Source organism: Diadema antillarum, unplaced genomic scaffold (assembly GCF_040938485.1).
Source record: "Diadema antillarum isolate AM-2024a unplaced genomic scaffold, OU_Dant_1.0 seq00001281_RagTag, whole genome shotgun sequence".
Lineage (NCBI taxonomy): Eukaryota > Metazoa > Echinodermata > Echinoidea > Diadematoida > Diadematidae > Diadema > Diadema antillarum.
In genome coordinates, this window is record NW_027272061.1 from 110,856 (window position 1) to 255,034 (window position 144,179).

Consider the following 144,179-nt stretch of genomic DNA (forward strand, 5'->3'; position numbering starts at 1 on the left):
AGACGGCCCTAGTGGTTTCCTGTGGCGATTTGCTCGACATGCCTCTCAGAAAAATGTTAGCTGTTTCTTTCCCCTTTCCATCGCTTTTTTTTCTCTCTCTCTTTCCCCTTTTTCTGCCATCTTTCGAGTTTAACATACTTGTATATCAAAGCCTACTGAATGTTTATTTTTAGTTTCGTTAGCAATCTCTCTTTTTACCTATCATCTTGTTATAATCATGCTAACATAATAATGATGTAATCATGAACTGTGCTGTGGTCCATCCACTTTCGAATTCGATCTTTAAAAAATAGGACATTTTTTGTCAGCAAATTCAGCTGTATTATGCCAGTCTGTCTCTCTATATTGCGTTATTTCTATATCCGTTTCGGAAGTATTCATTGGTTGAGTGAGAGTTATCTTTAATATAGAACAGTGGTTATTTGGTCACGTCATCACTGACATAATTTGAGGATTGAAATTGAATTGAATAAAAGATACACAAATGTATGATCACGGATAGAATTGCTTTGTACTAAATTGTATAGATGAAGGTGAGATAAGAATGAGGGAACACGGGAGAATGTAGGCCTACGCGCGTATGTAAAATATCTATTGCATGGGTGTGTATGTTTGTGAAGATGTTTGTGTGCATATGGCAAGTTCACATCATAGGCCTACGGGAATAGATTTATAGGAAGGAAAAGCTTTCGGAGAGATGTACAATTCAGAAACCTTGACATCCAGCTCTCGAGCAATCACTGTCGAAAGGGCTGTCGATTTTCACAACAAATCGATCCCGTACGTGCACTATCGGAAATCGGAAATCGAGTGAGGGACGAGGCTAGACTAAAGGACAGGCGCTCTGTTCGTGCCCCGCGATACAAGGACGACGTTACACCATCCGTTATAAATCGTTGCCTGATGTTTCCACTGGATTTGAGTTAAACTAGGACTTCTCACGTCTCTTACTATTCTAAATCGATTGAACTTTTATGCCATAATACCTGTGTATTTATACCACAATACCTGTGTGTATATGTAACTTTAAAGAGATAGTTCGGTTGAGATGATGCTTTGAGGTTTCCATCGTTTTTCGATTATGACTTTTTGAGATAATGAGAAAACTCTTATGAAATGTGGAAGGGCATATAAAAGTTAAAAAAGGATTCAAAGTTTATGTGATGCAAATTGGTTTTGAAATCGGTGAGATATTATATCCCAAACAAAGTGATCCTAATAAAAGGTGGGACCTACCTCGCTTTGTTTTACTTCGTTTTTTATATTTCAACCATTTCAAAAACTATTTCCATTTCAAAACTATTTTTAATTGAATAAAGCTTGGATTTCTCTTGGAATAGAATGCTATTTCAACATTCATGACATGATTTGTAAGTATCTCGCAAAAAGTTAAAAGCTGAATCCTCACCTCCACCAATACTTTACCATTCCTTTAATGGTTGACAGTAACACGATGAAATATCAAGTATATAAATGTGATTATGATACAATAAATAAATATTAAACCTTAAATGTAAAGTCAAAATGTGATTAATCATTCAAGTATTAATGATTGTCTGAACACGTTAGGGTACGATTCCAGGGTGCTACATAACTTTTTTTTTTACCACTTGCCCGGTCGGGCAAACAGATTTTCAAATTGTTGCAGAACACTTGCCCGAAAATGAATTTAACTTGCCCAAAGAGAAAGTCAAAAGATATAAGAAACTGAAAATCACTAGTGAAGTCAAGGGCTTGATAAAACAATCATTTGAATAAACAGCACATGTGCAGAGAACTGAAACTTGGTTCGATAGAGTGTTGGTGTTGGCTTGCATTGGCACTTCTTCATGTGTTAGAAAGTAAAGGTGGCTTCAAAACATTTTGCTTGTCCAATTCGGGCAAGCATTTTTTCTTATTGTTCCAAAAGACTTGCCCGACTTAGATTTTTACTTGCCCCGAGCAATCGGGCAAGTGCTATAGCACCCTGCGATTCATAAATAACGTATAGTGAGGACACATATATAAAGTAATCTGGATGATTCGAGGGGACTGCGTATAGTTTTTGTGTCTCTGAGGTCTCAACTCCGAAGGGGAAAAAAAAGTGATTTTGACCAATGTGTCACTAACTCGCCTATAGTACTTCCTTGGTTTAATAAAAACTATTCGAATATCTAACTACTTTACGAAATCGTTAGTCATTACATCTCAAATGGAAAATCTGACGTCAGCAACATTTTTTGTTTGTTCTATTTTCATTCGTGATGCGTATCATCGATTTTGTTAATGAATTCATTCATTCTATTCAACAGATCACCAATAAACCTAATGTGAAAAATAGCCGTGGGTCGTGTTAGTACCGTGAAGAAATAAAATGAATGAATAAATGAATCAATTTAGGTCACTGCCGAATTGACAATGGCCGTATATCACGCAACACGTGAACAGCTCTTGGCCTATAAGCGATTTTTTCCCCATCGGAACATAACACCCATTGATCTATCTCGCTTCACTTTTTATTTGATTGTTTTGTCGTGTTTATGTGAGCAGTGATAGGACAACAAAATCAGGGACAATGTACTGAGTCTTTCTGGGGACGTGACTGTCGCATGCATTCGCTGTTTTGTGCATGACACTTCAGCAAAAATGCAACATTTTATCACAAAGATTAAGGGGCAAATAATCATTTTCTTCAGATTTATTAGATAAAAGTATACAGAACAAAAAAAGAATAGATATTAGCTGTCTTTGTGATCGGCAAAAATGATGACAATAATGTGTAATCATCCCATCAAATTGCGATCAGCAGGGCTGATCAAAATACGAATGACGGTAACAAACCTGACAAGACTTTTACACTGATCTGCTGATTATTCAATTAGCTGATTTTTTTTTTTAACGATAATTTAACCTTAGATCTCACTACTTTTATCAGAATGTCAGAATGACAACCCAAACGCCATTTTCCCTTCAATCTCCCTCTTCATATATCCTTGCGGAGCTGATGTTCAACACAAACACACATACACACACACACACACACACACACACACACACAATATGTATATATATTAAATAAATATACATACATATATAAATATACATATATATATATGTATATATGTATATATATATATATGTGTGTGTGTGTGTGTGTGTGTGTGTGTGTGTATTTCCAAGGAAGGAGGAACAGTATAAGAGGAATAATGATTTCAAAGCTATATACGCACCGTTTTCTCTTTCCTCATAATTATCTCACATACCCATATTAGTTATACAAAAATATCAAAAATATTTGAAGTTCATTTTCTGTTACACTTCTGCGTGGAATGTTTTGAACAGACCTGTGAAGGTTTGCTTTCAAAAGAAAAGCTGTTTCCAGAGAGACATCACGCACAGGTTTCATAACATTCCAAGATGACATTAACGTCCTCATTATAATGTCACTGTTGATAGGGGTTTGATTTTAAGGCATCCGTGTTTCCACTCAGCCAAATCGTGTAAGAGTGTGATATCACTAGAGGAAGGAGCGGAAGAGGAAGAAGAAGGAGAAGGGGAAGGGGAAGGCGAAGGCGAAGACGAAGACGAAGACAAAGATGACGACATCGAAAAGGAGGAGGAGGAGGAGGATGCAGAAGTACAGAAGATTCACATACATCAGTCTGCCGAAAGGAAGTGTTGCCACTCACACAAGAAGCCAAACTAATCAATGACGTAGATTTCTCGATGGAACGTGCACTTTTCGCGAAAAAAAAAGAGATTTTGTGGAAGAATGTCTTAAGATTTACCGAGGATGGTGTCATTTGTCAAATTTGTCAACCTGCGAAATAAATATCGTGGTAGATAGCATAAAGTTGTGGGTACGTTTGGAAACCAGAGTCCAAATACAGCTGTATCAATGTGGATTTATAGCGAAAGCAGCAATATTAGTATATGGAACACATCAGTGAAAGTTTGAGGAAAAATCGAACAATCAATTTTAAAAGTTTCGGTGACGTCATTTCTGGATTAAAAGATTACTACAGTTCATAGACTAATTTTGTCAGCAATATGCAGAAAATATGAAGAGAATTCCACATAATTAGCATAAGAGACAACTCAAAGGCAGAAACGTACGATTAACGAACCTTCGGGAAAACGATTCTTATTGATGTATCTCATTTTCCGATTTACGGACCTTCGGACGAACGAACCTGCGGAATATCGAACCCTATTTCAATTTCGTACTATAAAACCTTCTGCATTGCGAACCTTAATTCATTCTTGGATTAACAATTCTTCGGAATAACGACCCTTATTTCATTTTCGGACTAAAGAACACTCGGGATATACGAACCTCGCACTATCATTATAACGCCACAATGTTCAGATTATAAACAAACCCTATGTTCGGATTAACGAACATCAAAGTAATAGGGCCTATACGGGTTTTGTATGTGTTTCGGAATACAGAACCTAGCAGGCACTAAACCGAAGGTTAGTTGATCCAAAAATGAAGTGAGGTTTGTTATTCCGAAAGTTCGTTAATCCGGAAAGGTTTCATTATTCCAAGGGTTCATTGATCCGAAAACGAATACATAAAGTTCGTATAAATCCGAAGATTCGTGAGGACGTATATCTTCGGTTAACGAACCTTTATAGTTTCGGATTAACGAACCTTTTAACGAACCTTGTTTCGTTTTCGGAATAACGAACCTTCGGAATAATGAACTCTTTTAATGGGTCTAAATATTCATTGGCTATAGCGTTTAACTATGATAGTCTCATGCATCTTTAGGAGTTATCTGTTTTGTCGTTAAAAAACAAAAACAAAAACACGTCAATGTAGATACCATGGTATGGATTGTAGTCAATGTAAAATGCAAAAGTCATATTGATTGTGATGCCGATACAATTGCATTTTCGTACGTTAACGATGTTCAATAAGACTGGTAACAGATATAAATACTAAGTAGCTGTTAAATATTTGCCATTTGCGGGATGAGAACGCATTCATTGAGTTTTTACTTACAAAAGCCAAGAAAAAGTAGGAAATAAAAGAGGAACGACAAAATACTAGAGAGATTATCCCTATGGAGCAATTTCTTCGAACTTGGTCTCATGGACACCTCTACCCCCAAACATAATTGCTCTCAAAGTATCCTGACCGCTAACCCATGTTGTCAACCTCATAATGAACCTCTGATTTTATATCTTTAATCATTTGCGATGCCGCCATCCGGGCGTTGATGCTCGACACTTACGTAATGATATCAGCGAAACCTAATCTATTCTAGTACTCTTAGACACTTCCGTATACGATTTGATAATCTCAATAAACACGCAGAGGCAAACGTGATACAGGAGTTGAGATCAGACCCTGTGATATCAGAGGAGGACAGCAACCCGAACAGCTTTGAGGCTTAAAAAAATAAAAAAAGAGTAAAGATTTTCTAATTATTTAGTGACAGTAAGCAATATTGAAAGAGGACAAAATTGCTAAATGGAATTAGGAACAGGTGCTGATTATGTTAATGTCCCTCGGCCACCACCGATCGTTTATGACCCAGAATGTGTATCCCTTCGAAGCGAGGACTCGCCCATCTTTTCACCCCTCCACATACCCACTACCTGTCTCTTTTGGTGATGGCATTGGTGTCGCCACTCAGAAGAGATATTATGAATGACACAAGAAAGTTACGGATTTTGTTTTAATGAGTATCATGTAAGTATATAAGCACAACGAAGATTCTCTCGGAAACTATAGGATAAGAGTCGAAATATGCATATCGTTAAGGGCAGAAATAGACTTAAACCTCAGTTCATTCATTTACTCAGACAAAAAGGAGTCAAAATATACTAAAAGTTTGATGCGTTCCTTCCCCCCACACGGGTGAGTGCCCACCGACCAGATGACCCCAGGAAGCGATTCGAATTAGTTGTGAAGCTGTATGTTCAATGAGTAATGTGTATTTTTGCAAACCTATAGCAGCTGACAAACCTTGCTTACATGGGCCAGAATTTGTGCTTTTCTGGTATAACATGCAAAGATGACTCAGCCAACACTCTTACAGATCATGGTCAGCATGTGATGACGAAGACGTGGCGAAGATGGAAATGTTTCCTTTTATAGTTATAACTAAGATTAGAGACAATATGATATTATTTGGTCACTGTCTTGTGCAAATTATATCAGATGGTGTCGTTGTGGCCTCAAAAGTAAATAATCCGCTTAAAGTGCATCCTTTTTGAAAAATACAGCATGCTCAAAAGGGAGAGAGTATGTCTTTAAAATTCAATTAGGAAATGGCGACAAACTGAATCGGAGGAAGGTTACAGCTGCTAAAGGCTTGTATTAAAAAGACTGACTTTTATTTTCATGGGCTAAAAAGAAAAAAAATCATTTATGGAAGATTAATAATAGGATGGCGGTTACAGTTCATTATTCCGAAGGTTCGTTGATACGAAAATAAAAAGAGGTTCGTTTATTTGAAAACAAATTAGGACTCGTAACTCTGTATATTTTCAGATTAAGGAACCTTTGAAATAACGAACCTTATTTCGGATTAACGAAGCTTCGGAATAACGAATCTTATTTCATTTTCAAACTTACGAACCTGCGGAACAACGAACCTTCGAAATAACGCAGCAAAATATAATGTTCGGATTGACGGATCCCTTTTCATTTTCTGATTAACGAACCTCTATAGGCACAGTGAATTTGTGTGTTTTGGAATAGCGAACCTTCGGAATGACGAACATCATTCGGAATGTCTGATTTGTTTGTGTGCTTGTGACTAATGCTCTTTGTCCGAAACGCATAATACATCTTAAACTTGCTCTGTTGTTTCTTTCTGCTCTTCTTCAGCAGAATTAACCTACATGTAGTATCACTTATTTGGTAAACCCTTTGAGAGTAAAATGGGGGTGAGAGTTATCATGGAAGTCAGGGAGGAAAAACCAACATGTTTCCAACCGTTATATTAGATTTAAATTTGGATTGGTGTTGATAGCTCTTATTCGACTCTCAAGTTAGTTCATTTTCTCGCTAAAAGATGTAGGATGCGGCCTACCATTTAATTCCATTTTTCGTTCATACATAACGTTCGACAATATCATTATCAATAATCGAACATCAACTTATTCATTATGTAAAATGCGAATGCAACTAATAACACTGAACTGAGACTGTCTGCACATAATCTCTCTGGGAAATATTTCTCGACAGCTGATGTCATTGATATATTTTCATAGTTGAACGTAACTATTTGTCAGCTTCAGACCAGACGACGTATAATAAGAATAACAAACACAAGACCACAGTTTCAAGGAAGACAACCACTACTTTCCCACGTTCGTAGTCATAACCTGAAAATGAATGATATGAAAGCATCAGTCGAAAGCCATTTGCTCTTGTTTTCCGACGGCTTTGTAATTCTAAAAAAAAACCACAAACAAACAGTTTAAACGAGCAAATGTCATGCAAAAGGTACATGGCGAGTTAACTTCCTCGTAACAGACACAGACATAAAAAAAAAAAAAAAACCGTTACTGTAACGACAGTCGAAAAAGTATTCAATTCTCCCAACCTGTGTCTCTAAACTTTTCTCAAATCGCCGTGTCAGATTTCAAACATATGCATATGCATGACCAAAGAATACCACATTCCATCCGCAGACATAATATAGGTCTAAGAAACTATACTCATAGGTTCAAATTTTTGTCCTAATTAAATATACAGTCAGCTTTAAAAAATAGATAAAATTGTTTCAATCACGTAAACATTCTTTTTGTTCGGTTTCCTCCTCTCGGTAAATACTTTAAAAAGTTTGAGAAAAAGTAGTTCCGCGCTTGTAGTCCGGTGCCTCCAGCCCAAGCACCACTCACTTGTTATCTCTCCTCCCTTGTAATTTCATACGCGTCGGTGGACGAGCTTGTGCTACCGCCGCACGGATTATAGACAAGCAGTCCCGCCTAGAAGTCCGTGCAGTTGATCATGGACCAAGCGGCGTGCTAGTGGAGTTTGCACCCATCTCCTAGGCCGACAGAGCAGCGCTGGGAGTCTTGAAGCGAGCCGAAGGGAACCTGTTGGGACTTCGGCGGGCGAAAAGAGCCCGGCCATTTGTGCTGTTTGATTTTGTCTACCTTTCACCGTGTGAAAGGACTACCGCCTATAGAGCTCGTGTAGATATTTAAATAGAACAATGAAGAACAGACAAGTACTTGAAAGACACGTTTTCGTGTGTCTCTCACTTCTTTTAATTTTCTTCGCATATTGGGCAGATGCTGCGGTAAGTTTGCCAGTGCTGTACTGATTTTACTTGCTCCTTACTTAAAGACGAGATGTCAATGTTTCTTATCTTAGCAATTACATTTTTGAAACAGTCCATCTATAAAATGTCATTTCCTCCGTAGATCGGTCATAACTAGTAATTACAAGATCGTTTAACAGAATCTTCATGATGCTTCAAATAGGATCTAGCGTTACTCTCGTTAGTGAGCGTCGTTGAGCGACAATGTCACTGGGCCGCACATCCCGACCGCCAACAGGCCACATCAAAGAATGCATCACTTAGTAAGGAATTCGTAAAACTTGTACATTTGCTCCTGTTTGGTTGGCCGTTTTCTGACGTCATTCTTTATAAAAGGGAGATGTGTATTCCTTGTTATTTCTCATAATAGAAATTGTGGTTCAATTCGTTGATATTGAAGGTTCACATTTAATATGGTCACAAGATGAATATATCGTAAAAGGATTGGTGAAACATTATGACATAGTTTCAGTCAGTTTGTTGCTTCTAAAGACTGATATTAGAAAGTAAGTCGAAATAGTTCCTTGTCATGAAAATTTCCTTGTAATATGATAAATTGAAATGCCTTGGGAGAATGGAGGAAAAAAAAAAACAACAACCTTAATGTTAATAGACCCCTACCAAATTTTCATTCTGAAAATAGTTTTTAAATTCGATGTTGTTATTTCCTGTTATTTGACTACTTTTGATCAACTCTGTTGTGATTTGGACTTATTTATCTGCTGGTTGAAGTTGACCTAAATTGAGAGAAAAATATGAAGAAAACGCTAGACGAAAAGGGCTTTGCACTAAACAAAGAATGACTATGGTGCAAAGATTTGCCAGAGTCTGAAAATGCGACTACTGGTCATGCATATATGCAAATAGATGCGGAATAGGCGGGGCTTAGCCATCGCGATTCCCGCCCATTTGCCCATATGTGGACGGGGCTTGAACTCCGGCAGAAAGGGTCAGCCCTTTCGACGTGTGTTCACTAGATTTTGTATAGGTTCAGTGATGGGCGTACGATGGGTGTACAGAGATGTGGACAGGAAGTGCCTTTTGGATGTGAAGTGAATTGGATGTTTTAGACTTTAGTCATTAATTACAAATTTGGGGGCTCAAAATGGCATGCTTGGGATAGATTCTCAAGCACATGGGTGCAAAAATTATAGGAAGTTTAGCCCCTTATTGTGTATTGTAAATTTTAGCAAACATTGTTGTGTAAGTAGAGATTTATTTTGCTTTGTGTTTCAGTCCATCATTGGTTCTTTACACCATCCAAACCTGAATTATCAATTTTAGCTATCTTTGTTAACCTATCATTAGTTATTTATCTTCCTGCACGTATTTTTTTCTGCTACATCGATGGAAAACTTTGAAGTCAAAACATGTTTTACATGTCAGCTGTGATGTCATTCTAAATCACTTGCTGTGTCCTCTTATGTGAGATACGAATGATGATTATTAGTTTCCTTGATCACATGAGTTAATCAGGCATTTTCTTGCTCTTCCACTTCCTTTGGCATACTCCTTTTCAAGCCATTCTCTCTCCTATAACCTGCTAATTATCGGTTTCCTCCTTCAATGTTGAATCCTTCCATCTCTAGCTTTAGCTATGTCTTGATGATGAGTGCATTATGGAATCAGGTGTTCTTCTGTTAGCGCAGCCACAGTGCGCTTGAGATATTTTTCCAGCCCCCAAGTTGTAGGATATACATTTAATGAATGAATATTCTTGGCAAGAAATAAGATTTCCGTAACTACAATCGATTCAATTTTTTTGAAAGTCTACCTCATGAACTACAATCAATTCCATTTATTGAAAGTCTACCTCACTTTCTGATGTAGTGATGCAATTGACAGTGAACCAACACTAAACACTGCTTTTGACTTGAGTGTAGTCCATTTTAAGGTAATTCACCGAGTTCTCATTCTGCTAAAAATTTGAATTCCTTCTACCGAACATTCATTTTGCAGTATTTAAGTATAATTGTTAGCTGCTATGTTTGTGTTTTTTTCTTTAAATCTTGACAGTGTGTTTGAGTTATGTTAGATGAAAGAAAGCATTCCATCCCATGCCTCCAAATTCGATGATTATTAAGATGTCATTCAATGTATTTTCCCGTCTGCTGATGCCTGTCAACCAAATATTTGTTCAAACTTAACAATATTGCACCACTTTACCACGCCTGTCAACCAAATATTTGTTCAACTTAACAATATTGCACCACTTTACCAATGAACTCATGCTCCTTGACTGTGGGTTTATTTTCTTTTTTTCTTTTTCAGGGGTGGGGGGGGGGGGTATTTTTAGGTTTTCCTGCCATCAGGCCTAGAGCTGAACACTATACAAGTTTTCCCAAGAGCCTGAGCCTAGTTAGGGCTGACGTTGTGGGGGCAAGCCAGATGGTACAAATTTTCTGGAGATTTGGAAATCCATCCCCCTTGTCACTTCACTTTGGGTATGGGTAAGCAAAATTTGTCAACAAAAACATGGGTGAAGTTACTTTTGAGCCTCACGGTCTCTGAAATCTGAAGTAGAAGTTTGAAAACTGCTGATTACGTCCTAAGTAGTCACTTCAATCCTTATTTTTTTTTATTCCTGCTGTTACAAATGCGATCCCAACGTAATCAAGCTAGGAGCACTAGTATGATTTTTATATTTTTAGCACTGTCGCATATGAATTATGCTAAAAGGTGTTCTCCTACATGACTGGGAAATAGATGTGGAATATGGTGATAATGATTGTTGATGCTGAGACAAGCTAATCTGAGTTTACCAAATACCTGTGAATACTACAGAATAGAATTTGTAAAGGCAGCATTTAAAGGGATGGTACAGTATTGGTGGAGATGAAAATTGGGCTTTAACTTTTTCGCTAGATACCAAACTATAGTTTATGAAATAGTACAGAGCATACCACTTTAAGAGGAATTCAAAGTTTATTTGATAAAAATTGGGTTTGGAATAGCTGAAACATCCAAAAACAAAGTAAAACAAAATGCTCGTAATAAAATGTGGGTCCTACACTTTATTAGGATCATTCTGTTTTGGATATAATCTCAGCCATTTCAAAATCAATTTTCATCAAATAAACGTTGAAGTCCTCATGGAATTACATGCTCTTTCATATTTCATAAGAGGTTTCTCACTATCTCACCAAAAAATGATAAAAACCTGAAGTTAACAAAACTATACGATCCCTTTAATGCGATTAAACTACCTTTGAATAGTAAATCAAAGGTGTGGTATGTCTTTCTGGAGCTACTTGATTGACTTAAAACAAAACAAAACAAAACAAAAGTTGTGGGGGGGGGGGGGGCTAGGTAAGATAGGAGTTGACAGGAGCTGTCAGAAAATGAAATATTGCGCATCACTGCAGCTGAAAATCAAACAGGATGTTCTCATGATATAGGTCAGGCATCCTTCATTCCTTTATGTTTATAACAGAGTAATCTCTGAAGTACATAGAAATGAAGGTAGTAAAGTTCATGCCCAAACCACCCACACTACATCATGGCTCTTTCTTCTGAAAAACTCCTCTCTCTCTCTCTCTCCTCTCTGGTCCTGGCAGTTTTGACTTTCTAACCCACATCTCTCTTCCAGTAAAAAGCAAAAAAGGGGACAAAAAGTTGAGACTGAAGTATAAATCACTCCCTTCTCTGACCCCACTATGACTGACCTACATGTATGTCATGTTGTTTGAGGTGATGGGGCTTGTGGGTAGGGCATAAATCTAACAAAATAATCTTCTCTGTTCTGCTTGAAGGACTTGTGAGGAAGAATATTAAGAGCAAGAAGGTCAGACTTTTCGGATTATGAACAATTTCTCTTGAAACTACACTGTAAACGAGCAATTGCTGCAGTAAAGGAGAAAAGTGATCATGTGAGGGTGATGTTAGCTCTAACACAGCATTTCTGTGTGACACAAACCTTGCAGTCTTCAGGGCAGTGCAAGTGCAACTAACTAATTTTTACAGGTTGGCCTTATTGTGCACAACTGTGCCTTGTGACCACAGAGCTCATGGGAGGGAGATATCCTTCTTTAAACATGAATGAATTGAGTCAATCAAAATTTGTGTGAAATAAGATGGAAGAGGAAGAGAATTACATCACCTGATTGAGCTATGTCACATGACTTCTACCATCTATTCAGCCTAAATGATGATATTTAGATATGGAGGTTTTATGGTGGGAAAATGTCTTCAAACGGATGTGAGGGCAGATCAAAATGATATTATTAGTGCATCTGAAAATAAATTATGTGTCACAAATTATGCAGCACCATTGTACAGAGATAAGATGACATGTTTCAAGTTGTTGTTTTTTTCTGAGTGTCAGTCATCAAATTTTGATATACAACACTGTCAACATTGATTTTGACTATAATTGATCCTCAGACCCATTCAAATCAAGTCAAAGTTGCAAGGACCTGTCATAGATTCACTAACTATCAGCAGAGAATGCAATATGACATTGTTTTTTAACATTTTACATAGGCCTACATACTGCAGAACAATATGAATTTAGCTGATAAAATATTATGATCAAGATGCATGATAACATTTGCCATCACCACAAATTTGGAAGATGATCTGTCAGAATGAAGCTGCACCTGTTATATCTCAAGTCATGACACCATCCAAGAATGATAGCCCTTTTCCAGGCTGATGATGCATACATACATGCTTTTACTATAGTCCACTCAGCTGAGAAGTGAAACAAATGAAGTCAACCCTTGTCACAGTTTATAAGCTTACACTTGGGCTTCCATTTCAGGGACATATAATTGATTTGATGCTATGTTTAAAGGTTATTTTAAAGAGTCCAAAGAGAGAGAAATAAAAATGTCAGCGACTTCTGCTGCCCCATCACCTCTGATACCAGTTCACCTCCCTGGATACCATCAAGCCAGCCAGGTTTAGGTGCACTGTTCCTCTGTGCAGTGCCATATTTCCTTGTTGTGGATTGTGAGATGGACTACATTTGGTATTTCAATGGCCCTCAATGATATGCCAGATGGCCAGTTAATGGAGGATGTAATATCCAGTGTGTCCTCCTCCCTCCCCTTTATACCCCACCCCAGCTCTCTTTACAGTAGATGAGGAATCTCAATGATTGAACTAAATGAGTTTCATGCACAGCTAACCTATTTGTCAGATCTACAGTAGCCACATACATAGACTATAGATGTATGCCCCCTTTCTGAAGTCTAGTAAAGAAAAGGGGTGGGGTAGGAGAGGGTAATTGTTTTGAAGGAGAAGTGAAAATGTCAGGGCTTTTCCCTGGTGTACTTCAGAGAATAATGTGACAGGGATATACGCCTACATAGCTTATGTCACTACCTCTCTCTTCATGAGCTGGTTATCATCAAAGCCTCAAAGGTAATGCCAACCATACTATCACTCAGAATGGCAACCTAGGTATGTTGTGGTCAATAAATTGATTGCCATGGAATTTGAAGAATGACAGTCATTTATACTTAATCTAAGTGATGACAGCTGGTCTAAACTCTGGTTTCTTGAAAAAGAAGACCATGATCTGAATCTGTTTGCTTTCATGTTCATCAACCAGAATTCATGAGAATTGTAATACACATTTAGGCCTACTGGTAACTGAAATACTGTCACACACAGACCCGTATCAAAATAAACGTATTCATGGAGAAATTTGGGAAACTTCATAAAGTTGCAGTCCCCTGTTTAGATTTGATTAACCCAAAGAGGTATCACAGACATACCTCCTTGATTAACCTCAATGAGACCCTTGCAAGATTGTGATTTGGTGTAGGCCTACATGGGTGTGGTGGAGAACCAACTGAAAAGAGAATCACAACAGTGTGAGATGTGTCCTGTGACTGCTAACAAAATATATGAGATTGAGCTATTTCCAAGCAGCAGGTGTCTTTTTTTGTAAGCTTTGGCAGGGCTTGAACTAAGGAGAAGGGAGTCTCTTCTTCCTACCTGCTTGAACCACATAAAGAAATATAAACATAGCAAACATGAAGATATGTTAGACTTGTGTGTTCATTGTAGGTCCATACTCATAAATGAGTTGCATGGATGCCAACCAGTAGGATGCAGCTCTTGGTTTACTCCTGGTGTTGGTATCAAGTGACCCTGTGGTTTATAGTAGGCAGGAGGTGGATGAAAGGGGGTGATGGCATGGGTGTGGTATGCTAGGAATGGACCATGTTATCAACCCATCCTAAAGGGGTGTGGATGATAGATGGGATGGGGTGGGGTGGGGGTAATGTGAGGGGGATGGGGAGTGGTATTGTTGGGGATGGGGTGTAGTATTTGCTGGTAGAGGAAAGTTTGGTACAGGAGGGTGATGGCATCATCTAGACACAATCTTTATTTTCTTTTTCTTCGTTTTAGCAGGATGGAAGGTAAGGAAGGGTAATGTACAATGGAAGATAAGATCTTGTTCATTATGGCATTGTAGACCTGGTAAATGTGGTATAGGAAGACAAGCATAGGAGAAGCAAAATTGCCTGCTGTAGGCATATGGGGAAAATATTTGCTTTGCTCAGCTGCCCTGAAGAACAGATATAGCGATGTGTTGGCGGGCTGAAGACAGAAGGTTGAGGTGAATGACATCATATGAATGCAGCGTGCAGACTCTTTCTCATATGGAGGAATGTGTAATGCAGAAATTTATTGGAATATATACACTATAGGCTGTGATGGTTATTAACTTCTAATATCGGTGGGAGGTGGATGGTGTGAGGTTTGTTTGTTTGTTTGTTTGTCTATTTTTTTCTCCCATGATGGAAGTTCCACTCTGGAATTTGTGTTATAACTTGGCTCATTGCAAAAAGATGTGGGTGCATTAATTTTCATGAAATCAAATCACCAGAAACTATGTGCACACAGAGTCTATTAATACTGGACCCCATTGAAACAAGCTACATGGTAATCAGACCGTTCCCTCTACATAGTAAGCATAAACACTCTGCCCCTCAGATAGGACATAAAATGGAGGTCCCATGAGTGAGAGAGTCACAACTCATGCATGTGAATAGAGATGCCACTTCAGTCATTCATTGCAAATAGCAGGGTGCATAACCTAGTGAAGTGGTCTACCTCACATCCAACATCCATGGAAGACCAACTAGTACAGCTGAATATGGGTTACCCAGTCATCTTCTCAGATGGAAAATGAAACAAACAATGACATAAAAACCAGAGGGAAACAGTGTTGGGAGTCTTGCACTTGTTTCATTGAGTCATGGATATCCACTGTTTACAGCACCGCAAACCTCATGGGAGAATCATTTACAAACAGAGAATTTAATGTGCTTGACAACTTGAGGCAGTTAACCCACCTTACAAATCCTTTAAAATCTCTGGAAATTCCTTCTCACTGAATTTTATGGATATCTATAGCTTTAAAGGAGTCCCCAATTTCCACCCAACAGGGCGGCGCGTAAAGGGGCAAGTGAAGGTCTTCAGTCACTGAAGTTTGGCCAACTAAGAGAACAGGTGTGGCCCAGGTGTGACCTTACTTGACCTTTCTTCTTGACTAGTCTGTGTGAAAGTATGCACCTTTCCAAAGCTGTGAATTCTTCAGGTGCAGCTTGTAAGAATGATGATATGACACAAAATAAAGCCCTAAAACAATATTTGTGAGCAATTTTTGTGGTTAACCAGTATGAAGCTAAATGTGTACTTTTCGTGGGGGCTCACTCAACCCACCCAATAATGAAGAAGAGTATTCAATGAAGGTAGTGCATGAAGTTATGTCAATTAAAGTAGTAAGAGTTAGGGATGCGGTTCCATTGAGAGAAATATGAGATCTTAGATGAAAGAGGTGCCAAGTACGCAGGTCACCTCCATTACAAGTAGGTCCCACATGCAACATTGTGTAGATCTAACAAAGTCTTAATGGACATTCTGGCAGCACAAACCTGTCAATGATATCAGTTCCCAATAAAAACAGACAGCGACAGAATTCCGTAATGTATGAAGGCTTGTTTTAGAATGCAGAAAGATTTCGTGACTTTTTTGTGACCCTAACTAATCCCACCTACATAGGCCTTTATCATATCTAAAACAAAAAAAGATGAAATTTACATGATTCTTCGCCTGCCTTGGAGAATAGATCATTGGTTCTGTTGATATAATTAAGTAGCATGTGATCTTTCTTTGTTATGGTCTGAATGATGTAGACTATTTGACCTCAAGTGACCTCAAATATTCTGGTAGATGGTGTTTTGTTTTGTTTTTGTTTTTTGTTTTTCCATCAGCTTGATTGAACTACCTTGAACTGCTATTGTCTTGTGCTACTCCAAATGCTCTTTTTTGTTTTAACCAACCAAAGTATGAGACCACCCTTTGTATCAACCCTGTCCAATGGCAAAGGAAATGTGTTTTCCATTTGACTCACGCAGCTATGACAAATCAGAAGCAGGCTTGTGAAGCAAAACTCTGGTTTCTTTAAACTGAATGACCACTGTTAGTTCATTTTACTGACCTTTCAATGACATTTTGATATTCCTCAGCCCCTAAAGGGCTTTTTACACTTGTAAAATTTTGCTTAGCCCCGGACCAATGGTGGGGCTAAGGGGGGGCCTTAGCCCCACCGTTGGTACGGGACTATCCTTAGCCCACTTTCTGTTTACACTCGTTTTTGCCAAAGTGGGCTAGCCCCACCGATAGTACGGTACTATCTGGCCCTGCAAAATAGCAGGGGTTAGCACCGCAATTGCGGTGCTAGCCCCGCAATTGCGGTGCCAAGCAAGTGAGTGTAAACAGAACGAAAAAATAATCCTGGGCTAAGCGACGGAGACGAAGTCCGACCCTCACTGACCAATCAGAAACGAGGTAATCAAGTGCTGCCGGTGCGTGCGTGAACGTGTACAGTACACAGCGTAATTATGAATATTCATGTGGTTTGGAAAGTCCGGGGCTAAGAAATACGAGTGTAAAAAGGTCAGTTTTCTCCTTAGCCCCCTACAAGAGATAGTACGGGACTAATTGGCCAGTGTAAAAAGCTGAAAAAATAAGACTTAAAAAATGTCACAATGATGTTAAACTCTTGAATGTTGTGACATATGAAGTGCAACAGTGTGCTTAATTAATTATTCAAAGTTTCCAAGTTGTCATAAATCTGGATTTTCCATTTGTGCCTAGAGAAATGCATTCCTTCCTTCTTGTGTACCAACTGTTTAATCATGTTTGCCTCATTATCTTATTTTATTTTTCCAGGCCTGTGTAGGATGCCTATCAGCAACGTGTATATGCAATGGAACCAAGGGGGAGAGGGTGAGTACTATTTAGTCTACTGTAAAATGAGGAATGTTCTCATGCATTTTAATTTCGTGAATTTCGCAAGAGCCAAGATTTGCGAAATTTAAATGCTTGTGAAAGTTCTTGTCTACACTACATTGTATATGCATTGAATGTTTCATGCCGCGAAAAAAATCGTAATTTGCTAGGGAGAGACTCATGACTCACATCATGAGCTCCTTAATATGGAAAATGAAAGTATGTGAGGTCTCATGTTACCATGCAATTATTGTATAGTATAACTATTGTATATGCCATGTATTTTGCGAGTCTAAATTTTCGCGAATCGGGAATTCCCGACGATTTCGCGTGTGATTAAATTCGCGATTGTGGAGTCCGGAACTGAACGGAGAAATGTATCATATGCATACGTCACATCCACATCGGGATCAGAGTCAATATTTTTGCGTGTCTTTAATTTTGCGAATAGCACCTGACTCGCGAAATTCATGAAAATAAAAACCTCGCAAAATATTCAGTGTAGGCCTATACAGTATTATTAGGATGTTGTGTCTGAATGGTGCCATATCAATACATCGTATCCCGTTCAATACATGATATGAATATACAATAAATCGGTGTGTGCGAAAGCACAGTTAAAGTGTAAGTCCCGTGGTAGCTTGCTGACAAGCACTTACAATTTGGTACTGACAACACAGAGTACATCCAAACTTGAACACAAACACCTACATGTTTACCAGTTCATATACATTTCAGATAGTCCACAAATTACGTTGTCGAGATACTGTATACGCCATATATTTCGCGAGTCTAAATTTTCGCGAATCGGGAATTCTGACAATTTCCCGAGTGGGTAAATTCACAATCGTGGAGTCTTGTACTGAACGGAGAAGTGTACACGCGTACGTCACATTCACATCAGGATCAGAGTCAATATTTTCGCGTGTCTTTAATTTCGCGAATAGCACCTGACTCGAGAAATTTGCGAAAATAAAAGCCTTGCAAAATATTCGGTGTATACAGTAGATCGACAACATAATTTGGAATTTTGCTCTGTGGATTCCAGAGAGAATGAAATTTTGACATTGAAATGAGCAAGATGTCTTCTTGTTTCACTTTAGGAGTTTTACAGAACATTCACACATCTGTTGCTTGTTTTGGATGATAACATTCAAAACAACTTTGTCCGCATGGTAACTTCTCCCTGATAGAATTGTTTTCTGTCTACCTCTGATGGACTTGACAGTTGCTGGACGATTACAGGAGCTGGTCTGTCATGGTCATTAGATCTGACAGGGTCCAGGTGGGGGTGGTTAGTCCCAATTTTATTTTATTTATTTTTTTGGGGGGGGGGGAGGGGGAGGTCAGGTGTTAATGTTGACAGTCGGTAGAGACAGTATTGCTCGCAGATACCAGCTCTACTACAAGTAAATTGTATTGTTGGTTTTTGGAGAGGAACTCAATGAAATTCTATTTGCACTGCAACTCAGTGCTCTGAGAAAATCACAACGAACTACCCAAAATATTCATGGATGAAATATTACATTGAATTGCGTTGTTTAAGTCTTTCTTCTTTTTTGCACAAAGAACGACTGAGAGGTAAAATGATTTGAAGTTCAAGGATGTTTTTGATTCCTTGCGACCACAAAACAAAACTAAACTAGGATACTTTATACTTCAGTGTTTAACAGGTGTATGTCAGTGAAATTTCATAGAAATAAGGTAGCTTTCTGAACAGGCTAGATTGAGTTATAGGTTACGATGATTGTCTTGGTTTTAAGCAAGCAATATTTGATTTCACAGTTACACTCATAGCAAGGGATTGCAAGGAATTTTCAGCAGAAGCATTTGTATGTTGCGCATTTTGTTTCTGCAATTTCACTTCCAAATGGCACACAAGAAAACAATGATTGTGAGGTATAACTATAGACCATTTCTGATGTGCTGTTAAAGTTCAAAGTCCACCCAAAGTGCTCACGGCTTCTTGCTCCACAGTTGGTTGTCATCGCAAATTACTGGTGAAATTGAATTTTGTCGTCCATTGATGCGATTGAGTCGAATGCAACTCACAAGGGTAGCAGAGAACCAGCCCCTACCCGCTGGGAGAGCAGCAGCAGAGGAATTAAGGAGGATGCCGTGGGGTGTGGAGTTTGGGTGTCAGATCGCAAAGAGACGTGCAAATTCAGTTACCACGACTGAACACTCTATTCTCTTGTATATCATGTCAGTGAAGTCAAAGCCAGTGATTACCTCTACAACTCCCCAGACCATTTCCATGTCTATTGAAATATCCCTATCGCCAGTGAATTAGATGTCATTTCAACAGATGATATAATAGCCTTTTAGTTTACCCCACCAAGCTCAAGAAAGATGGAAGGATTGTTACATACATCAGGGTGCTACATAAGCATTTGCCCGATTGCCAGGGGAAAGTGAAAATCAGCTACGTTCAAGTGTTTTTGAACAATGGGATCAAATGCTTGCCCGAATTTGGCAAGGAAAAAGTTTTGAAGCCACCTTTTTTGTTTCACTTATTCCCCCTAATAAACCCACAAAATCAACCATACAGAAGCCCAAAGATAATGGCTGTTTAGTGATGCAACACACTTCAATGTCATTTCAGCAACTTTCCAACAATTACGTAAAGAAGCCCCAATGCAGTGCAACGGCAACACTTGATCAGACCAAGTTTGTTGCGCTATTGTAAGTGTGTGAATCAAAGTGTGCTGTTTATTCAAATGATGGAGATTGTGTATTTAAAGCTCTTGACTTACACATGATTTTCTACATCATTTCGTTATATTTTGGATGTTCTTTTCGGGCAAGTAAAATTTATGTTCGGGCGAGTGTTTTGCAGCAAATTTGAAAATCTGCTTGCCCGACCAGACAAGTGGTAAAATAAAGTTATGTAGCACCCTGCATACATATATGTCAATTGTCTAGGCTGTGCCCATGAGAATGTGAGATGAAATATATCACATCATGAGACCTTGTTTTCTTATCATTTTACAGCAAGTATGATGACATAGCTGTAAACTATTATCAAAACTTAGTAACTATTATTAATTTTAGCATGTGACTACTGTTTTGGCCTCTTAAAATTCTTTTATTATGTGCGCTTTTGTGCAAAACAACACGCTATCAGTAATTTTCACGAGAATGATGAGTGAATTGCACAAAGACATGTCGGCAGCTCTACGATGAGTTATTTTTAGAGGGGTCACACATTTTGTAGCAAGAGGGTCATTCACCTGGCACGCTGAAATTACTTACAGATGTCCTGAACAAAGAGAATGAACTCTTTGCATTATGATGTACATTGTATGTGCATGATACGCGCAATCTTCACATGTGAATTTTTGGTACGCTTTTGGTACCCTTTTGGAGCACATCAGGAAATGGTTTGAACACTTTTGGCAGGGTTCAGTTCGTAATGGTACACTGGAGGAGCGTTCAAGCATTCCTCTGGCACGGATTCGGTATGGTTCGGTTCGCTCTATGAGAGCGCTTGAATGCACCCTTGATATTGAGTTATCCAAGGTCAAAGGGCATTTAAAAATGTGAAAAGAATGTCAAACGTTACCTGATGTGTGAGCAAATAATAATGCAAATGCTGCTGTGTAGTTCATAGAATATCTCATCCTAGTACTGATGCCAGGTATGAATGAGGGCCAAACTGGTTTTGTTCCTGTCTTTGAACAGACCTCTGAAGTTGTTTTTGTGTACGAAGAAAATATGAAGAAAAGAAATAAAAGAATAAAGAGGGTACTCCTCCCTCCAATAGCTATGTTGACAGATATGGTCCAGGAAGGAAGAAGGATGTCTGTAATGGCTGCCTTCTCTCTGACCTAACACTTGTTGAATTGAGCAAAATAGAATCTAAGTCATAGGAAGAGGAGATGCATGCAACATAAAGCCTTGTTATGTTTGTGTACGTGTGTTTGTTAACCACATACCTCCTCCTCCTCCTCCTTGGCTTTTCTCTCATTGCTACTTTGACCCACAATGACTCCTCTTACTTCTCTTCCTGGCTGGATGCTCAATTCCTTCAGCTTATTTTTGCAGGGCTGCATAAACTTCCCATTCGGACAGGGCGTTGGATGGGCCAGATGTCTTGTAGTATCATCTTCTAGAACAATTTATCATGTGTGCCAGGGAGGTGAAATTTGTGTCTTGGTGGGCACTGTTAGATGGAATGTGGAGGATACAATCAATTTTAATATAAATAAAGGATGATGAAAAACTCACAATCAATTACAATACACAATCATTTCAAGAGGAAGTGTGCCTTTCTGAAACAAGTGTATGGAGTCAATAATACAGAATAATCAGTGAAACAATCCATGACATTTGCAGAAAATATGACAATCCATTCATTTCAAAAGCTGAAATTTTAAATTCATTATTAATTCCAATTGTTGCCTGTTCGCAGTATAAATCTACAACAATTTGTGATGTCACACTAATAGACTGATGTAAAGAAGATATAAAGGTAGTGTCACAAATATTTGTTTTTCTCGTGCATTGAATAAGCACACGACCTGGTTGCTGTTCATTTTCCTTATATCAGTAACAGGTAATGGGAACATTCACTTTTTATTAATAATGGACATTTGTACAATTATCTTATAGTTTCTCTACAAAGAGAAAGCAAAACACATTGCTTTCTGCATTCATTGAATCCAGTGTGTTTGGAGTGTGGTGTTATAAGGAGAGTCATCCACAGGAAAAGAGTCATTTTTTCTGTTTGGGAGGGACACCTTTTACCATTAATCTAATTTTACATCTTTTCGTAAGATCTTTAATTCAAGCCATTTTATTTGTCTCAGGAATTCCTGAAATCTATTCCAATTCAAAGAAATTTACATGCAAAAAGTAAATGCTTAGATACCTAAAGAAAAATGAAGTCTGCTTCCTGGAATCCCTTGTAATTAGTACACCATGCAGATTATAATATCACCCCACCAAGTGAAGTTTTGTTGAGGTTTAGCCAGTGAGATTAACATCTACCTGAGATTATTGGTATGGCCTTGCTATATCCTGTGTGCATTCAGCCATCGCACTATCAGCTGCATGCTTGGCAGTTGTCCAATAATACAGTGTATTCTTCCAATATCTCCTAGGCATGCTTAGTATACATTACAATGTCTTTCTGGCTTTTGTTTTTGTTTTTGTTTTTCAAATAAAAAAGATAGTACCATGCTATGAGCCACAGCACTCTGTCTTATCATTGTAGCCAACATGTCCCTCAAATAAAATCTTTTGACACATGTAAATGAAATATCTGTAGCCAAAGTTTGGAGATACTTTATTCAGCCATTGTAGAATGGAGCAATGTCAAATTGTGTGGCCCACAAAGGCAATGAGGTGAATATTTCTGCACAAATTCTTGGAGCAAACATATTGTTGTGTGCATGGGAGAAAGACGTGTTATAAACATAGTTCAAAGAAAGTGTGCCCGGAAGAACAACGCAAACACTGGCAAGGCCCATAAGTGTAACACGCGCCTTGCTTGCATTAATGTCTTTCTCCCGGACACACCTTCTGTGAATCATGTACATGTATGTTGACATCGTTGTCACGGGCACATGATGATATGGGGCATGTGAACACTAAACACGAGTGTTTAACACCACTGTTTAGTAATACTTGAATAGCAAATATGAAAGACAAATGATTTGTCTTCTTGGAGTTTGACAGTGTTTGCAATCCATTCGTTCAGGTGCATTTACATTGTACAATTTGTACATCAATTAAAAGTGTCAATATTATGGCATGTTGATTGCTGGGATGATAAAAAAGCTGAATGGTAAAGATGGTTTGGATTATTCCATTTTAGGAGTAAAATTAGAGAACTTCATAAAATTGCTTGATGTAGCTCTCAATATAACATGCTATGAACTGAGCTTATAGCTGATGCAAGCATATAAAGTTTCTTTGTCCAATCAAGTATTCAACTGAATGGCCCACATGGCTCAAAGACTCTTTTTTTTTGTGCAAAATGTTGTGCCATGAACATCTAACCTTTGAGTAATGTCAGAAATAAAAATGCTCATCATTTGTAACTGTTTTGATGACTGTTAATAGATCCACAGACTCATAATTTGACCCACTGTTTGCATCCAAAACTTCACCACACATTATATGACAAAGCAATTCAAAGTCAGTGAGTCTTTGGTCAGCAAATATCATAACCTACCAGTAGTTTAGAGAGAGAAGTGTGATTAGGATTTGGTCAGGCAAAGTTTGACCTCTGTTGCTGCAGGCAATGTCATCTTAGGGTGAGAGAATTGTATCAGGGTCAGGCAGTGGGTCAGGCATGGTGTGAAATCCTCTTGGTAACCAGATCATTTTTTTGAAGCCGTGCACCTTCTGTCTTTAGGCAGAAGTTTAAACCTCTATTTTTTTAGTCCACCTTCATGAAGAGATGACTTATGAGGAGTTGCAAAAATGAAAATTGACAGTAACAAATGTGACACTAAGCATTAAATTTTAATGCTGTTCTTCTTTATATTTATTTTTTGAGGGGATTTAACCTCCTTTTCTTAAAAGCTTAAAGGGATCTCTCTTGCCATGATACATGAAGACTAATCAGCCTCAGTGGGCCATGATGAATCAGCTTTTGATTGAAAAGTCTCATGATACCTGGCTGAATCAATTTGAAACTCATACTATATAACTTATTCCATCCTTAGATTGTTGCATCCAGATGTCCACTTGTAATCACGGAAGAAGACTGTAGCAAACCGCAAACCCCCAGACAGATTGGGTTGTGCTGTCCCTGACCAAGGTGGTTGTTGAATCTGCATCCATCTCTTCCATTGATGAAGAACCCCTACCAGGCAGCCTCCAGCAGTCTGCCTATTACTCCACAAAAAAAGAAGAAAAAAAATTCTCCAGCAATCTCTGAAATGTTGAAAATGATGACCTGAATATGTCCATCTTTGAGATCCATTAACTTTGATTCTCATGATCGTAGAGTAATTAAGGCATCATTGTACATAGACTGCTTATGGAATGGCTCTAGCTTGCATTTCCCCAAGATCTGAATCAAATTTTCTGTGATGGATTATTGTGTATCATCACATTACATGTAATATAGCTCAAGTCACACAAAATTTTTCTTATCCAGTATACGTCTCTTAGGGTCATTGACTTGCAAACCAACAAAGTTTCAATATCAATGTATATTTTATTACTCTTTGAATACCAATTGACCTTCTGGCTACAAATTCTTCAAAAATCTGGGCAAATTTTCTTGCTGTGTAAGAGCCTCCTTTGCCTGTTTCTGTCCACAGTATCAAAAGGAAGTGCTGTTTGGTTTCCTTAGAACACACAAGTAGATTACAGATGTACGTATATCAATGAGACCACATTAAACCATTCCTTTTGTTGCTGTCACGGATTACATTTTTTGAAGAGAATGGGAGCAGATTAGACAAGCATTAAACAAGATGAGATTAGTTTCTAATGGACACTACTTGTATTTGATAGCAACATATCCAGAATCATTCAGAAGACAATAAACTGATGAGCAGCTGATGTAGAGCTGAATACATCATCCTATAATCTGACCAGAAAGTCTTGTTGAATAGAAGACCAAACAATTTCTTCCTCCTGACCAAGAAGCCTTGACCAGTGTAGTGTTGTTGTTTTTTTCTTTCCCTCTTTTGTAAAAAATAGAGGAGGCTTGGACAGATGTGTAGACAGCATGGGAAAAAAGGCTGCGTTTATCTAAAAACTTTTTGAGGCAGAATCACGATCCTAAACGCGTTTGAGGCATTTTCAGGGGTTAAATAAACGCTACCATGTTTTCAAACACGTTTAGAAATGCCGTTTTGAAATGCCTTTCAAAGGGCGTTTTGAAACACGTTTGAGACCACGATTGCTGTTCTGTGAGTAGATAAACGCAACACCGTTTTGAAACGCGTTTATATCTCAAGGTCAAATCCCAGCTTTTTCCGGTTGTGCTCTCTACCCATTATTAGTGTGTGACTGAGGAGGCACGTTTGGTGGTAGTCCTATACAAACGGCGCAAAGTGACACCACTCGAATCGCGATTGTATATATGGTGGTTAGATAAACACGGCTCCCCAAGAATTGCATTTCAAACCACGTTTGCAAACACTGTTCCAAACGCGTTTTGAAACGTGATTCTCTCTCTCAAGTTAGATAAACGCAGCCTTTAATAGTCTCATGTGCAAGGAGCACCAAGTCACTGTACACTGGGAGTTTGAAAGGGCTGCTGTGGGTATAATAGGCCTTTTAGACTCACAGAAACTTGTTTGTAAACATGTCTACAAACATATTTCACGTTATATTTAAGTGATATTTTTTTGATAAGTCTGAAAGCAAAGTTATATCACGTAGTCAGAATGATTTGACTTTCAAATCGCAGTTGAAGAGTAGGAGCACAGTTAAACCTTGTTGCATTGACTTTTGCCATGGTGTGTGCATGTATTTTATTAAGTGTATCCAGAATTGCATGTTTGACAGAATATGGGGTTTGCGCTACAGATTGTGTGTGGAATGTCAGCCAAGTGAACTTGCAAGTGTGGAATGAAATTTAGTTCAGTACTGCTAGTGAAGGCACTGTAAGTTGAAATTGGCTGTGAAACATTAAAGGCCCTACAAGAAACATGAGGACAAACAAGGAATTGCTTGCAAGTCTGAGCATTTGATCACATCTATGCATGGTTATAAACATGGAGATGTGGCTCATGTGTTCAGGGGGGCATTTCATGACGCATTTTGTCTGACAAAGTTGTCGGACAAATTCGCTCTCAGCCAATCAGATGCAAGGATTTCGGTAGCTTGTAACAGTTCATCAGAAAATCCGACCAAAACGCTTCATGAAATGCCCCCCCCCCCCCCAGATTCTCTGTATATACACTTATCTCTACTCCCCAGGGTCATACATGAATCCTTCTGTCAAATCTTATTACTCTATCTTGGAGTTCAAATGCTTTAAAGGGGAAATCCAGTCCAAATATAATACCCCTTTCATAAACTCATCCTCCAATTATCCGCCTAAGAATAACATCGAGGACATTTCAATAAAAAATGCGTTCACAAACTCTGAAAATTATCCGCATTATTTTTACGAGTGCCCGTCCAGAAAAAGGCGGATAATCGTCATGGTGACTGCACACGTCCCTCCTGCAGGAAAGACAGGTGACGTTTGACCGCACCCCGGCAATTATCCGCATTATTTGGGTTTGCGTTCATAAACTCCAAATCTGGTCCCGATGCTGCTATTATGCAGATAATAGAAGCGCTGGTCGAAAAAAAGCGGATTATTCTTCCCCCGCTCCGATTTTACAACCAAATGATGCGGATATTATCTGCATTATTGAGTTTATAAAAGGGGTATAAGTTAGTCTGATAAGAAAGAGTAAGATATTGTGAGTTCAAACAGTAAAATTTAGATCAAAATCTTGTGAAAAATATTTCATCTTCAGTAATTACACCTGTTTATGAGTTGAAGACATTTGCAGTCAGACATTGGATGCTGGTCTCAGCAGGAGAAAAATGAAATACAAACTGTAGTTTGAAAGTCAAATTTTATACCTGCAGCAGTGCTCCCAATGTAAATCTAATGGTATGAAATTATGGATCACTAAAACTAGAGTAAGGTAAGAATGGTGGTTGCAAAGATTGTCATGATTGGCACCTTCTCTTTCGATAGAGACGGACTACCTTTATATGTCTTTGTTTTTTGAGAATATTACCTTCAAAGGGGATGGTTAGTAACTGATCAGTGAGAATCAGTGGGAATGCTGGGGGATGATTGTTCCAATCCTTGTGGGATTTATTTAAGAGTACATTATATATAGGACCTATCTATTGTGTGAAAATTATTTGCTTCAGAATGGTCTCATATTCAAGTAATGTGCAATTTAATGTTAACGATCGCCCCGTCACTGTACAGGCATGCTAACCTGGAAACATTAAATTGCACATTACTTGGATATGAGACCATTCTGAAGCAAATGATTTTCACACAACAATAGATATATAATGTACTCTTAAATGAATCCCACAAGGATTGGAACAATCACCCCCCAGCATTCCCACTGATTCCCACTGATCAGTTACTAGCCCATCCCCTTTAATATTTTTTTCTTGTATAGAGATTTGGAGCTCCTTTACATCGATGAGTCATGCACTGTGTATTTGCCCTTGTCCATGAAGAGTATGGAGTGAAAGTATTTCTTTCACATTTTAAAGGATTGAAAATTGGCATTGATTTCATAGATCCTCCCCCCCCCCCCCCAAGATGGATAACCTGCACCTAAGAACCAGAGATCTGTACTCAACAAGATACATGCAATATGTTGTATCTAGCTCTACTGTGAAGAATGTGGATTTTTGTCATACCGTCACAATTCAGAATGTTCTGCTAGAACAAATGGTGGGTGGGGTGAGAAGAAACTAAATGTCAAATTAACAAGTTTTCCTTGTATTTTTTCTTTCCTTCCCCCCACACTAGTCACAAGAGAACTGAAACCCTAAACAACCAAAAAATGTGTCTAGACATTGTCCCACAGTCTAGACAAGATGGAATGATATTTGCATCAGTTCTGCCTGAAGTCATCATTGATTTGTTTTAGAAACCCATTTCTTTTATATACCGGTATTATATTTTACTACTGGCTGATTTGGAAAAGCATTTAGAAAGTACCATCTTCCTGCCCTTCCTATGTGGATGGCTCTGAAATTTATATTCTGTTGACTTTTTGCAAGGTAATGGTACTTTGTTAGTGGATAAGACGCCCCCACAGTTGCAAGTACAATGTTTACAAGAACAATACCAGAAATCTCTATACTTAAAAAAAAATGCTTCGTGACTGTCCTGTTTTAACAGTGGTGTTGACATGTACTGTGTCTCCTTCATGGTTTCCTGTGATGCAAAATTATTGCTACAAAAACAAACTGTAACTGTAACTTTGTCTCATAAAATTGTGGCCTTTTGATGATTAAAGCTGCAACTTCTCATATAATTTTTGTTCAGGTGGGCCAGCTCAATAATTTTCATGTGGAAATGTTTGTTTGTCTTAAAGAATGACTTCACTCTCTGAAAAGCTTTGCATTAAAACTAATGCATCAGTAAAAATCAAAATTAAAGTTTGATTTTCCTTGAAAAAAAAAAATGATTTCAGTTGCCACCCACATGTAATGAAACATTTCTGCTCGAAAAAAGTTTTTAACAAACATGACACTGTCGTCACATCAGAGTAGTGGCATGTTTGGAGATGAATTCTACATATCTTCATGCTTTGAACTGCCCTAGATATGCAATCATGCAGTGTATTTCTAGTCCTGCTATTCAAAAATACAAAGTGAATAAGAGTAAGAAGGAAAAAAAAATGTGTCTAGAATCTGTAATATTCTGAACATTTTTGATATGCCCAAGTCCAAAATTTCAAAATTTTCTTGCAGGCACAGAGCTTAACCAATAGAAAATCATGCAAAGACAATCTACAGCTTAGGATCACTATGACCCAAAGATAGTACAACATGCAGAGTGCGCTGTGAACACTGAAATATCATCTTTGCTATGTACCAAAGTCACACATACCTTGCACTGTCTCATTCAAGGTAAGCAACCCTGATGTAGTAGCCTCAAAAACATGGTCAGGATGTGAGGGTTTTAGAGGGTTAATAGGATCCAAGATTTTGAGGACCAGGGTCATGCGGGGAGTGTTTCCAGGGTAACAGATGTACACATGTAGCATAGGATCTGGAGTTGAAATTAAAGATGCATTTATCTGAAAAAATTCTGAGGCAGAATCACAATCATAAACACGTTTTTCGGTATTTCTAGGCAATTGATAAACACAACTGTGTTTTTAGACATGGTTAGAAACACCAATTTGAAACACCCCCCAAAAGAGGGCGATAAAGCACGTTTGAGACTACGATTGTCTTTCTTCAAGGAGATAAATGCAATGCTGTTTCGAAATGGTTTATATCTCCAAGCTGCCCAGGTCAACGTCCGGCTGTTTTTGGTTAAAAAAGAAAAGAAAAGAAAAGTGTATGTCATTCATTTTTCTTTCGTACTCATTGTTAGTGCGTGAATGATGAAGGCAGGGTTTGGTGGTATGCTGTTGACCTCTACTTCCTGGGTCAAATTGCGCAAAGCAGGTGTGCAGTGACAATACTCGAATCACGATTTTAGATGGTAAAATAAATGTGGCACCACGAGAATCATATTTCAAACCACGTTCATAAATGCTATTCGAAACACAGTTTGAAATGTGATTCTCTCACTCGAGTTAGATAAACGTAGCCTTAAATAAGTTGGGAATTATTAATCTACAGTCCAGACACAATGTAAATGTGATTACACCATTAGACCCAAAACATTTTTCCTTCTTTCAGCAAAGAAAGTTCATTCCCCAGAAGGCCTACATGTATGGAAAACATACTCATCATAATTGTCCCCAGCATGATAAGCGGGCCACAGCAGTAGTCCAGGAACAGTTCACTCCATAATCCTGTGGATTTGCAATGCATTCATTCCAGTGTCACATTTCCTCATGAAATAGTTCCACAATGGCCTCACCCCCAAGTGTACATTTGTGGGTTGCCATGACGATGTGCATGATACACCAGGTTGCCCCTAAGTGCATCAAACTCTGAGACACACCCTCCTGTGTCGGTGACAATCAGCATGATGTAAACTGTGAGTTCATTTTGTGGCTTGTAAAGGATCAAATGGTGCCTTACATTGCCCTCTCATGCTCTCTCTGGGGATGGATTATGGTCAAAGGTTCTTTGCCTTTGTATTGAAAGCAGATGGGATCTGCTCTTTCTCCACCAAACTTCCATGCCACATCTGATTGGGCATTGTCCCCATCTCGTTTTCAGTGCCTCTCCCGCGATGAAAATTCCTCTGGAATCCAATTTCACCTCTCATGTGGGACCCCTCTCACTAGGGACAAAAAGAAAATAGAAGTTTTATACCAAATAGACAGTACTTTGCTCATTGTATCTTAAATTCTATTCTGAAAGATGAAGGAGGTTTGATAATAGAATAGCATTATGAATGAGTAAGATTATTGAGCCTAGCTAGATTGGAAGACTGAAGAGGAGATGATCAGGGTCAAGAAGGATCCACCCTCACCTTCTAGCCTCATTGGTAAAGTGGGATGAACCCTGGTGAGGGATCTGTGTAGCAAGAATGATTAAAAGAGTAAGAAAAGATGAATGTTTTTAATGAACTTTTCAGTATAGAGTGAAAATTCCTGCATGAATATCATTGATGAGGATGTCTTGTTCAGTGATTGTGACGTATTTAAATATTTTGTCCAGGAACCCGTAGGGCCTAATCTTTTCATGTTTTCTTGAAAACAGTTACTTTATAAAGTCTATACAAAAGGGTATAAATTATATTTAGGATTACACACATACACCAAGTGTTCTCAAATTCTAAAGGTACGAAGGTTGCTGGTTTTTTTTTGTATGTATATGTGTGTGAGTGTGTGTGTCTTAAATTGTAGCATTCTTACACCAACATATTAGGTTTCTATGTGCAGTCATTGCCATGACATTGACCAAGCCGGCCATTCTGTGCCCGATATACAACTCCCTGTCTTTGTTATTCAGATGTTCTTAAAATTTAGAGCACTCGTCTGATTTTGCTCATCTTTTGCTGGTCTGTTACCTCAACTGTACCAATTTCCTTTTGGAACAACCTGCCTGTTCTGGTTATATTTTACCACACAACCTCTCAGTCCCAATCTCCCTCACTGTCATTGTACAGTGTGCTACTGGCTGAACAATCCTAGCTTTATTACTCCACTGTCTTGTCATTACAGACTGTCCTTGTGTGAGTGTGACAAGGACAGCTTTCTACGCTCAGATTAGATGCCAAAAAATGATACAACTTCAAGAAGATATATGAGGCAAGAAAATAAACCAAGAAGAGCTGGACAGACGGTCAGAAAAATATACAAAATTCCATCGCCAGAAGCATAAACAGATCTGTCTTGAAATGTCCACATATGCAGCCAGCAAGCCAGCCAGCCAGCCGTATAGCAGGTTACAGTATGAGTGCCAAATTGTCAAATTTTCTTTCTGACCATGCCTGAATGATCATATTTGGCGGGAAATGTGAACCACTTTACAGTCGCTGATAGAAGGCTATATACTTTGTCTATGCTTGGATCCGGAATGGTAGTTACAGTGGTCCATGCATTCAATCTTTGTAAAGAGAAGAGTAAAGCAGCCCATGTACTCCGTGTGTTCAGCTTTGTTCTGACCCATTTTCTTTGCCGAGCTCAGTGCTAAGTTTGGAATTGAAGAATAGACCTTGCAACCCTCCAGCAATGTGAGCTATAGATTCAGCAAATTGTTACCTTTTAATAATTGGAATTGTAAATTAAGTAATAATTGTTACTTAATTGGAACTGTTACTTAACCAATTAACAGTATTACCACAAGGTATAACTTTATAGAAGTGCCACTACCAGTATTGTGCAGTATGAACAGGGCAGTAGTTTGCTGATGCAACATTTTTTCCTCCCACTCAGTGTTAATAGATTGACAGTTGATTAATGCAGATGGAGTCATGGTCTCCTGCAAACTTTTTGTTGAAAATGGCTGATTGTGTTTAGGAAGCACCAGTCATATCTGTATCAAGTTTTGTTCTTCCCCTCTGGGTTTGTGGGATGATTAAAACAATTGGACAATGCAATGGTCATAACCGTGGCTGTTATCTGGAGAGAAGGCAGTCACGACAGGAAAACCGCTCATGAATGCACCCCTCCCCAGACCCTGTGAACTTTGAAAGTTTGAGAGTAAACAAAGATATGATCTAACATTGTCAGCTGTGGGCTAGAAGTGAGCAGAATCTAGGTCTAACTTATCTTTGTCCCTCTAAACAAACTATAGCATATGTATGCCTGTAGACATTTTGTCGCACAAATGTACCAGTTTGACCACAAACAAAAAAAAACCCACTGATGTCCTTACATTATTGGTACGCCAGGGATGAAACACAATTTTGGGAAATGTTTTAAAATGAACAGGACTCTCTTGCTGTGTATGTGAGCCTGATTTTCATTGCAATCGATTACGATACATGCAGGACACTGTGATATTGATTGTGTACATGTACATTTTTTTTTCCACATTTCATATCTTTTTGAATTGAGATATATTGCAAGTACATCAGGGTTGAAACCTACCAAAGCAACCATCTGCTAATGCTTATCATCGCATGTTGCAAAAAAAATCATTATTTCATATTTCAACTTGCACAATGAAGTGACCATTATTAGGTACACTTTGTATAATGCAAATGTGTATTTATACAAAAACTTGCATACTACACCTTTGCAGATGCCAGTTCTCTTTTTCTTTCTTTTTTTTTCTCAAGATAAAAAAAAAAAATTGAGGAATTTTCTTGTTTGCTTATCTGGCAGGGTGAGAGGGGATATCCTGGTTTTCCTGGACCACAGGGCCCTCCTGGCTATCCTGGTGTGGAAGGACAACCTGGAATTAAAGGACAGAAGGTAAGACCAAAAGTTCTGTAAGACCTGCCTTCTGAAAAGCTATGGACTGCTTTCCAACATCTTCTGTGGAAAAGGCTAATTTTCATAAATCACTTTAGTCGTAGAATCTGTTTTTTTCATCTACAATCATAGAATGATATCAAAATCAAAGATGGTCTTGATACAAAACACAAAAACAACTAAGAAAGAAAAACACCAATGAGCTGAACATAAAGCAGTCAAGCATACCATAAACAAACATTAGATGGAAACAGATTGATTAGAAGTATCAAATACCTCCTATGCTAAGAAAACACTCAACAATGAAGACCAAGAAATCATGATATATACCTTTTAGAATGTTGTGTTGGTTTGTTGTCATCAAAATAATGTTACCTATCAAGATGGAAGATCTACTGTATAGGACTGAAGATCTATAGTGTATCTTCATAAATTTATTAGTAAAAATGACCTATGACAACTTTCTTTGGGTCGTATAAAAAATAATAAAGAAGTAAAGAGTCCTTCCAGTCCTTCAAATCCATGTCATGACAAGTAAATCAAGCCATGGAGATTGCAGCAATGTTTTCCTGTAGTGATGTTTCTTCCAGTATTGTGTTCAAGAGTTCAAATGAAATGTTACTTTCTGTGTATCCCAACAGGGAACAGCTGGACCACTTGGTGCAACGGGACCGAAAGGTTTCAGGGGAATTCAAGGTAATCCTGGTATTCCCGGAATTCCTGGGATTCCCGGAGAACCGGGAACAGAGGGACCCCCTGGGGAGGCTGGTATGCCTGGATGCAATGGAACAAAGGTATTTTTTCAGTTAAAAACCTTGCTGGTTTAAGCATTTTATACCTATTCACTCTTGATCGCAAGTATTGCATTCCCAACCTCCATTGTTGCAATTTCCCATGCATTAAATGCTGTAGAATGGGTTTCCTGTGGTATTGTGAAACCTTGAAAAGTTATCAATATTTGAAATTCTTGTTTATGGCCTCAAAAATTTATGGAAAAATATTCTGAAAATGGCTTGGTAAAATAATGAAGCATGATTTTTACTTAGTTTTGCTCATTTTGTGAATTTCCAACTTAAGTCTGACATATTTCCATCAGAGTAAATAGTATCATTCGTAATGCAACTCTTCATATTTTATATGACATTGCCGAAAGGTCATGAAGGTGTAAATTTGCATTGTTGAAAAGTCATGGAAAATAAAAGAATTTGTCAGTGTAGGAGATGCTGGAACTCTGGTTGAAACTGTCTAGATGCTGATAAGCACCCTCCTGGGGGAAAAAAAGAGAATAAAATAATTGTTCTACTGGTATCCTGTCAGCATAATTGTGTGGTTCATCACAATATCCCATCATTTAATCTCACTTTATTGCATGCAAAGGGTCTGTGGGATTTTCTTTTTTTTATTTTGTTCATTTCATCTTATCTTCCCATATTAAAGAAAGAAGAAATCATTCTCCACTGAAAAAGAATATTAGCAATTTTAGTATCACATATTATGTAAAGTTTTTATATGTATTGCATGTATTACATCCTTTCTCATTTTCTCCTTTTTTGTGTGTGTGTTTGTTTTCCCTCCTTTGCTGATCTTTTGGTTCTGCCATCATATCACAGGGAGAAAGAGGCCCAGAAGGTCCTGCAGGATTTGGACAACCAGGTAACCCAGGCCCCCAGGGACCTCCAGGACCACAGGTGAGATATGTGCACCCAACCTCATTCATTTATCTCCCTCTGTCATTTGAGTATCTTCCCATTTTAAATGTATACATTTTAATTCAATATTAATATCCTTTGTATCTTTAATTGCTCTATCATGTATAAACTGGAAAGCTGTGTGGAGATGTTCATTTCATAATGTAATGAGTCATTATGCAAATGATGTGCATCGGGAAAAGGATAGAGATTATCTAGACAAGATATATTGGTGTGCTACAGCTATGACCTTATAAGAGAGGTTAATAGCCATAAATTGGCAGTGAATTGACAATCACTGATATCCAAGTAACATGTGCCAATAGTGAGTGAAACAACATGATTCATATTACACTGTGTAGAACAGTGATTTAAGAATGTCAGTGCATTCATGAGAGAGAAAAAGAGACAGAAAGAGAGATAGAGAGAGAGATGGAGGAAAGGACAGATTAAAAAGAAAGACAAATAATGAATACTGGAAGAGCAAATCATGAAATCAGAAAGAAAATAATCTTGAGTTCCAGATATGTGTGAAAGAGAATAGTATGACAGTGAATTGACAACATGCAACAAAATATTTGAATATGAAACAAAGAAAAATTGGTTTGAGAGAGGAGAACAGATGGAAGACACATTGTGCTCACAAAATTACAACAAAAAAAAACTGACAATTTTCGCAGAAAAGTGACATATTAGAGCACAATGCCGTCTCAGAGACTGAAGAAAACAGAATTGTAAAATGTTTTTATCTCAAAATGCGTGAAAGAGTGATCAACTCGTAGTATATGGCATGGAATTGTCATCAGTGTAAATTTTAAAAGGTTTGAGATTGAATCTGCCCCACCCCACTAGAAAAAAAAAAACCTCAAATCACAGACTGTTGTCCCCTTTCTTTGTCATACCAGCCATCATTACATAGGCCATCAGGCAGAGGAGGAGACAGGCTTCTTGTTGTGTTGGTCCCTACGACCTGTTTCTCTCTTCCCACATAGAGAAAGAGAGGTTAAACTCCCTCTCAACTCTATGGGGGTTGGAATCTCGACCCGTGACAAACAAATTTGTTTCTGATGTGCCCACGAATCACAGGAGGGGCTTTGTAAGTATAAAGTCTCCAGAAGGTAGAAGGTGGAAGGGCAGTGTTTATGGCCTGCTCGTGCAAGCATGCATGTGACTGAGAAAAACACAACTGCGAGAATAGAAGATCTGCCGCAATATCTCTCCCTTTCATCTCCTCATCTGATATCAATATCATTTCATCTCAGTCTCCAGAGCAGACCAAATGTAGAGTGGAATTTTGAGAAACCCAAGTGCTGAGAGAACTATATTTGGGTTCTAAAATATGTTTCCATGTACTATCAAACAAGTATGCATGTTTATTTTTTTCCCCCTCTGCCTGCCCTCCCCCTCAAAGCCATGAATGGAAAAAAAAAATTATCTGGAGACAACAACACTGTCTGTGTTTAGAGTATGACATCACCAGTCTTCCAATTGATATCAATTTTTTCATTGTACTATTAGACCATATTTGGAACATATTTTCAAGGAAGAGTTCTGTAGGGCCTATACAGAAATTGACAAACCAAGGTACTTGGCCATAGCACATTCTTCAAACATCTTTCCCTGTGCTTATTGAAAGTGTGGCAGATATTGTCGCTTCTCGACCGTTTGGCTAAGATCATCAAAGCGTATTGCTCTCCCAAGAGGTGCAGCTATTATTTATCTTTGCCAGAGTTACAGCTGTATTAGGTAGTGTTTGCAACCTCCTGCAGCCTATCAATATTATGCTACCCTCAGTCTGTTTTTCCATGGCACTTTGGGTGCAGCTACTATAAATTTTGTTTGTGTAGATACCTCCTTTTTGTTTTGTTTCTGCTCCATAGAAATTTCAGACAGACACGCACTCATAAACAATGAGGTTGACATAAAAACAACCACATGTAGAAACAAACTGAGACTTCGTATCAATAAACAACATTGCCTTCCAGGTAGGAAAGTGTCCTTGAGACTTAAGACAAGTTGTGTCAAGAGATTGGAATGATACCACTGGTATAACAGACCATAATCTCATTCATAATAGGTGAATACTGATGTTGTTTTTTTAAAAGAAAATACCAAACATCAAGAGAAAGAGTAGTGCCTAATTCCACACACTGGCAGAAATTGATTTCCAGTCACTAATCCAACCAGTTTATAGTTGCACCTTTTTATTTGTAACTACAAGCAACAGGGGATTGATACAAATGTAGTGTAGATATGGAAAGGATTAGAACAAAAAATGAAAATATGTGGCAATCTGTAGAGTGGTGGTGGTTTTGGAACATGACCATATTTTGAGTCAGACAGACTACAATTTGTATGATTTGCGCTGCAGTCATTCCTGAATTAATCTTGAGAAGAAGGAAATGGAGAAAAAGGAAATATTTACTCACTGGCATTTGTAAATGCATCTCCAACAAGGTTGGACATTCATGGAGAACATTCATCTTCAAATCATTAGCCATGCAATTTGACAAATGGTTGGTTGACTGGAGAGATGTTTAATAACCTAGAAAAAAAAAAGAGTGAGTCATGTATGCAGCAGCCAGTATATCATAGTGCAGGTGAGGAGAACTGTGGGATCCATTTCCTGCTTGTGAAACCAACCACCTCAACAATATCCTGGATGCGGAATGGCCGCTTTTCATCAGGGACGATAGCGGGCCAAACGACAGGAAGGAGGCCATATAAATATTCCTGTTCCTCTCATGCAGACATGGCAAAATATCAGTCAGTGTTTGGTTAAGAGATGTCTAGTCCAGCTCTGTTTGTGGTCTCATCAGTCAGATAGACCGGATGGATAGAGTTTGTGATTGGACCATTTTGATGTCTTTTGATCCAGATATCTGACGAGATAAGCCAAACTGTCACTATCAAAGGGCAAATGTGATTTTGTTGTGTCTGCAGTATGATTGTAAAAATGTGTACATACACTGTACATGCAGGACAGAAGCCATGTGTTAGTCAGCCTAGAAAATATCAACAACAGATTTTAAAGGAGGAAATAAGGGAAATAAAATTGAGAAAGTGAAAGATGGAACAAAAGAGAGAGAGTTTTTTTTTGTGTGTAAGCCTGTGTGTTTTGTGAGAGAGAGGGAGATAGAAGATGAAAGTTGAGAACTCATTGGGAAAGAGACAGATTATACGATATCAAAATAAAAATGTATGAGTGTGAATAAACTGAGGGCAAAGAGTGTTGTGAGATTGAAACAATAGAGAGGGAATTCCCCCAATGGGATTTGATATAGAACTAGGAAGATTGTGAATTTATGCTGTCTCAATAAAAATTTTGAAGCCAGCAGATCAGAATATTACCAATTTTATGAAGCCAAATTTAGGCCTATCACGACTGCCAAATGCATTCTGCGTTTTTCCCCAACAGATATTGATTATGATTATAACTATGAGCGCATTTGTCGCAGCAATTTGTCAAAGATGTCATCCTTTTTTTATGCCTCCGCCACGAAGTGGTGCCGGAGGCATTATGTTTTCGGGTTGTCCGTCCGTCCGTCCTTCCGTCCATCCGTCCTTCCGTCCGTCCGTCCTTCCGTCCGTCCGTAATGAATTTTGTGGACAGGGTAACTACCAAAACCTTTTGAGGTATCGTAATGAAACTTGGCATGTATGTGTATTAGGGTGTGAAGTTGTGCCTATCAACTTTTGGGTGCACATGCTCAAGGTCAAAGGTCAAAAGGTCAAGGTCAAATGCCTAAAATTTCACTATTTCCCCCATATCTATGCAATGCCTGAAGATATTTTCTTGAAACTTAGTGTGTACATGTATTACTCAATTAAGATTCTCTGGTAAAAGTTTGGGGTCATGAGGTCAAAAGGTCAAGTAAAATGTTCAAATTTCACTTTTTTCTCTGTATCTTGGAAATTGTTCAAGGTATCTTCATGGAACATAATATATGCGTGTACTGACTGGCAGTGGTTATCTAGGGAATTTAGGGATCATGGGGTCAAAGGTCAGGGGTCAAAGGTCAAGGGCAATACTTCAAAATTGTACTATTTTCCTTAAATGCAATGCCAGCCGGATTATTTTTTTAAGTTGATGTATGCATGTATAACCCAATAGAGATTCTCTGGGATTTTTTTTTTTTTTTTTGCCAAGAAGGTCAAAGGTCAAAAGGTCAAAGATCAAGTGAAAGTGCTGAACTTACTTCGTTCTCCATATCTCGGACGTGGCTCAAGTTGTCTTGAAACTTAGTACTTTGTATTTATGTATGTTCTGCCTGACAGTGATTCTCTTATAAATCAAAGGCCAGATGAAAATGATAACAATTTACTGTTCAATACAGAAATTGCACTTTTTCTCCACACCTTGAAAATTACTCAGTGCATAAACTTATGAAAGGGTCAAAGTCAAGTTAAAGTTCTTAAATCCCCAAATACATGCTCTCATATTCATCCAATTAAACATAGGTCAAGGAAGGTAAACATTCAATACATTTGTGACAAACATGTCATTTTAATATTTTGCCAATTTTGTGAAAATGTAATCACACATTGTCCACATGTACTATAGACCTATTAGGAGAATCATGCATTATGGCGGAGGCATACCAGTCGCCATAGCGACATTTCTAGTTTTCTTTTTACTGCTGCTGTTCTTCTGTAAGTAATTTGGTCTTGTACCAGACAAAGCTTTGATTATTGCTGCATGTGTCATCTGTTCAGTTTAGAAATGAATCTCCAAAGGGAAAGAGAAATCTAGTTAAATGGATCCTCTGTATAAAGAGGAGAAGCTGTATCAAGGAACTGATGCACTTAGCTGCATAACCCAGTGAGCAGCAGTCAGATTGGTCTCATTGGAATGATTTAAATTTGTTTTCCTCAAATAATGTCAGTGTCATTCAGTTTGAATGTAATCAAAAATTATCTGCAGAGACTGTTATTTCTTGCAACCAGGTACAACTCGGTTTGGAAAAATCCAAAATATCACCAAAATTTGGCAGCATCTTAAGTCTCGTCTTGTCACAAATGCAGGATTTCCAGCTTCAATATTTCAAATGCATTTCTTACCAGCGCATTAAAAACCATCATTGCTCAAGTAGAGGGAAATTTATTGATTGTCAAAACAAGATTTGATGCATGCATGCTGTCAGAAAGAAATTATACTAGGAAAGAATGGGCATAATTGAGTTGGGAAAAAGTCAAGATATTGTGAAAAATTGTGTTGTGTTCTTCTTTCATCACCAGGGCCTTCCAGGGGACCCGAGTCCAGTGGTAGCAGGCATCAAAGGAGAGCCAGGTCGAGATGGAAGGGATGGAAATCCGGTGAGAAGAAAATGAAACCAAGAACTTGTACCTTAGTGAAAATATCCCTTTAGTTGGAAAAAAACCCCAACTACAATGATACCATATATTGAATTTTTATCTATGAACAAGTAGATGTTGAAGTGATATGTTTACATTATCAGCAGTTTCTTGTAATGTAATAGTTGATGTTCATATTGTAGATATGTGCTTAAAAGAAGAATGATGATATGAAATACTTGATGTAAATTTCAATTTGCACCAGCTGCAAGTAAAAGTTGAATAAACTGGTATGAAAAGGGTAGAGGTATAAACAATTTATTTGTTTGCAGACATCTAAATGTTATTTCCCTTTGCCTTTGCCTTGAGAACTTTTTAGAATACTGACAATGAAATACTATGTGCTAAATTCTATGTCACAACTAAATGGCGAAGAGATTGTAATAAAATGATAATCTTGTTTGAATGATGGTTGTCCTGTTTTGTTTTTGTATTGTTCTTCCTGCAATAGGGCAATCCAGGAATAAACGGCCAGAATGGACCGAAAGGTGACAGAGGGGAGCGAGGTTCTTTTGTAAGTGACAAACATAGTGACTTTATCCTTACTGTCATGATTCAGCACTGTATCTATAGGCGCGGTCAGACTGGTAAAAGATCTAGAAGTTTAAGATCGCGAAGTCTTCATGATCTTTTGTTATATTGTCACACTGGCAGCCAAACTTGGATCAAAAAGTTTGGGTCATTGGTACGTGCGCGCAAGAAAGAACAAAGAGCGCGCCGTCCGATTTCTTGAGATTGTGATGTAACAATGCACATCTGTACATGACAATGGCCTCGCATTTCGGAGACACCGCCTGCAAACAAATCGAGAAGTTTGACGGGGTGAAGGAAATATCCCTAGGTGGAGTGGGAAGTTTCGCAAGAAGTTTTGCGAGAAGTTTGCAGTCACACTGGCAAAACTTCGGGATCTTAAAGATCTTAAAGAACTTAATCTTCTCAATCTTTTGCAAGTCTGACCGCACCTTATATGGAGACTAGGGCTGAAGTTTTAGACCAGACAACTGTGCACTGACATTGGGAATTTGTGTCATCAATGATAATTGAAGTGACAGTCTGGTAGAATGTGGTGGGGTAACAAATGAATGATAAGAAAGTATGTTGACAAAGAAAAATACAGAAGGAGATGATTTTTTTTTTTAAGAAGAAAGCATTGAAGGAGAAAATAAAGAAGATGATGAAAAAAAAACTGAAAAAGAAAAATAGTCACTTGAAGCAGTATTTGTGCATGACTTCCATAACAAGCAATCATGATACCAACAGAAATGTGCCATAATCATCCACTTTCCTAAGTATCAACCTGGGAACTGCACACAACATTCGTGTTCTGTGAATGATTGGTCATTTACAGTCATTTACAGCCTGTTAGCTTGGAGTGGGAGAACATACTCCATTGCAAGAAAACATGATACCACCAGCCTATGGACATTTATCAAACTACATGCATATGTCTGACTAGGTGTCTGTCCACTTACTTTATCTTTTCTTCTTCTCTTTTTTACCACAATATCTACAGGGTCCAAAGGGTGACAAGGGATTCAAGGGTGAACCTGGAAGTAACTGTGTGGCCTTTGCCCCGCAAAAGGGTGAAAAGGTAAGATACCGAAGCTCCCTGTTTCTGTGAGAGGGAGATGCTAACTATGTATTTACCATTGGCAACTTGTTATGTATACCATCCATAGCATTCCGGGTTACGAATAGGGTTATGCAGTCCAACAATTAACTTTAAAAATTTTGAGGAGATAATGAAAACTGTTAAGCACAAGTTGTCATAATTATTTGTTCTGGTCTGTCTATCTTAATATCATAGTGCACCAACAATATGCAAACAGGCAATGTTTGCATTTAGTGTTTGAATATAGCGGCGAGGGAGAAAGAGACTCAAATCATTAAAAATGAATATTGTTCTCAATGCTGTTATTTGGGACAAGTAAAAAACAAACAAACAAACAGATCTACACCAGGAAAGTCATTAAAACATTTGAAGACAAAACTATTTTGTTTTCTTTTTTTCTGTAGTACACTGTACTAACAATGCAGTGAATGTTTGTTCTTGGTTTCACAGCATGAATGGGTTGTGGAGTTGTATTGGCTTCTTTATGCCATTATGTTATTTTTCTAAATGATCATATCCCATGCCAAGCAAATGTTAAACAACACCTTTAACTACAAATGATCATGTTGATGTAATGCCCATAACTCTTTGCTCATTCTAAAAATAAATTGTGCTTTCAAGATGTTAGCTTCTTAATGATGAGAATTTCTAATTAGCAGTATGTCTATTTTTGTAAGCAATTTCTTCATCTGTTATTGTGAATGTATTGACACTTTGGATGTAGAAGGGACATCAATTCTTTTCATTTATAGCAGTCTTTTACATTTGGTGTAAGAACATCAAATAGATAGAAATATGTGTTGAAATCCTACACTGTATTTAAAAAAAAACAAAAAACAAAACAAAACAAACACTTCTGCATTAAGCCTTGTCCTTGTTTTTAGATTAGTTACAAAACTGTAACAAATGCAAACAGAAGGAAACTGACCAGAAATGAATATAATTCATTAGTTGAAAGCTGAGCAAAGAAAATGGGATTCCATCGGGATTCGAACCCAAGACCTCTGGATGCTAGCCCGGTGCTTTACTGACTGAGCTATAGGAAGCCCTCGTACAGTGTTCGTCCCAGAAACCCTCAATTCTCAAAGCTTGAATGGACAGAAGCTACAACCTTATATGGCAGTGTGTATGTGTGTGACACACATGCACACACTTAAACCTGACATAAACCTGAAGGATAATTCAGCTTGGGGATAAATGCGAGGGATCACCAAAGTGATGCAGCTTTTTGAGTTTGTAGCATATGCAAACAGAAGGAAACTGACCTGAAATGAATATAATTTATTAGTGGAAAAATGAGCAAAGAAAATAAGATTTCATTGGGATTCGAACCCGAGAACTCCGAATGCTAGCCCAGTGCTCTACCGACTGAGCTATAGAAAGACTACTGTAAAAGTGGATATTTTCGCGCGACTAATTTTTCGCGCTCGGCCGGATAAGAAGAGTTTCGCGTGTTTTTAATTCCGCGGTATCAAGACATCAACTACAGGAACATATGGCAAGGAGAAATATTCGCGTGCTTTTATTTTCACGCTAGTTTCTGATTGCGCGAAATGCGCGAAAATTTCAACACCGCGAAAATTTCCACTTTTACAGTAGTTACAAAACTGCTCAACAATACACAACAATAGTTACAAAACCGCTCAATAATACAGTTGCAATGCAATTTGTTGGTTAATTATTACTTGTATTCCTGTTAGAAAATTATTGCTTTCATATGAGACTGATAAATTTCATAACATTGTTTTAAATCAAATTATATTGCTACCGTATATAATATTGGCAATGTGTTTTATGAATACCGTTGGTTGCACATACATGTATGTTACTTGTATATGTGTGTCTGTCTGTCTGTCCAGACTTTAAGTTTAAGGTCAAAGACAAAATTCTGTCATATCACTGTTTATTCACTTTATGTATCACTTTGAAGAAATCACACACAAAAAAATTATCCCATTTGAGTAAAATACATCTGTATGTATTTTTTTTTTATTTCACCTTACTCTATCATGGACTTTTCCTTAAAAAAAAAAAATTGTTTTGACTGCTGTCTGAGAAGCCTAAGAATTGTTTCTCTTTCAGGGTGATCGTGGCCCTCCAGCTTCATTCTGCCCTCCGGGGAAGGGTGGAAGGCCAGGTGAAAAAGGTGAAAAGGTACTAACTTTGAAGCCAAGTTATTTGCAGTTGTTTGACAGGAATGGACTTGATGTGCTGTGGAAAGGGATAGAGAGAATTTGCTTGTGCCTCCCTATTCACAGTCAACAGGAGAAAAGAAGAAAAGAAACCATGCACGTTGTGTTGTTTTACTTTGTCATTGCACAAATCTTTCCACCCAAACATGACCAAATAGGGTGTAACCGGTCCCCCAGGAATACCAGGGACACCGTGCGAACAACAAGCGGGAGGAGTCAACGAGTCAGAAATTGTTCCCGGTGCAAAGGGAGATAAGGGCGATCAGGTAACCCCAAACTTACCATACCCCACCACCACCACTACCACTACCACCACCCCCACCACCATCACCATCACCATCACCACCACCACCACCACCACCGTCATGCACAAACACTTTCTTCATCACCTGTGCCATCTCATTTGTGTGATGATTCTCGCATGGTTGTTAGGCCACATGGACCATCAGTACCATCAAAGTTCCTGAGTTTGGTTCATCTCCTCCATGTCACCCTCCTTTGATTTTTGAGTAGAAGTACTGTGTGACAAATTTTGTTTAATTGAATGGCTTTAAGCCAAGTGATGTAAAAATACAGAAATCAAGAATTGATGTTTTGTGGTGTGTTTTTATTTTCAATTAGGCATTCATGATGACAGGTCAAGCATTGCATGCATACCTCAGTAATGTCTTTCAATTCGTATTTATGTGCATATTCATATTTCGATATTTCCATTGAATAGATATAAATTACATTTTGTTGTTGGTCTATTCCTATCCAAAAACCAACAAAACAAGACAAAGATTCATCAGGAAATGTACATTTCTATGCCTGTAGTTGAAAAGTGTTGCAGGCATTGTGTTATCTGTCTGTCAGACCATCAATTTCATCTTGCATCTTGCTGCCATGATTTTAGAAAAAAATGCTCATTTGATTTTCATAATTTCTGGCCCAGGTATGCTATATTGATTTTGGCCATAATCCTGTGAAGTCCCCTGAACTTTTGCTAAGAAAAGCATTTTCAGCTATGGCTTTATTGGGGAATGTCTAGTGACAGTGTTATGAAGCAAGAAGGGTGGATATAAAAAAACAATTATTTCCTTGAAATTATAATTGTGATAGGTCCAAGGTCATTGTATATTTGCGAGCAAATGCCATTTTAGACATGACTTTAGACAGGCATGTCCATTGATGAAAAAAGTTGATGGGCAGGCAGAATCAACAGTGACTTAAACGAACATGTTAGCGATATGATAGGTCAATTTCGAAGGTCACTGCACTGTGGTTTGATTTGTCATCCTCCAGCCATGACATAAGCTGTGAATGACCAGTGATAAAAAGGATCTAAATGAATGGATAATTAGTTGCCTACAATGAAAAGGACCAAAGACAAGGTCAAAGGTCACCAAAGTGAGCAGAACTATTATCCTTTGCCTGTAGATTCTACCAGATAAAAGTCATGTGATAATTTCATATTGTGTAAAGACTGGAATCAATTGCAGAATATTTCCTTTGTATGGAGAGAGTTAAAGGTCATCCTTGTTCAGAAGTCAAGATCATTAACTTCATCAAACTTAAAATGAAGAGCCATTTATTACTGGAAGATATGATGATTCCCCTACAAGCAGAGGCATCCTAGCTGACCGTGTGTGCTAATTGAATTGCTTGAGCTATTTTTCCTCTCTTTTTTGTGATGAAAAAGATTTCCAAACAAGCGATAGAGTAATTTGTGCACAGTGGATGTGTTCTTTTCCTCTTATTTTGCCTCATATATATGACTTACTATTAGGCAGAGTAATGACCTAATGTATATTACCTGTGTTTATGTGTTTGATAGTGAATGTCAAATTCCATGTTGCATATATTTTGGATAATGTCCTTTTTTCTGTACACATCATCAGGGTATGAAAGGAGATGTCGGAATGAAAGGTTTTACAGGACCACCCGGGATACAGGTGAGGAAACTACAGTGCCAATGAACTTTCAAAGTTTTGTTGTTCTGCTGCTGATTGGCAAAGCTGTTGATGGAAAAAAAAAACACCTGTGGAACTACAGTTGTAATTCTAAACAAGCTTCGTGTGCATAGACCTACTTACCAAGGTTTTAGTTCAACACAACAATATTGTCAAATCTGTGTGTATTTACATCAGCTGGATTGTACAACTGGAATTTTGCAATGCTGTATTTCTGACTGTTATATGTACATTTAGATTATCATATCTGAGAAGTGGTCCATATTGAACCATTTGTTAAGAGTTGTTTTTATTTTATTTTTTAAAATGCAAGGTATGAGATTTCATAGACACCCAAGGTTAAACTTTTGAAATATGGGAGGATTAAGATAGTCTTCTCTTCTGCCTCACAGTATGTTCGTGTCTGACTTTTACATTATCACATTGTACATACTAGTTTCTCTGAGGCAAGACGTTACACTCAAGTTTTTTTGTTTTTGTTTTTTTGTTTTTGTGTGTGTGTCTTTGTTGTTGTTGTTCTTCTTCTTATTATTATTGTTGTGTTTGTGTGTGTGTTTGGGGGGGGGGGGATTGATCATCAACCAAACACTGATCGTTGTTTAAGAGGTTACAATATAATACATTCATACACTGTGTACATAAAGGGTTCATGAATCAAAGATGCTTAAACTAGTGTGTTTTCATTTAAAAAGGCCCACTTGAAGTGTCATAAAGTGATGATTTTATATTTCATAGAAGTATGTATAAACAATAAGCCACTTTCAGACCAAGAAAATGGCATGCAACATTTACAATCTTTTCTCTTCAACTCCTCAACCAGATATGTGCACAGGGATGTGCCTTCTAAAGATACGATATACAATGCTGATTTAACCCTTTATGTGCCATGGTGGAAACCCCCTGTATGCCACATTATTCTTAGACACCAACATTGTCATGCTTTGAGAAAACATTCTGTTTTTCAAATCAATGTTACTTCAGTAGTTTTCTGTTAAGCTGGACATAATAGTGAGTAAAGTTGTAGAGAAAATGCCAAGCTTTGCTCTGATGTAAATTGTATGACAAATCCATGACTGTTTTTCTTTCACTTGACTTGTAGCTAAATTACCGTAAAGGCATGACGTTTGCACGCAAACCAGTGACAGAAACTTAGAATAAACTCGTAAATCCAGTAGGGAACACCGCTTGTTAGTCAATCACAACATAAAATGCAAGCTATATGTGAGAGGAACGGAAGCGCGAGAAACGTTTTCATTGTACTACGGCATTTGGCGATTAATCAATTAGTTTCGGCGAGTTTGTGCGTTTGAGCAGAATATGCAAAGTTGGCACGCTGTCGACTGAGTCGCACATGTGAACGTGGCACATACAGAGTTAATGCATCGTAGCAAGATTTATATCCAGACATACATGAATACACAGCTTGCAAGCTGTGCATGAATTGCGGCAGTGTTCCATGGGTGAATAGAAAGCAGTCATAAAAGTCATATCCCTCATTTAGCACTTTTTTTCTGTCTTTCTCTCTGTTTTAGGGTCCCCAGGGGCAGAAAGGTTATAAAGGAGAAAAGGGAGAACTTGGTACTCAAGGTCCTAGGGTGAGTATACCAGAAGATATTAATAACATTCAGAGACACTTTCAAGTAACCAAAAGAAGACTTAATAGCGCAGACTGTTCTGTGGATGAGCATTTGTGTTCGAATAATAGGACTGATGTAAACTGAAACAGGAAGTTTTATTGCAAACATTACTGATGTAAGGTGTTATACCATATGCTATAAAAAATTGCAATGATGCTGACCTAGGTAATTGTGATATGTGAAAAAGCAAGATTTTTTTTTTTGTTATAGGAGGTCTAGTCAGATTCAAGTTTCTATGGGTGAATTCCAGTCAATCATATAATTGTATACATTTTTGTACTCTAATGACTTGTCTTTTAATGCTGTAATTATGCAGAACTGAATTCACCATTGACTTTTTGCTGTAATTTGCTAATGAAGTTTTCAGAGGGCAGTTTACAACTGAATTCACTAGCTATGCAGGTGGCAAAATTGCAGTCGTCATTGAATTACTGCAGAGTAGATGGAATGAATCATTTTGTGCTCTTATTTTAGGAGACTTGTGTGAACAAGATCACACTGCTACTTCTATTCACAGGCTGCTTATTTTAGAGCTTTTTGTCATAATAGTGTTAGTGTTACTGCACAACTAAAAATAGTTTTAAAAAAGTCACCTTAACTTCAGCTTCTGATATGTCACAAATATCCTGACACCTGTGCTGTTACTACCTTTTGTTGCTATCCAGGGCAAGTCAGGTAAAGATGGCACCAAGGGTTCCTCAGGGCCTGCAGGTAATCCTGGGCCACCAGGAAACCCAGGACCTCCAGGTTATAACGGACAGCCGGTTAGTATTTTGACTCTGTATACTGCCTTGTTTGTTATCATTCTCTTTTCTTTCGTTCTTTATATGTGGATATTTTTTTCTTTTAAACACAGACTTCATGGTTTCAACCGTGTTCCCATTTTATTACAGCTGTGCGTGATTGTAATCTCATTTTGAATCGTCTCAGTTTTTTTTTTTTTTTTTCCAATCATTGCTTCAATATGATATTTACTTGAGGTGTTTTTTTTTTTTTTAACTTTATATTTAGGATGATACCTCAAGGGACAGGGAATAAGATTTATGGAGTACAATTTCTTTGATACCATATATTTTTGAAGAAAACTGCATAGTGAATTTCTTTAAATTGTTGAAGACGAGTCCTGAGTATACTTGGGCAGGTGTGTATGGAAGATGCATGTTGTAGCAAAATTAGCCCATCCTCAACAGGTTAGGATCACTGCAGTACCTCGTGTGAAACTCTTATATTGCATATTCTTACTCTATGCTGCTAAAGCTCTGCTTAGTCATTGGTAGTCAAGGATACTCTGCATTTTTTTGAATGCATGAACATTAAAGCAGCTGTTGTAATGAGTCCCTTGAACCAATTAACAAAAAAATGAAATATTGTAGCTACATCATTAGTATAACAATAGGGATAGATTTTATGGCTTATTCCCCACCAGACTGTAAACACCAGTGTAATAAACCATGTATTTCTTTTTTAATGCCAGGGAGAGAAAGGAAATGTTGGACCAAAAGGAAGGACTGGACCTCCTGGACCACCAGTAAGTGTAAACAGGATGACCTGTCCACATGTGTAACACAAGGAAAGCTTATTTCATTTGGTTTCATTTATTCGTGCATTTTCTAAACAACGCAGCTGTTAAAATGCTTGATTCTTGAATCAAAAGCAGACGTGACTTTAGGTATAAATCTGAAGAAGTGTGTACATAATAGAAGAATAAACATATTTCTGAAATATATGTAATAGTGTTTCAATATTATGAGAGAGAATACTAAAAAGTTCTGAGAAATGCAGGAGACCACCATTTGACCCAAAGACCCAAGTGTTCTCAATATGCATACACATGCATACAGTTAATATATATATTTCTTAATTTTGTTTTTGTTTAGGGCTTTGCTGAACATAGTCTCAATGAAAAACAAACATATTGTTTTGCAGGGCCCTCCCATCAACACCACTGGCTTAGGCATTGAGGGACCTCCCGGCCCTCCTGGACGAGATGGACCTCCAGGACCCCCTGGGTCCCAGGGAGAAAAGGGAGAAACAGGTGAGATTAACCCTTTATGTGTGTTTTGTGCCAAAAGTGATGGTATTGGTAGATGGTAAAACAGAGTGATTTGTCATGCTAGATGTTGCACAGTTGGTTTATATCTATATAACTATTTTAAAGGTCCTCTTGTACCTTTGGGAACAATGATTTAAAAAATGTTCAAGATATCACATTTGATGCATATGTGTAGATCAGTTATATCACAAAACATTCTACCAAATAAAATTTGTGCAAGAAAACCTAAAATATAAGGGGATATCACTATTTTTCTCGATAAACCATAACTGTAGAAGGTTTACCGGTAGTCTGGAAACATTTTTATTGTAACTATTGTTCACATTTTGTATATTTAACAATACTTAACATCAGTTATATGGATTCAATTTTTACAGCAGTTGTTTCTATCCCTAGCTCACATTTTAGAACTATTTTAAAGCACAAATGCGGTCTCTTTTTTTTCATCTGCAAATCGTAAATTATGCCTTTAAGGTTTGCTATGCATTCCCCACCTTCTACATTGTTACTTACAGCTTCATGCCATTGCCCTATAGGGTGCCAAAGGCATTATGTTTTTAGGTTGTCCATTATGTGCATCTAGCCCACCCAGAATCCAATTAACAATTACTTCACTTTTTTCACTGATGGGTATGTACACTGGAGGGTTTTCTTTCAGCACCGGTTGGCACAGATGTCTGGAAACTAATTGTCAATGAATGGAGATTACTTTCATCCCCCTATCCCTGTCATGTCCCCAATGCTGTCCTGTTGGATTAAGGCGAATGGCTATCCTGATGCTTTAGTAGGCTAGCTAATCTTCAACTACAATTGTAGGTCAAACTCAAATAAATCATATGATAGTGATGAAAAAGCTTGGAAAGTTAAAGGAAACCAACACCCAAATGATGTCATATGCGTACAACGATCTAAAGAAAATAAAAAGAGAATTTCACAAAACTTTACTTTTTGAATAAAGTGCACATTTCTTTGACTTGTTACTGACATATGTTAAGAATAATATCATTCCTCCTGCCTTCTGAAAGAGAGAAGTCAAGTGTTCTTTTGTTATGTGAGAAAAGTGAAAATATGTTGAATTTTCTTTATTGTTTCTTTATATGGTTGTACACATGTGACATCACAAGCTATAGTAGTCTTCTCATCCAGCCTTTAGTGAGCAGAAACTTCAAAAATTCTTAACTTTTGAACGGATTGTCCGATTTTCCTCACACTCTCACTGATGTTCTACGAAGGCCATGTTTATTCTTCCCCTTTTCTGGCCAGAATCAGCGTTTTGATACGTGCTTAGTTCAAAACGCGGTTGCGTCCTTGCTCATTTTGATGTAAACGCCATTTCAAAACGTCGTCTCAAAACGCACAAAATAGTGCGTTTATGATCAACGTTCGTACAGAAACGCTGTTCGAGGGGAAGCATAAACGCAACTCACATCACAAACGCGTTTAAATTACGTCATCCCCATTGCCTTTCCGGTTCACTTGAAATTCGTGCGCCAGGCCAGCCGACCTTGCACTGTGCTGCAAGTGCTGAGCCCTCGAGCTCCCTGTTGGTACATTACTGTACATGGTGACAGAGTTAATGCATGAAGTCTTGAAGAGCTCACTATTATATCATACATTCCGATTTTGTCAACAATTTGTAGATGAAATAAATACTTGTATTTCCTATCATTGTCTACTGTTCATGTATGTGTGTATTAGTAAAGCAATCAAGATTTTATTAGACATGCATGAACAATACACACACTCAGGCCAGAACTTCAAAAAAAAGGGCGCGCCCCAATTTGACCTGCCTCTGCTGAGGTCAGCAAAGCAATCGCAAACGCTCTTTCCAAGACTTGAAGAAAGTGAGCATAAACAGTGCTCCCGTGAATGGCGTTTTGAATCAGCGTTTTGAATCAGTGTTTCAAAACGCTGATTCTGCCTTCGCAATTTGAGCATAAACACACCCTAATATTGCTGCATTCCCTCATTTCACATGTCTATGAGGGTGAACGTGTCCTTTAATTCCCCTCTTCCCTGTCATGTCGCTGGATGAGGAGATAGCTACTAGAGGAAACCCAAACCCAAAGAGAAATGTGGATTGAATGAAAAAGCAGCAACAATAGTAGAACACATCACTGAAAGTTTGAGGAAAATCGGACCATTGATACAAAAGTTTTGAATTTTTAAAGTGTTTGGGTTGGGACCGCTGGATGAGGAGACTACTAGAGTTTGTGATGTCATGTGTGGACAACAATATAAAGGGAATTCCAAAAAAATTGCACATTCTGCACATTCCATCAGCTTGATACTGACATATGTTAAGGGTAGTAATTATTTCCCCTGCTTTCTTCCCCTGCTTTCTGAAAGTGGTTTAATAGTCAAGTGTTCTTTCATTGTGCTAGAAACATGAAATCATGTTTAAATTTCTTTATATTGTTGTCCACACATGACGTTACAACCTCTAGTAGCTAGCTCCTCATCCAGTGGTTCCAACATGAAAACTTTAAAAATTCATAACTTTTGTATCGATTTTCCGATTTTCCTCAAACTCTCATGAAGTTCATTGCTTACATGAATATGATGATGATAATACTGTAAAACCATATATATTTTGCAGGCATTTTAATTTTGCAAATATCACGAGGGCAAAGATTCATAAAATCAAAAGGCATGCAAAAGTTCTTGTTTATACTATATAGATTGAATGCAAGTGGCAGTTTGCAAAAATTCATTCCATGAAAAAGGCTGTCAGCTTCAGTCTGTGAAAATATAGTGTCAGGAATATTTCTAGTTTACATTAATTCAAAGGTTAATATATTGTGGTTTGCTAGAATTTGAATTAGTAACATAATCTAGTAAGAAGATCTGAAATTAATTTATGATTAGTTCACTGAAGTGATAAGGGGGAATGTTTAGTAGTTAGTTTAGTAAAACATTCATCAAACAAGTTTTCTGGTACAGATTCAACCAGGAAAGTCCAATAATAATGTTATTTTGGGTACTGTTAAGGATTAAAATTGGATTTTTTCAAAAAAGTAGACTGAGAGTGAAAGGTCAATGTGTAGTCATATTTGTAAATGAAATGTAATCTTTGTTAGATGTTAAAGTAGTCACTGTATGATGTTACAGTTCATTGGCATGATAATCAACATGTGTACTGCTCTCTCTCTTTCAGGATTCCGAGGTATGGATGGCCAGCCAGGTAGCCCGGGCCAACAAGGAGAACGTGGACCACCTGGCCCACTAGGAATAGGAGAGAAGGGAGAGCCAGGAGCACCTGGTAAGAAGTTTGATCTCTCTCTACAAATTTTCTGTCTTCATCACTTTCATATGAGTTGATATTTGTGACCCGTCACGTCAAAAGCAGCCACAAGTTGCTGGCACCCATAATGAAGAAAAATCAGAATTTAGTTGAGGTACCAAGAAAAATTTAGCATTTTCACCTTACCTGATTGGAAACTAAAGGGTTTTGTCTGCTATAAGCTGAAATTTCAAGCTCTTACTTTACCAGAAAAGTTTAAAGTATTTGATTATTTACAGATATTTTTTTTTTTGGCTTATTTCTGTGGCTACACATCTTGAGCAAGAAATTTGCATGGGGATTTCATAGGCTCTGCCCCTAACAACTGCTTGAAACTAATTGGCTAGTGATGACAATTTTCACTGAAGTAGTTCATTGTCCAAGTTCGAGTTACTAAGCATGATTGATTGTAAACTTGGAGCAATGAATTATTTCTATGGAAGAGAGCCATGGACTTTAGCATGTATGAAACAAATAATAAATAGCATTCACCCCGTCAGCTGACTGGACGTAATCTCAGTACAATGCCAGGAAGATTCAGCTGAAACTGCACAATACATCTATAGCTGTGAATCAGGTATACAAAAAGTTAACCTAAAGACCCCAGAAAGTAGCCAGCGCTGTCTTAATTTACACATTGCTTCTTTTGTGATGACACGATGCAGCTATTCCACGGGCATCGAAAGCTACTATGACTCAAAGAACTCGAATCTTTTTGAAATATGGGGGGGGGGGGGGAAGAATCATACTTGTAGCTGTTCTATCAGCATAACCCCCAATTAAGCTAGAGCATTTGCTAAGTACTACTATTTCTTCACCATCGTGCAATCCTACGATGTATATCCCCTGTGTACTTAGGTGACTTTCTAAGTGAATTCTAAGCCAAATAGTAAACTTCAATTATTATTGATGTACTTTCATTTAATTTTGTGGGGATTAGAGCATTCAGTTTTGCTGAATTATATGAAAGAGGAAAGTCATGAAACATTGCAGTGATATCTCTTTGCGATGGCAACATGTCATGTGGAATGTTACCCGGGCTGCCTAATTAGGGTTAAGCTGATAATCTCCTATTTGGGAATTTTGTTTTAAACATGAGATTGTGTCTTGCACTGTTTTTCTGGCTATTCTTATGTTGGGTCCTGTATACTTGATTTTATATCACACTGATGAGTAATAGAATGATTGAAGCTTTTTGACATTTGTAATTGTTCTCCATGCTTATTAGTAGATAAAACATGTGGAACAGTTATGTGTTTGATTACAGTAGTATACCCAGGAATTTTTTCATTATAATAATAATTATAATAATAGAGAGACTCTTATAAAGCGCTCATTCTACCTAAAAAGATACTCATGGCGCTATAGAACAGAGTACGTATCGTATCACGTTACAACAGTATCACAGAAAATTATAAGAACAATATACAAACAAAACAGTATATACACATGTACATACGGGTAAACAATCTCATGTTTATGTTTGTTATCTGATCAGGAATGCCGGGATTTCCTGGTCCGCGAGGAATCCAGGGAATACCTGGACGAACTGGTGACAAAGGAGACAAGGGTATGGCTGGACTGACCATCACCGGCATGCCGGGAATGGATGGACGTCCCGGTCCTCAGGGACCACCGGGACTTACAGGTCAAGTGGGAGACCCGGGACCGCCAGGTATGCTTGGGTATCAATATTAAGTGGAATGAATCATCCTTTCTGATCACAACACAATAGTGAAATAGTGAAATTTTGAAATATGAGTGTTAAATTCTTTGTTATCATTAGAATAAGCTCTTTTTTTTTTGTCCTGTTATCAATGTTTAATTTGGTATTTGTGATACTTCATTTTCTTGTAACCCACTCTGCCAAGGGTGATCTGAAGGACAAACATGCCAAAAGAAAGCACAATCATGTAATTGTGGGCAACTCAACTTTTGCGCTTGCCATCAATTAAAATCCTGGAGTGTGCTGCTAGTGTAAGGAGCAACCTATGAAATATTTGAAGACAATATGGTAATCATGATTGTTCCCTTCCAACCACAGGACCGATTGGGCCCCCAGGTAATGGCATCCCTGGAGATCCAGGTCCTAAAGGATCCCCTGGAAGACCTGGACCACGTGGCAACTCTGGAGATACTGGGACACCAGGAACACCAGGAAATGTTGGACCAACAGGTGTGTTACATGTTGCAATTTTGTTCAGTTTTGGATTGTCTAGTTAGAAAAAACAACAACACTGGACTGTTAAATATTTCAGGAGACTATGCCCTCAGACTACAGACATGTTGGCTCAGATGTGGAATATACAAATTAATTTCTTCTTTCTCTCTCTGTCTTCTCTCATTCTCTTTTGTCACCAGGTGACAAAGGAGAACCTTGTGAACCATGCCGAGGTGGTCAAGCAGGCCAGAAGGGAGAGCCAGGTCCAGGGGGACGGACGGGCCAGCCTGGTCCACCAGGGGCCCGTGGGAATGATGGACCAGTTGGTCAGAAAGGAGAGCCTGGGACACTCGGTCAAAAGGGAGACACAGGCCTGCAAGTGAGTTGAACCTTGTGTGTCACAAGACCCATGAATAGCTGACAAAAACATTCAGATAATCCTGCAACTTAAAGGGATGGTATAATTTAGGGTGAGATTGGGATTCAGGTTTTGTATATTTGCGATATAACTAGAAATCACTTACTGTATACGCCATATATTTCGTGAATTGGGAATTCCTGACGCTATCGCGAGTGGTTAAACTTGCGATCGTGGAGTCCTGTACTGAACGGAGAAATGTACATGCATACGTCACATCCCCATCAGGATCAGTGTCAATATTTTCTCGTATCTTTAACTTCGCGAATAGCACCTGACTCGCGAAATTCGCGAAAATAAAAACCTCGCTAGAATATTTGGCGTATACAATATATGAAATATTAAAGAACATACAATTTTAAGAGGAATTCAAAGTTCATTTGATAAAAATTGGTTTTGAAATGGCTGAGACATCAAAAAACAAAATTAAACAAAGTAGTCCGAACAAAAGATGGGTCCCACCTCTGCATAGGACTTCTTTGTTTTTTAATATCTCAACCATTTCAAAACCAATTTTCATCAAATAAACTTTGAATTCCTCTTAGAATTGTATGCTCTTTGATATATCATATATGGGGTTTCCAATTATCTCACGAAAAGTTAAAATCCAAATCCCGATCTCTATTAAAACTATACCATCCCTTTAGACTTTTTATAAGTCAGGCAACATTCTCAGGTGTCACGATTTGGTAACAGATGTGACTACTGATGCTTTGTATGGTGTATCTAGTGATGTTTTGTATGGTGTGCTCTGATTAGAAATTCATATGAAATGGTTATAAGGAGGAAGAATAAAAAACTTTATCAATAAATTCAGCTGTGATTGTACTTTTTTGTGTGTATTTGTGAATGGAAATAAGATTTGAGATGGGCAACACTATAATTGATAATTGCCTCACATTTCATAATTCTTTATCAACAGACAATCCTTGTCGCTAATTCAACCATGGTTGTATTCTTATTCTTTTGCTCTCATCCCCCCCCCCCCCCCTCTCTCTCTCTCAGGGTCGTCCTGGCAATGCAGGTATCCAAGGAGAGCCCGGAGCCAAGGGTGAAAAAGGTGACAGAGGATTTGGACGAGGAATCCCAGGGAACCCTGGCCCCCAGGGCAACAAAGGAGATATGGGAGAAAATGGACGGAAGGGTGAACCAGGCCCTCCCTGTACAGCCCAGGAGACACTAAGAGAACTTAAAGTAAGAATTGAGTTCCGGGGGGATTATGACCACTGCCTCTTTAAAACCCACCATACACTCGGATTGAGAAGAACACATTAGTAATGTGTTGGGAGAATGAGACAATTTCTTCTAAAGTTAAGAGTTTTTTATTCATGATACTGCCGCCATGATCGGATGAGATGACAACAATATTATGTGACGCATGGAAAACAATATCGCATAGACAGCAATATACAGAAATAGAAATAGAATTCACCACTTAAATCATTCTCTATCTTTTTAACCCTAAAATTAGTTCACTTTTATCACCTGATTTCCCTTTGTGCTCCCTACCTACTTTTCACCACCTCACACCCTTTATCCTCTGCTTCTTGCCTCATCTCCCACCTCTTGCTCATCTGTTCCCTCTTCTGACCCCACCATGATTTCTCACCCATCCCAACACAGGGAAATCAAGGACTACCTGGACCTCCCGGTGCACCAGGATCCCCTGGTACTCCAGGTGGACCAGGACCTAAGGGAGATCGCGGCTTTCCAGGACAAGGCACTCCAGGTGAACCAGGAGAACGGGGAGAAAAGGGACAGAAAGGACAACCAGGAGTTCAAGGATTTCGAGGTAAATGATGACAAAAATGGATCTAGTCACTGAACTCCCTTACATTTTTTCAAAAACATTTTTCTTCAGATAACCAGAAAAGTTGGCCTATCATGGCTATTTTTCCTCCTTAATGTGCACATCTTGCATGCATTTATCTTTGCAGCGTGGTTTAATCCACGGCCTACACAAACCTTATTGCTTCTGTGAAAAGTCTGTGGGAGTTTCAGATGCTCATGGGGAATGGGTAGATTCATCAGCATATGTCACTGTGCATATATTTGTCATACAGCAAGGAACTCTTTAAACGCTTTACCAATTAAGTATTCCTTGCGTAGTGAAAATTTAAGAAAATAAAAACATCCACAAAAACAAAGATTTTTTTTTTTTTTACTGTATTATGACAAATCTGAAAGATTATGAAGAGTAATCATTAAAAATGTTTACTTTTCACCTTTGTCCAATCGAAAGAGAGAGAGAGAAGACACAGCAAAGCTACAGATGTAGAGTCCTGTATATGTGGATTTATGCTGGCAAGAAGAAGGGAAACACATGTATATATTGTTATGTGTGAAGGAGTGCTATGATCACGTTTTCTTTCATCCACATCTGCAGGAGAGAAAGGTGATATTGTCTACCGAGACAAAGGTTCTCAGGGACCTAAAGGAGAGCCTGGTCCCTCAGGACCTCAGGGACCACCAGGCTCACGTGGTAGCACAGGTCAGTGACTTATTTTCTGAACCATTTTTAACCTGTTGAGAATGGGCTGATTTTGCTACAACACGCATTTCCCATAAATCCTTGCCCAAGTATACCCGGGACTCGTCCTCAAGAGGTTAATGGATAGACATTCCAGTGGATGGGGTGTAATGAACATTGAAATAAGAAACTTTACCTGTATGCTGCTTTTTTAACTTTGTGTCACAAAACTTACACAGACTCCAACTAAGAATATCCATGTAGGCTTCAGAATAATAGGTGTTTTTGTCAACAATGTGCTGAGCTGATTTCCAAATTTTGGGGTATTTTGATATAGTAATCCTCCTGGAAAAATTTGCCACACCAAAAAGATGTCAATGTTTGCGGTACCAGTATTAGAACTAAATGCAAGTTGTCTTGAATGTGTCGACTTATCTGAGAGATAACAAAATAGTACCTGTGAATATCGTACAAAGCTCACCAGGATTGCACCTGAGATGAATCACACATTGTCTTTCTCATTCCCATGTTGAAATCAGGTCCAAAGGGACAAAGTGGTGATCCCGGCCTATCTGGACCTCCTGGTGACAAGGGAAGTCGAGGCCAGCCAGGACCGCCAGGAGAATCTTTCCCTGGACCTCCTGGAGAGAAGGGCTTTCAGGGTGTTCCCGGTGATATCGGAGCTACTGGGAACCCTGGACCTAATGGTCCACCAGGGAACCCTGGTTTGTCTGGGCCTGTGGGACAAAAGGTTAGAAACAGTTGCATATATGGTGTGTGTGTGTCTTTATGATTGTGTTTCTGAGAGTGAACATGGGAAATAGCATGGAAACTTATTGTTCAACTCATGGTTTGCTCTTACTGACAAGGAGGTCATGCATTTATTTCCTTGTTTAAAAACAAGAAATGTCTGATGGAATATGTAGAATTATTACCTCCGCCAAGGGGGGAGGTTATGTTTTCGTTACCGTTGGTTAGTTAGTTAGTTATTAGTTAGTTAGTTAGTTAGTTAGTTAGTTAGTTAGTTCGTTCGTTTGTCCGTGTGCAAAATAACCCAAAAAGTAGTTAACGGATTGAGATGAAACTTGCAGGAAAGGGTTAGAATGACACAAGTAACAAACGATTAACTTTTGGTAGTGATCCGAGAATTTTGGGGGAATTTATGAAGGATTTTTTGATATTTTGGCATGTAGGGTCAATGAACTTGGGAGTTCAGGCTGCGCGTATTTGAGGTTTTCATGCGCGCACTAAAGTGCGTGCTCGAATTTCTGCTAGGGCGAGGCGCGCATTGCAGCTGAGGGTTTATGACGTAACAAAGGCTTCTATATTGGGAAATCGGGCGGCTCTCAGCACACAATGCAGTACGTATGGGTGGAAATCACTGATCTCTGTGGAAGAACAAGATCAGTGCGGGTGGAAATGGGCTGCATGCTTGACGGAGGTCTGCGCTCTTAGAGTGCTTCTCTAGTAATATAAATGTGAATGTTAACATGCAAATGAATAATTCCCAGTGACTGAGCAAGTAGATTACCCCACCGTTTGTGTGTTATGAAACCTTGAACCAATTTCCCTATCCTTTATTGAAATTCATTCAGGGAGAGTCAGGACAACCTGGAGAGCCAGGACCTCAGGGAGGGCGTGGCCAGCCCGGTCAGCCAGGACAGCCAGGAATAGCTGGAGAGAGGGGCAGCCCAGGTGATCCAGGACCACCCGGTAGGAATGGAGATAATGGATCGCCTGGAGAAAAAGGTAGGTCACAAAGGAATTAATAGAATGAATGTGATTGAGATTATGATGAGTTTCTTCTTGCATAGTCCCACCTTTGCACATGTGTGTGAGGGTCTCTGTCATATACTTTGGACTGTCTATGACAAAATTTTCACAAGACTAAACCAGACACGGCAGTGCACCACACAAGAAGTGAATGGTAGACTAGTAATGAACAGTCACAGTCCTCAAGATTAGTCATGTCTACTTTGCTGCCACAAGTGTCCGAAATGTAAAATCCATTGATATGCCTGTCAGAATTGCTAAGACAACCCATAGGAAAGAAATCAGCCTGCGGCATACTGCTGCGGATGCCTTGCCGCAGATCTGCCGCAGACAGGCATCATTTTCACATGCAAATTAGCTGCTGCCGCAGACTCTTCCAGGCCACTGAGGGAGACTGGAGAGTCTGCGGCAGATCTATGCGGCAGACTGTTAATGATGAATATTCATATAAGTACGATTTCAGGAAGAGCTTGTGGTAGATCTGCGGCAAGATTTCTACAGGTATGCAGTAAGTAAGCGGCATTAAGGCTGGGGCAAGTCAGCAGCAAGTCTGCAGCAGATGCCTATTATAGATCTAGTAAATGACCTAACCTACATCGGCAAGTATGCACGAATTATCAGGGCTGCTGCAAGTAAGCGGCAGGTATGCAGCAGTCTAATGCTTAGACTCAGCTATAGTTTACAATTGCAGTGCATCACATGATTTATATACCCACAAAAAATTGTTCTGTTTTATGGCACGGTTACTAAACTATCTGTGGCAGATCTGCGGCAGATCTGCAGCAGGCTGTTAATGATAAATATTCATAAGTACAATTTCAGGAAGAGGTTGTGGCAGATCTGCGGCAAGATTTCTACACATGCAGGTATGCAGTATGCGAGAAGTCTGCCGCAAGTTCCTCTCTGTGGCAGCCTTCCCGCAGAACTGCCACAGACTGTTCCTGCCGCATACTAACAGTTAGTATGCGGCAGGTCTGCAGCAAAGCTTGGTTCTGCCGCATACTCCCGCTTACTCTTGCCGCAGACTAAAAAGTATGCTGCAGACCTGCGTCAAGTCTGCCGGAGATCTGCGGCAGACTTTTCTTTTTCTTATGGGAAATTTCTCATGCATTGAATTCATACTAGTTTATGTTGGTGTCTTAGTGCTTGGTTGTGAACTTTGCCAATAAAATCCTTTTTCAATATTAATCTGTTGTCTTTTTTTCCCCTTTGCTGTTGATAAGGTGATGCTGGAACACCTGGATTCCCCGGTTCCCCGGGAGCCAAAGGAGAGCCAGGTCTGTCAATCCCGGGCCAGGATGGACCCCCAGGGTCGCCCGGCAGGGATGGCACACCAGGTAAGGAGAAAAATTCTCTCCCCAACGCAAAACAACAAAATTCAGACATATACCACAGGTCTGATGCTATAAGGAGGATTTTTTCCCTTTTTTCTCTTTTTTTATGATGACAGAAAGTATGTCTGGGTCTTGTAACTGACATAAATCTTGTGTCATCAGCAAATAAAATAGTGCTGTTCACTACTAAGTAGAACTTAGTTCTGGGTGTGATGTGGATAATAATAATAATAATAATAACAATAATAATAATAATAATAATAATAATTATAATAATAATAATAATAATAATAATGATAATAATAATAATAATAATAATAATAATAATAATAATGATGATGATGATGATGATGATGATGATGATAATAATAATGATAATAATAATAATAATAATAATAATAATGATAATGACAATAATAATAATAATAATAATGATGATAATAATAATAATAATAATAATAATAATAATGATAATAATAATAATAATAATAATAATAATGATAATAATGATAATAATAATAATAATGATTTAAATAATAATAATGATAATAATGATAATAATGATGATAATAATAATAATAATAGTGGCTACTTCTATAGTGCACAGGTCCACCTTAAAGTGCTCATGGCGCTTCAAAAATGAAAAGAAAGATATATACATGTATATACATGTTCAAACATGACAATAGAGAAGAAAATGGCAAACAACAAACAAGCACATTCCAGATAAAGAATACATTTGTTCCAAACATTATAGGCAACAATTATAGTCCTCAGTGCGAGAGGAACATGGATGATTGTAGAAAGTGACTTTAAATTGTATTTCTTCCGTGGAGATGCATTGTTATTTTTGCTCATTTGATGTGGTAATGAATATTCAAGAAAAATGCAATGTTGAATATATGAGGATTGCTTTATACCAGCACACTAAGCAAACTGACTTGTGGTTCTTGAATATGTAGGTTACTTGCCATCCTCATGCTTCAAATTTTGGTTAAGTTGCTTGTTAATGTGAATGGGGAATGGCCTAATTCTCTCTCTTTTATTTGAGGACTTTGTGTCTTTTTTAAATTTGATAAGATTTGTTGTAAGCTAATAATAACATAAGAGGTATAAACACATCTTCCCTTTGTGAATTAGGAAAATAAAAACCTCTGGTTGTATCTTCGCTTCAAAGATGAGAGCGATGATTGTGCTTCTCACAGTAGTTGCCACTTACCTCTTACTTGCTTCTAACAGGACCTCCAGGAGAACCGGGGATCCAGGGACCGCCTGGAGAACCAGGACTTGCTTCTCAGAAAGGGGACAAAGGAGAACCCGGCCTCCCAGGCTTCCCAGGTCCTCAGGGCACTCCAGGGGATAATGGTCAGCCTGGGCAAGACGGGGAGCGAGGTCCCCAAGGTCCCCCAGGTAGGATGGCGGTGGCTTGGGTGGGGGGAAGTGTATGGAGATGTAGTGAAGGGGAGGGGAAGATATAGGAAATGTGTGGAGGGGGGGGGGGGGGGGAGTGGCTGCTACATTGATAATGAAAAGGCGTTTGGAATACTTAAAGTTCTACTTTGATGATTCAAACCATTCAAAATAGACCTTTGCAACAGAAATCAGCATGAGATTGTTTGTGTCACATATTTTTTACATTTCTATTTGGGACAATTTTGCAGAGAATTCCCCATATAGGAATGCCACCGTGACTGTTCCTGGTTGCTGCTCTATCTTATGTACTGTATCTTCCTTAACTATTAACAGGTGCTATTCTTTGCCAGTTTTTATAGAAGAACAAGTGCATTTTCTGTGTTTGGTTTACTCACAGTGTGATTATGGGTAATCAGACTTTCTTTTTTCATGGAATCTACCATGCATTTAACAAGGTTGCAAAAACATGTATTCAGATACTGTAAAACAAGGAATTTTCGCGTGCACTTTAATTTCGCGAATTTCGCGAGCGCCAAGATTCGCGAAATTAACATGCACGCGAAAGTCCATGTTTACATTATATGCATTGAACGCCAGTGGCACTTCGCGAAAATTTCATGCCACGAAAAAGGCTGTCGGCTCCAATTCGCGAAAAATTCATGCCGCGAATATTTCATGTTTTACAGTATAAGGAAACCAAAGGAGATACAATGTTGATCTTGTTATTTCTGTGTGCAAATATAGGCATGGAACTTGGGATATAGTTTACCTGTCTGTAAATGCAAAGGATGTAGTGTTTTTGTTTTTTTTTTGTTATTTCCTTCTTTTTTTGGGGGGGGGGGGGGGGGGTTGACAAAACTCACGTTAATCATATCATGGGATCATTTAGAGAAACATATCTTTACAATGACAGTATAAATGTACCACTTTTTCAAGTCATAGAACAGTATATGATGTGACAGTACAGTCAAAGTTACACTTTTAATGCAATGTGCATAGTGCATGTTGAAGATGTTGGTTGGAGTACGTGCATAATGCATGTGTATTGCATCTTAGGTTGTCTGTGACGTTACAGAGCAAGTTTGTTTGTTTTTGTTTTCCTCCCCAGGATTGAAAGGAGTGCCAGGGCCACTTGGACCCGCTGGATCCCAGGGTCCCCCCGGACCAGAGGGAGCAATTGGTGCACCTGGGCCCAAGGGTGAGAAAAGTTATTAATGCTGAGTTTTAGATAATCAAAAGAAAAAAAATATATATACTGTTAGTCAATATCATTTTATTTACCTGTCATACCTTCTCTCTCATTAATACTCATGTCAAAGGAAGGAAAGGACCATCTATACTGTATGCATATATTAGGATAAGAAAGTACATCAAATTTACATCTCTAATTTGATATTATGTCTAAATTTTGAAGTCTTCTTTTGAAGACTAAATATCTAATATTAGAACAAAAGCTAAATTATTTTAGTAAAGTGTTAATAAAATGTTGCATATTTTTCTGTTCTACACATTTTATATCATTATTTCCTTATTTTTGAAAAAAAAAAATTGTCACAGTGGCATCAGTATAGCTGCACAGATGGTTGAGTAATCTTTGAATTACAATATCAAAGTCTTTCAGTCATATGGAGTTGTGTTTTAGTAGTAGTAGAGAGACTCTTATAAAGTGCTCATTCTACCTAAAGAGATACTCCTGACTCTGTAGAATATACAATGTACCCTGTAGTACTGTAGAGTACATATCACGTTACAACAGAGTATCACAGAAGATATAAGAACAATAAACAAACAAACATTATGCATACACATGCACATACAGGTAAACAATTTTAGTAGATTTCTTTCTCAAGAGAGTATTATCATTATGTGGATTTTGTTGTGAAGGCTACCATTGATTTCCTTCTGATCTGCTGAGCAGGGGATCGGGGTGACAGCGGAATGCCAGGGGAACCCGGTGGAGCCGGACCAATTGGAGCTAAGGGAGAGCCAGGCAGCCCAGGATTAGCTGGAGATAAAGGGGAACGTGGAGAGGATGGCCGACCAGGAAACAATGGAGAACCCGGACTTCCTGGAAGACAGGGTAAGTCATTACCAGTACTTTTAAAAGATTTTAGTTGTGATTTTCTCAAAAAAATCATAGCAATGACAAGTTCACATGTTATCTTTTGGCTCGCAATATTTTAGGCTTGTTGAGGATCAAAAGTAATAATCTCCTGTGCAGAGAAGAATGGGGGTGTATTAAAGCATGCATTATCATTACTACGAAGACAACTGGGGGTAGATTTTAGCTCTAACAATCATGCTTGTTCTGTTTGCAGGACCACCTGGACTTGATGGATCCATTGGCCTTCCTGGTCTTATTGGCAGGAAGGGTGATACTGGCCCACCTGGTCCTGAGGGTATTGGTGGGATAAAGGGCCAGAGGGGTGAACCAGGTCCACCTGGATTCCAAGGTGTCACAGGCAATCCTGGAGTGAAGGGAGAACCAGGACCAAGGGGACAGCCAGGTAAGATGTCAATGCAGTGCATCGCCTGATGCAATGTTCACAAGCCTGCATCATATATTTCTTACAAATTCTTTCATGCTTTGGACAAAGTAGTCATAACTATAAGCTCCAAATGATTGGGTCTCCTTGTAACCCATCATTTCAACCTTCCTTGATCAGTCATAAACAACTCAGAGATTTGCATCTTACAAAAGTTTTATAAAGATGCCAATGAGCAATGAAAACAACAAAAGAAGTGCCTTAAATGCTGCCCCAGATGCCGTCATCCAAAGGTATTGAATGTCACTCTCTGTACTAGTATATGATACATATTTTGTATGTTGATTTATCTGTGTGTTGGCATTTACACACTGATGGTCAGGAGAAAAATAGTTTGTGCATTTTTGCCATAATAATTGACCTCAGTTAGCCTCATAACATGACATCGACCACGAGACTGTCTTTTTTCAGATTCCAAATATGATTAGGAATAACGTGTGAAAAGTGTTTCTGTACATGTTTAGAATTGTGAGTGTTGAGGATCTTTCCTCCTATTTTACCTCCACTTTTACCCTCTCTTCTTCTTCTTCCCCCTTTTTGTCATTATTTGTATTTCATTGTTGTTTTTTTTTCCTGGCATTTGACCTCCTTCCTATGGTGTTAATTGTCACATATCATTCTTTTTTATGTCTGTGTCTATTTTGCATTTTTCTTTCCTCAGGCCCATCGGGACCCAAGGGAGACCAAGGACCAAATGGGATGACCGGCAGAAAGGGTGATCGTGGTATTCCTGGTCCCGGTGGTGTACCAGGGGGGCCAGGTACCCCAGGACCTCCAGGACAAAATGGACAGGATGTAAGTGACTATTAGAAAGGCTCATACTATACAAATGATACAGAGCTGAGAGTGCATTGATGGAAATGCAGCTCACTGCGCTGTATTCACAAAGCACAGCAGAGTGCATGTGGCACCTTTGTAAAGAATGTGAGAATCATCACACCTTTACAGTTGTAAAGATAAGTGGACCATTGTGAATACAAACGTAAGCCTGTGCATTACTTGTTTTGAAACTTTCTCTAATGAACTGATTTTCACCAACATTTAGGAGGGGGAGCCAGAGCCCCAACATAGGAAATCTTTACAAGTCTTCTTCTCTAGACCCAGAAGTCAAAGAGCTATGTTAGTACTATGAGTAGGTACAGTAGTTTGATGACTGTAGTTTCAAATTTGTTCAAGACACACCCAGATTTTTTTTTTCCTCACTGGAAGCCCTTTTCGGGTGGGTACAAATTGGGGACCAATTTTCACATTTTCATCTTCATAGAAACATACAGGTCATCAAATTTTTCACAGAATTTGGCAAATATTAATTGCTAGGGTGATGGCATATGTTTTTACGCATTAACTTGACACTATGCACATGAATGCATAGAATGTGAACTTAGAACACTCAGGTGTGTGATTGAACCCTAGAGTGTCTTTTTGTTGTTGTTGTTGTTGCTTTTCATGTTTATTTTACTTCTCTTATATGGAAATCAATAAATTATAAGTCAAGCTTTCCAGCAGTCCCCTCCATTGCCAACAACTTTTCTATGATACTGTAAAATCATAGTATATGATTGTATTTCTGTACACAATATTTTCTCTTATTGTTCAGAAATAGGCTACATTGATTTGCTAAATCTATGTTGAAGAAATGTTATCCTGTAATCTATTATTTTGTTGGAAATGAAATGAATGAAATGAAATGAGTGAAGTGAATGCCAGCACAGTAGTTACAGCTGTGAGTAGACTGGCACAAAGAAGTGAACATTGTCACACACACACACACAAACTTTTATCTGGCAGGGAGGGGATGGACAGCCAGGTGAGAAAGGAGATAAAGGACAGCCAGGAGAGAGAGTCTTACAGCCTTGTGGTATCACACGGGGCCAAGCGGGAGACCCGGGTGACCAAGGAATGAAAGGTGTGTTTCTCACTGTCCCCTCTCCCCTCTTTTCTATCCCTGTGTGCTATCTGCTCCCCTTCACACTCGCCACTTCTCCTGAGTCTACAAATTTTGATTTTTATGTGCATGATTTTGTTAATGATTGTTTTTGTTTCTGTATGTATATTATGTTATGTTTACATGAAATCACATTGATTTCATTTTCTTTTTTTTTTATGAGATGTGGAAAATAAACTTGAAACTTGAAACTTCTCATACAGGAAGAGCACTTGAATAATTTTGCCATTGCTGCTGTCAAGCCAAGTTGGTGTAATAAACTCTGATCATGTTCATTGCAGTGAAGTGATTCAGCTAATGACATGCAAGATACTGTATACGCTATAATTTTCGCGTACATAAATTTTCGCGAATTGCCGCTGTCACACATTTTCGCCAGTGGTTAAATTCGCGATTGGGGGACCAGAGAAAATATGAAGTGGCAAAGAAAGTGTGAATTTTCAACTTACTAGCAGATAAGAATGATACTAGTTATACACTGCATGAAAAAAACTTACCAAACTCTGCATACTAGTAAGTTAGAATTCAACATTTGTGAAGTGGTTAAGTCCATCGCGCTAGATTTCTGACAAGTGGTCCCCTTGCAATTATGGATTGGCTCTCTACAGTATTCGTAAGTAGACTTTGACGTGCTATATGTACGTAAACAAGCTTAGCCAGTATGATCTGTTCGGTAAGCCGTGACATGGTATACTAGTACTGAACTGTTCATATCATCAAGGCAAGGGATTCATTTTGGAAGGTAATATTTTCGCGTGTTGTTGATTTCGCGAATAGCTCCCGACACGCGAAAATCGCGAAAATAAAACCCCCGCGAAATATATAGCGTATACAGTACACCTTTCAAATTTTCTAGGTTTTTGCTGTAACAGCTTTGACAGTGTTGTACCAATGTATGTATGTATGTATGTTCAACATGGTTCTGACAAAAAGTGGTGAACACAACTCACTGTTTATTATGTATTTTGCAGTGCTTTATCTTTCGGGAAATTTTGTGAGTTATTAGACATATACAAATATATATAACAACTCGCCAAATTACTGCTTCTTGTAACACAAATGTAATGTATTATCCTCCAGGGTAGGAAACATGCCAACTTTATTCAAGAGATGTGACAATTATTTCACATTTGAGCACTGTAGTTCTCAACTGTGATTTAAATCACTTGAAAAAGTGTTGTAAAAGTCCTGGTTTGGGAAATATTATACTTGTGAACGTGTACATGTATGCTACAATTCAGTATACTAGCGGCAGGACACACAGATTGATATTTTGTGCCTCTGTATACCAGTATACTAATATTTGGATTCTCCTGTTGTAGGTTTTTTTTTCTCTTCTTCATAATAATTGCCTCTCATGAGATCCTGACTGGTTTCTTTCATTCTACACTTGTTTGGACCACCCAAGAAGAAGAAGAAGAAGAAGAAAACAGAATAAAAGGCTCCAACATTGTCTTTGAAGAAAAAAACAATCAAAAGTATTCCATTTTGATTGAAATAGTAGTAATGATTATAATGATTATTCAAATCCATGTACAGGTGAGCCTGGCTTCCCAGGTCAAAGAGGAGATAAAGGAGATTCTGGCTTACCTGGTACCCAAGGTCCACCTGGCATCCAGGGCGAAGGTGGCTTCCAGGGCCAGAAGGGTGACATGGGACCACCAGGCCTCAATGGCCCTCCAGGCAATAACGGAGAGCGAGGAGAGCCGGGACCACAAGGTGAGTTCATTCATAGTGATAAAAGTAACAAATAATGATGACCTCACAAGTCATTAAATAGGTGTACACAACAATACAGCATGTCCCCAAAAAAATTACTGTCAGATTTTTGAATTGATAACACCCAATATGATTAAACTGTCTAAATGCTACTTCAGGTTCTTAAAATATAACATCTTAGGTCTATTTTGCAGAAAACCCCATTTAATTCAGTTAAAGGTCACAGAGAAATGTGGATTGTTGTAAAGCATGTTATGAGAGTGATTCCTCCAAGTTTAGCACTTGGATGCTCGTGGAACTGCATGCATATTAATGTGGAAACACAATAGACAGAACATGGAAGGAAGGGATTCCTGACATGCTCTACAAAAACCCTCATTTCTCTTTGACAACTGAAGCAAATTGAATGGGGTTTTCTGTAAGATGTGGGCAAGGAGTTATAGTTTCATACCCTGAAATTGTGTTGGGATTGATTGACTATCTTTCAAGTTATCGTTGCGGAAGTTACTGTTGTAATTTTTTCGGGATATACGGTAGAATGACTGAAGGCAAAAATTATGGTTTAATCTCTCAAACAATGCAAATGATCAGCCATATTTCTTTCTTTTTTTCAGGACTTGCCACTGCTCTTTTGAATACTCCTTTGGATTCAAGCAGACTTGGGTTTAAGAATTAAGATAAAAGAGAGGGGAAAAAAGAGCTAGCAGAGATGAAATTAATTCTTATAATAAAGAAAATAGAATTGGCAAAGAAAAACTATCACCAGAGCCTCCCATGAATAACAACAACAACAAAATTGTATGCACTTTTTATTGGTGAAGTTCGAACTATTTATCTTGTTGAAACAAAATTGGTTTTCACACTGTTCAAAGTTAGTTACTGATGCCATTGCTGTCCATTAAAACATATTTGCAATCCTACCCTTGTCACCACCATAAAACCTAAGATCTGTAAGTGATATGCTCAGAGGAAACTTCATTCTCTTTTGTTAAGGGTGTCAATCATGCGCTGCTCATACAAATATTGACCAAAGCATACTAGCAAAAAAAAGTCAAGAAATGCAAAACTTTAACTTCATGATTTATATTAAATACCATAAAGTGATTATCACATGGCACACTAGCAATGTTATATTTTGAGTGCATACAGGAAAAAGCTGGTGATAATGGAATGTTGATAAGTTTCGGTGTTGTCTTCCATGCCAGGTGAATCGGGACCTCCAGGAACTCCTGGAGACAATGGCATCCCAGGACCACCAGGTTTGTTCACCTTTATATTACACAACTTGGTCAGGACTGTAGACAAAACTACAGAATGACAATCTACACAATGTTCTTGAGTTCTTGTTTGCACTAACATCTTCACCAATATTTGTTTTGTTTTGTTTTTCAATATGGATGCAAACAGTATAAGTCATGTCCTTCACATCCAGTACCTGTAGAGTCTTCGTAATTTAACAGAATATTTTGGGAGGGGAGTGATTATTGTTGCTGAACTATTTGAAGATTAATTTCCAGTATATTTTTTCTGTAGTAATGCAGTGGCAGATGGACACCATAGCTGTGTATTTTGCATATACAATGCATATGCAACTGATATCAGTGTTTGCAAAAATATTTTAGACTGCAAAATTCTTTTTATTCTGAAGTTTAAAGAAAGAGAATTAATATATCAAATAAATGAAGTAATTTTCATCTTATCTTGAGTGCATGGTCAGGTTTTCACCAGGTCTAGAAGGAATCATTTTTAGGGACAGGTGCAATGGCCTGCATAGTTGTTAAGATTGCACAGAGATTCCCTACAGGGGCCCGTGGACTTTCAAACACCATGATCTCCAAGAGTCCAAATGTACACTACCAAGTCATAATATATTAGATATTCAGTTAGAAGTAAAGACTTATTCTTGGTAATGGTAGCTGAATTGGTCTCCTATGAGGGTAGCATGTTTTGGCAACAGGCATAATGTTTGAAAGTAAGGTGTTAATCTTTGGAAAAAGGGTTATCCTTAGTGTTGAGATATGTAAGCTTATTCAGATTGTATATACACAATGACCTACATTTTGGTCTAGACAGGGCCCCTATGCAATGTTGAAAGATCCAAATCTTTAATGGCTGCTAGCCGTTTGTTTTGCAAGTGTTTATATTTCTGAATTTTGCAAATCACTGTTGAGCTGCGGATGTAACAATATGTGTTAATATTGCCACCCGTTCTTGATCACATTAAGATTGGTGCACTTACGGTAGCCTTAGTGTAAAATCCCAAAATAGCATCTTGCAGAAATGTCTGTGACCTCCTCATTTGAGAAAATATCTGTATGTGAAAAAAAACCACAAATTTTACAGTATATATACACCCATATAGAATCGGTCTTAAAACTACTTATAGGTTCAATTGCTATCATCTGCAAGGGTGTGTCAAATCAGAATACCATTGGGATACTACTAAACCATTTTGTCACCCTCCCTCTTCCCCCGCCTTACACAGGACCTCCTGGAACTCCTGGTCCAAAGGGTGAGCCAGGCTTTAATGGACCACCAGGCCGCAATGGACCACCAGGTGACCGTGGATTCAATGGAATTCGTGGCGATAAGGGTGAGCCAGGTATCCCTGGTGACTCACTTCCTGGTGTGAAGGGAGAACCTGGTTTCCTAGGTCCAAAGGGAGATCAAGGTAAGATACAAGATCGAGATGCTGTCAATGATATTTAAAGTGCTGCAACAATGATACATTCTGAGGAATGTGATGAATTGAAGTGAATTGAGGTGGTTTTGAGCATTGATGGAATTGATATGTGTATGAAATGAGTGTTATCTCAAACGTTTAGTAAACTTCTTTTTAATTATAATTACATCTTGCCAAATTTTCATTGTTTTCTTGATGGAAATAACAGACTTTGTTTCATTTCTTTGCTCTATGATTTTTTGTTTAATTTCTGTGCTCATAAGTATCATAAGTTTATCAAGAGCAGATTGTGTTTCGTAAGAGTTAGCTAAAGTAACTGAGAATATGTTTTGCTCCCCCAAATCGATGAACATGAATATGTACATGGTAATGTAAAATCTGCGCACATGAGAAACAAGTAGGTAGGAAATATAATGGTCACATACAGTAGTAATGATGATCTGTGAAGATATGTTTTGACAGTCATCTGTCTTAATCATTAATCTGTGAAGATATGTTTTAATAATCATTACTTACTATTTGAGTCAATTAATTTTTTTTTTTTGATTTGATTTGATTTCTGGCAAAATCAAGGATTTTGTTTCCATGTAGTGAATTAGCTTCCAAAGCTATCTTTAAGATAAGAGATGCTTAGCATTATATCCCTCTTATATTTGTCTTTCTGATCACCAACCAACATTTTCTGATCACCAACCAACATTGCTGCCATATCCCAAACTAACAAACATACAAACAAACACATGCACACATGCACACATGCACACATGCTCTGATGCTTATGCATACACTCTCCCTCAAACATGATGAAAAATTAAAGGTGCCCCGGGACGAAATGGAATTGATGGCAGCATGGGTCTTCCGGGAATGAAGGGAGACCAGGGACCACCGGGATTATCGGGACCACCTGGTACCCCAGGCAGAGTCTTTGAAGGCCAGAAGGGAGACACAGGTCTGCCAGGAGTGGATGGTGCGCCAGGTGAGAAGGGCGAGTCTGGATTCCCAGGTCAACCAGGGCTTTCCGGCCGCAAAGGAGAGCCTGGCTCACCAGGCCTTAATGGACCACAGGGAGACAAAGGCCAGATTGGATTACAGGGTCTCAAGGGAGCCAAGGGTGATCCAGGTAAGACCAACATGGCTGCATATATTGACCCATCATTCAAGTTTCCCAAACTTGTCTTGAGTGCTAGTGTTAGTAGCTACTTAGTTATTTTATCTTCTGCAAGGAATCCAGTGATGCTGCTCATGTGGTTGTTTTTTTTTTTCTGTTTTTTTTTTTTGATGAGTAATATGGCCTTAATGAAATGATACCTTACCCCGTCTGTGAAGAGTGAGAGTTGGTGTTATTATGTACCATAGTTGCCATGGTATAGTGTTCAATTTTAGCAATTTTTTTTGAGCTTGCATATGGTTTGAATATTTTTATGCATTTAGCAACACCTTGTAAACAAATGACTCTTGGAGCTGCCTGATTCCTCTATGACTTTTGAAGGGGCGCAGCTTAGGTGCAAAGAGAAATTTAAAGATCTTGTTCGCAGAATGTGAGATTGTTGTTTATCCGAAAGAAATCTCTTTTTAAAATCAACTAAACCTGTATAACAAAAATGTTTCATAGGAGTATACTAAAGAACCTTTAATGTGTCCACTGAGTGTGCAAGATTTATCAGAGACTGGTTGTAACCTGCGAAAGATTTCTGAACAGTCAAACATTCAGTAGTGGGGATATAAGGGAGTAAAAGTGTAATCATCCCCACATATGCTACAATTGCTACATTAAATAACCATAAGCAATGACTGTATAACATTTTTGGAAAAACAGGAGCATGACAGTGTTCTGCCTTGTGACTACAAACATGAATACAGCATGGTCTCAGATGTGAGTAGACAGAAACATGGCGTGATGGGGAGCTCAACCTTTCACCATTTCATCCTTCCCTGTCAATCATGTTTAATGATTGCATCACTTCTTCCCTTTTACAAGTTTTAAACAGGTGTCCCGAGTGAGAACTGTAGTCATTTCAAAATCCAATGCCCTCTTGGTATTTTCTCTCTGTAATCTGTTAAGGTGAGCCACCCAATATGTTTGACATGAAGGGTGTGAAGGGTGACCAAGGCCTACAGGGTGAACCTGGCCGCCCAGGCCCACCCGGACAGGAGGGACGTCCAGGACAGCCGGGTGTACCTGGCCCACCTGGCCAGAAGGGTGATGTTGGTCGTCCAGGCAACCCTGGTCTTGGTGGCCGACAGGGCTTCAAAGGCGACAAAGGAGACCCAGGTATGAAGTCGCTTCATTTGCATGGATTTTGAATTAATCTGTTAGAATCATACATTGCTCACATTACTTGAGCTTATCAGACACTTGGAAAGAAGAATTTTAGAGATATATTTTGCTGAATAATAAAAGGCCAAGATAGGGAAATAGCACTTCTGCACCAAAATCTATATATTCAGGTTTCTGACATTATTTGTTTCCATTTATTTATTATAAACACCAAACCCTACCTTACTCAGAACATTTAAGGCTCAAATTTTGAAAAAGTGATTTATGTTCTTTGAAAATGCAACATGTGTCAAATATTCATATCTTGTTGTAGTTGATATGCCATGAAACTTGTGTTATTAAGATTGATTAATCTTGTAGACTCGTCTTTGACTCAATTGTCTTATATGATGAGAATGTGTGAAATTAGTTTGTGAAAATGAAAAAAATCAGAAGTTTGACGAATGGGGTCATGTAATGTGAGGGAAAGTATCAACTCATTTTATGTGCTTACAGCAAGGGAGGTAAACAGACTCTGTTTCAGTGTTACATTGCCAGCACGCAGTACACAAGTATTGACTTCTATGACATAGAGTGAACATTTGAAAGACATGGCAAATCAGTTGTGATTATTTTGTTTTTTGGCACAAAGGATTCCGTGGCGGCCAGGGGCCACCAGGACAGAATGGTTTCATGGGCCAGAAGGGAGAGCCAGGGCAAGCTGGGTCCTCTTCAGGCTTCTTCATCGTACGCCACAGCCAGTCTACATCCATTCCAACATGTCCGGCCAATACCTACAAAATGTGGCACGGCTACAGTCTACTGTTTGTTCAGGGCAATGAGAGAGCACATGGACAAGATTTAGGTAAGCTAACAACATGGTATTTAGCAGGTTCTTTTGCACCCTAAAGTCTGTATTTCTCTGTTCTGAAGGGTGACAAAGACATTGTGTTTTTGCATTGTATGTCAGCCCCCCAATCTGTCCTAAATCTTGTCCTAATTTCAGAAAATCAAAAAGACTTTTCTTCAGCTGTGAACGTCCAGTGGTTATGTTAGTTGGTAGACAGGAAAGAAAATACTGACAGTTACTTTGCCATGATGATAGGGCAAAGGTCACTGCACCTTGGTGTCAAGATGGCATTTTCCATCCATACCCATAGTTTGGAATGTTTAATGGCAATATCCAGTGAGATGGATAGATATCTGTATTTTATATACTTCCATCCATACCCATAGCTTGGAATGTTCAACGGCAGTATCTAGTGAGATGGTAAGTGGGTATCTGTATTTTATATACTTCCATCCATACCCTTAGCTTGGAATATTTGATGGCAATATCCAGTGAGATGGTTAGATATCTGTATTTATGCCTGGTGTAGTGATCACAGAAGAAAGCAGAGACACTCTAGTCAAGTGCCAGTGGCAGTCTAATTGCTGTAGATATTTGTTTTGTGACAACTACACTGTATTGTTTGGTTGAAAGTACACTCCTTGGAAAAAACAAACCACAATCATAATGACTCAATTGCCGAGTAGGAAGAGCGGGTTGGTTGCTGCAGGTAGCCACCTACCCTATCCCAGCTTCAGTATATTTCTGCTGGTTGGAATGGAGCAGTTGATGATCAATGTTTTTATAATACTGTAGAAAAGTTGTCCCATCAAGGTCTTCAAGCCAGTTTACCATGATGTTTCCTGACATGGTAGGCTGGCTTGACTTAGACCCTGTCTTGGCAGGAAATTCCAGGGCATGGTGTTTGGTTGGGATTTTAGCTGCATCGTCTTTGCACACACACTGAATACAGAAAAACCCATACAGAGCAGAAAACTGCAAAATTGACCCAAGAATAGTGATGATACACTGATTTTACTTGTTGCGTTTTATAGTGATCAGATAGCTCTGTGGTAGCTTATAGCCCAGTAAATGTCACTCATATGTCTCTTGTTGTAGCTAGTCTAGCCCTTAGATATTGTTCATCTTGGATTACCACAATGCTGCATATTTCAATTTCAATTTCAATTTCAATTTCAATTTATTTTCATATTTCTCAATAATGATACATGATATCCAGCTAGGAGGCATAATAGAATACTGCAAACATATAGAACATAGTGGTCGATCTATGAAAGTTTGAATCTGAGATTGAATGCTAAAGAAATATGATGAAACCTACTTAGAAGCAAGCTTGTCGAGTGTAGGTCCCTGTTAAAATTCAGCCTAAAGATTAAGTGGAGGGGCATGGGTACAGGAAATAAGCAAAACATAGAGAAAAAAGAAAATACAAAAAATACAAATATTCAGGGATATACATGTACCAAATTCTTTTCTAATGCAGGTTTGGGAATCGGATAAGCCACATGCTGCAAGCGGATGAGCTGTTGTAATTCTGGCAGTGATAGAATATGAGTAATGACAATGGTACGGTTCAGACAATATTAGAAAATTGTACATTTTGTGTCTTCAGAAAAGACAGTGAAGTATTGAGAAAAGAACACATGCACAAGTAAATCAAGAAAAAAATCCAACAACCAGTTGCAGTGCAGTGAGAATAAAAATCTCTCTCTAATAAAATATCTAACATGAGCTGGCCTTCCCTATACAGGACAACCAGGTAGCTGTTTGAAGAGGTTCAGCACCATGCCATTCCTCTTCTGCAACATCAACAACGTCTGCCACGTAGCGTCGCGCAACGACTACTCATACTGGCTCTCCACGACAGCAGAGATGCCCATGAGTATGGCACCTATCCGTGGCGGTGACCTGCAGCCGTTCATCAGCCGATGTGTGGTGTGTGAGGCACCCGCCCAGGTCCTTACTGTCCACAGCCAGACGGTCAACATCCCTGACTGCCCCGATAGGTGGAGTGTGCTGTGGATCGGATACAGCTTCATGATGGTGAGTTGTCACTTTCATCTTCATTCATCCATTTGTTTGTTTGTTCGTTCATTTATTTTTAATTGCTGTATTGCAAGCCTGTACAGCTGTGTATGTCATTTGTACCCAATTGGGAATCTTCCAGACTGTTGTTTTTGTAAGAGGTCAAGACCATTTACACCCTGTCCATGCAAAAGCATTGAGTTAACAAGCACAGAGAGATGCAGTGTCCATTTAGAGAATATATTTAAAAAAACATGTTCAAAAGACTGAGTTCAGTGACTGAGGTGCACATGAAGGGCAAGATGTTCATGGAAAATACATTTCTTTGAGAAAGACCTTATGAGTATGGGAGGCCAATTAACACTGTTCTAAAAACCATGTTTATTGAAGTAGGTGGAGAATCAATGCCTATACAAGCAAAATTGAGTCCAAGGATGAATACTTTGTAACTTTCTTCTAAAAACCAATGTCTTTAAGAGTTATATGTGATATGTTTCAGTTTTTCAAGTTGCCTGTTTATTCCTTGTAGGGTACCGTGGTTTACCAAAAATTCTAAAGACATGACATCGTCTTTCTTGTTCATGTTGCAGCACACTGGTGCTGGAGCTGAGGGGTCAGGCCAGACCCTGTCCTCACCTGGCTCCTGCCTGGAGGATTTCCGTTCCTCCCCCTTCATTGAGTGCCATGGCGATGGCAAGTGCAACTACTACGCCACCACATACAGCTTCTGGCTGAGCACCATCACTGGCAACGCCCAGTTCACCATGCCCCAGTCTGAGACCCTCAAGGCTGGCTCACTGAGGACAAGGGTCAGCAGGTGTGCTGTGTGTTTGAAGAACCAATAGAGGGCAGCACCAGCAGCTACCAATTGAATTAAATCTAAAGTCCTATCAACAATCAGAACCAATTATCAACTTTCACCTGTCAGCATTTGATAAAATAAGAAAAGAATTGTCTTACCAAATTAATGTCTGGTGAACATTGATGAAAAGAGCAAATGCACTGATTGCATGCCACATCATATTATGTTATGATCCAACTAATCTTTTTTTGACAGTTAATCTGAAGAAAGATGTTGGTAATTCAGGAAGTGCCAGAGAGTAACCTGTTACTATTATTGATGATTGCTGTTCTACCACAAACATTGTATAGAAATATTGAACAATAATATTTTACAGTCTTCCAGCCTGAATCAGAATTTATCATGTTATCTTGCCTACAATATCTTGCCGGTGTAGATCAATGTGATAATCATTTTTAAAATGTGTGCTTCTTTGAAAATACATATGGATTTCTCTTGCTGGATTTCAGCTCAGCTGAGTTTCATTTTTGTTTTGTTAGATTTTTTTTTATATCACTGATATATAAATATTTCCTCATCTCTTGTGTAAGATATCTTATTTATAAGGTAGAATGCAAATATCTTTTCTTGGATATAAACAGAGGCAAATACTATTTAGGTGCAGCTTGCTATCTGTGTAGTAGTAGTGGTGTTGTGTACCTGATTATTCATGATATCTGCATATGTATTGAATAATGCTCGCTTTTACTTTTTTCTTTCAGATTTTGTTTGTTTGTTTGTTTCTTTTATACCAATGGGGTGAGCTGACAGATGCGTCATGGTAAAGAATAGCATCTTGTGTATGCGTAATGGAAATAAGACAGTGCCATTAAAGTTTGATAAATTGTCTGTCATATTCTCATTAGACATACTCATGATACAAGCTATTTTAGTTTGTGCTTATCTGGACTTTGGTGTATCTAGAAATTATTTTGTTCTCTTGTGGAGTATTTCACTCATAGTATCAGATATTTGTTTCTTGGTCAAGTCATAGGGGAAGTCCTTGAAAAGCATAGGATATTTAGCATGAGATACTGCACTACCAGTAGCACAAGCCTGCTATGTTTGATCAACATGTATTTTAAAATAGTAGTTTGATGTGCCCGTTTTTGTACATTGCTCTGCATTTAGACCGACTTCAATGACATTTACTTTCAGAAGGAAGGCTTTTCAAAACTTGTAATATAGCTGCCATTGTCTGTATTTGTATTATTGATTGGTCTAGTTGCATACATATTCTAGAGTAACTCAGTGAGACCTATTTATATCTAGAGTTTGATACTAAGACAGTGAGATAGTTATTTTGGTGGAAAAAGACTTTAAGCTCTTTGAAAAGCATTCTGGTGCTTCTTTATGTTGAGTCACATATTTCACCTCTGGGTGGAAATGTATTACAAATATCCTCTCTACATAACTCTGATGAAGAGAGAAGCACTGTATTATCTTGTAGTGTACTCAGTAATTGAATACTGCAGTGTCTTCTGGCTATTTATGTGTGGTGGGTTTTTCTTTTTTCCTCTACGCAATGATGCATTCTGGGAAATTTTGTACATGATCATCCAATATGCTGCAAAATGTGGAATTATTTCATATCACCTTCGCTCAGTGCCCGGTTCTTTCCCTGATTTCGAGATCTTACAAGATGTAGAAGAATTCTCGTCTGAAAGGCTTCACAGATGCTCTCTTCTCCAGTGTGTGATTGGGACAGTGTACGACCACTGTGCAACATGTGTCAGCAGGTTGTACTCTATCACATGGAAATACAGCCATTCATATCAGGAACTCAGAGGGGAATGGGGATAAGGGATGGGGGACAGGAATGGGTGATAGGAGTTTTGGAGGGGGGTTTGGGAGGGGGGTAGAAAGTGTTACACTGTTGTAGTGTTGTTTTTAATGATACGGATAATCAATATGTTCTTCTTCTTTTTTTTTTTTTAGTTGATGGTAGGGAATGTATTATTTATGTTTTGTGGCAAAGTTGTCCTTTATGGAAAACTTCGCAAGCAGAGTAACTGGGGTTAAGTACCCCTTCTGGAAAGAACCTCATGCAATTATTCAGGAAAGGACAAGTAGGCCTTTTGTAGACGTAACTATCATGTATTGATGTAATTTACAAGTGTATGTGATGACAGCTTTACTCAGTGATTAACATCAATGTAATTGTGACTCTTGCCATCAATTTAAGGAAAATACTAATAGTGTGATATACCAATCAAGTCTTGCTTGCTGCCAACAATTTCACAACTTTTTGAAATTATTTTTTGAGACATATGTAGTTAGGACTGGTTTTATTGTAAAAAATCTCAAATTGGTGCTATTAAAGATACAACTCCAGGAATTGGTGCATTCTTTGTAAATTCTCCCTATCGTGCATCCTGTGTCTCTGAGCTGTTGCTGATTGAGTACCTATATGTGACCGTGCACCTCAAAACGAACATAAAGTCGCACACGCAGATTTTGCGTGAGGACTGAAAATAAGTGAAATGGTTCAACCTAGCCGAACTTGACTTTTTCATATTTTCTGAAAGAGCGGGTCTTCTTTTACATTATGCTAAACTTTGGTATCATAAAACAGGCAGGAAAGTGTGTTTTTTTAGCAGTTTATCTCGAACATTTTTGGTAGAATAGTGTGATTAGGTGTGTCTTTAGAATCCCTTTTTCATTTCTGAAAAACCTTGTCCACACTCTTCACTTTTAACTCTAATAACTTTTGAAAGGATAGCGCTACTGCTTTGAAAGTTGGCATTAGTTATGGACAGAATGTGTTCATGAGGCATGCTTAATTTCAGTTTAATCTGATAATCTCTTCATTGTTGTTACTCTGGTGGTTTACTTCCTGTTTTTTGTCCCATTCTTGCACAGCCAGCACAATTTGGTAAAGATTAAGCGCTTGAATAGACACTGTACTTCAGATTCTCTTTTCTCAGTTCACACTTTTCCTGAGTTTGTGCTTTCTTTCCAATATTTAGATAGGTTAGGAGAGTCCATTTGATTTGAGTCATACATCATTTTAAAGCTTAAAGTCTGCTCTTTCAGAATATGGTCTTAACTAAAAATTCATGTCTGGCGAATTTTTGTTTGTTTTGAGGTGCAGGGTCACATATGCACATATTGTGTGTGTAATAATCAAAATATGAAAGTTCTGCGTCGGTGTGTAATAAATAGATATCAAGAGTAAAAACAGTCATATGAAAACACCACAGGAGCCAAAAAATTGGACTGACGTTTCGGTCAAAGACCTTTATCAAAGGTCTTTATCCACTTTGATAAAGGTCTTTGACCAAAACGTCAGTCCAATATTTTGGCTCCTGCAGTGTTTTTGTATGACTGTTTTTACTCTTGATATCTACTGTGTTTGTGTGTGTGTATATATAAAAATCGAAGGATATAAGTTAACGAAATATATATATATATATATATATATATATATATATATATATATATATAGAGAGAGAGAGAGAGAGAGAGAGAGAGAGAGAGAGAGATATACTGCATGTAAAAAAAAAGAAAAAGGTAATCCAACTTTAGAGGGCTTCTATGGCTGTATTCCATCATTGTCCACTATGGAGAGTGGAATGTTAGTTGTGAGGAAAGAAGAATTCTTCAAAATTGGTACTGATTGCGTGGACAAATTTTATGCATGACTGAGCACATTGATTTTAATGACAACAATGACAAGTTGCACTTTTTCAACTTTGAGTGTTATCATGAAGGAACATTGAATGTCTCACTGAAATGGACGACACTCATCAGTGAAAGTGGTCAAATTAATATAACAGTCCAGCCTGCACGACTGTAAGTTTGTGTTTAGGGTTTCCTCTTACCAGTCCTCTTATGGACCACAGCCTTCAACATGGCCACCTTCCCTTTCAACACATAGCTCGCAGAGACGGACCATGTCTTGAATGAATCTCCTCACTATGTCTTGGTTGCGTAAGGCAGCTACAAACTTTGTTGCAAAATGTGTTCGTGCAGCTCTTGGAGATAACAAGGAGTCACATACACATTGTTCTTGAGGTAGTCCCAGAGAAAATAATCAGTGTGTTTATGTCAGATGATCTTGGAGGCGATTCAGTGTCATGGTTGAGGGCAACAACCCTTTCTCCAAAGACTTCTCTTATATGATTGCAGACAGTGACAAGATGACAAGTTGGTGCACCGTCCTCATTCGCTGGGGACAAAAACCAACAGCTCTTACAATTAGTTTTTGTGATGATTGTGAAGGAGCAGAAAGTTACCAAAATGTGCCGTCAACGTCCTGCACATTTTGGTAAATTTACCAAAATGTGCAGTTACCAAAATGTGCAATATACCAAAATGTGTCGTAACAAACCCACCAGTCTTCTGAATGTTCTGTGAGCCTGTCACTCATAGTGTTCCTCCAGTTGCGGTACCACTTTATTCATTTAGGTACATATGCTACCATTCACGTTCCTCTGGAAGAAATAGGGTCCAATAACCTCGCCACTCCCACAAAACCCAACCAACACAATCCATTTTGCTCTGTTCATATTCACATAGAAGTTGGCCTCTGGAGGATGTCCTGCAGGGGGCATATTCAATATGTGCTGGAGCTGCTGCCTTACTGTTTCAATGTTCTGTTTGGATCGTCCAGAGCGCTTCCTCCAAGAATTATCCTTGTTGCAATTCAGGCTGGTACCATGCTCTTTGTGCTTTCTAACATTTGCCCAGATTGTCTTTAAGGATGGTGGTTCCAAGCCTTGTGAGTCTGTTGCAGCCTCCCAGTCTCGTGAAATGTAGTAGCAACAAAAACTCTCTGCTCAGTTGTAAGCTGCACCTTTCTGTGACTTTTGCATTAGCACATTTCCATATAGTCTAGCGGATATAGAGCACATATGAGTGAATCATGCACATTATGGTAAAAGCACCACATTTGGTACACATGTACATGATGCCAATACAAGTCATTTCTGATATGGAAGCCACTCTGATTCTGCCTGTGTCGGCCGTAACGGCCATTTTTCAAAATGGCCGCCATGTGATGTAGCAATGCTGTGTATTTTGGAAACTATAAGTCCGATTGTCGTGATTCTTGTACCAAAGTATAGGTTTTGACGGTCAAGGATTCCAATAAAATAATTTTTGAGAGGATAAAACCATGGCAACCTACTTATTGGCAGCCATTTTGAAAAAATATGGCCACTATGCTAGATATAACATATCCTTAAAACGTATGGACAAAGGGTCATGACTCTGGTACCAACTTATATGTGTTTGGGGTCAAGGATTCCGATAAATTCAACTGTAAGTGAATATGAATCGTTTCATCCTACGTTTTGGCGGCCATTTTAATAAATATGGCTGCCATACAACAGATAATGAATATTGTATATCTTCGAACTCAAAAGATATAATCACGATTCAAGTGTAAAAGTGCAGTTTTTGGGTGAAGGTTTTCAATATAATGATGTTTTAGCAAAGTGAATAGGTTCATCACATCCTTTGTTTTGGCGGCCATTTGATAAATATGGCCTCCCTCCAGTTAAACATTGCTGCCGCTCTACATTCTATTCATATATCTTTAAAACCAATGGATGCATCTTAATGATTCTGGTACAAAAATATGTTTTTGAGGTTCAATTATTTAAATGGATACATCTTTTCGTGTATACAACCATCACATCCTATGTTTTGGCTGCCATTTTAAAACATGGCCGCCGCAATATATACTATACTGTACGTCTTTGAAAGTAATTGGGGTCAATGATTTTAAACAAGAATTTGTTGATTAATAGAAGTAACACATTTCGTTTTCATGTCCATTTTGATAAATATGACTGCCGCACTACATAGAGTATGCACACACACACACACACACACACACACACACACATAAATATTATATACAGTATGTCCCCAAAAAAAATTACAACGGGGCCCTCCGCAATGATATGTGTAAGAATAGTGAATCATTCTAAATACAAATTCAGGGTATGAAACTATAACTCATTGTCCACATCTTACAGAAAACCCCATTCGATTTGCTTCAATGGTCGAAGAGTAATGAGGAATTTTGTAGAGGATGTCGGGAATCTCTTCTGTCCAAATTCTGTCTATTATTCACACACAAGATCATCGAATTGCTAAAATTGGAAGAATCAGACTCATGACATGCTTTACAACAATCCACATTTCTCTGTGACTGCTTAACCAAATTGAATGGGGTTTTCTGCAAAATAGAGCTAAGACGTTATATTTTAAGACCCTGAAGTAGCACTTAGACAGGTTGATCATATTGGGTGTTATCGATTCGAAAATCTGATTGTAACTTTTGGGGCGACTTACTGCAGTATGTCCCCCAAAAATTACAATCAGATTTTCGCATTGATAACGCCCAATATGATGGGATTTTTTAATGCTACTTCAGGGTCTTAAAATATAACATTTTAGCTCTATTTTGCAGAAATCTCCATTCGATTTGGTTAGCCACTGCCTTGGGAGACTAACAAAGAATTGAGACCGCACATCACAATGTGGAATGCTTGAATAGGATTATTGTCGAACATTGACCTTCAATTGTTGGGTAGTCTCCGTTGCTGAGCTTTGATAAGATAAAGTAAGAAATTAATGATTAACAAAAACATGTCTAGAAAGAAAAGTACTCAACCAAATTGGACAATTTCGTTTTGGTTTTGGAAAAAAAAAATATTCGTTTAAATTTTCTGAGGGGCCACCCTGTATAGATTATATATACACCCTCACTTGCCATACGTATTTTCCCATTGACAAGAATCGTTCACCTATTATTGGTAAATGAACCTCCTATGTTGTTGCGGTGTTTAGTTCTTTATTGAATTGAATTGAATTGATTGTTTTATTGTCCACAATGCGAATGTGGAAATGCGCCTTCGCAGCGTTACTTACAAAAGATACAAACAGATAAGAATTATTCGTTGAACAACATATACGTCACAGATTACGAATAACATGAAACTTAATGTTTTGCAATACTTGTTGCAGAGAAATACGAATAATAACCATTATATTCGTGTTCCGCATCTATATCTCAAGGCCATAATGCCTACCAAATTTTATTTCAATTCCTTCTAAACTGTGGAAGTTGTTCACTCCACAAGATTTCGAAGAAAACATGCGGTTACCATGGCAACGCTTTCTCAAATACACACACAAAGAGTGTCTTACATAACTACACCTGTAGATCATCATAAATACCAATTTTAAGATTGATTGCTTAAATGCTATGGAAGTTATTTGATCCACAAAATTTTAATAAAATTATGGTTACCATAGCAACGCATTGTCCAACAAACACAATTATTGTTCATTGATTGACAATACCTCTATCACCTTCACTATTCAAGTAGGTATTGAACATCACATAAGTGACATTTAGTACAATTGTTGCATACCTGGAATACTAAAGATAATTATGTTGAATATCAAAGGTAGAATAAAATGGTGAGAATGGAATAGAAGATTTTCCCCCAATTTTGGATGCATAGACAAGAGAGTACAATTAATTTACTGTCATAGTTTCCAGCCACAAAGACATGATTATTGCAGTCTTATAAGACCTACAGATTTCTAATGTTTGTTTTCAGTTCTTGTTCATTATTTCATAGTATGACCTTGTCAAAATTGTTACATAAAATTATAAGGAATCATATGAAGGAATCGAATTAGCTCTGACAATCCAAAACAATTATTGTTCCTGATCATCCATTGATGAGCGGTGATGAACGTGAATGCATATATATATGCAGGTGCACTTTAGAGAACGTCTTCAGTATTTCTACTGGTGCCGGTAAGTAAGATCGATTTACTGAATATTGTATTTTGCAGTTTTATCTTCAAATAATTATGAACCTATTTCTTTGAGGTTTTCCTTCAATTCATAAATTAGCATAATTTCTCTTGTAGTTTATATTTTGCTAGTAGACTCATGTGGAGCTACAAATGACAATTAGATGTAAACCTATAAATATGTATTGTATAATACCTATTATATTTGCCGGAGAGATAATGAACTACAACACCTAACCGCCTTAGGGGTTCCGCTCCGGATTTGGAAAAGGTTTACTCCCTAGCCTTTGATTAACCCAAAAACTGCCCGCAAGGCAGCGGGAGACTCGTGGAGGACGGGGACGTCTCTCTACCCGTACTGGACCAGAAGGACCTGCCCACTGCCACTATTTACTTTATCGTTTGATGTATAAGATTCAGTGTAGTTATAAGTATCAGAACATCCTGGTCAATCATGGATTTTGAAGACATACATATAGTGTGTTTACATTTGATGTAAGTGACCCAAGAAGTTTTAGAACTTTTCTCACACTTAGTGTCATGTTTCCAAAGAAAATAGATGTACTATATTGGTTGGAAACTATGATTTTCATTCCATAGTCCAGGGACCAGAGAAAGCGAGAGTCTATATTGTAGAAAATGCATAATCTTGATACTTCAGACATGAAATTATGAAGATCATGTTTTTCACATACACTGTACACACAGAAATCCTATGAAGGAAGTTGAGCATATTTTCCTAAATGCTTACAAAGTTAACTATGCCCAGATGTTCCACATTAGAATACTAAAATTGAGTGAACAAGTAATTGTTGACCCCAAAAACAAACCTTTACACCTTAATCAATCCACAATGGGCATCCCGCTTTCATAACACTCGTACGCTATTTATTAAATGGCCGCCAAAACAAAGGATGTGATGAACCTATTCACTTTGCTAAAACATCATTACATTGAAAACCTTCACCTTTTGAGTTCGAAGATATACAATATTCATTATCTGTTGTATGGCAGCCATATTTATTAAAATGGCCGCCAAAACGTAGGATGAAACGATTCATATTCACTTACAGCTGAATTTATCGGAATCCTTGACCCCAAAAACATATAAGTTGGTACCAGAGTCATGACCCTTTGTCCATATGTTTTAAGGATATGTTATATCTGGCATGGTGCCCATATTTTTTCAAAATGGCCGCCAATAAGTAGGTTGCCATGGTTTTATCCTCTCAAAAATTATTTTATTGGAATCCTTGACCCTCAAAACCTATACTTTGGTACAAGAATCACGGCAATCGGGCTTATAGTTTCCAAAATACACAGCATTGCTGTATCACTTGGCGGCCATTTTGAAAAATGGCCGCCACGGCCGCCAAAGGGAGAATCAGAGTGGCTTCCATATCAGAAATGACTTGTATTGGCATCATGTACATGTGTACCAAGTATGGTGCTTTTACCATTAAGTGCATGATTTTTTTCTATATCCGCTGGACTAATACGCTTTCATACGCCCATTCACAACATGATAAAAACTGCGTTTCAGAGTGGTCATGTTCAGTCACTTCAGTAACAATTTGCTATGTGAGGCATATAATGAATAATTCCACAGATGTCTGACATATTTCAGACATTCATAAAATATTGTGAAAAGACATCCTCTAGTGACAGCATGAACTCGGGTTGAGTCTTTGTGCAAGATCTGGAAGTTGGAAAAAGTTCATTTTTTGCATTGTCTCATTCAAGAGCAATTCTCTCATCAATAGGCGTTTTCACATCAGCCCGATGTTTCGAAATAGCGCGCTATTTTCTGACATGGGAAGTTAAAAATATCTCGAGCTTGGATTTTTATCGGGCTGATGTGAAAACGCCTAATGAGAGTGATCTGACATATGAATTTGGTATCAATGCAAAGCAGAAAAGTTGCACTTTCATCACATGCTAGCTTTTGAAGAATTATGCTGAAGTCGGATTACCTTTTTATCACACACACACACACACACACACACACACACCTTGTGCTGATTTTTCTATCTGAAAAATACCATATGCGTGTTCTACCAAGGAGGTTTAACCCTATTGTAACTGGGCTATTTGACACCAAGTTTTTACTGGGGGGGGGGGTCAATCCCCCCCCCCCCCCGTCAGATCTCAATTCAATTCAATTCAATTCAATTTTATTTCCATTTCCATTGAATAAACAGAAAAAATATATACAATACATTTACAGAACAAATTTATAACAATTTCAAAGAAAACGTACAAATGGTCACGAGTAACAACAGAATTTCGTTTCTAAGGTATATACCTAATACAAAGATTAGAATGGAAATGGAGGGTCCCACTTAAAAAGCAAAGCTTGTAGGGTATGGGACCCTCAAAAAATACGTACACAAGGTCAAAGAAACCAATGTCAACTGACATGAAATTAACTTAGGAAGGGGAAAAAAAGAAGAAGGAAAAAAAAAAGAACAAAAAAAAAGGGGGAAATAAGACTATGGTACAACACGCGCCATCGTGGACACAAGCATACTGTACTTCATGATTAAAATGCAATAACAAAACAATACAACGCTCCCTGGTTTGAAATTGCGATTGATTGGGTGCATATGCCGGTATGAATGCATAGGAACGGATATAAGAAAAAAGAGAAAGAGAATAGACTCACTGTTACTGGTACAATAAAATAAATATCTGAGGTAAACTTATGTTAGACAGATTGTTTTCCTTAAAAGATGATTTCTGTGTGATATCTTAATACTTGTAAAAACAAACAAACAAACAAACAAACGACTTGATTGAGAGAATGAAACCGAAGCTAATTTGGTTGTATATCATAAGATTTCAACAGAAAGAATTTTAATTTATTCTTAAAAGAATTCAAAGTTTGTGCTGTTATTATGTCGTTGGGAAGTGAGTTCCAATACTTAGGCCCCTCGTAGATGAAGGTTTGCTGAGCCAGCAAAGTCCTAAAAAATGGTAAATGAAATTCGTTGGATTGCCTTGTAGGATAATTATGAACAGATTGATTTTTTGAAAACATTGGTTCAAATATATATGGAAGATTATTTTTGTTGTAATTATACATAAATTGTCCTAAATTGAACAAATACAAATCTTTAATTTTAAATATTTTATTTTCAAAAAATAACGGATCAGCATGAGACAAATATGCAGTGTGACATATAATACGCAGTGACTTCTTTTGTAGCAGAAGTAATTTATCCAAAAGAGTTTGATATGTATTTCCCCATACAAGAATACCGTAATTTAAATAAGGCAATATGAGGGATGAATATAATGTAAGCAGGGACGACAAAGGAAGACAAAATTTAATCTTGTTGATTATACCGATGTTTCGAGAAATAATCTTTACATATACTATCAATATGAAATTTCCATGAAAGCTTATTATCAACTGTTATTCCCAGAAATTTGATATAAGAAACATTTTCCAAGTGGTGTGCCATCAAAAATAATATCAGCAGGTAGTGCCTCAATGGAGTTGCTGAAAAGCATATATTTTGTTTTTGGAGATTGAGAGATAATTTATTAGCTTTTATCCATTGAGCAACTTTTTCTAATTCAAAATTTAATGTCTTTACTAGGGTAAAAGGATTATTATGCGAAAAAAACAAATTTGAATCATCCGCAAAGAGAATGAAAGAAAGAATATCTGATGATTTACAGAAATCATTCATATAAAATAAGAAACAGAAGCGGACCTAATAAACTTCCCTGTGGGACCCCACATTTAACATTTAACATTTGTGAATTGCAACCATTTAAAAAAGACATATTGCTTCCTGTTCGAGAGGTAGCTCCTGAACCACTCCAAGGCCTTCCCACGGACTCCGTAATGTTGTAGTTTATTAAGTAAAATATCATGATTAATGGTGTCAAAGGCCTTGGAGAAGTCCAGGAACAAACCTATGAGATGTGAAGATTTGTCGATAGCATGTGCTACTTTTTCAACAAAACTCAATAATGCATGTGAGGTGCTATGTTTTTCTCTAAAAACCAAACTGAGTATTTGAGAGTATATTATTGAATTTCAAAAAAGTAAGAGTTCTTTTGTAAACAATTTTTTCAAGAATTTTGGACAATGTACATAACAAAGAAATTGGTCTATAATTATTAACATCTAATTTGTCACCTTTTTTAAACAAAGGGATGACTTTTGCTATTTTCATACTTTCAGGAACAATACCATAAAAAAGAGATAAATTGAATATATGAGATAAAGGATCCGCAATTGAAGATATTACCCCCTTCAGCAAAAAATTACTGATGTCATCGTGCCCAGCACTTTTTTGGGAACGAAAATCAGAAACAATATTGATTATCTCCTGACTATATGTTGGACTAAAAAATATTGAGTTTAAATTTGGTGAACCTAAAAATTCAGAAAAATGTTTATTTGAAGATGGAATTTTGCTTGCAAGATTTTCCCCAATGGAAGAAAAATGATTATTTAGAATATTACAAATATAATGAGGATCTTCATGAATTTTATCATCAGATCTAATTTTGGTAATATTCCGACTTGTTATTTTGTTATATCTTGTTATATCTCGGCCGCCGATCGCGCGATCGCCGCAAAATTTTGCCTGAACATAGAGCCGGATGTCATTAAAAAGACTGAATGATTGCTAAATATTTGTGTAAGAGTTCCTCAAGACACATTGAATAATTTTCTTGTAAAAAATAGCACAATCAAAATCAGTTTCGTTTGTTTTTTATTGTTTTGTTAATTTCTTATGTATTTCATTGTTTTTTTGACCTCTTGTTTTCTATTGCTTTTTGGACAAAATTTGTTGCAGAGCACTTTTTCAAGCTTATCTACATAAAATGTGATTAATTTCAATGGTTAAAAGTTGAAATAATTTAATTTATATCAATTTAACCAAAAAACACAATTTGCATTGGATTTGCGCACGATATTATGAATTTGAGCCATTTTCGGGTTGACATGCATACGCAAAACATTACGTAGCTTCAGAACGGTGTACCCGGACATCGCAAATTTGGTCTCAAAATATGCGGGAGACTTCAAAGAAAAAAGCCATGAAACCACAAGGCAAAATCTTTGCGCGTTGCGGAATCGCGGCGCGAAATGTCGGGGGGGGGGGGGTCAAATTGACCCCCCCCCCCAGTTAGAATAGGGCTAAGAGATTGAGTTCCAACTGGCTGTAATTGATTCAAACAGCTGCCATTTTTCCATTGACGCACAAAAGAATTCCACAGGGGCACCTGTGCCTTTGATGATCAGGGTTCCATGCCGCCGTCTTTTTGAGCAATCTGAAGATTCATTTTAAACTCTAACATTATATCGTCTATATTCTGCTTGTTTATTTGTCAAATAGAATAAATGTTCTCTTCAATTATAAAGCATAATGAAACAAAACTAAATCCCGTCCAAGATTATGTGCAAAAATGTAAACATGAGTTGCATATCGTGAAAATATTTGAAACTGCACTCTCACTACAAAACCGATTTTATCATCCTTCCGATCGCTTCCGACAAATGAAAGTGATATGGTATAATTTTCGAGTATAGTTCTTTGTTCATTTATATGTTAGATTATAAGTGTAAAGTCATGTAAAAAACGAGTAATTTTGATTTTCATTCCATCATTGAATTTTCATTCGCACATCCTCGTGCCTGTACTATTAATGTGCCGCTTGTTTTCTAAGAAGGGAAGGCGACAAGCAATTACCGATCATAAAGACATATCTTCTTTTGAGAGGGACGAGTCATAATGCAATGCCACATGAATCAATATTGTCTTCCTATCTGTGAGGCAGCTCCAGTTTAGCACATACTTCAAATATTTCTGAGTGGCGGCATGAAACATGGGATCAAAGGGAATGAGACTGTTGTTACTCCATTTCTCAAACCTTCTTGGTTCTACCAAAAACAAATCACAAAGACAAACATACCTAGCTATTACTTTAAACGTCAGCAATAAAAATATCAATGACAGCTATGTTTACCACTGCTTCATCTTTGTCGTCTCAAGATACAATTTTTACAAAATATTCTACTTAGTAGTATTTTGCTTTAATTTGACATAGCAACGAGCAATATCTAGAATGGCTTACAAGCATGAAACTATTGTATCCCTCATAGACATTCGAGTCAAATAACACCTTAGACTGTTAGCGAATTAGATTTGAGACAATAATAAATTGCATTATAATATATATATATATATATATATATATATATATATATATATACATATATATAACCCTGTGTAGAATGCAGAATATCGTTAAAATTGAGTCTATGGCGTTGCTCAACAATGATTTCTAATCAATTCCCCATGGCTGCATCCAGTCAGTGATTAAAATCAAACATTTATCTGGTAAAGAGGGACATAACAAATGATGTACTGAAAACACAAAAGAATAAGAGAAAATTGAATACATCGATTACCAAATACTGAATGATAGATTTAATATGATATGACATGACCTGATTATGTCACTATTCAGACAACAAAATATGACGTCCAGACGACGATTGCAAAAAGGCAAGGATTTTCGACAATCAAAATTACATAGTTTGTAGCCTGAAGGTATGCACAGTATTGATATAGAGGCGAATGTTGTTTCAATGAGTCTAACCCAAAGTCCACAGTACTGTTGTCTTCAGTTGGAAGATACGGACTTACGTCTACTTGTGGATTGGATAAAAGCAAGCGCCCTCTATAGTGCATTTTCCCCTGGAAGTTCCCAATTTTGTTTCATTATATAGAAGTAGAGGTCGATAATGCCTTTTCTCCCACTAAAGTGTCACAAGTTCTTGGTTTTTACAGGGTCTTCATGGTATCAGCTGAACAACAAAATGTCAACTTCGGACACTGTCTGTTTGGAAAATGTCAAGGTAGATAAAAACATTAATACAGAAACAGATATTAACATGATGAATAATATTTTATTTTTGGAAGAGGCAGAATTTATTTCATGCTCAACCATGTTCCAAAATGTCTCTCAGGTCATGAATTTCATTTACGTTTCAAGGTTTATTTAGTGGGTTGTTACTTAGGCCTATACATGTGTGTATCAACATGTGCACAAAATAGGACATTATGTACTTTTGTCTTCGGAGTCATATGATTTTGTTATTTCGAGGAAACACACACACACATACACTTCTAGCATACTGAACTAATTCTTCTGTTTACAACTTTACAGTAATAGGAGAGTACTGTGTATTTCCACTGGATAATTCACAAACTTTCCAGTCTTTAATTAAACAGCATGTTTTCTGTATATCATGTGAAATGAAATACACTATTATTTTGACGGTTATAATATTCATGGTTATCATTGGGAAATAAGAAAAAGAAGAAAAATGAACTGAACTAAACTTTCTATCTGTAAAGCTGCTCTTGATGATGGAAGTCCCTCAAATCTTTCAAAAGATAAGATGCGAGTTTACTTGTCTTCTCGCGATCTCAAAGTTCTCCCTTTTCGGTGAGAGAGCTGTGGAATTCTCTTTCTCCAGGCACAATCGTTTGATGGATATATTTTCTTCCAGTGGAGGTATATTGTTGCAAAGACTTCAATTGACGTAGTGGAGCGAGCGTCGGTATCGTATTGATCGCCTGTTGATCATTCGGTTGTAGACGTAGCAGGACCCCACAGCCAGCAGCATGACGGCTATCACACAGATGACAATGAGGCCAAGTCTCGGGGTGCTCGATGGCCTATCAGCAAGGCAGATATACTCTGAGGAGTGAATATCGGAATTCGACTTTAAGTGCTTTGGAAGAAGAATATTACCATTTGTGGCAAATTATAGTTGTAAAAAGGTCTCTGTTATTATTCATGCTAGAAATATTTTGTAATTTTAATTAATCGAATGCCACAGAATTTTAGTGGCCCTTTGTTTGAGAGAGAAAAGAAGAATATAATAGGTGTTACAAAAAACATTTCCCACTTTTGATCCTTGATAGTAGAAAAACTATATATCAGATATCACTGATATTGATACGAGCAATAGCTGAATAGTGTATGATTTTGTTGGAGGTAATTTAAAAATGAAAGCATAGATCAGTTTCATTAAATTCAAGATTTATTTTCAAGTTAGGTTTCAGATTTTGCTTTATTGTACAAAACTTTAATTTTGCACAAGGGGCAATTGGTGTGTATGGGAGACATTTGGGAGTGGTTGGTTAACACCCTGACAATGGTCCTCAACAATGGCCAAGGTTTAAGTGCTCTATTACATATTCATGAGAAATTCCACCATAACAGCTAGTCTTTATTCATCCTGAAATGTAGTGTATGCAAGCACATGAAAACATGCGCTTATTTTTTTTTTTCGTGTGCATGCATTTTACCCTTTATCATGAACTCAGACTAGCAGTGCCCAGGGCAATCCATCATGAATTATATATTAATAAAACATTCATGTGCCTTGGAGCAAGAGACCAGAAGCTTAGTCAGCAGAGCTCCGAAAAAAAATGATATTCGTGGTATTCATGTCTATTGATCAGGGTTATTGTAAGCACATTGGTCCTCGTGTAAAGTCCAGTTTTGTACAGAGGGTTCAAATTTGACCAAGATCTGGAACTTAACTTCGGAATTGATCATGGGTTTAACGAAACTAATTCATGCTCTCATATTCAAATCACCTTCAACTAAATTGTACACTATTCAACTCTTGCTCACATCAATGACAGTGTTATCTAATGGCTCGGTCACAAATACCATTAAGAACTGCTACGAACGACGTACGAACGATTTTTAGACAATTTCGTAAGATCTTCCTAAGAAAGCGGTACGAAACCAGCGTTCGTAGACCGTTCGTAGACCGTTCGTAAGTTCATAGCCTGGTCGATGGTCTTATCCAAGATTTTTTTAGCTTCGTACGAAACCCTCTCTTCGTAAGGCGGTCGTACGAACGTCACACGAACATCGTAAGAACTACGCAAGATTTTGTCGGGTCGAGAGACAATTCTAGAAGCCTTAAATTATTACGATGATTGCAAAAACACCTTAAGTCGTTCATAGAGGGCTCTACGTCTTTCCGTAAGAATGCCTTATGAACGGAGATTCGTATGGCGTTCTTACGAATAACTCTTCGAGTTTGTAAGACGTTCGTAAGGAACTCGTAAGGCGTAGGTACACAATTTGTGCAACTGTTGAGTTTTATGGGGTATAAAGTTCGACCAGAAAGCATCTCTGTTAAATATGGGGCCAAAACGGAAGGTAATCAAAGGGAAAAGGGGGAAGGGGAAGAAAAGAAAGGAGGGAGATATAGTCTCCTTGGCAATGCTGCCATCTTGAAGTATAAAACTTTCAACTGTTACAGAATTTTGGACAGGACACGGCAGCGTCTTTTTAACAACCCGATGAAATATACAAACAAAAAAATAAATCGTAAAATCTTCTTGCGAATGACTTGGAACGCCTTGAGTTGCACGTACGACCATCTTACGACAAAAAGAAATCGTAAGATGGCCGTAAGTCTGACGAAAGAATAACTCAAGGCATTCTTCGAAAAACGAAAAACGTACGAATACCAGGGCCGTTGTATAGCTGAAAATCATTTCGTTTCTCTAAAAGGTCTTCAGTTGTTCTTGCGAATTAAACAGCGTTCGTACGAAATTCGCGAGAAGGCCGTAAGAATCTGTGCCCCATCTACGAATCTTTACGAACTCCAGAATTCGTACGAACAGCGACATTCGTACGAACGCATCGTTCGTACGAACCTTTGTGACCGTAGCTTTATGTATCGTTTTAGAACTATATTAAGGATCAAAAGTGGGAAATGTTTTTTGGTAACACCTAGTAAATCTAATCAACTAGCAATATCATGTCATGATGTTAAAGTTATCTCCACCGTGCACCACACTGTATGAACTGATACTCAATCCAAGTGCATATTTGAGAAAGAAATAATGGCAAACGGGAGTCATGAATTCACACCTGGTGACGATGGGTCATTGTGCTATTGATACAGACATTCTGTGATATCATACTGTGTGATTCATGTACGAACAACGTCTAATATCCTAATATTGTTTGATATCAGACGGGACTCAACCATAAAGACATTTTGATCCAGACTTAGATGAGGAAAATGAGGTGTTTGGTATCATATAGTGAACTAAGACATCCCGATGAGCAGAAAATGATTCATCAAGTTAAAGGGGTGGTATATTGCTGGAAAAGAGGATTGAGCATTTAAAACATTAACTTTTTGCGAGAAACTAAGAATCCACGTATGAAATGTTACAGAGCATACCATTTTAAGAATTTCAAGCTTGAAAATCAGTTTTGAAATGGCTAAAATATCCAAAAACAAAGTAAAACAAAGTGATCCTTAGAAATAAAGGTGCATTCCACCTTTTATTAGTATCACTTTGTTTTGGATATTTCATCCTTTTCAAAACAATTATCACCAAATAAACGTTGAATTCCTCTTGGAATCAAATACTTTTTCATACTTTGTAAGAGGTTTCTCATTATCTCGCAAAAAAACCCCACACAACCTGAAGCCAGGTCTCAAGCAAAACTATACCACTCCTTCAGCCTATAATCAATGCTCATTTTTGTTGCATTTTGTAAGAGATTTCATCAACTTTATTATACGCTGGTGACGCACATTTTTATAACTTCTATACGTCAATATCGAAGACTACTCAATGTTAGTTAAGTAGTAATTTAGCTGTCTGACATACCGATTCCCTCATCACCGCCGACGGCGAACGGCTGCATGACCTCGATGAAGTCGAACGTGACGGGCGTGCTGTCGACACGTAGTTCACTCTCACACTCCAGATAGTAGCCCAGAGCTGCGGTGAACTCCTCTTGTAGGATTTCACTCTTATTGAAAGAAAGGACTGACAAAAGAAGTCGAATCTCGCTTTACTTTGATATCACTCTCTTTTCTTTTGCACTAATTCATCAATAACAAAGGTAGAAGCATATTCCTGCTGCTGAATTATATATAAATGTTCTAAGTGACCCATGCAAATCATTATTACAAAAGAAAAATCTAGCCCATACGTTAAATATTTAAGAATCAATGCTTCTTTATGCTACTTACGCTTCAATTCTCCTCCTTCTCATAAGACATCATTAATATCACTGATTATCCATTTCATTGAGGTACATAGTGAGTGATTACTCTGGAATAACTAATGTCCATACGTCCTTAAATCATACCTCGTAAAGTGACATCATTTTGTGAAGCAAATTATAATTAATCTCAGTTCAAGCAATTGTGATTCCGATGCATTTGTCTTGTAGAGTTACACTTTCAATCATTTTGTGCAAGACCTTTCATTATATCATTTGGATTCTTAAATCAATTGCCAACTCCGTATATGATAAATAAAGTTCGCATAAACTGAAGGTTATTTCAGCGCTTAAAGAAGACGGTTATATTTTCACAAGGTTTTAATACAGATTCTAACCGTGGACACAGTCGTATTAGAACACGACCATTGACAACACATAAATCTATTTTAGCACAATACTTATCTTTTGTCATGTAAGTGCATATGTCTCTTTGTGTCAGTCACTTGTGTTTGTCACTCTTCATTATGTTATTTTTTTAATCACTATAAATTTGTTCGTTCTTCTGAATGATTTCCCCTGTGTCATGTCAAAACTGCAAACCTTTACGACTCGTGTCATCGTATAATTCCACTTCTAACATCGTCATCATCCACTCCGTGTCGGTCTTGTTGAACATGAAGGCGATCTCGACCTCGATATCCACATCGACGTCGAATTGTAGCATGAAGATCGAGAAGTCATCGCCACACATCGAAGGGCTGGCGTCTGCCGAGGTTGGGATGTAGACTGGTTGCTGTTTTAACGTAACAAGTAGTAAAATATTTCATTTTTTTCTACTGCAACCAGGAACAGACAATGTGAGTCCAGATCTTAGCTATGAACATGAGAATAAGAGATACTTTGGTACAACGTTGATTGACTGGTTGATTTTATTTCAGATAAGATGAAATATTAGAAATAAAAGTTTGTCTCCTTGAGTGGAAGAACATTGAGTCAAAGCTAAAATTTATTTCATACATAACAATTTGCTGGTGATGGTAACGATTAGATGTTTGATTAGTTTCAACAGAATTTATGTTCTACGCATATCTTAATAGCAAGTACAATCCGGGTCATACAGCCCACGAGCTCGACCATGAAAAAAAGGCCCATGGGTTATACAGTCCACGAGTCATAGAGCCCACAAGTTCGACAATGAAAATAAAAGGCCCATAGGTCCACGAGATCTCGATGATCTCGACACCAGACAAAAAGGCTCACGAGCTTGACACTAGGCAAATGACGCCTTAGAGCTCTACTACACAAGCTCTACACAAAGTTAAAAAAGGCCCACGAGACCGACACTAAATACAAAGCCCTGTGATGTAAATGTCAGTCTCGTGGGCCTTTTTTCATAGTGTCGAGCTGGTGGACCGTATAGCTCGTGGGTATATTTTATTTGACGGCGAGCTCATGGACCTTGCTCACTTAGAGGTTTAGGCTTGAATGACTCATGGACTATGACTCGTGGGCTGTGTGATTCGTGGGTTGTTTGACTCGTGAGTTGTAGAACTCGTAGGTGTCTAACTCGTTACGCGCACCCGTCGAAACGTGTATTCCCTTATATTTCTTCAGTTTCAATCATGATTATTGTATACACACCAATGTGCCCGCATTTTAGTGAAAAAGAATGATAACGTTTATTCTTACAAAAGTGGATACAAAGAGATGCTCATTTTAACAATATTGATTAAGCAATCAATATACTGTAACAATTATTTCAAAGAATCGTGAATCGTTATCATAAAGAATCTGGCTTTTTCTCATTGCAGTGGTTTTCCTATCGAGTAATTCATCTAGAAACTCAGAATGATTTTGAATTAAAATTGAGAGTTGTTATCTGCCTTCTAGACTTCTATCTTATGAAATTCATTTCATTATTTTTGGGTCATTTCTCTACAGGTGGCAGTAATGTCCACACGATAAGACAGTCAACCTACACTACTTAATGTTTTCTATTGAGGCAGTTTTACACGATTATGCAGTAGTTAACATGCATTTCTTGGCAACCAGTGCAATATCTTCAAACTTTCCCGATGCTCCGCAGTGTTGAGCTACAGATGAATATAATTGCACTCCTATCAACTCATATGAAATAACATCTGGTACCTTTTTTTTAAACATTGTTCAACGACTAGTTAGTGAGTCACTTCGTAACCAAGAAAAAATCGCAAAGAAATAAACTTTATGTCTGTTTACTTTTTGGAGTTTTTGTGTGCACTAGTCGACACAGATAATCTTGCTGTCACACTGTATAGGATGACGTCATCAATAATCCCCCGATACTAAGAATGGATAGCATTTCGTCCTATTTCTCAAGTGAAAAACGATGTGGCGGTGTTTGGAGGCAGTGAGGGCAAATCACACCACGATTAGAATGAATCCATTCTACAAGTCACTGTGTAAAACAATATAATGGAAAGAATTGGGAGAAATGGACTGGGGGAGAGGGGTTTCTGTTTTTGCTTTAGCGTTTCTTTCGGTCCTATTCGGCTGAAGTCAGCGTAGGTACGGTTAAGGGGTGTGCTGACCGGTAAGGTGGCTTCGTCGAACTCGATGGTAGCGTTGAAGCCCATGATCATACAAAGACTGCCATCATGTTTCACCCGCCATTGGAAATCACTGGGACTGGGAACGTGCTGCATGCCAATCAAAACAATAACAGACAAAATTGGTGTATGAGTGACTCAAGATCATAAACATAAGGTAGACATTATATGATGATTTGCTGAATAATGTGAATTGCGAAGAAAATGTCAATTACACTCTGCATCTTGAAAAATGCGTGTTCAAGATGAGTACGAGCAAGTGGAGACAATATAAATTATTTTATTGACGAAACTGAATAAGAATTTGATTTTTTAAAGTAATTTATGCTAAGCGGAATAATGCTATTTAAGGAGCCTCTTCATCAGAGTCTTTCCACATTCCTTTACGTTGTATTTTTTTTTTTGGTAATCTAATGACGCAAGTATATAGAAAATACAAATCAGGAAGAACCTTTAGTCCGGAAATATTCTATCCAGATGTGTAAGTAATCAAACCTCTCTCGTCAACTCTTAATTAAGTTAAGCAAATTAAAACTACTGAAAGAGTAAAATAATGACATTTTTGTGATAATTTCTCTGTTCTCCCCACAGTCTAGAGTAAAGAAATATAGATTCTTACTGTGCTGGCGTGCTGAATCAAGAGGTTCACCATACATAAAGTCAGGATTCCTGGTATCGAAAGAGGGTAAACACAGAATTGAATGTTTGGGTATACGTATATATCAAACACAACATAACACAAGATAATACTTAGGAAGAGCGAGTAGAAGATCCAATTATTCTTAAAAAGCAAGCAAAAAAAAAAACACACAAGAAAAACAAACAAACTGAAATCACCTGTCAATGCTCGACATCACCTATAACAAATTAGTGCAAAGAAACAATGTACGCCTATTTCAGATTTTTATTCAAACAGCAGTGGCCCTTTGCATAAAACTTACCGCTGAATTTCAATGGTAATTACCGTCAAAATTAGGCGTCACAGCCAATCATCATCAAGGATTATAAAATTTACCGCTAATTTGAAGACTTACCGCTAGAAGGGAGCGGTAAGTCCAGCGGTAAGGGTTTTATGCACAAGGGCCCAGATCTTCACTATTTATATAACTACTCAGGAATTAAAATCGATCGCATTTTGAATTTTGTCTTGGCCGCAGTAATGTGATGTTTGAGTGGAACGGGGTTATGATGTCTTGCTAATGCAGTAACAAACGACTGTTCCTGTAATAGTTAAATACTGCCACAAAGAAATCTGAGTGTGATTACTGATATGACAGACTCAAGTCGTAAGTCATGTAAGTCGATCTAAAACAGGGTACAGTTAATTGAGGGGGGAGGGCATAATTATTTCAAAGCATAAGAAATTTGGAACAATCTGTAAAGCACCTAGACTGGTCTCAAAAGTGCAAATAGCCGAGGTCACATTGACAAAAGATAGAGAGAAGTTTTACTGCCAGTGTGAACGGACTATCGCGAAGACTTCGCTTCTTTCTTTCTTTTTTTGCCAATCTGAACGCGACTATGATTCATACTCGACATGGTTCTTGGAAATATAAAAAGGTATTTCGAGGTTTTATCAAAAAAAACACACCACAGAGGTAAAACGACAGGTGAAGAGGTTACGAGGATGAGAGAGAGAAGCACTAACCCATATCCTTCTGCCTATAGGATAAAATGTCTAGATATATTCATGTCTTGGGGGGGGGGGGTTGAAGGGAGGGGGTATAGTTGACCTTATGTACGCTGACCATTGTCTGCTCTTGGCATTGCTCATGTTGCTATTTCCTGACCTTTACCTCTAAAAGAGGATATTACTGCAAATGAATACATGGACTGGTCGAGATTAGCGACTCCAACAGTCCAAGGGCCATAGTGCATCCAAAGTCAGGAAGTTTATTAGAATCATTGTCTTTGTATCAATTACGCTGGAAGCCAAAGTACAAGAGCAACAATCGTTACTCCATCAAACTTGCAGACCGGGTGATTTATAGCCTCCCGTTACAGGCGTCTTCAAGTTTATTTCTCTAGACGATAATTGACATGTGGATATATAGGTGCATCTTGAACTACCTACAATAATTATCTCTTGGTACTATTCATGTCATTCATTTACATTTTTACTATTCTAAATACTTTTTGATACACTACCATAATAAATGAATGACTCCACGACGTTTGTCATTACACCCCACTGCAGCAATTGGGCCCGTTAAAACCAAAATCATACTATGTCCTTTGTTTGAATGATGCTTAACGTGATATCAACTAGTTAGAAAATTCAATTTGAAGCGTCCCCTGCAGTGCTGTGTGCATAGTATTTTTTTTTTTTATAAAAGAGGGAAATCACTGGTTGAAACTGGTACACGTTTGGACATTTATTTCCTACATCACACCTTGATGGGAAATTCCGGGCAGAATTAAAAATACGTACTTAAATAATTTCATGAGAAGCGACCCGATCTTACAGCAGTTTATCAAACATGTTAGCTGTAGCCTTTATTTGACGTGACATTCTTAGCCAAATCACGATCACGGTATGTACAAGACTAAATGTCTTGTCACTTGGAGGTGATTGAATTAACTTTATATATTCACTATAGTAGGGCAAAGCGTCATGTAAAAAGTGATTCTGATCTAGAAGGGTGACGTGTCAAACATTAGCTGTGATCCATAAATCTTTTGAATGCAGTACAAACAATTTTCGCCAAACTGATAAGTATTGTATGGCACAGATATTTCGACATGTGCCTACATTGCCGTGCATAGATTGAACCGGAGCATAATCTCGTGCCTTTATTTTTATCTCCTACTTTATTTGAATTGAATCTCATGCATTGCCATGAGGAAGACAATTAAGCATTCTCAAAAGACGTATACTGGTTTATCGAACTTACTACAGAAGAGTCTATGGGGCCTTTTGAATACCCTTCTTTGAATAATATGTAAGAATTGATGTACTTCAAGAATCAAACACCTTACTTACCAGCGGCGTATTGTCTCCTTGCCATTGTTTTTGAGGTAGAGTATTCAGTAGTTTATGGAAGTGGCGATAGTGTGGTGCACATTGCTTGATAGTCTATAGGGCAAAAGAGCAGCAGTAACAAACCTCTCAAAGGTGAATTCTAATCATCTTTCGGTTACCATTGCTCAGACTGTGATCATAGCTTTGGAGCAGGCTATTAAGGTCCAAAGTGTATTGAGGTTTTTATTAGTCTATCTCTCCTAGACCTTGAATCACGTGAATCGTTTTAACACAATCCGTTGAAGGCTAGGTAAATAACTCACTGCCGAAATGTGTAGATTATACCGCTCAGGACAGGTATAATAAGGGCGCCACCTGTGATTAGCATTGGACAATTCTTTCTATTTCGTTTTGTTGGTGACTATAAAATGATATATTGGCAAAGAATGTACTCTCGTGTTCTCTCATTTTCTCTCTCTCTCTCTCTCTCTCTCTCTACTTTGTTTTCCTCTGCAAGGTTACATAACATTATTATGTAGACAGGTGTAAGTAGCCCTACATACGCAAGTACAGACATCCACTTATATGCATACATCATACACTCAACCAAAAAAGTAAGTTCCCCCTTGCATTTTTGGATATATCTCAAAAAGTATTTTACCGATTTTCATAATTCAAACGGGAATGGATAGGGAATTTTATTACTCATAACATGAATGGCATATCATTGCCACCAGATATCATTATTGGTGTGAAAAAACAAATGCATTTTATGTCACAATGCATGAAAAAAAAAAAAGTTGCACTTTAGTGATATGCATTGACTTTTACACAAATAATCAAACAATCACTCATGATTCTGAACTTTTAGGCACGGTTTATTCTAAGTTTCCTTATGGCATTGGGTGAAACCCCTAGTCTCCTGGCCACCTCCTTAACCGGAACCCCAGCTTCAAGGAAAGCTGTAGCTCTCCCTCTTTCAAAAATTTGCAGACGCGGCATGATGCAAAATGGCATATGCACATCAATGTGATCAACCCGAATTGGAATTAAAAAGCACATGGCTTCGACCAACATTTTCATATTGAAAAGGCCTATTGTTTAAAAAGTGTGCATAACATCTGTTTAATAGGGAAGCACATTGTACCTGAAGAAATTCCTGAGAATTACATAACAATTTAAAAAGGTAATTTGCTAACTTGCGTAGGAAATGTACATAATATGCTTCACATCACCTGAAGTGCAACTTTTTTGTCCATGCATTTTGACATAACATGCATTTTTTCGCGCCAATAATGATATCTGGTGGCAATGATATGCCATACATGTTATGAGTGATAAAATTCCCTATCCATTCCCGTTTGAATCATGAAAATCGGTAAAATATTTTATGAGATATATCCAAAAATGCTACGGGGAAACTTACTTTTTTGGTTGAGTGTATATAATTATATATATATATATTTATATATATATATATATATATATATATATATATATATATATATATATATATATATATATATATATCATAGGTCTCGACATTTGAGCCCGGGGCCACTAAAAGTTGATGTTGGGTCACTAAATTTCCTTATCTTTTGGTGGCCCTAAGATTTAAAATGGATTGGTATGTCCCCTTTTATTTGGGGCATTTTTTGGGGGGGCCATTGAAAACTTCAGATGAAAAGCTTTTAGTGGCCAGAACGTGCCTCCGGAGGGAAGAATAGTGTCGAGCCCTAATATGATGTATCACGTCAACTTATCCTCGCCATGATAAACATGACAGTAAGAATGATATGGATCATAACAAGCTCTAATACGTCCCCTCGTAGTAGACTGAAACATTAGTGTCAGGCTGTGTGAAAAGTTTTAAGAGACTTAAACTCCGGGTGCGTTGGAAACCAAAAAAAAAAAATAAATAAATAATGAAGCCACCTTTCAAATACACAATTCACATAAAATCCTCATAATAAGAAATAAATGGAACGCCTCTAATTGGCAGACAGGCAAGTTGTCGGAAGAGAGACTTTGGTCACCGTCACACAGTGAAACTTTGGCAGAATCTTGCTCTTCTCTCGTGCTCACAAGTTTGATAAAGAATGACACATAGAGACAAGTAAAGACTATGTTGGAATGATGAACGATCTATTTATTGATGGATGACAGGGAGACGTGCGGGTTTCTCACAGGAATTATATCGAAATTAGTTTCACTGTCGTACGCACTTGTTTAGCGATGAGGGATGAATTCACGAATGATTCATTTACACTCAGACTTGTTAGCCATTGTCTCTTGATCCAACTTTCTTCCAAGTAGATCATCTATAACGACGTCACAATGTAAACTTGAGGATAAAGCTCTGATTCACATACAATGTAGTATTCTTTCCCCTTTCAACATTTTCATCAACAGGGTCTCAGTTGGCTAGTTTGTTTGGAGCGTTTATTGCTTCAAATTGATACAAGCTGCTTATCCTATGCTAGGAAAGTCATTAGGTATAACAGTCACATGCATTGTTTCTATAGTCGTGATAGGATCGACTGAACAAAGCGAAAAAAAGAATATGAATGGTGCAAATTACTTTGTAGCGACTCATGTTAACTCCTTGGCGTAATCTAAGTTTGTATAAGATGCGGAGGATAGAAGAGAAGCACGTCAAAATCCGGATCGGTGCTGTGTCAGAAGGCGTCACTAGATTTGACTTGTGCTCAACAGTTACACTCCATTTTGTTGTATTATCAACAGCTAGGTGTCGGCAATCATATCAAACAGGGGTAAACAGATACAAAATACCAGGTTTTACCTGGTCGCGTGATAAACATTTTACCTGAACACGTATCTACGGCGTCTAAGTGTGTAGTATGATTAGTGCCAACATTTCCTGCATTTTGGGACCACACTGAGATCTACCGGATAATGTGAGTGCACGTGTGTGTTTTGTGAGTATATGTACAGAGAAAGTGTAGGTGTGTTTAGTTTCTTCTTTATGCATGATTGATGGGAATGTATCTGTATCTCTGTCTGTCTGTCTGTCTGTCTCCAATTATGTGTTGAGCAGATAGGATAAACATCTTTTCGTCGCTGTGAACGTTTTTCTTATTAATTCCAGTACAGCATCCTACGTCACCAATATATTTTACTTCATGTCTCTTTCTTTAAAAGAAAAAAGGCAGAACTGGACAGACAGATAAGACAAAATCTCTTGTATGTATCCTCTGCGATGGAAGTATTTATCATACCAATACATATTGCAGAAACATGCCTCGGAAATTTCCAACTGTTTCAGATTCGTTCAAGTGCTTCAAGAAAAGACGTATAAACATAAAAACATGACTACATATAATGTTCTATAAAGATTAGGTGTACCGATAATATGATGTGAGTTTTCAAGCATTTCACTTGTTTGTGAGATGGAATAAGACTTTCTCGTTGTAATTAGAAAATATCCACTCAAATGAATACAAAATAATTTGTGACATTTCTAGATATACAAAATATACTCATCTAATCTTTCGCAAATACAAATAAATACTTTTTAATCAATATGTGTGTAAACAGGTAAAATGAAAATAAATGACATAGATTGCGAATCAACCGCCGAATAACACAGTCTAAAACAGCTTGACCTTACAGTCTCAGCTTAAGTATTGAGAGAAAAAGATGTTTTCAAATCACCTACCTTGGAACGTGCACGGATTAACTTTCTGTTTCTGATGTTCTATGTGTTGGAAGTGGAAAAATGCTAGTCATTATTTCTCGCATTATAGTTGAGATTGAATACATCAATTATTTTCATACTCTATGCTTTTAATGTGGCCTCGTTTTGAAGTGTGACGAACAGAATACAGCAATATAATGATATGAGTTCCACTATTTTGTGACAAATATATATGGAAAGGAAAGGCAATGGAACAATGGCTTCTGCTCGAAAAATCAAAGCTTACAAAGTAACAGACTTGAAATTACTAGTCTAAATGCTGTGCAAAGTATGTTAAAACACATCAATATTACCGCGAATAAACATTTTAGCGATGAATACATATGGTTTGATTTGGGGCACCACTGTAAACAATCTCACGAGATAGACATAATAAAAATACATAAAATCCTGACGTTTGATAAATCTTTATAAATAGAGTAAGAATCAATGTGACATGTTTGTTTCAATGATAGCCATTGATCGCCGGACTATTAGTCTACTTCCATAAGAAGATCAGCTCTTTAATATAATGAAATGTAACAGAGATGGATACACTAATCACCTAACAAATAATCCAACACACATTTGTCACTGCACACGGATAGCGGGAAGTTAGGCGGTGTTCTCTCGTTGGTGGCAGCAAGCCAGAAATACTTTGCTCGTTGCTTACATTCTGCGTCGCCGTTGCATAGTGTGAGAAGCTCGGCTTTGTAAATTTCGTCGCATAGATTTGTGGGTATTCCATATGAGTGACTCTGTAAGAGAGACAAAACAGAAATCATCATAGGTTATACGCTACCATCTCACGTCCAGCTAAAATGTTCGTTATCCAAACTTTGGATCGCTTGCATTGCTGTGGCAGATCTTAAATTCACCACCAGTTATTAGTTATTTGATTAAAATCGGATAAGAATTAGAAGAATTATGAAAATGTGAAGAAAATGTAAATGAAAAACAATTGATTTGAATTTCCAAATACATCAGCCGGTGATTTATCACCTCATTATTTCCATAATCGTGGACAAGAAAAAATGACGAAAATTAAAATTTCTGCTATGGCGGTTACACTCATGCTGTAATTTCTGGCTAATTTACTTCAAAACTCTGACCAGACTGGTCATATACATTAGGAATCGAGACTTATATTTCAACATTTTGTGAAGACTAGAGATATGGTAAACTGTGATATGCAAATTGACTGTTTGAGAACTTAGCAAAAAATTACAATTTCATAACTCCCCTAATTTTTATCAAATTTTGACCAATTGTTCAGATTTGTGTCTATTATTTTTTCCAAACTGATTACATAGAAATGGTTCGGAACTACCCTTTTATCGTTCTGTGCTTAACATTTTGAGTACAAGCAAGTTGTATGAATCGGTCTACACACAAAGTGCAACTTACACAAGTGTAGCAGAGCTGGTGTCGATTGCACGGACTGCTGAAAGCTTCCCTATACCCTCCAGACCCCAGCCCCCTGAAGCCATCGATAACACTGCAGTCGTCAAGGATGTAGTCGAGAACAGGACATAACTTTTCTTGAGCAACTGGAGAGAAAAAAAAGGGGGGAGGGGGAGATTAAAGGACGGAAAACAAATGTTAACGAGCAATGCATCAATCATCACAATCATCAATGGCCACTGAGAGAAATTAGATTATTGTTGATATTTGCAAGTACACTGACAAGCATGATGGATGATTTTATTATCGTTAGAGATGAAGTATCATTTCAATAATGATCCAATCACCGATTTGATGTTAGCTGGTAACGTTCTTGCGCTTTCACCAATTTCTGTTATGTCATGGTAACAGACCGTGCGATCTGAAAAGCAGTGTAATAATGTCATACATCGCCCAGCCATCTGAGTCATGGTTACAGCCATCGGAGGACTAACACGTATAGGGTGAAGTTCATGGAGTAAAATATTAACCAATGAGTGGATGTGTACAATTAGGAAAAGCGAGAAAAAAGGTGTGCTCACCAGCGGCGTTCGGCAGCTGTTTCACTGTTATTTGTTAATGGTTCATTTTCAAGGAAATTGTTGTGATTATCGCTCAGATTGGAGTTAATATCCTGTCAAAACAAAGTATTATCATCTTTAATGGACAGATTTTCGATTACATATAATTACAGCTGGCGGATATCATTCAGTATTCTACACTGATATTTGTTCAATGTCATGTGCTTTGCCGATGACCGGGCAAAGTTTGCAAGATGTGTTTGCAACGTCGAGAATACTTTGACACCCATCATAATTCCTTATAAAATAAAAATGAATGCTACATGAATAATCCGTTTTGGTTGCCATATTGAATGCATACTGAGAATACAGTGTGTATATGTACTGGTCTTTTCCTGTTCAAATACATCATAGCTGACGGTACACAGCTATGTTTGCCTTTGGTTGACTTTCATGTTTATCTAAAAAAAAAAGATCTAAAGTAAAACAAAACTTCTTTGTTGTATTGATGTATTCTTTCGTCTTTGGTTATCTTACTCGATGACAGTAGATTATCATGAAAAACGGCAAAAGGACATTCTTGTGGTATTCAAAATTAATATGGTAATGAAGCTTTTCCCTGTTCATACGAATTTTCACTGAAAGTGTTGCCTGCATATGGAGAGAAAGGGAAAGTCAAGACAGCCTTTATCTGTGTTTAAAATATTTTGGGGTTTTTCCATGTTCGGGTTATTGCGATGTGTTTACTTCTACTGATACACATTATCCATGAATATAATGACTTAATCTTCGTTGTTCTTTCCCATATCCCACCCATAACATAATTAGCTATGTTGTAACTATTTAGATAGATAGAAAGATAGACAGACAGATAGATAGATGGATAGATAGGTAGATATATAGGTAGAGGGGATAGAGATAGATCGATCGATTGCTTGCTTGATTGAGTGGTTGATTGATTGATTGATACAGGTAGGTAGGTAGGTATGTAGGTAGAGAGAGGGAGACTGAGAGAAAGAATTAAAGAGAGAGATAAGCTGTATGTTTATTCATGTATTGTGTGATAAAGGCAATGAAAGAGGGAAGCGTTAAACCCAAGTAAAACAAGGCAAAGTAACAAGATGGTAATGGCTGCCTGAATGCAATGTCGTTTACCAAACATGACGTTCAAAGAGCTTCTCATCAGATGTTTACAAATGTCACCATTCATTATTGTCTGCCACTATGGCATTTCAGTTCACATTTTGATAGAAAGTCGTGTTATTCATTACCTTACAGAAGGATAGCTTGAACGTGAGTTCGTACTCACTTAGGCCTACTTTCAGGAACAAGCCCATAACCTTCATTCGATAAAAGAATAAAGATACAAGCACAAAACCATGTGATGAGTTCTTGAAAGTGACGTATTGAGGACCCTTATGAACTGATCTCAGAACACCTTGTTGCATTTTTCATTGACGAAATGTCACGACATTTATGTGTGTTTGTGTGTGTGTGTGTGTGTGTGTGTGTTTATTTTGGAGTTTGCTCCATACTTAATTCATACTTCCGGGCTTCATGCAAAAGAAATTCTTCTTTAGTAAGATTTCCAGTGGCGATGCATAGCGAGTGCCTTTCCTTTTTTCCCTGCAGCCCTGAAGTACTGTATAACAGTAAACAATTTACCTGGGACGATTTCCGCGATGACATTCATGAGTTCCTCGTCCGTCATGCTTTCCTCTCCTTCGCTGACCATCGATTCCGACCCGTCCTCCGTTCCGTTGTCCACATCTTCCTCGCCAAGAATTTGTCCGACGACCTCCTCGGGTATCGAATTGGAGAGTTCATCCAGCGGTCGGTCGTTGAAGAATCCATCGGAAGAGCTAGTATCCTCCTTCCCCTCCTCTCCTTGACTCTCTTCCGACTCGACCGCCGAGAAATTTCCCTCTTCCTCATCCTCCTCCTGTCCCCCTTTGATCTTCTGGAGAATTTTTGAAGAGAGTTTGTCGACCTCGTCGAGGATGTCTTCCACGAGTTCGTCCAGCAGTTCGTCATCTGGAAGTAAGAAGCAATATGGTCGAGCACCACAGCTGATTTGAGTGCCCAGGGGTGTATCATCTCATTGGATCATTAGTTGTTTGAGGGTTGGAAATATATTACATCTGCGTCATTCACATTCTGTAATCAGTATAAGTTTCATTTTAATGTACTTTTCGAAAATTTTTATGTGGTTGTTGTCATTTATCATCAATATTTTTTTTATTACCAGCATGACCAGTATTATTACTTATATCGTTATATCAATTCTTATCACTATAGATTTTCTTGCTGCTAGCTTGTTCGTCATGTTATTGATGAGGCAGAAAAAAAATATTGGCAGTTGGAGAACAATAACGGAGTTCAAGTGATTGTACTTCTACTTTACACTATATCATTAACCCATCCCTCCGATATTATGAAATCTCATGAGCAACGAGTTTGAAAGACACAGCAGTAATTCTGAATACACGGTGGAATGTTTGCGGAGTACTTCCATTATCAATTTCATGGAAATTACAGTGTCATGTGGGGACGTTCCTCATGATAATAATGTTGAAATTCATGTCAGAATACCTTCTTCAATTGATTGTTCGTTCTCCGCCGAACTCCCCTCGTCAGCAATGGAAGATCTCGTATATGATTCTGACACAACACTCTGCCCTACGTCCATGGACTCGCCCAATTTCCTGCGGAGGGTATCTTCTACTATTCTGTAGATGACGTCTCTGAGAACACCTTTCTTGCTCTCCTCGGAAGAATTGCCTGCGGAGAACAATTTGTCGTTAAGATAGCACAAATACTCAGCTATTCTTTTTCATATGCATTTCGTGAGACACTTGACTACGCTAAATAAGAGTGTAGGAAGACACGGAGTAATAAGTCAAGTTTCCATGTATCCATATCTGGCGACTTGCAATCAGATTTGGAATGTAGTGTCACTAGAAGTAAAGGGTCGGGAAATGTCAGAGCCTGACAGTCAGTTATGTTTTCACTTTGATTGAAAAAAGGTATCTTGGCGTGTGACGAAATTATATCTACTATTTGTTTTTTTTTTCTGAATAAATGACCAAAGACTTTATTCCATCAACATTTTCCTCAGAATTTGAGTCAGTCGGGTAGACCTCACATACCAAAATGAATAGCTTGAGAAGAGATTATGTATGTATGTTTATGTATGTAAATGAAAGGAGAGAGAGAGAGAGTATATACATTATGTAACTCTTCCAAGAAAAGACAAGGCGACATTTATTACGCAGATAGCAACACGGAGAATCCTGAGAAAAACACAACAAAGAAATACAAGTTTAAACACTGAGTTCAGAGAACAAATGACCCAACGGACCAATTTTACCTCCTTCGCTAGCTTCAGAGTCATCACCCTGACGAAGGAAACTCGTCAGGTCCGAGGTGTCATCAAAATCTGGCATTGAGTCGCTCTCGCCGCCTTCCCCGAGTCCCTCCTGTAAGATCTTCTCGGCCTCGTCCAGCGCTTCTAGCCCGGCCTCGCTCAGCAGGAAGCTGTCCTCATCAACGCCCTCCTCGCCCTCGTCGGCGGAACTTTGTGATTGCCCACCCACGATATCATCAACACTTTCTACCGGTTCCGACGACGACGACTGACTCGCTAGTAAGGACACAATATCTTCTGGATCAAAGCCACCGGTCTCTACTTCCGACGAACTCACATCACTACTCGGTTCAAAAATAGCAGCTGGAGAGGAGAGGTGAAAACATATTTGGGGAGACTGTGAGCTTCCTCGTTTTTCCCCTCGTTAAAACATGATACGATATCGTTTGGACAACTATCGCAATCGTCTGTTCAGAACCAACAACATGTTTTCAGTTCAGAGTACTCTCACAAATAGATTTAAATCCTGTTTTTTCAGTTGCCTTGGAAACGCATTCTGAACCTCTCTTGTTTCCTGTAGTTGAATATCATCTGATTAATACGGCTTCATCAGCTGATGAGAAACGAACTAAATCGCAGAGAAGAGAAAAAGAATCTGGTTTAACTGTTTAATGAGAGGATTGGCTAGATTTCCGTTCATTTGGTTCTACTTTATATATGCTGATAGGCAAAATACTCAATCAGCTTTACCATGGTGAATAAAACTCTCCCTCTCCCTCTCTCCCTCACACACACACACACACACACACACACACACACACACACACACACACACACAAACACACACACACACGCGCACACTCTCTATGTAGGAAACGCTTTCACTTTCATGTTTGGACTATTATAAAGAACCTCGGCAGCTGAATTCTCAGGTGTAAACCAGATCCACTTTCATTGATGGTATATTTACGTCATCTATATTGATTTCATGATGGATTAACATTGAATTTAGGTTTTGAAGAGATCTGGTAATGAAACATGAAACTTCAATCTGAAGGTAAGCACACGTCCTTTGGGTGTGAACAGATGTAATTTGATTGTAATACTGTATCTGATGTTTTTCAATCTGTGATTTTGAATGGACCACCGAAGACATTCTAATCTCACACCTTCGTCACTATGCTAGCTACGCGGCTAATATTAGAGAAAGTCACCGCTGATAGTAAGTGTTTTATTACTAGATCATTATCTGATTATGAGAAGTAAAAGAAGGGAATAAGGGATGTCTGAAGTAAAGCTCAAAACCTGAGACTGGAAAAAAGTGGAAATGCTTGCATTTAGCTGCATAAACAATAAACTATGTTACTATTATGATTCGTGTTTTTCTGTGGATAACAGGCATATTTTGTGCCCAGCTATACCAGTAATTATCAACCAACGTGTGAATACGTCTGATCTTGAGCTTTCTCTAAGCAAGTGACCTTTAAAAAATGTTTGCACGATGTTTACTTACAAACACAAAGGAGTAGACCTCTTCATAGTGAAATAGAAACGGGAAGATTATGCTGCAATGTGCTGTGCAATCTTATTGAATACCGTTATTTCTTTATCAAAGGTCTGAATTCCGCAAACAAAATAATGAATAGTTGAAAATAAGATGTTGCGTTTAGAACATGTTAAGGGTTGAACATTTATGATCATAGTATTAATATGATAACATCGAGTCCAAAGGCGGGTCGAAAATCACTAGTCATCAGGATTCAGACATAGGGTACGGTGGCAATGAGTGCAGATAATGAGCTATCAACCGCATGAACGACGCGAACTGTTCGCGTCTTCAATCAAAATGCACACACTCATCTGCCCATATGCACTGCAGCTGCTTATAACACGAGGATAGCAACATTATCATAACAGAGGCACGATGCTGTCTGGCGTCATTCCAACATTCATGCTTTCCAGGAATTCTCCTACTAGTAGTTTATGATTCTTTCCTTTATACCCAATCTTTGCGTCGAAAATAAATCAACAACATCTCGGCTTTCATGGCTATGATAAAGTCATACTGCTGCCTCCTGTAGTTACCCCTCTATATAATGCAATTATGATAATTTTGCTGTAGAGCGTGGCATATCGAGATTTTAAATTGTTTCCTGCTTCAGTGTGAATTTGGTGCGGTATCATGATAATAACAATCAATAATTCACAACACTTTGGTAGCGCATAAATGTCCCTGTGCGATCATCATACCCGCCTCACTTCCGTGGGGAGACAATTAGCAGACCTGATCCGGTGGTCTTCTAGTCATTAAATTGGTTAGGCTTGAGATATAGCGTCGACAACAAATTTTCTACAATTTCAAATTGGAAGTCTCTCAAACTGCAATTCGACATAACTCTAGAGATAACTTAGACCACTAAAGTAAAAACTTTTCCAAGTTTCGTTAAAATCAGACTTTGAATAAAAACGTTATGAATAGTAAAGTTTTGCGCAGTTTTACGGAATAGTAATATTGATCCCTCATTGGAATGCAAATTTGTTGTAGTGATGCTGTCATCAGCTCAAAAAATAATCAAACATTATAGTTTTGTGATCAAAACATTGTTAGAATGTTGTCTTTGTTTTGACAATTTAACAGTTGCAATCTTTTTCTCCTAAAAAGTCACCATTGCGGGTTATTGTCGTGAAATAATCAACATATACGACAAGTTTGTTCTTGCTGATTTTCATTAAAACGGGAAAGCAAACTTACCGAAGATTCGTGGGTTGATGAGTGAAAGTCTCCTGATGCTATGACATACCACCTTATCTAATGTATGCATGCAGAAAGATGTCGTTATTACTGATGCCACGATTTTGGATTAACAAACAAATGTCTATTTTTTTTTTTTGCAATATATTAAGAGTCTGTTCTATGTCTGGTTTTAATGAAACCTTTCCCAACTTGCTCTTCTGATTTTAGTTTATTCGTCAAAAACCAAAGTGAAAATGGCGTAGTTTTGGATATGAAACCGAGCTATCGCTCCCTTGATGTGTTTGAAAACCCAACTGACCATAGAGAAGTTTCCTTACCCAAGTCCTCGATGCCTTCTTTCTCCTCGACCCGCTCCTCCAACAGGCGCTCGATGTTCTCTTCCTCGTCCTCCTCCAACATTCTCTCAGCTATCACGTCTCCCAGGATTTTCTCGAACAGCTTCTTCTCCTTCTCTCCCTCGTAGTCGCGGAAGCTGTCTAGGACGGCCCTTGCGAAGACGACTTCGTTGGTCTCCAGGTCTTCGGCTCGAGGTGGAAACAGATCTTCCATATCCAAGTCGTCGTCCGCATCGCCCTCCTCCCATTTCATGGGGGCGTCCTGCATTTGTGAGATTTCGTTCAGGTCTTGGACAGGGTACGTTGGGTATTCCTCTGCTGGAACCCCGGGGTATAGAGGTTCTTCATCTCCGCTCCGTTGCCTGTTCTTCGCGCGTTCATATCTGTCGAGGAAATCTAGCGCTCTGAGGAGCTCGGCATCTGACGCGAGATCGGGTGGCGAATTGTCGATGTCGTCGATGCCATATCGACCCGATGTTGGTCTCCGTAATTTTCTAGCATCTGTTGGGTGAGTGGAGAGGGCTACAGCAGACAGGAGTGTACAGAGCAGGGTGAGCCGACTGGCTGGGTATCCTCTATCCATAGTGTCTGGCTTTCAGCAAGGACAACCTGTACAGTAAGGTGACGAGGGAGGGGGGATGAGACGAGGCCTTTAATATTAGAACACTGTGCTTCTACCAAGTTCAATGATCTCAGCTCCCATCAGAATGCATAACACACAAACACGCACACATTTTGGGAATTGCACCTAAGCTCGATAAAACTCCATGTCATGTCGATCGATCGCGAGGCACTCACAGCACGTACCGAGATACCAACGAAGCCACTGTATTTTATCAGTGGCTGGCTGGCTGGGCACTCTGATTTATACGGCGTATTCAATCTAGACTAATGACCTGCACGATATGCGGCAGGATTTATGGTAAGTCCGCCAGCTGCCTGGCTGCCGCCACGCACCCGATGGCGGCTGATCACAGATCACCAATTAGGGCGTAGGGCGGGCTCTGAGAAATCCCAAGACGACCCTGAAATTCTCCATAGTAACACAGCATGACACACTAAGTACCATGCAGATAATTATCATGTAGCCATGCCTTAACACCGAACTTTCTGTGATGATAATTGTGTCTTGTTTCCTTGACTCATGCTGACTGTGGATATGACGTGATGTGAGATTCGAAATTCGAGGTTAGAGAGAAAAAGGATATTTTATGTCATCAAAATGGTTTCCCTGTCTACAGTCTGACTAATGAAGCACAGTGTGGAATAACAGAAGACTATAATCCTAGTATCGCAAGAACTGGCACAAAATGTTTCGTACAGCGAAGAAGATAGCAAAAGGTTGTTGGATTTCATGTAGTTTCATTCGATCAGGAGAAGCTGAATCTTTTCAAACACGAACATGAAACAGCAGTGGATCACACCAAATTCATCTTACCATTAATACAAGTGCGTCCAATGCTATTTCAAGTGATATAATTCAGTTCATAGGAAACTGTCTTGCAGAAGATGTTCCGCAACACGTAAAAGTGTTCAATTCACATCCATAATTGCACACACACACACACACACACACACACACACACACACATTGCATACATGCACTGTATGAACTTTCCAGTCATTAGTAATAAGAACTTTGCCAGCATCCTAATTTCATTACAATTACATTTCTTTCTTTTCTCTGTTTTCGTATGCAGCCATCAGCCACATTACGTGAGACGTAGAGCGCAGTGCGCCGTACAAGTATCTTCCTAGCATATACGTCAAAAATGTCATGCTGTGGTGACAAGCCACGGTGATGACGATAATTTACTCGATCATCCTCGTATAAACATGAAGCATTTTCATCATTCTACGAAAACGAGATATACAGTTGCCTCGTACTTATGATAATTCAAGGCATGTTTAGTACCACTCTTCCTCTCTGAATAATGTTTCCGAGGACGTGAAAGCCACTCTTTCATCATCATGTAGCAACAGCTCCTCTCTCACATTTTATCAAGATTGTCTTTTTCTCCTGCCTTGAGGTAGATATCAAGGATTACATCAGTCTTCTTCCGTTCATCCCTTTGGGATTTTTTTTTTCCCGGACTGTCAGTGTCAATCCTTCCCTCCCCCATACCTCAGCTGGTACCCTAGTTTGACCTTTGCTGGGATGATAATTCTCCGTTCTCCAATCGACTTCCTGTCACACCATCAGCCCTCTTGGGTGCCTTCAATTGGTACACACAACGATTATAGACAGTCCTCGGAGATACACAGTGTCATTCATTTAGAGAGGGCAAGCCAGGATGTGTGTGTGTGTGTGTGTGTGTGTTTGCTTAATCTTTTTTCCCCACAGTAATGTCTGTGGCCGCAGTATGTTTCGAATGCCAAATCTAGTAATATTATACACTGCTCTACATGAGGTGTGAAAGTTCTCTTCTTTAATCATATCAAACTACAACTGGCGTGAAGTATAAAAAACGACAGCTGTTTTTGTTCAGATTTAAAAAAAAAATGCTTTTATTTCAGATCGATCTGAACTAAACAGTAGAATAAGTCAAAGCTTGTCGCACTTATTATTTGGACGATACCCAGATCGTGTTTATAAGTTACCACAAGGAGGCATATTGCATAACCTGATCCCAACATTATCACAACAGAAAAACAACCCAGCGATGCCATTCCAGCTTAGTCTATGAATGTTTTTGATTTTCTGACAAGATGTACCTTTATGGACAGACGCAGTTGTTTACACAGACTGTGCTCATGAGATTTTGTACAAAACAGAAATACGTATTGCTTAAAGCTAGCGGTTACAGCAGACTTAATGACTTATAGGTATAACATATAATAAACACACACAAGCACTGTTTGTGTGCTGTGTTTGGGTATTAACACAAGCAAGGGAGTACATTGTAATAATATCCTGTTCGGAACTACCCTGCAAGTGAAAGCTACTAGTATAGCGATGAAACAACGCAGTTTTGCTGCGGCCGTCACACAGGGAAGGATTGTATAGCCAATATTAGGATTCTTTACGTTTTGATTGTAGCTAAAACAATGTCTGAAAGGTTTATTTAACAGTTGAAATAAAGAGGAAGAAGAAAGATTGAAGAAGAAAGATTATGTGTGTATGTGCGTGTGTGTGTGTGTGTGTGTGTGTGCGGCCAAAGAAAGAAGAGGGCACACCAAATTACGCAGTCGTAGAAACGACTTCAGCCAAGATGAGGTGAGTTGAGAAAGACAGCCAAGGAGGAAAATTAAATCTGGATTCCTCAGATCAAGGAGCTACATATAGCTGTAGCTCCATGATCTGATCTATAGGGCTGGCAGTCCCGTTGATCACGGAGTTACAACAGCTCCGTTGTATCTCCATGGTTATTTATCTTGTCCTCGTGATAGATGGGGATCGCTGTAACAGTTTCTTTTCCCCAAAATGCCTTCTCCCAAAAGAATCGTAAAGTTTTTATGATAGAGGCTGGACACTTAAAAGATGTTTCCTGAAAAGGCAGTCAACAACGATTGAAACGCGAGAAGTCGTATAAATGCCCAAACCGCATCCTCCTCTATACCTTGTTTCGTTGTTCTCCCCTTACTACGTGATGTTTACTGTGAATTTGCTATCTTAAAGCCAAGAAATGAAATATACGTGGTAGTATCATCGGAACTATTATCATTAGCCATGTTATCATTTCATATGACGCAATTTGACGCAACACCCGACTTCAATGTGAACAGCTTACTTTAAAACAACATGGGAAAAGCAAACCCAATGACCCCAACAGTGAGTGTAGGACTTAAAGAGGTAAATGGTGTGTGTTAAAAGCAAACAAAGTGTTTTGTTTGAGTAACACTTCGAACAATTAACGCACCTAACCGCCATGATTATGTTCCCTTACTGCATTAAAAATACCTTGATTAAAGCGTAGCAGTTAAAATAAAAGCTATTCCTACACATCGTTTCAAGGAAACTGGTTAGTTTAATCAGGGTGTAAGTGATGTATGATATTTGAGAATTGTTTCAACATCGCAATTCTAGTATATAAAAAACCCAATAGTCGTAATGCTAATAAAAATGTTGCTTCCTGAGGTCAATTTGGATAAAGATACGAACAGTTTTTAAAAATCGCAGAAAAGTGATGATTTGTAATATTGTCATGATAATGATAATTTTGTGTCCTAAAGCTGCATCCAGTTGCAGAAAGGTGCAGTGAAGTGCAGCTAGTGAAGTGCAGCTTTAATACCCACAAATCACGATGCTGACATCGGAGTGGTCATTGCCCAGCTTAAGCGATGACGAAAATATCCTCGTACTTTAGTGTTTGTCTCTCACTAAGGAAAGATGGATCAATAACATGGTGTCGTAAATCATTCTAGAGCTGCTGAAAAAAACCCCACTGATTTCAACCTAGACGAATTACAATAAGAAGTACCAAGAATTATTGACTCACACCGCTCCAAACACATGTGTTGACACGTAGTATAGGCTATTTGTGAATCGTTCGTTCTCGCAAACCCAAATTTAAAGACTTGTCTTCTTTTGAGGTATTTCTGTCCACGTGCATTTCTGTATTATGCAAGCTGTCCGTAAATACTGAAGATCGTTGAAAATAAGCACAATGAGACAAATATGGCACGATCTGGCGAAAATAGGTTTGTATTTGGAGGAAAAATAAGATGTATATATATATATATATATATATATATATATATATATATATATGTATATGTCGGCAATGGGGCTTATGTTTATAACACAAGTTCCTTGACATTTGAATGATAAATTCTCAATCACTTTCAGCCCAGATTATCTCACTTAGTTCCGTTGTTTACATAACACGCATGATAATATTGTGAAATGGCAAGAAAATGCTAGAAATGGATTACATAGAAGGAAAGGATGTTTATATGATCAGAAGCTGCTGGATATACATAAATAGTACAAGTTTGAATCTATATCTATACAGGAAAAGGTTTTCAACCATCACAATAAGGTAAGCAATATCTAGCACCTGAACCAAAGCACAGACATTTTCTTACGCACATGCGCAGAAGGAAATTCCCCGCGGGGCGTAACGCACGCAATTTTCAGCGGGCATGTTTACCCTATAGGTGGATATAGGTGTTGTCATAGCGGTATACTAATCAAGATCGTGGTCCTCTGCGGTATATTTCCTGTGATTTATGCCGTGGGGCCTTCGTCTCATGCAGGTCCCTATGCTTCGTTATGAATGCAGTGATACCTTTTTATCACCACAATCTACTACAATGGCACACTAACAGCAACAGCGGCAGTAGGGTATGGTAATGGCAGCTGGAAGAGCTTCGATATTAACTCAAGAGTATCCTTGGTTGATAAGACCATGATATTATTATGGATTGCTATCATCACGAATTCAAATTTTGTTATTGTTGTCATAACGTGTCACTTTGATAACATATACAACCTATGAATACAAGACCAGCGTTTATTCAACAGAGTCACGTCATTTCAACTACAGCCCTTCGATTTGTTGTTGCCTTTATGAGAAAATGAAATCGATCAACCAGCGAGAATATGTCGATGTAATATGAAAAAGCTTTACCTATTATAGACGAAGATGGAAGGATACATGTATAAAGTGTGCATTGTTCCTTTTTTTTTCTCGCTATAATACCATTCGTGCATGTACTCTACATTGTGTTTAATGATCTGTCCCTCCCAGCTGGATGAAAGTCGAATTGACCGTTTTGTATCATTTGTTTTTTTCATGGAAATGAATTAACTATTGAATTTAACGTAATATTCTGAAATGCCTGTGAAGAGAACAAGCGGTTAGTACTTGATCTAAAACAGGTACAGTAATAATCCCAGTAATCGGAAGCAATTGTCTCCTTTCTTCATCAATGTTACGCCAAATCCCGTATTATGTGCAAGATGATTTCCAGCTTTAGGTAATTTTTTTGTTCTGCTTCCCTGCGTCATGAAAGATTAATGAACTGTGACAATGTCAAACACATGAGAGAACTAAAAGTGAGAGGAGCAGAGCTCTTTACACAGTGATAACGTATACATGAAATGAGAAAAAGTGCATGCTTACAAGAAGAATGCATGCTTGCAAAATTTGCATTGCACGTCTGTGAACTAGATACATGGTGCATCAAGTGAAAAGCTATCTACCTTAGATATGAAAATGTTAAACACCACTCGACCCTTGTACTTTCTGCGGGACATAAAACGGCCACTAATTCGATTTTTTTGTTGCTAACGTTTCTACCACGTCTACTCACCCAAGGCTTACCCTGTTCAATTCAATTGATATTTATTTACAAATTCCCCATAGATTTTATAGGAATTAACAATAGTATAAAGTTTCAGTTACCAGATTTTTAATAATGGCTTTCTTTCTCATATGAAATATTTTCACAATGTAAGTCAACTTCCTGGGCAACAACAACAACAACAAAACCCAATAAATACTAAATGTCTTGATATGCATGGAATTGCTTCAGTTTCTTCTTGGAAGTTTCAGAGGGTAAATTTCAGTTGCTTTGGTGAATTAGCATAATCATTACAACAACAAAACGTTACCAGGGACCAAGTCTATAGTTAAACCGTAAACGGATAAGTCATTTGGTTTGTGCTATATTGTCAATCTTCCAAAATGGCATGTTGATGGCAAACATTCTTTGCAAATGACAGCTAAATAATCGCTTTGGATGAACACTTACCACGTCTCAATGATGGAGTATTTTTACAGGTTTAAAAGCAAGAGTTTCTTATCACTTTAAGGGTAAAATCAATAATTTTAACGATGTCAAACTCAGTTTTTATACGTACTGTGTTATTGCACGAATGGTTGATGTGCAGACTCCGCTTTCAAGTCCTTTAAATAGTCAAAAATAGCTTTCATGATTTGATTACGATCCTTTCTTTCCGCAGTGTTATGGTAATTATGAATAGGTGAGCGGACTTAGCAACATTTATGACGTGAGCGTGTCTTCAACCTCGTCTTGCTTCAGGCGCCAATCGGCATTATCATTATTACCCAAAGTGTCAGAATGTAATGACCAATGTGACATAAGCGGTCACGTGACCATGTTCCATAACAAGCCTTCGAAAAGGTCATTCCCATATAGCACGGGTGGAATCTTAAATGGTTCCTTTTCAAAAATAAAAAAGCGACATCAATACTGCGCTGAAAATAAATCATTTCTCACTCACGAGATTTGAAACATTCATAACATGAATGTACATATAATCCACGTTTCCAAAAATTTATATTTTTTGGAATACATTTCACTTTTAAGGTAAAGAGAAATCATGATTTTTTTAAATGTCCAGCAACATTTCATTTAAACATGTTTTCATGAGTTGTTGTTGTTGTTGTTGTTGTTGTTGGTTTTGTTTTGTTTTGTTGTTTTTTTTTTTGGGGGGGGGGGCATGACTATGAGATAAAAGCCTTGTCATAAAAAGTGTAGAAATACAACTGTTCTGATGAAAACGAAGATAACACAACCCCCCCCCCCCGAAATCTGACTTTTGAACAGTAGGTATATTTTGTGATCCTTAAGTTTGAATGTCCATGAAATAACACCTGCCGTATACTTCACTAACCTCTATCAAATGTTCGAATCATACAGCACTCCCTGGATAACTATGTCCAGTTGAGTTTCTGCATCACATTTATGAATGAAGAAGAATCAACCAATCAATGAAATTCCGGTATATATGATTATCATCCCTATGAGGCTAGTGGATGTCGATGTTATGAGTAATCATTCCTCCGTGTTCCCATATAGCTGGAAAACGCAAAGACTTAAATCATTAAAAAAAATCTCAACGCAGAGAAAACAACACACAAGCAAACACATAAGAACACACGCCCGTCAATTTATTTGTTGAAAAAAAAATATTGTGTTTCTTTCTCTAGAAAGTCTAACATCCGGACTAAATGGACACTGCGAGTTCGAAGGACGAGAAAACATTACGCTGATGAAATTGCAAATGACAAATATTATCCTATGTGCTCATCCATAACATCATTAGTGTTTGTGTGAGAAAGAAACCTCATAGCTGCTGTTGACTTATAGCAGAAGCGTATATTATGACCTTGGAATAGTGTTGACGAGTGTTTGTGTTTTTGTCACACTGCATTACTTCACAACATAGGCAGAGTTACATCCGTTCCTAGGCAGAGTTGAGCAGAGAAAAGAAAAGTTAATATGATTTTTTTTTTTTTTTTGGGGGGGGGGGGGTTGAGGGGGTGGGGGTTGAGGGAGTGGGGGTGGGCAGTCTTCCAGAGGCATGGGAGGAGGTGGCGTGACAACTCAGATAGTCTGTGTTATCAACATTATATCACGTTTTTATTTATATAATATTGGATGGCCTTGAGATTAATACAAGGAAATATTGGACGAGCTATGCACAAATATTGGACGAGTCGAAGACGAGTCCAATATTTTGCTTAGCGAGTCCAATATTTCCTTGTATTAATCGAAAATAGGACATTCAATATCATCATTATTATCCTACAGAGGATTTTAGCAAAGAATGTTTTCACTTAGGCCTACCCTTTCTGTCTCCGACTCCGAGTGCTGTTCCTACTGTGTAGTGATCCTGACATGGGGTATGGTACATGCACACTCTTCAGTGCATAGTTAATCCACTTCAGTCTCTGATAAAACAGTGATCTATGTATCCAAGGTAGCCGTCATGTTACTGTTTAGTTAATTTAGACCAGAATTAGATGTATTTGTATCCGAGATCTGCGAAACAATTCACGTCACATCTATACCGTAGATCGTGAAAGATCGAATTAGGCTACTACTACCACAACTAGTCCTACTGTGCTGTATATAACGTATTGTACACACGTACGTACATGTACAGTAACTGTAATATGCATATCGCGCATGCAAATGCAAGCGCAGCGGCGGCGGCCGGCTACATTATATCGCGCGCGGGCTATCTAGCAGTAGCGCTGAGCATGCAGAGCTGCAGATCAATCGTCGCCTTGCGCCTGCATGCACAAAAAAAAAAAAAAAAAAAAAAAAAAAAAAAATGGAACTTGTTTTCATCAAACCTAAATTTAACTTCCTGTTATGAAAGTGATAGTTTGAAAAATTGTGTGAAAAACAATTTCAACTAATTGATATATGAAATTTGTTTGTATAAACACAGAATTTTAGAAGAAACTATATTCTAGTTAATTCGTGATTGACCAATCACAGACGTTTTTACTTCTTATTTCAGGTCATCTCGTATATATCTCAACCAATCACGGTGCAGTTTATAAAAACTTTGGGGAATCCCCCTCTTGCCGTCCAATATTTTAAATATTGGTCGCCTCGGCAAAAAATATTGGTCGAGTTCAACAAACTTTTTAAGTGGGTTGGAGGTTATGAGGTGCGTCGACAAAATAACACTTGTATTTGGGCTCTAAAAATCCTCTGTATGGATAATAATGTATTATATTGTTTCTGTTGCTTTCATACTGTCACAATGTTTGTGAGCATATGTGCTCATTGTTCAAGCAGGGCCTTCACGAATAACAGTGTTCAACCCACCGATGGAGCCATCCTGTGAAATATAGACAAATAAATGAATGAATAAATAAATTTCTGTATACATAAGTATTGCATAAAAATATTAGGACCATAACTGTCCTGTATGTTAACCAACTACCCAGCAGCACCGTGCGACATCCCAGCCCCCCCCCCCCACCCTTCCAACGGATCATACTTCAGAATTTTAACTCAGGCTGTCGTCAAATATTCTACCACAGTATATGTCAAGGAGCACATGGGAACGATATTTGCTTTGCTTTGATAGTGCAAAGCCCTGATTTGTGTATTATCCAAAGAACACCTGCAAATTGCACAGAAATGACAACAACAAACACACACGTGGCTATGGAATAATGTTTTGATCAATGCTTTCACTGAGATAATGGAGTGAGGTCAACGATATTCCAGCTCGGAAAGGTTCTCTAATCAACTTGTCTCTCGCCAGCACATATGTAGTAGCAGCAGAGACCGAGGTCTTCTAGAGGCCATGCTGCATGTTATAAACGTGACCTTACTGCTTTGAACGTTTGTTGAACCCTCACGCTGGAAATTGCCATACACCGGGTATAGGGCTCCGCATGAGCAGTACGATGGCCTTGTCGCCACCTTGAATTCTTTCCAAAACAATAATAACCTACAGAAAAGATATATTATATCATCTAAAGATGAATTTTGGTTGAATTAGTGTGTGTGTGTGCTGTCATCATTGATTTCCAATCAATGTCGAAAATATTTTCAAGTGGAACTAATAAGACCCTGGTCTTATAGGCCTACCAAAGGCCTGCGCTAAGTTCAGTTGCGGCACGGTCCGGGCTCAACTATATGCACATGGTTTGTGTGTGTTTAATCCAAGAAATCGGATCGTGGCCGAGTTTGAATTTATTATTCCCGTTGTCGTAAGTGTGGTACATTAGAGAGAGAAAAATGTCATCATTTGTCCATAATGTACATCTGAAGCATACAGGTATATCTGTAACACGACTCTTACGAAGATCTTTTAAGTTTTTAAAGTTATTCAATTGCACCAGCTTCGTGCGAATGATCTTTATGTGGTCAAGTGCAAAGTTTAACTCCGAAATCGATTATTTCTTAAAATTCACAATCATCAACCATGCTTGTCTAAACCCCTCCCAAGACAAATGTGAAATTGTTTAGCAACATTCTAACATGTGAATCATGGAGAAACATTGCTATTAGGTCCCCTACTTATACAATGGTTTTCAGTTTCTTATTCAAAATCTAGTGAATCCTACTGTTTCTTTTTTTTGACATGTTTGTTAAAATTATACATCAGCAGTAGCGATCTTAGGGAGACAACAATTATAGAAAATTTAGATCTCAACCTTCACTGCTTTCAATGAGTACTCTCGTTCATATTTCATGTGAAAAATGTTTGATTTTTTCAAACTGACTTCTTTCATACAAGTGGAGAGATAAAATTCACTGAAACCAACTGAAACTGAAATACTGATATCGAGGACACCTTGAACGCACCCATTGACCGGAAACTACCGTCGCCAAATAAATTAATAGATTCATTATAAGGTACGACTGCTACACTTGCGAGGACTCACTGGGAGCTAAGTGATCCGAGTGAGAATTGCACTTGTCTACATCACGGTTACCCGAAGACACAATAAGAGAGAGTGAGAGAGGGAGAGTGAAGATGGGGGTGTTGGGGGACAGGGGTCAGACTACCGACCTATTATGTAGGTCAGAGTGGCCCTGCTCTTTCATGGGAAGGTCGACACACTGGGCGCAGCAATTGGGAAAGAGAGGGGGAGGAGGGGGTAGGGGAAGGGAGGGAGAGATAAAGAGAGAATAATATATGATTAATAGAGACCTTTTTGTTTTGTTTTGTTTTGTTTTGTTTCGGGGTTTTTGTGAAAAGTTAACCATAAATGAAAAGGACATAATGCTGGGAGACAAGGAAATCAAAAGATATGATGGATAGACAAGCCTTAGTGTATTTACAAACAGAAAGACTATACAGACACAAGACTCATAATGAGCCCGCGCGCGCACACACACACAAACAAACAAACACACAAACATACACCGAGATGAGTGTGAAAAAGATGGATTGATGTCACTAATGTCGACAAATTGAATTATTGTATAATGCGACTGGTGACACGACATTTGCTCCTGAGAAAACGCCCCGGTCTTATATTCTCCAAGGATTTGGGATTAGGATTAAAGAGTTGCGTTGGGGTTTAATCTGATGTAAGGATTAGGGTTATAGGGTTATATTTGTGAGTGAATTTTTGCCCAGGGAGGTCTCACCTCCCTGGTGTGCCTTAGCGTACAGATATTTCATGGGAGCAATTGTCTCAGGAGCAAAGTCATGGAAACATTTTCAGTACAAAGCAAATTTAGTAATCAATCGAAAGACTTGGAATACACAAACTTTGTGCCGTATCATTTGTTTTCACTCTTATTCAACTAACTCTTGGAAGATACTACATAAATACTCATGACCGACTTCGACTTATACAACAGATGAAATTCATTTTGATAAACACACACAGACACAATCATTAATATAATGTAAAAGTGTAATATATTCAAACACAACGGGTCCGTTTCACGCCTTGACTGGTTTGCAGAATAGTTAATTGTCTCACTTTGTTATTTCGTTAAGCAATAGAGCAAATTATTAAATTATTGTACCGCAGACAGAAGTTGAAATTTTTTTACAAACTGAGCATCAAGGTTTTGACTAAAAAAGAGAGAGAGAGAGAGAAATGCGAGGTGGACAAGAGAATATAAGAGAAAACTCGAGAAGGGTAGAAGAGTGTATAAAGGATTGTTTATAGTGTAGGAGTGTTTATATATAGAGCGGATTTCCAACGTGTTGCCCAAGGAGTAAGATTTGATGGGCGAACTGCCGTGTTTGTGAACTTGTTTATTGCTTAAAAACAATGTCGGTGACACTAAATTCCTCTGCATATAAATCATACAGACCACAAACAGTGTTTTTTTTTCTGTACGAATAGTCCAAATAGGAAATGTATGGAGTAAAGATAACGATGACGTATGTCTGAGCGGTCTGACATGACTCTGATCAAGTGCAACCCATAAAAAAATGCACACTTATCAACATACACATACATACTGTGTGAATGATGTGTGACACTTTATGCGAGCTGGGCGCCTTTGAATGTTTCTACAGATAAATGATGCTATATAAATGCTGTTTCATCATCATCATCATCATTATCACACAGACAAGGACACACACACAGACACACACACAGACACAAACACAAACACACGCGCAAATAAAGTGTTCGTTCTTGACCATAAAAGGCATAACTTACCATTTGCAGATGAAACAAAAACCCAGCTGTAGTGCTTCAAAAATAGTTCTAAAATGTAAGTTAGGGATAGAAACGGCGAATGTAAAAATGTTTATCTTTATTAATGTTAAGTATTGTTTTAATATACAAAGTGTGAACAATATTTTGAATAAGATTGTTTCTAGAATAAACATTTATGATTTAATAATAAAACAGTCTTGTCTCCTTGTATTTTAGGATTTTTTTTGCGAAATTTTATAAGGTAGGATGTTTTGTGATACAGCTGACACACACATATGTATCAAATGTGATAACTCGAACATTTTTTAAATCACTGCTCCCAATGGTAAGCAATACCTTTAAGATTTAATCAAACCCTCATGCTGAACATTTTGAGCATTGCTAAAAGACGAACAAACAAACGAACAAACAAACGGCGGTAAAAAAATGGCCTCACTAGCATGACTAGATAAATGGAGATTAAAAAAAAAATCAGTTCCTTACCCCTCAATACATGTACGAATAACAAACCATTCCAAACCAGCTGTCTGGCAATGTACTGTAGAAAGAAGTTACAAACGAATTTCAGTTGACAATGGAGCACGCATAGTTTAACCATGTAGAGAGGGTTTCTTTGCATTTTGTATTTATTTTATTCACCACTGATGGGCTGGATACTAGCCCTTGCAGCAAACTGCTATTTTTCGAAGTTGCTGTCTTTCTCACATTTTCCTGGTTATACTGAAAATGAATGTATGGTTTGTAGTGAAACAAACAAATATACAAACAAACATAGATAAAGCATCATCACATTCGCGCATTCTCACATACACACGCACGCAGGCACATACATAGGCAAGCACCCACATGTGCAGCATAGTGGGAATTAAAGATACGATAATAATGACCTCCGATACTCGACACACAAATTAAAGGCAGATTCGCTTCATGATAATAAGTAGGCATACTCAATGCCAGAACCTCTCCCCCTACCCCCCCTCTCTCTCTCTCTCTCTTATTCTCTTTGAGTGAGATTTGTTTATATGCTGCTTTTGATTACAATTCATAAGCACGACACAATTGAAATGATAGTAACAAATCAATGTTTATCATGTCACGTTATCGCGATGCTCTGAAGTGCAATCTGATTAGATTATTACGATTACGATCGGAGGATCCAACGTTGGCAATTTCCTCTTAACTTGTGGAGGTCAGTTTCACGAGCATGAGAGAGAGGGAGCGACCAAACAAGCGATTTTGCCAAGAATTGAATCATGATGTCGAGGATCAAGTCTAAACGCTCCCACAAATGACTGATATGAACAGACGAGCGTCAAAGCGACGCGAAATGAAATTCAATCTCACCGATCCAGGCTGTCCCGATCGTCTCTATCGGCGGCACTGTGTCGGACAGGATATTGGCGATCATATTAATGCGGCGATCGATAACATTACTCTAATGACCAATCGGTACATTGGTAATATCGATCGATTTACCGCTTTAAATATCACGCTGAACTTTGCCGTATGTCGTAGCACGTGACCGCGGAGAGAAGTAGTCACGTGTTTCTGACGTAGCATCCAATCAAATACTTGTGTTTGGGACTATATGAGCTCAGATCGACAAGAAAGATAGGTGTAAGAGATCCTGATCAAGGTGGTTCTAACTGATGTTGGTAGAGGGAGGAGTATTAAATCACTTTCAGTACGTTGGAAAATAGAATAAGAGAATATCACATATTAGTAAAGGTTTTCCCATTCATTTTCAAATTTTTTTTCATTCAATTTCACAAATTTTTACTTCAATTTCGTCGCGGGATGTCGGGAATAGGCCAATCTTACTTTCAAATTCGTCTTTCGTTGTTCATTTTCAAATGAAGTCCATTCAATTTAGTTATCTGGCCTACATTTTCGTCATCTACAGTTCAAATTCGTCAGTCTCACTCGCAGCACTCAAAACAGCAGGAGCGATTTCGTCTTTTGTCAATCATTTTCGTTAAATTTTCATTCATATTCGTCTCATATCTCTATCCGGTGTGATTTCCCAGTCATTCATGTATTTTTTTTCTATGACCGTTCACATTTTACATTCAGGAGTTAACATACACACGTGTCCCCCCCCCCCCCACACACACAGAACCACAGATACAGACACACACACAAGCAGTCCGAGTACACACTGATACAAACAGACGTACCGTCTCGCATACGAAAACACTGACAAACGATTTCTAGGCAAACATGTTTAAAGACAAAATTTCAAGCGTAGAATTGTAGCCTGTTTAATGTCAAAGAATGGATAACATGATTATGTTTTTCGTGTGTATTGTCTAAGCAACTGGTTAGGGAATAAAATGTGTAACGATACAATTTACGAATGAAAGTAAAAATATGTCGGCTTAAAGTTGGTTCACCCTCAAAATAAAGAATCGGCAACATCTGGCTAATTTGAATGAAAAATTCATGAAATTGTGAGAACAAAAACGAATTTGGTCTTCACATTCTGCGATACGTCAGCGGGAGGGATGAACTTGAATGACAATTGACGATTTTGAATGCTATGTCTTCGAAAATGTTTGACGAAAAACGAATTGCAATGACAATTGACGAAATTGAAGTTAGGATTTGCGTTCCACGTGCTTCTCGGGACGAAATTGAATAATAAATCTTTGAAATTGAATGACAAAAGTGTGAAAATGAATGGGAAAACCTATATTATAGTTTTACCATTTCCAAATAAATTAATAAATCTATGAAAAGGTATGGATGTGTCTCTCAACTATTAGAAAATGATAATATAAAATACAATAACGTATACTTCTTTACATTCATGTAAATGTAAGCTTAAAAATGTAGGTGAGCTGGTTCATTGGTTTTGTTGGTTTGTTTTGTAACTTCGAGCATAGTTTAAACGAAGACAACTCTAGCAATGGGTGGTCTGCTACAACCAGGAACGTACTTCCGCCTTACGTACATTGACGTAAGGTCGACTTCTCGATATTCGCAGTGTCCCGCCTATACGCTAGCCGAAGCTGAGACGTCATTTCCACTCAGTGTCACTGTGTGCAACTAGGAATCAGGTATCCGGTATCGTTTTTTTTTCTAGGGAATCAGGTATCCGTTTTTACCTTTCATTCCCGCCGCTGTCCCCTGCATTTAATATAACTCTAGAACGACGCATGTATTTGCAATAACAGCCGGGGGATTTTTGTCACATTTTTTTCGACGAACCGAAATTGGTTTCAGTCTCCGGTGGATCGAGTGCTAATGGACTTACGCAGTGGTCCCGCGTTGGATGCCCCTAGCATCTCCTAATGTTCGTCTTACGAGTCAATGTTTGAAAAAAGTTTCCCGATTAGGGAAGAGTAGACATCTGTGGTCTTCTGTTGGAGTCTTCACAGAGAGATTTCCTTAGGACACGGAACTCAAGTATCACACTGCAGGCAAGGCCCTACAGACATCCCAACTCGTCAATTACTGAATTTCGTACATGTTGGTCAAATTACACTCTTGCTGCAATTCAGTTCATCTGAACTGTCCAAGACGTCATATGATATTAGTCTTTTCGAAGGCTATCCTTGGGGGCTCCTTAAAAAAAGCAAAAAAAAAAAAAAAAAGAAGGTTTGAATGGCTCTCCTCAACGAGGATTTGTCAGCAAATCTTAAAAGTTGATTGCGGATTTTATGTTGATTCACGTGACAATGATTTCAATTTCTAGATAGGCTATCAACAATGATTAACTCGTTCCCTATTGGAACCTGATGGCCTGTGTACTAAGTCTATGGGGATTTCAGAATTCGGTATGGCACAGGTTAAATGTGCGAGTCCGTTCAATATTTGCTCTGCACTTTGAGGTGTAAAGAGCTTATCTCACGTCACTGCTGAAACTGGGATTTTATACAAATTTTGAATTTATCTTAAAAGGAGCGGTGTGTCTTTCGACAAAAGTCTAAACTTTGAACGTATCACTGAACAATTCTGGTTACAACATAATTATTCTAACCTTCAAGCATTTACTGTGGTAATGGGGAATTGACGAACACTGCTCGAATCGGCGCCTTCATCGTTAGTTTATTGGATTCCATTGATAACACACTCAAGTAATCAATACCGTATAGGTATGCAGAGTAATAGAAAATGACTTTGCAGTTGAGATTGCTTTTAGAGTGCATGAATGTCGTGACCTGATACGTTCCAAGTAATGAGTGAAGCAGGAGCTTTCTCTCTTACTCAGATTGCTTTTACATCAAACTAAGAGGTGAACATTTCAGCCATGAACGGAAATTATCAACGTTTTCTTCTTTGTATGTCTTAAAGTATTAGTTGCTAGTTCAGTCCATACTCCGACTTTCAGAACTTCCAAATCATACCCATCCTGTATAAATCACTTATAGATATTGATAGATAGAAACGAAACTAAAGTGATTGTGTAAGAATATGTGCATCACCCATTAGATTTGGCTCCACAATCGTGAACAATCCTTCAGAATATATATATGTGCATCAACGGAGAGGAGATAATCTTGTCAGTAGTGGCAGAAAAAGGGAGAAAAAAAATTCTGGGACAAACGAGTTTCTTGAGTGTGTCCACGTGAGTGAAGTGTCCGGCAATCCAGTATAGCATGCGCGAAGCACCGAACTCGATTCTAGTCGCAGGGGAGAAAATTGCACACCTGCTGTCGATAAGCTTCGAACGGTTTCTAGTTCTCGCTGATCGTAGCAAAACTAACCACCAAGAAGCCGTACACATGGCCCACGCTTCCACAGATCGATAAGATCGCGTTCGATATGATCAATGTACAGTGTCTTCGTGTGATCGATTGAAGGTTGAGTTTATAGGGTGGAGAGGGAACCCGATATATCGCTCCCTTTACGTCAGTAACCTAATTTCCTTTTGAGTTTGCCTTGTTGCTTTGAAACTTTCAATAAGTAGTCATTATTGTTCCTATACTCATCTAAATAGAGGATGTTTAATCAAAGTAACACAAAAGAAAGCAAATCATCATCCACTGTCCTTGATATTTGCTGTTGCTGTTACCCTTACGTCATTCCTTCCTTCTGCTTTGAAAAGAATTATAGATATTAGAGGAAATGAAATAAAATCCTGACAAAAAGAATCAATAAAACTCAGCTTAAGATAATGACAAACACTTTTGTATAGACAACAGGCCGCAAGCGATGATTAAAAGAATATAAAAAAAATGGTGCTAGTATTCTAAGATGATAGCTATAGAATAAATGAATGACATTATTGTGACGTAAATCAATGTCCGAGAGTGATGACAATAATGTTAATTTGTTTGGAGTGAGATTAATGATAAAATTTAATCTGTCTGTCTTCTATCGTTTTATTAGAAAAAAAAATCTCTTTAACAGTAGAATGAAATGAGATTATAGTTTTACACCAGTGCGATGTTACAGAGAAAGAGGAAGAGGGTCCCATATCGTACAAGCTTTGCTTCTTAGTGGGACCCTCCACTTCCATCCTCATCCTTAGTTGACTTGTATTATACGCTTTATGTATTTAACAAAGATGTAATCGCATCTACTTCTCATTTTCATAATTTTCTTATGTACCTTTTCAAATTTTGTTCTGTATCACAAAATATCCCGTGCATATGCAATGTACATAATTTCTTTGTTCATTTTGATGGAGGTGAAAATAAAGTAGAATTGAATTGAAGGGATACAGACAGACAGTGAAACAGAGGGAGGATAATGTTTGTAAGGCAAGCTTTGCATTTGGGAAGAGGTGTGTGCTTATGCTTCTCTATTTTTAATGAAATAATAATCGATATCTGTTTTTGAGGATTCTTTTTTTATTGATACACGATACCATGACTGGCAATGTGTCACAAGCCTAGATATCAGGAGACATGGGAGATTGCTGTTATGTATAAATCTGGATTTATCATGAATGAACAGCAGGGACGAAGTTGTTGTTGTTGTTGTTGTTGTTGGTGGTGGTGGTAGTGTTGTTGGTGTTGGTGTTGTTTTCATGTCGTATTATTGAGGGCGCTATGGCATAGTGGACAAGACTCCCGACTCCCGATCGGAGGACCCGAGTTCGAATCCCTCCCCAGTTCTTACGTCATTGGACAAGATGTTTTTACCCACTATGTCCTTCTCTTATTATTATTATTATCATTATTATTATTATTATTATTATTATTATTATTATTATTATTATCATTATCATTATTATCATTATTATCATTATTATCATTATTATCATTATTATTATCATTATTATCATTATTACTATCATCATCATCATCATCATCGTCATATTTTTTGCGTGAACTGATTTTAACTGATTCGGAAATTATCATAGTACATGTAGTCGTTTTCACTAAACGCTTCTTGCGTGTATAGACAGGAGCGCTTTACATCAATATGACAGGAATCAATTTTAACTAATCCGTAAAGGAACATCAGAGTGAACACCGATAGTCTTTTTCACATAGCTCCTTTTGAGTCTGACGGAACGCGCTTAAGCGTCGTTAAAACCCCGTCACCGGAACTCAATCCACGCTACAGCGCACTAATTCTAATTCCATAAAGCATTTATAGCAGGGCTGACGCATTTTGGAGCGAACAATAATTTGTACAATTGCTCAATACAGATATCACTGCATTGTAATAACTGGAAGCTATAATTTTTGTGCACATTTTCAGAATAGTTCCGATGCACTGCATAACAGCATTATTCTTGCATGTCTTTGATGATTGAATAAAGTATGCCGGCGTTTATCGATAAGCAGCTGACAAAATTTCCATCAAATCTCTATTTCTACGTTTAGACATCTTCCCATTGCGATATGCTTTCGAAGATTAAAAATCTAATATCGGTGAACTCAAGGACAGTGAATTAAATCTGTACCACGTAAATCCATCTACCAAGGGTATCTATTTAATGAGGCTATTTCCACACCAGCACTCCTGCAATGCATTGTATATATACATGAGGGAGAGTTCGTCTACCCTAATTTGCCCGTTGGCCGTAACAGTTCAAACGACCTGGGACACTTTTTAACGACACGGAAAGAGGAAACGACAGAAATCTGACTCCATCAAAGGTGCCAGCGAATCCATCAAGAAAAGCTATTGTGCTACCTAATGTGCCGTGTTACATTATGCCCAACTGATATTAATGACTTTACTTTACTGGCGGCCGAAATTTGGTAGACAAACAAGGAGATATTTCCGCAAAATTCTATACCTTGACATACATAGGGATAGCAGGGATATAGTTATTCAACAGTATAATAATGCATTTTTCTTTGAAGATAATCTGACGAGAAGCGACCACTTTAAATGAAAAGAGTCAGTGTTGAGCTTTACTAAAAAGTTGGCCGATTAATTGCCAACTAAGAGTTGGCCGATTAATTAGTTGGCCGACTAAAAGTCGTAAAAGACGTAGCGGCCAACTAAAAGTATATTACGGAGAAATAAGATACTAAAAGTATATACTAAAAGTATATCGGCCAACTAAAAGTTGGCCGATTAATTGGCCGATTAATTAGTTGGAGACCTGCAGTGAATAAGCTAACACGTAAATCAATTCAACCCGCTGTTATTTAATTCAGTATGTTTTTAACCCGTTGTAACATTGGTGTCAGGAGTGGGGTGAAACTGAATTATAACATGACTATGTACAATTTGTGAGAGCTGGTTGAATTGATGGAGTGGAGTTATGGGGATAACTTGTTGATGAGATAGGTATATTTGCAATTTAAATTGACAATATTGTATAACTGTATCAGTGTGTATGTATAGTATGTGTACGTATATAGGCCTATTGTTTGTTGGTTTATTGTCTTATTATTTTCTGTGATACTATTCTAACGTGACACAATTTATGTACTCTGTTCTATAACGCCTTGAGTATCTTTTTTAGGTGGAAATGTGCGCTTTTTAAGAGTCTCACTATTATTATTATTAATCACTGTTATCCTATTTCATTTATGATATAATTATGATAGATCATGGGTTCCTTTTAGAAATGTGTAAACCTCTCTCTCACCAAATTCGTATACTCGAGAATACGAATATATTCGAATACTATCAACTATTGAGATTATTACATAAGAAGCAGGCTTGTAAGACATCTTCTCTTTGAGACATTCATACCCAATTGCACATACATCTATGTGATCGGCTATGTTAAAGCATATAAATCATGTGTCTATAAATCTATCAATATATTTGTGTATATATATATATATATATATATATATATATATAATTTGCCTCAGGGCCTATGTACATGTGTCACTATTAAATGTCAAAAGTACTCTTGACTCTGAGCCCCCGCCTCTCCATGTGCTTAAAAAGAGATAAAGATCGAGAAAAAGCACACACACACACACACACACACACACACACAAATGTGTTAAAATTATTGAAGTTGGATGAAGGTATCACGTCGCTGGCCTAATGATTTCGCTACGTCTTTTCCAGTTGAACTTACGGGACGGTGCTCGTAGCTACATTGAGTTCAATCTTGTTACAAAGCGACTCTGTGACTTTCAGAGTCCACTTTTCGCTTTTCCACTAAGGGATGTACTGAGGGAAATATGAAAAAAAAATGTACTGGTATTTTCGTTTATTGTTTTAACTATGTTGTTCTTCTAGTCTAATAGGTCATCTTAAGTAAATAAAAACAGAATTTCGAAATAATACACTCCGTAATTTCTTCTCAAAATTTAGCCTTGTTTGTGCAATTTATGTGAGTAATGAGCTGACGAGCCTATATTATGTCGCTACGTCACAGCGGCCCAACTGATTATGTGCTCGCATACGCGCGCGTATGTGCGAATAGTAGACGACAGGTACGCTCGTTTTAACGGACCTTTGAAAAAGAGAAATTTGTCTCATTTTCGGTTTAAACAACCTTCGGAGTTACGATCCTTCTGAATGACAAACCTTCGGAATAATGAATTGTAACCATTTCTACAAGGTGGTGGAGTCGCTTCTTTGTTTAAACTTCATACTATTGTTTCCATTGTCGAAAGACATTATTAATCTTTGCGTACTACAGTACACTGCAAGTCCGAGTACGATTCCTGACGTCACTGTGATCGATCGTTTGGAGCAGGTGATGACCGTGTCATTTCACGTCACACCATGTGTTGTGTCACTCTGCCGAATGTTTGCCTCTTCAAGCTGCCACAGCAGCAGCAGAGTTAAGTCTGACGAAATTACGAAGCAAACCACAACTCGAGGGAACTTGCCGATGATATTTACGATAATTTTATGCATGAAGCGTGGAAGCTGTATTCATTTGGTCATGGTCACATCTCGCTGGGTGATGGGTTGCCTCGAGACTTTGCGTCTGTGACGTCACTAGACATTTCAGGAATGGACTTGAGAACACACTTATGTTGTTTTTTATTCAGATGTGCAGTTCTATATTTTTTGATGAAGTACAAGGCCTATGTTCGATGTAATTTGGTGTTGCAGAAATAACTTTGAAAATGTATTTAAATTTTTCGGAAGGGTTGTCTGTATCAAGTAATCTTCTGTAAAGAGAATTCAAATTCATACGAAAGAAAACAAAAATCAATTAATTAATCGAAAATTCTGAGCAAGATTTTTCAATTTCAGGAAGAAAGTATTTCGTTTCATGATGGCTGCAAATGCATTTCAAAATATTCTCAAGATTTCGAGTGTTTAAGACCTGATTAATTTCGATAGAATACAGTATAGATAGAAGAGGGGGTTTCAAATATTTCTTTTCGAATTTATGAGACATTTTGACAGTTTAAGTCGAAATTTTCATTCTTGAATTTTCTTTTGATTACAGGGGGAGGTCAATCACTCACTTCGTAGTATAATAAATCCACTACACTAGGTTTGCATCCCAAATTTTCCACTTGCCTGCTGTCAAATATTATGTTGTAATTCATATTTCAAACAAAGCTAATCGATTCAAAAGTTTGTATACAATGACTTTTATGGGTCAAGTGCAGCTCTATTTCTTACATGTCAGAACAGAAATTCTCATGAACATTATAAGTTGAATTGAAATGTAATCTACCAGACACAAAATTAAGTTCAGATCGCCAGGAACGAACGGTTAAAAACAACGATTTAAAAAAGAAGTAGCCACGTTTATATCTCTGGCTTCCTTGATGGATACACTTTAAAGTAAAACAATGTAGCGCGTTGACTTTCTAATGGAATATAATCTGATTTGACAATTATTCTATGTTTTTGGAGAAGAAAAACCATTTTTGGAGTGCGCCTATTCCTACCGGCCATCACCAAAGACGTTTTGCCGATCAAGTACAATGAGAAGAAGATAGCAAATTCTCAAGCGAGGCGCCAAAATCAATGGTGCCCAGACTAGAGTACTAAGCGGCTAATCGACATCACTGCATGGTAACTCGATGCCACTGAAAACAGATGACCCACACACACACACACGTACACACACACACACACACACACAACATACGAACATGTATGGATGGATTCATATATACATATATAAAATAAAAGATGGGAGTTAAACAATTCCTGGAGTCTGTTCATTATTTTTTTTTGAAGAATTTCGATGATTGAGGGGGCGAGCAAGGGTATCTCTCACCATACCACACAACTACTCAACCACCCACGTGATAATAACAGCACAAAGACCATGCAATATTTCCTTCTTTCTGCTGGATGTTTCATCCGTTAATCAAGGATTCTACACAAAAGCTGGAAAACGACCATTCTCTCATACGCCGTGCTTTTGATCTTTGAAGCAGCCAAACGGAACAAAAGGAATAGAATATTTCAATGTTTGGTCTTCAACTCCTTTGTGCCAAACAGAGGGTTTGTTGGCTTTCTGGTGGTCTGAATAAGCAGAGAAGGTAATACAGCTGACATTTTGTCTTTGAAATGGCTTCGAGGAACACATACAACCAAGGGTCCTTGACTCGAGTGGTCACTGCCTTACAGGAGCTTTACACGTGATAGTCAGCTAACCATTTTCCAAATTAAAAAAAAAAAGAGCGACCGGCGTCTGTAAAATGAAAGATGGAATACTGTCATTGTAGGGTTGCTTTCTACAGAACGTTCCTATCATCGCATCAGCAATGCCACAGTATTGATTTACTGATATCCTTTTCTCGATACTGAGTTGCTTTTCCAAATAAAAGGTTTTTTCCCCCTAGTTTTCATGTTGTCTAATTGTCTGTGTAAATGATATATCTGACTAAAGTTTCTGGTTAGAAGACGTAACGATATTTACTGACAACGAGTACTTGCCCAGTGCTTTGGGTCTTTGTCTGCATTGTAAGAGTCAGCAACGTTCATTTCCTGACTGCCGATGCAATAATATAAGGAATTCAGAGACAAGTCGTTGTTTTCATCACATCCCTTGATTTTCTTCATTGTTTGTATGCCATTGTAAGTCAAATATTGTTGATATGACTAAAATCAAATTCGATGAGTCATAATACTTTGGCATCTGCACGCACGCACCAACAAACGCACACAGTAAATTAATATATCATATCTATACATACCTTCAACTTTTGTCTTCTGTTCAGGAATTTCAGGAAGTGTCCAATGTTTGAATTTAATTAAATAAACAAAAGATAATACGACTAGTGATTTCAAGCTATAGCGGGCATTGGTCTTTTGCTCCCCCCCCCCCCCCCCCCGACCTATTCATCTGAAAGGATGAAAAAGTTATAATCCAATTTCCACTTGCTTGGAACACGTAATTACGCCGTCCTCCACGAGTTTACACTCTGAATTGAGCCTGGCCGGAATATGAATTGAAGGGTGTATCAATTTAATAGGAATACAGACATTAATCATTTGAAATGTTCTCTACCCACGAGAAGGCCTTCTATAGGGAATAGACGTCTGACACGTCACTTACCGACCGGCACGTCTTTACCCGCAATATGGCGGAGAGACACCGATATGAACAATGAATGTGTTTACATCATCCATGGGGAATATTTCTAACCACTGCACTCTGCTGTGCCCTTACATGACATGTAGTTTTATTGAGGAAGATTGGTTGTTGTTGTTGTTCTTTTTTTTTTTAACATCCGGAATGAAGACGTGAAGCGTTTCATCTCTTGTGAATGATGTTAAATGTTTAAAGCGTGACAGAGAGTATATGAAACATATTTCTTAATCATCACTAAGAACAGTAATAATCCAAGCGGGAGCTCATACGCAAATACTTCCTCGTTGTGACGATCGGAATCATTTTTTTTCTTCTTTTTCATTGGATGCTTTTTATGGCGGTATATTCTGGGTGAAAACGACATATCCGAGCATGTAACCGTGTTTCGTATTTTTTTGATGGTGCTGTTTTTTGTTCATTTTGATATGGCATAATACGTAGATGTATTATGATATAAAGTATCATGAAGTTCATTACGAACACCTCGATCTACCGTGGAGTTCCTTTTACCGCTTTTATTGGGGCCAAAGGAGAGCAACCATAGGGAGAAAAAGACTCGAGTGTATGATTCTCTCACCCGAGAGCGTCTGCCAAATTTATCACCCTATTCCAGTCAAAAGTGACATGTAACAGAACTACAATGGGTAACTCGTAGTAATATTACCCAGCAGCTGTCAACATGGTAAAGATGTAGATATACAATAAAGAAAGTTAAAAAAAAATCTATATAGTATATCTGCTCATAGGGATCATGATTTATTTCAAACAAACTTCCGATGAACTTCCGATCGACAAAATTTAATATAATTTGTATTAACTATCGACTCTAACCTCAGTCACATCTACGTCATGACTGAATTGTCTTTGACTGTCTGCAGAACAGTCTGAAGATCCTTTCTGTCTAATCCTTCAGACGGTCATATCACAGCAAAGAGTCGTCTTCCTGCTTACCTTTGCTGTGCTTGAGGCTTCCTAAAGCTTCGCTCCAATATTTATCCATAATTATATTCAAACGGTTTCGAGTAGATTTCCGCTCGAATATCGCTTCTATTTACATTAATACCTAACCCAGATATAAAGGGCGCTATAACGGCAGGACGTTTATCAATTATCAGCTGTATAATAATTACATCGGCAACTGCGAACCCAGCAAAAACGCAAGTCTCGGAAAAACCCCTTCAGGAATCCCACCGACCTAGCCCAGCGTAAAACTAGTATGTAGTAAAAAGAGCTTAGAGTTCGTCTTGTGGAGATTCTCAGTGTTTTCTATTGAACATAAGAGATTTCAATCTTTGCACCCAGTTTTCCAAGGGGAGAGAGAGAACATCAAGTACCGGTATTATATTTGTGGGCGTAAATAAAGATAAAACTAGACATGTAAGAATCAACAACAACCACAATCTTTTACATGGAAGACCAGACATAGTGTAACTCATAGATTTATTATAACGAATACTCTATGAAATATAGAGAATAGAGCAAAAGTTAAAAAAATTCAAATAAAAGCATTTTCAGTCTAGCAGCCTTGAATGAACTATTTCTATAGAGGGTGGGAATAGAGGCGCTGAAACGCATCATGTCGTTACATATAACATTTTAGTGGTTCGCTCTGCAATACACTTTCGCTGGCTGCGCTTTATTTTATACATAAGACACGCGCACACACACACACACACACACACAGACGCACACAGCAAACAACAGCAACAACAAAACCCGCACATTCTCCCTCCGGTCTCTCTCTCTCTCTCTCTCTCTCTCTCTCTCTCTCTCTCTCCTCTCTCTCTCGTATTAACCTTACCTACAGCCTCCCACTCAAAATGTTTTCCGTGATTTGTCTTCAATCATTAAAAGAGGGACAGAGACAGTTGAGAGTCTCCCGCAAAACGGAATGCAAACAGTGTGATTCAAACTCCCCGAGACAATAATCGTTCCCTTGACGGGCGCCCCCATATTACCAGCCACGCTTTCACAGACGATGGGTCTCTCCTGGGGAGTTCATCAAACACAACCTCTGTATCCACTTACTTTTTTCCCCCTCTCCACCCGACCTGTTTGAGAAGCTCTGCCATCAATTAAGAAGTGAGTGAAACGGTCAATGTCAATTAAAAGCATTCATTATCATACGGACCGAAGGGTACTCTCGAGAAACTGCAATATCGAACTCTTCTACTGTAATAGCGCCACCCGCATCGCTGATGTTTGCCCTCCACGAACTGGTCACGATAAAGATGCATTTTACGCTGGGTTCCCACTGTCGTGTGATCCGCTACGCAGGCCACGATTGACCATTCGTAGCTAATCGTGGGATTTTTGTTTATGTCTGTCATAATCGATTTTAGCCATGATTTAAATCGTGGCCTTAATCGTGGAGTAGTCGTGGTGATGTTTTTAGATTTTATCAGATCTTGCGGTCAGTCGTGGCAATCGCATGATCGTAGACAAGTTTTCGACGGTTCAAAACTTATCTTCGATCAATGCCATTGCTACGACTGAATTCAACATCTGTAAAGATTATCACGACTACTCCGCGATTAAGACCACGATATCAAACATCAAAGATGACATAGATTGTGACAGACATACAGAAAAATCTACAACAGCCACTAATGGTCAATCGCTTGGCGTGCCTTATAGCGGATCGCATGATAGTGATGCTCCAGCATTACTACTAGCCTGTGGATGGCTACACGCAGTTCTACCCGGCCGTTTGATATAAAAAAAATACAATCTAATTTTTACTCAGATAAGCAAAGCAAGTAACATACGTGGTGAGTCTTGGGCTATGATTTAGAGCTCAAAATGAATTCAAAGCAAAGTGAATTCACAGGTGTCTTTTCTCATACCTTGCCCTTTGACAAAAAAGAAAATGAACAAAAGATGCTTTGAGATTCTTAGAAACTCTATTTGAAGTAATGGGTAAAAATTTCAACATGGTATCGAAGTGTTATGTAATGTTATATTCACAATGTCCCCCCCCCCAAAAAAAAAAAACAAAACAAACCAACAACACAAAAACAAGCAAAAACAAAACAAAACAAATAACAAAAAGTACAACGAGAAAGAATAATGCACTTCATTCAATGAAATCTCACTCGACTCTGGAAGTCTTTTATAATACTGAAACTGTTGTTCATATTTTAATGGGTGAAAGGATAGTGCACACACAGTTGGGGAACACATGAAGGCAGCTAGAAATTGGGATGCGTTCGACTCCCGTAATAATATAGATTCATTAGCTTGGTTATCTGACATTGCAATTTCCTGGAACGTTTAGTTGTCATGCCAACGCGCCAGTGTCTATGTACCTCCAGCGTGTACGTTTTATTACTTCGTGCCAGCGAGTCCGCTCGATTTTTCCTCTCTCCAATTTTTTATTTTTTATTTTTTTTTACGTGTGCTCGTTTCGAATTTCCAAGCATGATTTTGATTGGAAATACTGTGTCTCTAGCAGCATTTGATGATTTTGAATTATTTTCGGAAATCCACCGGTATAAATTCCACATATTTGTTCCATGCATTAGCGATACGAACGTGCTCTATGCCAAACATAAGTTCTACCCATGTTTTATTATCACTGCTCCCACACGTTACCTTAATTCCTTTTACAATTGTAAGCTGCTGTAATCAAATATCTGTTTTGTGGATCATATTATCTAATAGCCCACTCAGCATTCTAAATAAGATGGACGGATGTTTTAGAAGTCGGTTTGCATTACATAACATCTTTATAACCTCTATCATGGAGACCATCGTATTATTGGATTCAAAATCATTTTTGATTGATCGTACAACTGCTGCCTCCCGTTAATCGTAAATTAGTGACGTGACTCAAAAACCGGAATGGTATAAAGCTTTTGCCCATTGAGGCTACCAATCAATAACTGTACACTTTTCATAGTAATCCATCAGCGAAGAAGAATGGGGCATGTTGATGCTTCCGAACTAAATTCGAATTATTCTCCAGACGAGTGTCAGTTTGACCACAGTCTTCCATTTTCATCAAGAAGCAACTAACGAAAATCAAATTATGGTTAGCCAGGTAAAACCAGAGAGAAAATAAGGTATGAATATAAAACGTGCAAAGTGAAAATGGAAACGTGTACGACATAAACTAGTAGTTGTGCAATGTGGCATATAGGGGAAGAGAGAAAAGGTCATTAAGGTGTGAGGAGAGGCCATCTAAATCTATGCATTTCCAAAGAAGCAATCTAATTTTCACAACTGGGAGAGCACATGCATGATTTATGACACGGCAGAGATGGCGTCATGAATATTTCACGAATATTGATGTAAAGTTGATGATTTACGGCGTATCGCCACTACTACGAACATTTTCACACCGGTGCGGAACACACAGGGTGTCAAGATTTTATTTCGTTTGTTTTATTCTGGTAAACCGTGGATAGACAGACCCCCCCCCCCCCCCCGATTCAGACTGCTGGTCATAATCTTATAATCTTATGGTGTATTTGTGTTGCATAGTGTATTTTGTATTATTTGTATATTAGGTGTGTCTCAGCATAGACCTACTACACATGGACATTCATCATTTCCTTAATTAATGCATCCCTCTGTCTATGTCAAAAGTGTCACAGAAGCATGTTGAGCATTCCTCCCTGCTTTGATCTTATGAACTCCGCCGCCGACAAGCTGGGGCAAAACACAACGCAGCTTTGAAAAATCTATAAACTAAATGCGCTGAAGATAGCAACTGTCTTAAATCAAGGGAAATGCATGTGCAGTTGTGGTATGTATTGGTATATCACCGCTCATACATTTTCATTAGCGGAATGCAGGTACTTTCGAAGAGATAGCTAAATTTTTAGCTAAATGATCATGATTTGTTATCTCATTTTCCATCTTTTCCGCACATTTTTCCAGAGTAAAAACAGATAGTAAGGGAAGAGGATATGTCTATCTTTTTGTTTGGCAAGGTCATATGTGTGAGCGCTAGCGAGCGAATCGGTAATTTCTAATCCAATGAAACGAGATCAGTCATGTTCTGATGTTTGGTGCTTCTCATCATTGGCGTTAAACATTATTCAAAGACGTTTTAGTCTGAATAGGTGCATCAGCCAAATAAGACCGGAAAGAGGGAAACAATTCTTTTGTCAGTGACAATGCAAGATTATGCAATCATCATTTTTGAGACACCTGTATGTACTCATTGAGATGCGCATAGTCAGGTGGCGGCCGATCTCGTACTTCAAAGTGGTAGGTTTCGTTGGAAGTCCATTCGTTAGTAGGTCCATGGTCTCAGCAAGGAGGTTCGAGAGATGAAGTTACAACTGACTATAATTATTCAATCAGCTGTCAGTTTTCTATGGATGGACAAAAGAATTCCACAGGTGCGTTTGTGCCTTTGATGTTCGATGCTTGAAGCCGCCATCTTTCTGAGCAATCTGAAGATTCATTTTTAACGCTAACATAATATCGGGTATATGCTGCTCGTTTATAAGTCAAATGCAATGAAATTTCACCTAATGATAAAGCATATAAAACAAAAGTCATCAATTCCGTTCGAAAATATGTGCAAAAGTGTAAATCTGAGCTGTATTTTGTGAAATTGTTTGAAATTTTACCCTCATGGAAAGCCGGTTTTATAACTTTTCTCCTTATTAGTAGACTTGCTAAGGGGGTAAATGCTGCATTTTTTAGTACAAATGTCCTACTTGGCACAGATGCTCCCTAG

At 38.1% G+C, this 144,179-nt stretch overlaps 3 protein-coding genes across 3 annotated transcripts in view; 1 reads left to right on the top strand and 2 right to left on the bottom strand.

Moving 5' to 3' along the window:
- Nucleotides 1-7,879: 7,879 nt before the first annotated feature.
- On the top strand, nucleotides 7,880-79,038 carry LOC139745644 (uncharacterized). Its single transcript, XM_071656043.1, has 38 exons — nucleotides 7,880-8,249; nucleotides 17,466-17,522; nucleotides 32,939-33,028; nucleotides 33,670-33,822; nucleotides 34,639-34,716; nucleotides 39,955-40,032; nucleotides 40,523-40,585; nucleotides 41,585-41,662; nucleotides 44,034-44,141; nucleotides 45,756-45,809; nucleotides 47,360-47,422; nucleotides 48,130-48,228; nucleotides 48,939-48,992; nucleotides 49,391-49,499; nucleotides 52,675-52,779; nucleotides 54,299-54,475; nucleotides 54,845-54,976; nucleotides 55,162-55,340; nucleotides 56,385-56,573; nucleotides 57,003-57,171; nucleotides 57,766-57,870; nucleotides 58,389-58,600; nucleotides 59,445-59,598; nucleotides 60,846-60,959; nucleotides 62,196-62,366; nucleotides 63,478-63,567; nucleotides 64,288-64,449; nucleotides 64,688-64,876; nucleotides 65,577-65,710; nucleotides 66,704-66,821; nucleotides 68,400-68,579; nucleotides 69,785-69,838; nucleotides 71,065-71,250; nucleotides 72,080-72,382; nucleotides 73,325-73,534; nucleotides 74,172-74,384; nucleotides 76,120-76,412; nucleotides 76,985-79,038. The coding sequence occupies exons 1-38, from the start codon at nucleotides 8,163-8,165 to the stop codon at nucleotides 77,237-77,239; spliced, it is 5,265 nt and encodes a 1,754-aa protein (XP_071512144.1). The 5' UTR covers nucleotides 7,880-8,162; the 3' UTR covers nucleotides 77,240-79,038.
- Nucleotides 79,039-92,590: 13,552 nt separating this feature from the next.
- On the bottom strand, nucleotides 92,591-101,799 carry LOC139745645 (uncharacterized). Its single transcript, XM_071656044.1, has 6 exons — nucleotides 101,632-101,799; nucleotides 99,268-99,317; nucleotides 98,631-98,738; nucleotides 96,661-96,853; nucleotides 95,718-95,879; nucleotides 92,591-92,757 (listed from the first exon to the last, which is right to left on the bottom strand). Exons 1-6 carry the CDS (start codon nucleotides 101,654-101,656, stop codon nucleotides 92,591-92,593), a joined length of 705 nt encoding a protein of 234 aa, XP_071512145.1. The 5' UTR covers nucleotides 101,657-101,799.
- Nucleotides 101,800-104,926: 3,127 nt separating this feature from the next.
- The window catches only part of LOC139745641 (uncharacterized), a 52,203-nt gene continuing 12,950 nt past the window's right edge, over nucleotides 104,927-144,179 (bottom strand). Inside the window, exons 2-7 of the mRNA XM_071656040.1 lie at nucleotides 113,711-114,337; nucleotides 110,642-111,001; nucleotides 109,864-110,052; nucleotides 108,937-109,305; nucleotides 106,715-106,857; nucleotides 104,927-106,065 (exon numbers count right to left, since the gene is read on the bottom strand). Of these exons, the coding sequence (XP_071512141.1) occupies nucleotides 105,865-106,065; nucleotides 106,715-106,857; nucleotides 108,937-109,305; nucleotides 109,864-110,052; nucleotides 110,642-111,001; nucleotides 113,711-114,311 (1,863 nt within the window). The 5' untranslated portion in view covers nucleotides 114,312-114,337 and the 3' untranslated portion in view covers nucleotides 104,927-105,864. The remainder of the gene's footprint in view (nucleotides 106,066-106,714; nucleotides 106,858-108,936; nucleotides 109,306-109,863; nucleotides 110,053-110,641; nucleotides 111,002-113,710; nucleotides 114,338-144,179) is intronic.

Bases quoted from the DNA above. Each gene is read 5' to 3' on its own strand.
- LOC139745644 (XM_071656043.1), top strand. From the start codon at position 8,163: ATGAAGAACAGACAAGTACTTGAAAGACACGTTTTCGTGTGTCTCTCA. The intron at 56,574-57,002 runs GTAAGAATTGAG...ATCCCAACACAG, and splicing joins AGACACTAAGAGAACTTAAA to GGAAATCAAGGACTACCTGG. The intron at 58,601-59,444 runs GTTAGAAACAGT...AAATTCATTCAG, and splicing joins CTGGGCCTGTGGGACAAAAG to GGAGAGTCAGGACAACCTGG.
- LOC139745645 (XM_071656044.1), bottom strand. From the start codon at position 101,656: ATGGCAAGGAGACAATACGCCGCTG. The intron at 95,880-96,660 runs GTTTGCAGTTTT...TTCTTTTGTCAG, and splicing joins CGATGACACGAGTCGTAAAG to TCCTTTCTTTCAATAAGAGT. The intron at 92,758-95,717 runs GTATGTCAGACA...TTCACTCCTCAG, and splicing joins CGGCGGTGATGAGGGAATCG to AGTATATCTGCCTTGCTGAT.